General features: G+C 52.6%; 2 protein-coding genes and 1 pseudogene across 2 annotated transcripts; 2 read left to right on the top strand and 1 right to left on the bottom strand.

Annotated features, from left to right (window-relative positions):
• Positions 1 to 13009: 13009 nt before the first annotated feature.
• Positions 13010 to 18212, bottom strand: LOC139826102 (uncharacterized). The gene is made up of 3 exons (XM_071801047.1): positions 18202 to 18212; positions 16726 to 17351; positions 13010 to 13457 (listed from the first exon to the last, which is right to left on the bottom strand). The coding sequence occupies exons 1-3, from the start codon at positions 18210 to 18212 to the stop codon at positions 13150 to 13152; spliced, it is 945 nt and encodes a 314-aa protein (XP_071657148.1). The 3' UTR covers positions 13010 to 13149.
• A 3008-nt stretch (positions 18213 to 21220) lies between these two features.
• On the top strand, positions 21221 to 25530 carry LOC139826101 (olfactory receptor 14I1-like). Its single transcript, XM_071801046.1, has 3 exons — positions 21221 to 21516; positions 23920 to 24391; positions 25524 to 25530. The coding sequence occupies exons 1-3, from the start codon at positions 21495 to 21497 to the stop codon at positions 25528 to 25530; spliced, it is 501 nt and encodes a 166-aa protein (XP_071657147.1). The 5' UTR covers positions 21221 to 21494.
• A 4614-nt stretch (positions 25531 to 30144) lies between these two features.
• Positions 30145 to 127183, top strand: LOC139826100 (dynein axonemal heavy chain 9-like; annotated as a pseudogene).
• Positions 127184 to 142069: the final 14886 nt, after the last annotated feature.

The following is a 142069-nucleotide window of genomic DNA, read 5'->3' as shown; positions in this document are numbered from 1 at the left end:
TGGGGACAAGGGGGGGTTCCCATGGAGTCACAATGGCTCCTGGGGACAACGAGGCGTCCTGGGACGTCACAATGGGACTTGGGGACAAAGGGGGTCTTCCACAGTCTCACAATGGGCCCTAGAGACAAGGGGAGATCCCCAGGATGACACAATAGGCCCTGGGGACAAAGAGGAGTCCCCCTGAATGTCACAATGGGCCCTGGGGACAAGGGGGGTCCCCATGGTATCACAATAAGCCCTGGGGACAAAGTGGGGTCCTGGGATGTCACAACTGGCCCCAGTGACAAAGGGTGTCCCCATGGTGCCACAATGGGCCCTGGGGACAAAGAGGGTCCCCAGGATGTCACAATGGGCTTTGGGGACAAGGCGGGGTCCCCAGGATGTCACAATGGGGTCTTGGGACAAAGGGGGTCCCCAGGATGTCACAATGGTCCCTGGGGACAATGGGGGGTCCTGGGACGTCACAATGGGCCCTGGGGACAAAGGCGGTCTCAGGGTGTCACAATAAGCCATGGGGACAAGGGGGGTCCCCAGGATGTCACAATGGGCACTGGGGACAAAGGGGGGTCCCCACGGTGCCATGATGGGCCCTGGCGACAAGGGGGTCCCCAGGATGTCACAATGGGCCCATGGGACAAAGGGGGTACCCATGGTGTCACAATGGGCCCTGGGGACAACTTGGGGTCCTGGGATGTCACAATGGGCCCCGGTGACAAAGGGGGTCCCCGTGGTGCCACAATGTGCCCCTGGGACAAAGGGGGTCCCCAGAATGTCATAATGGGCACTGGGGACAAGGGGGGTCCCCAGGATGTCACAAGTGGCCCTGGGGATAAAGGGGGTCCCCATGGTGCCACAATGTGCCCCTGGGACAAAGGGGTCCCCAGGATGTCACAATAAGCCCTGGGGACAAGGGGGGTCCCCAGGATGTCAGAATGGGCCCTGGGGACAACGCGGGGTCCTGGGATGTCACAATGGGCCACAGGGACAAAGGCGATCCCCATGGTGTCACAATGGGCCCTGGGGACAAGGGGGTCCCCAGGATGTCACAATGGGCTCATGGGATAAAGGGGGTACTCACGGTGTCACTATAGGCCCTGGGGACAACGGGGGGTCCCCACGGTGCCACGATGGGTCGTGTGGACAAGGGGGTCCCCAGGATGTTCACAACGGGCCCTGAGGACAAAGGGGGTCCCCACGGTGTCACAATGGTCCCTGGGGACAACTTGGGGTCCTGGGATGTCACAATGGGCCCTGGGGACAAAGGCGGTCCCCAGGATGTCACAATAAGCCCTGGGGACAAGGGGGGTCCCCAGGATGTCACAATGGGCACTGGGGACAAAGGGGGTACCCACGGTGTCACTATAGGCCCTGGGGACAACGGGGGGTCCCCACGGTGCCACGATGGGCCCTGGGGACAAGGGGGTCCGCAGGATGTTCACAATGGGCCCTGGAGACAATGGGGTGTCCCCAGGATGTCACAATGGGCCCTGGGGACAAAGAGGGTCCCCAGGATGTCACAATCGGCCCTGGGCACAAAGGGGGGTGCACATGGTGTCAAAATGGGCCCTGGGGACAAAGGGCGTCCCCAGGATGTCACAGTGGGCCCTGGGGACAAAGTGGTCCCCATGGTATCAGAATGGGCCCTGGGGACAAAGAGGGGTGCCCTGAATGTCACAATGGGCCCTGAGGACAAAGGGGGGTCCCCAGGATGTCGCAATGCGCCTTGGGGACAATGGGGGGTCCTAGGAGTCACAATGGGCCCGAGTGACAAATGGGGTCTCCATGGTGTCACAATGGGCCCTGAAGACAAAGGGGGTCCCCTGAATGTCACAATGGGCCCTGAGGACAATGGGGGTTCCTGGAACGTCACAATGGGCCCTGGGGAGAAAGGGAGGTCCCCAGGATGTCACAATGGGCCCTGGAGACAATTGGGGGTTTTGGGATGTCACGATGGGCTCTGACGACAAGGGGAGGTGCCCATGGTGTCACAATGGGTCCTCAGTGACAAGGGGGGTCCCTATAGTGTCACAATGGGCTCTGCAGACAATGGGGGGTCCTGGGATGTCACAATGGGCACCAGTGACAAAGGGGGTCCTCATGGTGCCACAATGGGCCCTGGGGAGTAAGTGGGGTCCTGGGATGTCACAATGGGTCCTGGGGACAAAGGGTGATCCTTTGATGTCACAAGGGGCCCTGGAGGCAAGGGGGTCCCCAGGATGTTACAATGGGCCCTGGGCACAAAGGGGGGTCCCCATAGTGTCACAATGGGTCCCCAGTGACAAGGGGGTCCCCACGGTGCCACGATGGGCCCTGGGGACAAGAGGGGGTCCCCATGGTGTCACAATGGACCCTGGGGTCAAAGGGGGTTCCCAGGACATCACAATGGGCTCTGGGGACAATGGGGATCCTGGGACATCACAATGAGCCCTGGGGACAAGGGGGGGTCCTGGGACGTCACAATGGGTCCTGGGGACAAAGCGGTTCCCCAGGATGTCACAATGGGCCCCGGGGACAAAGCAGGGTCCTGGGACGTCACAATGGGCCCTGGAGACAAAGGGATTCCCCAGGATGTCACAATGGGCCCTGGGGACAAAGGGGGTCCCCACAGTGTCACAATGGTCCCTGGGGACAAAGGAGATCCCCACAGTGTCACAATGGGCCCAGGGGACAAAAGGGGGACCCCAGGATGTCACAATGGGCCCAGGGGACAATGGGGGGTCCTGGGACGTTATAATGGGCCCTCGGGAAAAAGGGGGTCCACATGGTGCCACAATGGGCCCTGGGGACAACGGGGGTCCACATGGATGCCACAATGGACACTGGGGACAAGGGGGTCCCCAGGATGTCACAATGGGCCCTGGGGACAACGGTGGCTCCTGATGTCACAATGGGCCCTGGGGACACAGGTGGTCCCCAGGATGTCACAATGGGCCCTGGGGACAAAGTGGGGTCCTAAGATGTCACAATGGGCACTGGGGACAAAGGGGGTCCCCATGGTGCCACAATGGGCCTTGGGGACAATGGGGTCTCCCCAGGATGTCACAATGGGCCTTGGGGACAAAGGGGTGTCCCCTGAATGTGCATAATGGGCCCTGGGGACAAAGGGTGGTCGCCGGGATGTCTCAGTGGGCCCTGGGGACAATGGGGTGTCCTGGGATGTCACAATGGGCCCCAGTGACAAATGGGGTCTCCACGGTGTCACAATGGGCCCTGGGGATAAAGGGGGGTCTCCAGGATGTCACAATGGGCCCAAGTGATGAGTCCCCACAGTGCCACTATGGGCCCTGGAGACAAGGGGGGTCCCCAGGATGTCACGATGGGGCCTGGGGACAACGAGGGGTCCTGGGACGTCACAATGAGCCCTGGGGAAAAAGGGTGGTCCCCATGATGTCACAATGGGCACTGGAGACAGTGGGGGGTCCTGGGATGTCACAATGGGCCCTGGGGACAAAGTAAGGTCCTCGGCTGTCACAATGAGCCCTGAGGACAAGGGGGGTCCCCAGAATTTCACAATGAGCACTGGGGACAAAGTGGGGTCCTGGGATGTCAAAATGGGCCCTGGGGACAAAGGGGGTCCCCACGGTGTCACAATGGGCCCTGGGGACAAAGTGGGGTCCTGGAATGTCACAATGGGCCCTGGGGACAAGGGGGGTCCCCACGGTGTCACAATGGGCCCTGGGGACAAAGTGGGGTCCTGGAATGTCACAATGGGCCCAGAGGACAAAGGGGGTCCCCATGGTGCCACAGTGGGCCCTGGGGACAAAGGGGGTCCTGAGACGTCACAATGGGCCCTGGGGAAAAGGCGGGGTCCCCACGGTGTCACAATGGGCCCTGGGGACAATGGGGGGTCCTGGGATGTCACAATGGGCCCCAGTGACAAAGGGGGTCCCCATGGTGCGACAACGAGCTCTGGGGATAAAGGGGGTCTCCAGGATGTCACAATGGGCCCTGGGGACAAAGGAAGTCCCCAGAATGCCACAATGGGTCCTGGAAAGAAGTGGGGTCCCCACGGTGTCACAATGGGCCTTGGGGACAAAGGGGGGTCCCCAGGATGTCACAATGGGCCCCGGGGACAAAGGGGTCCCCAGGATGTCACAATGGGTACTGGGGACAACGAGGGGTCCTGGGACGTCACAATGAGCCCTGGGGAGAAAGGGGGGTCCCCACCCTGTCAGAAGGGACCCTGGGGACAAGGTGGGGTCCTGGGATGTCACAATGGGCCCTGGGGACAAAGGGGGTGTCCATGGTGCCACAATGGGCCCTGGGGACTAGGGGGGGGGGGTCCCCTCGGTGCCACGATGGGCCCTGGGGACAAAGGGGGTCCCCAGAATGTCACAATGGGCCCTGGGGACATTTGGGGTCCCCAGAATGTCACAATGGGCCCTGGGGACAATGGGGGATCCTGAGACGTCACAATGGGCCCTGGGGACAAAGTGGGTCCCCATGGTGTCACAACACCCTGGGGACAATGCAGGGTCCCCAGGATGTCACAATGGCCCCTGGGGACATTAGGGGTCCCCACGGTTTCACGATCTTAACCCTTGACACCCCCCAACTACTGGGTCCTTAGGGTTACTCCCGGGTCCCTCCTGAACTGAATCCCCGCCCGAACTCCTGGGTCTGATAGAGGGCACGAACATTTTAAGGGTTAACAAAACATAATTGGGTGCCCACTAGCGAGCCAACACTTTAGGGCTGAGCCACATGAGCCCTTAGTTCAGAGCTTTAGGTGAACTCATGGTAAGGAAACCAGAACCCAGCAGTGCCAGGATCAGGAGTTTTACGGCACCAGCTGTGAAGTCGAGGGGACGAGAGAACCGAGATTTACAGCAAAAAGGGGGTGCCAGGCTGGGTTCAACCGACCTGGAGCTTGGGTCCCAGTCCATTCAACACAAGGAGCCAAACCTGAGGAAGCTGAAGGAGCCTTCATCCAAAGACCCCTCCTCCAGAGCACCAGGTGGCGCCGCGCAGGCGAACAGGGGGCGTCCAGGCGGAGACTACGGCAGTGATGAGCGGGAAAGGTTATGGATGTGTGCGGGCGCTCCGGGGTCGCTGGGACACGAGCACCTCGCTGTATTTAAACGCAGCTCCTGCCGCTCGGAGCGGCGCACGAGGGGTGGAACCATCGCTCCCCTTGCGCCCGACGGCGAAACGAACGCAGCTGCTCTGGAGCCCTGCGGGGTGTGAAGGTTCATGGCTCCGGAGGCTGTAAAGTTGTTTCTGCGCCTCCGTTCCCCTCATGGCCCCCCCATTCCCTTCACACCGACCCTCAATCCACCCCCCACCCGACCCCCAGCTCCCCCCAAACCCCGACCCCCAGCTCCCCCCCACCGACCCCCAAATGCCCCCCCGACCCCCAATTCCTCCCCAGACTGACCCCCAATGCCCCCTCACACCGACCCCCAAGGCCACCCCCGCACACCAACCCCCCAGTTCCCCCCTCAAACACCGACCCCCAATCCCCCCCCGGACCCTAATTCCCCCTCGCACTGACCCCCAACGCCCCCCACACCAACCCCTAATGCCCCTCACATCGACCCCCAAATCCTCCCCAGACTGACCCCTCAAATCCTCCCCAGACCAACCCCCAACTTCCCCCCCACACCGACCCCCAATTCCCCCTCACACCGACCCCCAATGTCCCCCCCCCCACACCAGACCCCAATTCCCCCCCACACCGACCCCCAATTCCCCCCACACTGATCCCCAATGCCCCCCCCCACACCGACCCCCAATTCCTCCCCAGACTGACCCCCAATGCCCCCTCACACCGACCCCCAAGGCCCCCCCTGCACTGACCCCCCCACACCGACCCCCCAATTCCCCCCTCAAACACCGACCCCCAGTGCCCCCCCACTGGACCCTAATTCCCCCTCGCACCGACCCCCAACGCCCCCCACACACCGACCCCCAGTTCCTGCCCCCCACACCAACCCCTAATGCCCCTCACATCGACCCCCAAATCCTCCCCACACTGACCCCTCAAATCCTCCCCACACCAACCCCCAACTTCCCCCACACCGACCCCCAATTCCCCCTCACACCGACCCCCCAAGCCCCCCCCACCGATCCCCAATTCCTCCCCACACCGACCCCCAATGTCCCGCTCACACCGCCCCCCAGTTCCTCCCCCACACCGCCCCCCAATTCCCCCCTCACACCGACCCCAAATCCCCACCCCCACACTGCGCCCCAAATCCCCCCCTCACACCGACCCCCAATGTCCCCCCCCGGCCCCCCAATGCCCCCCACACCGACCCCCAATGCCCCTCCCGCCGACCCCCAGCTCCCCTCACAACCTCCACCAAAACGGCGGCGCCCCCCTCTCCTCCCTCCCGCCTTTTCCCGCCACACACCCCCGGCACGTGACGCCGGCGAGGGGGCGTGGCCGGCGGCGAGGGGGCGTGGCCGCGGCGCCGGCGGGCGGGAAGCGCCGGGGCGGGAAACGCCGGGTTAGGAGGTCGCGTCCCCTCGGGTCCCTCGTGTCTCTTCATGTCCCATCGCGTCCCCTCGGGTCCCTCGTGTCCCTTCATGTCCCATCGTGTCCCCTCGCGTCCCTCGGGTCCCTTCATCGTCCCCTCGTGTCCCTCGGGTCCCCTCGTGTCCCCTCATCTCCTCAGCACCCCCGCTGGAGCCCGCCCGTCCCTCCCCTCCAGGAGAGACCCCGGGGCTGGGGCAGATCCGCCATCAATCCCCCCACAGACTTTTTCCCTCTTTCCTCCCCCTCTTCCCTCTTTTGCCCCCTTTTCCCCCTTTATCCCTCTTTCCCCCCTTTTTCCCTTTCCCCCCCTTTTTCCCTCTTTTTCCTCTTTCCCCCCCTTTCTCCTCTTTCCCCTCTTGCCCCCCTTTTCTCTCTTCCCCCTTTATCCCTCTTCCCCTCTTTTTCCCTCTTTCCCCTCTTTTCCCCCCTTTTTCCTCTTTCCCCTCTTTCCCTTTTTCCCTCTTTCCCCTCTTTTCCCCCCTTTATCCCTCTTTCCCCTCTTTTTCCCTTCCCCCCTTTCACCCCCTTTTCCGTCTTTTCCCCCTTTTCCCTCTTTCCCCCCTTTTTCCATATTTTTCCTCTTTCCCCCTTTATCCCTGTTTCCCCCTTTTTCCCTCTTTCCCCCTTTTTTCCTTCTTCCCCTCTTTCCCCCCTTTTCCCTCTTTTTCCTCTTTCCCCCCTTTTCCCCCCTCTTCCCCTCTTCCCCCCTTTTCCCTCTTTCCTCCCTTTTTCCCTCTTCCCCTCTTTCCCCCCTTTTCCCTCTTTTTCCTCTTCCCCCCCCCTTTCCCCCCCTTTTCCCTCTTTTTCCTCTTCCCCCCTTTCCCCCCCTTTTTCCCTCTTCCCCCTTTTCCCCCTTTTTTCCTTCTTTCCCTCCTTTTCCCTCTTCCCCTCTTTCCCCCCTTTCCCCCTCTTTTTCCTCTTTCCCCCTTTCCCCTCTCTTCCCCTTTTCCCCCCTTTTTCCCTCTTTCCCCCCTTTCCCCCTCTTCCCCTCTTTCCTCCCTTTTTCCCCTTTTTCCCTCTTTCCCCCCTTTTTCCCTCTTTTCCCTTTTTCCCCCTTTTCCCTCTTTCCCCCTTTTCCCCCCTTTTCCCTCTTCCCCCATTTCCCTCTCCCGTTTTCCCGTCCCTCCTCCCATTCCCATGCAGCCCAACCCCTTCCCCCCTTTTCCCCAGAGCAGTTTTCATACAGATCCCCCCTTTCCCCCCAGCCCCGAACCCCCAGGGGTTTCTCAGCATCAGCAGCCACTTCACTCCCCCCCCAATTTAACTCTTTGTGTCCCTTTTCCAGGCTCTTTGGGAGCCCGGGTGTCCTGGGGCCGCTCTGGTTTTTGCTCCGGGGTGTTTGGAGCCCGGTGACCATGGACCTGTTTCCCTTGGGCGACGAGCTGCGTGGCTTTGCCCAGAGCCCCGGGCTGCTCTGCGGGGAAGCGCTGGACCTGAGCCTGGAGCCCGACCTGAGCCTGGAGCCCAGTCTGAGCCTGGAGCCCGACCTGAGCCTGCAGCCCAACCTGAGCCTGGAGCCCAGTCTGAGCCTGGAGCCCAACCTGAGCCTGGAGCCCAGTCTGAGCCTGGAGCCCAACCTGAGCCTGGAGCCCGACCTGGAGCCCAACCTGAGCCTGGAGCCCGACCTGGAGCCCAATGTGAGCCTGGAGCCTGACCTGGAGCCCAACCTGAGCCTTGAACCTGAGCCTGGAGCCCAACCTGAGCCTGGAGCCCAACCTGAGCCTGGAGCCCGACCTGAGCCTGGAGCCCGACCTGGAGCCCAACGTGAGCCTGGAGCCTGACCTGGAGCCCAGCCTGAGCCTTGAACCTGACCTGGAGCCCAACCGAGCCTGGAGCCCAACCTGAGCCTGGAGCCCGACCTGGAGCCCAACCTGAGCCTGGAACCTGACCTGGAGCCCAACCTGAGCCTGGAGCCTGACCTGGAGCCCAACCTGAGCATTGAGCTCAGTATTTACTAATGATGGTCAGTATTTATTAATGATGATCAGTATTTATTAATGGTGATCAGTAATTATTAATAACGGCTAGTATTTATTAATGACGATCAGTATTTATTAATGATGGTCAGTATTTATTAATGATGATCAGTATTTATTAGTGGTGATCAGTAATTATTAATAACGGTCAGTATTTATTAATGACGATCAGTATTTATTAATGATGGTCAGTATTTATTAATGATGATCAGTATTTATTAGTGGTGATCAGTAATTATTAATAACGGTCAGTATTTATTAATGACGATCAGTATTTATTAATGATGGTCAGTATTTATTAATGATGATCAGTATTTATTAGTGGTGATCAGTAATTATTAATAACGGTCAGTATTTATTAATGACGATCACTATTTACTAATGATGGTCAGTATTTACTAATGATGATCAGTATTTATTAGTGGTGATCAGTAATTATTAATAACGGTCAGTATTTATTAATGACGATCAGTATTTATTAATGACGATCAGTATTTATTAATGACGATCAGTATTTATTAATGATGGTCAGTATTTATTAAGGACAATCAGCATTTATTAATGATGGTCAGTATTTATTAATGATGATCAGCATTATTAATAAGGATCAATATTTATTAATGGTGATCAGTATTTGTTAATAACGATCAGTATTTATTAGTGATAGTCAGTATTTATTAATGGTGATCAGTATTTATTAATGGTGGTCAGTATTTATTAGTAACGATCGGTATTTATTAATGACAATCAGTATTTATTAATGACGGTCAGTATTTATTAATAACGATTGGTATTTATTAATGATGATCAGTATTTATTAATGATGGCCAGTATTTACTAATGATGATCAGCATTATGAATAAGGATCAATATTTATTAATGGTGATCAGCATTTATTAATAAGGATCAGTATTTATTAATGATGGTCAGTATTTATTAATGGCGATCAGTATTTATTAATGATGGCCAGTATTTATTAATGGCTGGAAGGACCATTCAGCCAGCCAGCCACAGTCCAGGAGGTTCCTCCAGCGCATTGATGATCACTTCCTCATGCAGATGGTGGAGGAGCCGACCAGGAGAGGTGCACTGCTGGATCTCATCCTCACTAACAAAGAGGGTCTGGTCGAAGCAGTAAAGGTCGAGGGCTGCCTGGGTTGCAGTGACCACGAGAGGGTGGAGTTCAGCATCTCCTGTGGCAGGAACAGAATAGCAAGTAGAATTGCAACCCTGGACTTTGGCAGGGCTAATTTCGGCCTTTCCAAGCAATTGCTGGGGGAAATCCCATGGGCAAGACTGCTTGAAGGAAAAGGGGCCCAAGAGAGCTGGATTGCATTCAGAGATTGCTTCTTCCATGCTCAGGATCAGAGCATCCCCACACGTAGGAAGTCGAGGAAGGGAGCCAGGAGGCCTGCGTGGTTGAATAGGGGTCTGTTGGGTATGCTCAAGCAGAAGAGGCGAGTTTACAGGTCATGGAAGCAGGGGCTGGCCACTTGGGAGGAATATAAGGCTGCTGATAGAGGATGCAGGAGGGCAGCTAGGGTAGCCAAGGCCTCCTTAGAATTACAGCTGGCGAGAGGGGTCAAGGACAGCAAGAAGAACTTTTTCAAATACACAGCAGATAAAACTAATACCAGAGGCAATGTAGGCCCACTGATGAATGAGGTGGGTGCCCTGGTGGCAGAAGACACAGAGAAGGCAGAATTGCTGAATGCCACCTTTGTCTCTGTCTACTCCGCTGGAGGCTGTCCTGGGGAACCCTGTACCCCTGAGACCCCGGATGAAGCCAGGTCAATGGAGGAGTTTGCTTTAGTCGATGAGGACTGGGTTAGGGAACAATTAAATAGTCTGGACATCCATAAATCCATGGGTCCAGATGGGATGCATCCGCGGGTGCTGAGGGAGCTGGCTGAAGTCATTGCTGGACCGCTATCCATCATTTTTGCCAAGTCTTGGGAAACGGGAGAGGTGCCCGAGGATTGGAGGAAAGCAAATGTCACTGCAGGCTTCAAAAAGGGCAAGAAGGAGGACCCGGGTAATTATAGAGCGGTCAGCCTCACCTCTGTCCCTGGGAAAGTAATGGAACAGCTTATCCTTGGTGCCATCTCAAGGCACATCAGGGATAAGAGGGTCATTAGGGGCAGTCAGCATGGCTTTACCAAGGGGAAGTCATGCTTGACCAACCTCATAGCCTTTTATGAGAATGTACCAAGGTGGATGGATGATGGCAGAGCGGTGGATGTGGTCTACCTTGACTTCAGTAAAGCCTTTGACACAGTCTGCACAGCATCCTCACAGCTAAATTGAGGAGGTGTGGTCTGGACAATAGAGTAGTGAGGTGGGTTGCAAACTGGCTTAAAGAGAGAAGCCAGAGAGTGGCGGTCAATGGTGCGGAGTCCAGTTGGAGGCCAGTATCTAGTGGAGTGCCTCAGGGGTCAGTACTGGGGCCAATATTATTCAATATATTCATTAATGATTTAGACGAGGGAATTGAGTGTACCATCAGCAAGTTTGCTGATGACACCAAGCTGGGAGGAGTGGCTGACACTGGAAGCTGTGCCGCCATCCAGAGACCTGGACAGACTGGAGAGTTGGGCGGGGGATAACCTGATGGAATTTAACAAGGGAAAGTGTAGAGTCCTGCATCTGGGCAGGAACAACCCCAGGTTCCAGTATAGGTTGGGGAATGACCTATTAGAGAGCAGTGTAGGGGAAAGGGACCTGGGTGTCCTGGTGGACAACAGGATGACCATGAGCCAGCACTGGGCCCTTGTGGCCAGGAAGGCCAATGGTACCTGGGGTGTATTAGAGGAGGGGTGGTCAGTAGGTCAGAGAGGTCCTCCATCCTCTCTACTCCACCCTGGTTAGACCACACCTGGAATATTGTGTCCAGTTGTGGCCCCTCAGTTCCAGAAGGACAGGGAACTGCTGGAGAGGGTCCAGCATAGGGCAACAAAGATGCTGAAGGGAGTGGAGCATCTCCCTTATGAAGAAAGGCTGAGGGAGCTGGGGCTCTTTAGTTTGGAGAAGAGGAGACTGAGGGGTGACCTTATTAATGTTTATAAATATATAAAGGGTGAGTGCCACGAGGATGGAGCCGGGCTCTTCTCAGTGGCAAACAATGATAGGACAAGGGGCAATGGGATCAAGCTGGAACACAAGAGGTTCCACTTAAATTTGAGAAAGAACTTCTTCTCAGTGAGGGTAACAGAGCACTGGAACAGGCTGCCCAGGGAGGTTGTGGAGTCTCCTTCCCTGCAGACATTCAAACCCGCCTGGACATGTTCCTGTGCGACCTCTCCTAGGCGTTCCTGCTCCAGCAGGGGGATTGGACTGGATGATCTTTTGAGGTCCCTTCCAATCCCAAACACACTGTGATACTGTGATACTGTGAATTCCGTGGCAGGTTCACTCTATCGTTCACTGAATGGGGGAAATACGCCAAGCCCAGTGCTGCTGACCTTCTCTGCAGGTGCCTGTACCCGTTCACGGAGCACACGGTCAGGATTCTTCTCTCCCTGATAACCGTTCGCCCTGCAGTCCCTGTTTAAAGCTCCAGTGGCAAACTTCTCTGATTCCACGTGGGCTTTGCTGTGTTGAGCTGTAGACGTTGTTTATTGTCCAGAGCCTTGCAGGTGCTGTTTTGCCTGGACGCAAATTCCTTTCTTCTCGGTGAAGTGCAATACGGGCCTTGTCTTGTAAGTGATCAGTGTAGTTTGTAGTTGCTTTTTGTAGATATGAGCAGAACTTCGCAGCCTAAAATTTTAGCAAATCCAGCTTACCAAGTAACAAAAGCAAAGAGTATATTAAAAATCATACCACCTTATGTCCCAAAAGAATTGATTATATTTAGTGTGCATCTACTTAAGGTAAATGATTAATATTAAACTTATCTCTGAGTAGCAAAACCATTGCCACACAGCTCACTTATTTAGCAGGGAGAGCTCACAGTGGGCTCATCCAGGCTGTCGTATTTATGGAGTGAAGTGATAGGCTCGCAGTCACGTTGCGCACAGTAAGAAAAGTGTGTCTGAGACTCATGCGCTCACAAATCACCAGTGCTCATCTGCTCTTCTGCTTCCCCGTGGGTCTCCTGGCAGGAGTTCTTGGCCTGGTTACGGCTCAGCCCCTTCCCTCCTCTGGAGCCTGGACCAAACTGCTCTGGTTTGGCTGGGGGTGACTGGGGGATCGAGTGCATCTGCCACCCCTGGCAGCCCAGAGAGAACTGAGCCAGCCAACGGGATCCTTTCCGCAACATCCTCATAGGCACCTGGAGCAAGGAGCGTGGCATTGAGTGTGTCTGTGACACCCCCATCATGCACCAGCCGCTGGGAACATGGAGCGGTGCAGCAGACTGTTCAAGACTCTGCTCAGAGCAATGGGTGCTGGAGCTTTTAGAAACTGGGATGGAAACTCAGCAGCCAGGTGCCCAGGGCTGAGCTGGGCTGTGCCTCCCAAGGGACATCCTGACCCTCCCTGCCCAGGCACAGGGTCACAGTGGGGCCCTTTGTGACGTCACTTGGTGACACCCACTGCCCCACATGTGCTCAGCGCCGCTGCGGGCCCAGCCCACACTGTCCGACAGGACGGTGACGGGACAGGGTGCGAGCACGGAGCTGGCGAGAGCCCCGAGCGTAGCCCACGTCTGTCAGAGAATCAGAGAATCTTCTTGGTTGGAAGCGACCCTTAAGATCATCGAGCCCAACCACAACCCAGCTCTAGCTGCCCCGGCAGACTCTGCTGCCCCCGGCAGACTTGGAGCAAGAGAAAGATGAAAGAGAAAGAGAAAGATCTCTTCCTCACACGCAGCTCTCCTGCTCGCCTGAGCTGTTTCCCCTCGCTCAGCACTGCGGTGCCGTTAGTGCGGGAAGCGGCTGTGCTGCCAGCAGAGGGGGTCTGGAGAGGCCTTGAGACTTGGGCCTTGTGGGAAGTGCGGTTGTGATCCGTGCTGAGATGTTCAGAGTGCACAGATACAACCAAATGAGGCACGGACTCTGAACCTGGAAAAAGGAAAAAGGTGGTTAAGTTCTGTGTAAAATATTATGAAGCTCGTTTAGGAAGTTATATTGATAGAGGGAACTAACGTTTTAAGGGTTAAGCAACTACATAGTAAGGGCCTACTAACAAGCTAACATTCTAAGCCACATAATGAATATCTAGTTTAGAGCTGTATGTAACCGATTGTGCTAAAAAGAGCAGGACTTCATCAAATGCCGAGATCGCCACAGCACCAGCTGCAACCTTGAGGAGACGAGATGGCCAGGATTTACAGCAAAAAGTGGGTGACAGTCTGGTCTCAGTCGGTTTGGCCGCTTGGGTTCCAGCCAGTTCCTCATAATGAGCCAAAGGTACAAATCCACTGTGAGGAAGCTGAAGGAGCCTTCATCCAAAGACCCCAAGGACCCCTCCTCAAATTCACCCAGTGCCACTGCGCAGGCGAACAGGGGAGGGCCAGGGAGGGGCTATGGAAATGGTGACCTGAGACTCACTTTATGAACATGTACGGGCGTTCCTGGGGTCATTATGGACATGGAACACCTGGTGGTTCATAGAGCCCCATAAGTGCCGCAACCAGGAGTCCGGGGGGACCCATAGAGCGGACCCAGGCGTCCGGGGGGACCCAGGAGTGCCGCAGGGACCCAGGAGTTCGGGAGGGACCCTGTCTCTATGGTCACTTGTGGGGCACTAGGTCACTTATGAGCCACTTATGAGTCACTTATGGGTCTCTACGGGGCACTAATGGGGAACTTGTGGGTCGCTATGGGGCACTTGGGGGTCACTAACAGGCACTTATGGGGCACTTATGGGTCGCTAAGAGTCACTTATGGGGCTCCATGGAGCACTTGTGGGGCACTATGAGTCATGTAGGGGGCACTGTAGGTTATGGGAGGGGACCCAGGCATCCGGGGGGACACAAATAGGGGACCCAGGCGTCCGGGACGGACCCAGGAGTACCCCAAGGGACTCAGGAGTTCAGGGAGGCACTCCTGGGTCCCTTGGGGCACTCCTGGGTCCCTTCCGGACCCCCGGATCCCTGTACGGGTCCCGGATTTGATTCCCCCCTGGACGCCTGGGTCCCCTATTTGGGTCCCTCCCGGACGCCTGGGTCCTTTCTTTGGGTCCCTTCCCTGATCTCCCAGGACTCAGGGAGGGACCCAGGAGTGCCCCAAGGGACCCAGGAGTTCGGGATGGACCCAGTCTCTATGCATCACTTATGGGGCACTAGAGGTCACTTATGTGGCTCTATGGGGCACTTATGGGGCTCCATGAGTCACTTGTGGGGCACTATGGGGCACTGGGGAGACGCTATGGGGCACTTGTGGATCTATATGAGTTGCTTATGGGGCTCCATGAGTCACTTGTGGGTCAGTATAGGCCTCTTTTGGGGTTATATGGGTCACTTATGGGGCTCTGTGAGTTATTTATGGGGCACTATGGGTCACTTATGGGGCTCTATGGGGCAGTTATGGGGCTCCATGAGTCACTCGTGGGGCGCTATGGGGCACTGGGGAGACGCTATGGGGCACTTATGGGTCTCTGTGAGTCACTTATGGGGCTCTATGGGGCACGTATGGGGAACTTGTGGGTCGCTATGGGGCACGTGGGGGGTCACTAAAAGGCACTTATGGGGCACTATAGGTTACTTATGAGGCTCCATGGGGCACTTGGGGGTCACTAACAGGCACTTAGGGGGCACTTGTGGGTCGCTAAGAGTCACTTATGGGGCTCATGAGTCATTTGTGGGGCACTTACGGGGCTCTATGGGGCAGTAATGGGGCTCCATGGGTCACTTGTGGGGCCCTATGGGGCAGTGCGGAGACGCTATGGGGCACTTATGGGTCTCTGTGAGGCACTGATGGGGCCCTATGGGTCACCTATGGGGCACTATGGGTCACCTATGGGGCTCTATGGGGCACTGATGGGGCTCTCTGGGGTACTTATGGGGCTCTATGGGGCACTGATGGGGCTCTATGGGTCACTTATGGGGCACTATGGGTCACTTATGGGGGTCTATGGGGCACTCTATGTCTCCCCCAACCCACTGGAGAACCCCAACACCCTTCTGTTCATCCACACGCACGACTCCTCGGTCCCTCCCGAACTCCTGGGTCCCTTGGGGCACTCCTGGGTCCCTTGGGGAACTCCTGGGTCCCTGCCCGGACTCCTGGGTCCCTTGGGGAACTCTTGGGTCCCTCCCAAACTCCTGGGTCCCTTGCGGCACTCCTGGGTCCCTCCCGAACTCCTGGGTCCCTCGGGGCACTCCTGAGTCCCTCCTGAACTCCTGAGTCCCATGGGGCACCCCTGGGTCCATTCCGAAATCCTGGGTCTCTTGGGGCACTCCTGGGTCCCTTCCAAACTCCTGGGTCCCTCCCCAAACTCCTGGGTCCCTCCCCGAACTCCTGGGTCTCTTGGGGCACTCCTGAGTCCCTCCCTGAGTCCTGGGTCCCTTGGGGAACTCCTGGGTCCCTCCCGAACTCCTGGGTCCCTTGCGGAACTCCTGGGTCCCTCCCTGAGTCCTGGGTCCCTTGGGGAACTCCTGGGTCCCTTGGGGAACTCCTGGGTCCCTCCCGAACTCCTGGGTCCCTTGCGGAACTCCTGGGTCCCTCCCGAACTCCTGGGTCCCTCCCGAACCTCTGGATCTTTTGGGGTTCTCCTGGGTCGTTCCCTCAGTCCTGGGTCCCTTGGGGCACTCCTGGGTCCCTCCTGAACTCCTGGGTCCCTTGGGGAACTCCTGGGTCCCTCCCGAACTCCTGGCTCCCTTGGGGCACTCCTGGGTCCCTCCCGAACTCCGGGACAACCCCCCAAACAATCAATTATTGGGGTCACTGTCGCTTTAAGAGCCGGGAGGGGGCGGGGCCTCGCGGAGGGGGCGGAGTCACGCTCTTTATCGTTCAGCCAATCAGCGGCCGGTGGGCGGGGCGCCCTCAGGCCACGCCCCGGACGCCTGGGTGCTCTCTGGGGGGTCGATGGGTTAATTACCCCCACCCCACCAATTAGCGGCTCCCGCTCTTTAGGAATTGAGTTTATTGGTTACTACGTTAATTAAGCGTTGGCCCTTAACGAGCCACGGGGTTCATTAATGAGCAGATTCCCCCACTCATTAATTCAGCCCTTAACGAGCGGCTTTTCTCTAGGTGTTCATTAATTGGGTTCCTTAACGAGCTGCTTCTCCAGATGTTCATTAATTGCTTTCCGACCTCATTAACCTCAATCCAGCTCCTCAATCAGCCCCATCCCCTCATTAGCGCTAATTAGCTCCTTAACGACCTCCAGCTCCGTGACGGCCAAGATGGCGCCGTTGTCCCAGCCTCCTCTTCCGCGCCGTTCGGAAGCGCTCGGGTGTCCTCGCACGCTCTTCGGCGCCGTTCGGAAGCGCTCGGGTGTCCCCGCCTCTTCTTCGGCGCCGTTCGGAAGCGCTCGGGTGTCCCCGCCTCCTCTTCGGTGCCGTTCGGAACCGCTCGGGTGTCCTTGCACGCTCCTCGGCGCCGTTCGGAAGCGCTCGGCTCTCCCCGCCTCCTCTTCGGCTCGCCCCGGCAACGCTCGGGTGGTGCCGCCCCTGCTCGTTGCCCTTCGGCTCTTTCCGCCGCCTTCGGCTCTTTCCGTACGCGCTTCGTCTCTCTTCGCCCTGCGCCTTCGGCTCTTTCCGTCCTTGCTTCGGCTCTTTCCGTCCTTGCTTCGGCTCTTTCCGTCCCCGCTTCGTCTCTCTCCGCCCTGCACCTTCGGTTCTTTCCGTCTCCTCTTCGTCTCTCTCCGCCTTGCTCCTTCGGCTCTTTCCGTCCCCTCTTCGGCTCTTTCCGCCTCCTCTTCGTCTCTCTCCGCCCTGCACCTTCGGCTCTTTCCGTAACCGCTTCGGCTCTTTCCGGCCTCGCCGCCTTCGTCTCTTTCCGTCCCCGCTTCATCTCTCTCCGCCCTGCGCCTTCGGCTTCGGCTCTTTCCGTCCTTACTTCGGCTCTTTCCGTCCCCGCTTCGTCTCTCTCCGCCCTGCGCCTTTGGCTTCGGCTCTTTCCGTCCTTACTTCGGCTCTTTCCGTCCCCGCTTCGCTGTCCCCAAGCCCATGGCCAGTTCCCTGGGGGCATCTCTAGGGTGTCTATGGGGCAGCCTGGGGGTTTTGGGGTGCTAACGTGCTGCAGCCGCGCTCTTGGTGTTTCCTGCAGGGGTGGGGATGGGTTTTGTCCGAGCGCCGGATCCCAAAAGCCGGGGTGCGGGAACCCCAGTGATAGTAATCGACCTTACAAAATGATTTTTTTTCCATGGAACAGGACAGGATGGGTCTTCCCTGAATATCGCTGGATCTGTTACAGTTGGATTAATATTAGGATGGCAACCAACCCTGTAGCCATAGAACTCTTGTAATCAGTAACCAAACTCTGTTTTTAAAGCTGACATAGATTTATGGTATATTCTTATACGGCAGGTAACTGTAGCCGAGCCTTATTCTTCAGGTGGACATAGATTTACGATATATTCTTTTAAAATTGGTACCGTAGAAAATAACTGATAATTATAGCATCTTTTAGATAGAAAGTTTGTGTTATTATAGGTGTGGCTTTGCTAATGGTTGTCAGGGGTGTAATGAATATGTATGTGACCAACTTGTATAATAAGGTATGGTCTGAATCAGCTGTTTGAAACCAGCTTTGGGTGCGAACCCCTGGTTTCCCAGCGCTGAAATAAAGCACCGCATAGAACTACGTCCGTGGTTATGTGTCCTGATTGCTGACATTTTGGCGACCCAGATGGGACCTCGTGAGCATTGCTGAGATGGATCGCGTCTCGATCCTGCTCTGGCTAGCACCGAGGTATTCTTGGGGAGTGCATCGGACGCGACCGGCTCTCCGCTGCTCACGACGGACCTCTGATTGGTAAGAAGGTGCTTTATCTGTTGTTTTACCTGGATTATTGGGTACCCATCTGGTCTGGTTCTGTTCTGGTCCTGTAGCCTGCTGGTCAGGCATTTGGTAGCCTGCCGGTCAGACGTGGCGAAAGCCACGCTCGGTTGGGCAGGGAGCTCCCGGGGTATTGCCCAGGCCGCCGTCCGTTAGACCGAGGGAAACCTCTGCAGGTTCGGCATCTGGTTCTGGTTCTGGTTATTTACGCCGCAGGCTCGGCACCTGGTTTGGTCTGGTTATTTGCGCTCACCTGATCTGGTTATCTGTGCTGTTCAGGACCTGGTCTACAGTTTTAGCAATTTGATCTGTATTTGCTGTTGAAACTGGTGGTTTGATCCGTCTTTACTGCTGTTCTGGTAAAGTTATCTGTGTGTTACCTTTCTGTGTTAATCGTCTGTGTGTTACCCTTTTGTGTTGATATGAGCGATACAAAGATGTCACCATTGGACTGTTTGTTGAAACATTGGAAGGAGGCTGGATTTGGACAATCAATGAGTAAAAAGAAATTAATTGAATATTGTACTCACTGCTGGCCTGAGTATGACTTGCCTAATGAAGTGCGGTGGCCACCGGAGGGTACTTTAGAACCTGGAACTATTAGTGAATTAATGAGGTTTTGTCAAAGGGAAGGTAAATGGGATGAGGTACAGTATGTGGATCTCTTTTTCTATCTTGTACAAAAACAGGACTGGAGGAAGGAATGTGGGTTAATGTTAGTGCGGAGGAGCGGTACTAATGATAAATGTATGGGCTGTACGGCAGAACAGAAATGCATGACGTGTTTGGCTGTAGAGAACAGTAGCGGTAACGCTTTAAAATTAGATCTGCCGGGTCTCGATGTTGCGCCTTCAGAAACTGAACCTTCTGCACCTAAACCCCTTAAACCCTCGGCACCTGTGCGTCTTACTGAAAGTGATATTGATCCCAGTGGGGATGTGGGGGCAGCAACTGGTGTAAAAGGAGTAACAACCACACCAATATCCCACAGAACTAGGAACAGAGGAAAGGAAGCCCAAAAGGGGGGTGGACCATCAAATGTAATAGCACCCCTGCGACAAGCAGTAGGAGTGGGGGGAGAGCCGGTTTATGTAAAAGTCCCGTTTTCGCCAGGAGATTTAGTGATCTGGAAACAATCAGCTGGTCCTTACCAGGAAAACCCAGACAAGGTTGCAAGGGTAATTAAAATGATAATTAAAACGCAGAATCCTGATTGGGATGATTTGCAAGTGATTCTTGACACTTCGATGTATTCTACAGAAAAGGATATGGTTATACGGGTAGCAAGAGATAGAGTAAGGGAGGATATTCGGAATGGAACAGTGGGCGGTAATGTTGATGAAAATTTCCCAAAAGAGGATCCCCGATGGGATTATAATACTGGGGGTGGTCAGCTTCTCCTCCGGAGATATCAGGACTGGTTATTGATCGGTGTTCAGACTGCTATGCCGAAACAAATGAATTGGTCAAAATTGTATAATGTGAGGCAGGAAAAGAATGAATCCCCTTCAACCTTTTTAGAAAGGTTAAAAGAAACTGCAAAGAAGTATACGGATTTAGATATTGAAACGGAACAAGCAAGGGTTCAGTTGGCTTTAGTCTTTTTGGGACAGTCTCAGGATGACATTCGGAAGAAATTACAGAAACTGGAGGGGGCACAACTACGAGATCTGGATGTTATGTTAGAAACAGCCTGGAAAGTTTATAATAATAGAGAAAAGGAACAGTCGAGGCGTTCTCAGCAAGACTTGTTGGCCCTGCTCCAAGGGCAAGGTAGGGGAATAGGAATGGAAGCCCGCAGCAGGGGAACCAGAGGCGGCCGAGGGCGCGGTTTTCGGAATGTTCAGGGAACTCCTTTAAGACCTGTTGTAAAGCTTGGTATAAATCAATGTGCTTATTGTAAGGAGGAAGGACACTGGAAAAATGAATGCCCGAACCGTCCGGGCTCCACGAGTCAGGTACCAAGTGCAGCAGGGAATGCAATACAAACTATGGTGTTGGGGGAGTATAATAATAATAACAGCTGCTCTGCCCACATCCAAACCCTGTCCTTTCCTCACAGAAAACAAAGAGGATGGACAGGCACAACCTGCCCTGGGTAAACCCCGTCACCTTCTCTTCCAGACACCCAGAAATGGGGTCCCAGTGGACATGTTCTGGGGCACAGCCCTTAGTTCCCCTGCTCACCCATTGGCCATTTTGAAAAGTGCACACACTGTGTGAGAGCTGCCAGTGCTCAGGGAGTCCCCCCAGTCTCCATGAGCTTTCCAAGATGGTGGAGAGTGGCCTCCCTGTGACACCGTCCTGCTGTCTCAGCTCCTGGGATGCTGCCCCTGCTGTCCCATAGGCTGGAAAGTTAGATCCAGTGGCCCGTGACTTGATCCCATCCACTGCTGGTTGTTCTGCCTCCAGTCACAGAGGCCTGGTAGACCTTGCTGGTGAAGCGGAAGAACAAGAGGACACAGGGATTCTTCCCTCCTACTCTTCTTATATTCATCAGTGGCCACACAGTGTCTTTGTTTCTCCTTTAACTGTTCCTGCAGTAGTAACAGCTCATTATGGGCCCTTGAATTGCCTTAGAGGTCCAGACTGAGTTCTGATCTGGGCTGTCCTGTGCTTGGAGGCTGCTGTCCTTGCAGACCAGATGAACTCACTTCTGCCACCCTGCCTGGCAGTTCATTCCACCCGTGTCACAGCTCTGTCTGCAGCACTGACAGCTCCAGCTCCCCAGGCAGGTCCCTGGCTGAGGCCATTGCCTCACATCTGGGCTGAACCACCCCAGCTGTGGCACCAGCCCAGCCCTGACCTGCCACAGGAAACCTGGTACCAAGTGTCCAAGAGCCCATGTGTGCAAAGGCTTTGCTTCAGAGCTCAGACATGACATGGCCAAAGATTGATGAATGTCTCTCTAGACCTAGGAGTATAAAACCAGAATATAATGCTTAAACTCATTCAAATGAAGAAATTCCCATCCACAGTTTACAGAAATTTGATAATTTGCTGTAACATTCCTTGTGTCCTGCCTAATGATGGGACAAAAAAACATGATTCTCATACTGATTTATTTTTTAATACAGAGAACACAATGTTGGCAAGAAGTGTCTGTTCAGAGGAGAGAGAATCACTGATCACTTGAGGCTGTTTGAAAGGATGTGCCTCTTGAGCCCCAGGGGTACGTGGAGGGAGCCCAGAGGGGACAGAGAAAGGGACATCATGGGCTGCTCCTGTGCTGCTGAGCTGGGCTGGGCTCCTGGGACAGAGGGAGCTCCTGGCAAGCGGCAGCGCTGCAGAGAGACAGCTCTGCCCAGGAGCAGCTCCTCTGCACACGCAGCAGGGCTGAGGGCTCTGCCTGCAGCACCGAGGGCACAGGAGCCAGGCAGAGAGAGGGGAAAGGCAATGTAGGTGGTTCGTTGCTGAGGGCTCACTGAGAGACAAATCTTCACAGTCCTAACACGGTAAGTCTCTGTGCATCATGCATTTCCTGGAGGGATCTCCTAAAGCTGGTACATGACTCAGTTTGCAGGATCTGTCAGGTCTCTCTCACAGTATCTCTGTTGTAGAGAAGAACACACTCTAGAGCAGGGCTTCCCTGCGGCACTGTCAGTGGGGAAGGGCATCATGGCACCTTCTGCTGATGGATACTGCAGGGGGAGCTCCCAGGGGTGCCCAGGGCTGTGCTACAGAGCAGGGTCCCTGCACCCCAGGGCTGTGCCGGGGCAGGGACTCTGCCGCCTGCCAGGGTCAGCGCTCAGCCTGCCCAGGGTGATCCCAACAACACTGAGAGGAGAAGCTGTCGCATGAAGGAGCAAACCCTATAGGGCAGGAAATGTGTTTCTGCTGTGGAGAGGGTGCTGTGTGGGTTAGCACTGCTCACAGCTCCAGATCACCCCCAGCATTTTTCCAAGAGGATGCCTCAAGGACAAGATCAGTGCAAGGATTACCAGACAGATAAGGAGCTTTCCTGAGCCTGTCTTTTCAGTTTCCTCTCCCAAGGGGTGGGGGTGCAGGAAAAGATAAAATGAAAATGAGCTCTAATGCTTAAACAAGTCACTGAGACTCCTGAACTGCAGCTCTGAGTGATCAGCACATCTGCCAGAAGGCTCCTAACATCCCTTCACCACCCCTCTGCCTGTGCACAGCACCTGCATCACCTTGGCTGGACCCATCAGCCTAGTCTGACCTGTCCTGTTTTCCAGCCTGCAAACAGGAAGATGCCCCCAGGCAGTGCCCTGTGAACAGGCAGGATCTGTAGGGCCAGGGGGAGGGCACAGAGGGTGGGATGGGGTTTGTGAGCACTGGCAGGGAAGAGACATGGACAGGGAAACACCTCCCAGGGGGAGAATCTCCAGGCAGCAGGGAAATGATCAGAAATGAGAGGAAACTAAACCTGGCATTGTTATGGGAGGGAGAACAGAGAAAAGTCCCTGTGATCCCCTGCAGTGCAGATCCCTCTGTGAGCAGCCCCCTGGCCTCCTGTCCCACCCAGCAAAGCCTCTGCCCTCAGGGCCGGGGGCTCCAAGGCATGGAGCAGCTCCTGTGCAGCCAGAGCTCCAGTTCCTCTGCAGAGCACAGGGGCTGAGAGCAGCTGCCCGGCAATGTTGGTGTCTGGGAGGTGGCTGCACAGCTGGGGAAGGGTGACGCTGTCTGAGTGCCCGGCTGCCTCTGCCCTGGCCTCTCTCACACCCACCCTCACCGCATTGTCCTTCTTGCTCCCCTGCTCTGGGTCACTGCTGTTGGGATCTTGTTCTTGCTGTCAGGCTCTCTGGGGATGGCAGTTTCAGCTGCAGAGTCACAGCCTGATCTTGTGGGTCCTTTCCTGCAGGTGTGTCCATGGGAACACGTGTCCCAGCTTTGCTCTGACCTGTGGGGTGTGGGCAATGCAGTCTGTGGGTCTGGGGACTGATCCATGTGTGTCTTGGGCTAAACGTGGGGTGCTGAGACCTTGGGAAAGGTTGGACATGTTGTTCTCTGTGGTGGATGCCCCTGCTCTCAGCAGTGCCTGGTGGCTTTTCAGGGTAACATGGGAGTGTGATCAGCCTCTGTCTCAGAAAAGTGCCAGCCCAGGGCAGCTGGAGCAGGACAGAGGGACAGAGCAGCTGCCCTCACTCTGCACTGACCCACAGGCATCCTCTGGTCTCACAGGACTCACTCTGTTCTCCCTGAGTGCAGGAGAAATGCTGAGGGCTTCTGACACCCAACAACACTCCCCAGGGTGGGAGGGCAGAAGCAGATGTAGAAACACCAGACCTCTCCAACTCAGTTTCTCAGGCCTGGGGGTACAGATGCTGACAGTCCCTTCTGCACCAGGAGCGGTTCCAGCTGACAAAGCCGAACCCCAGGACTGGCCCCTGCCCACCCAATCACACAGGGTCAGGCTGACTGCTCAAGAGCCCCTGGGCAGAGACCCTGCTCTTCATTGCACACTCACCAAGCACACACGAGGCCTCCAGCCAGGACGTTCTCCTGGAAAAAGAAAAAAATGGGTCTCTTTGTGGGAGGGTCTGTGAGAAATGGCTTTGGCTTTTTCCCAGAGAAGTCTCATCAAAACCGTCACTGTCTTTTCCTCCTTGCACAGGTCCTCATGCCTACAGGCAGCAAATGTCCAACAGCAGCTCTATCACCCAGTTCCTCCTCCTGGCGTTCACAGACACGCGGGAGCTGCAGCTCTTGCACTTCTGGCTCTTCCTGGGCATCTACCTGGCTGCCCTGCTGGGCAACGGCCTCATCATCACCACCATAGCCTGGGACCAGCACCTCCACACCCCCATGTATTTCTTCCTGCTCAACCTCGCCCTCCTCGACCTGGGCTGCATCACCACCATCGTCCCCAAGTCCATGGCCAATTCTCTGTGGGATACCAGGGTCATTTCCTATGCAGGATGTGCTGCACAGCTCTTTCTGTGTTTCTTTTTCATTTCAGCAGAATTTTTTCTTCTCACCATCATGTCCTACAACCGCTACGTTGCCATCTGCAAACCCCTGCACTACGGGACCCTCCTGGGCAGCAGAGCTTGTGTCCACATGGCAGCAGCTGCCTGGGCCACTGGGTTTCTCACTGCTCTGCTGCACACGGCCAATACATTTTCACTGCCCCTGTGCAAGGGCAATGCCCTGGGCCAGTTCTTCTGTGAAATCCCCCAGATCCTCAAGCTCTCCTGCTCGGGCACCTACCTCAGGGAACTTGGGCTTCTGGTGGTCAGTGTCTGGTTAGGATTTGTGTGTTTTGTGTTCATCGTGGCGTCCTATGTGCAGATCTTGAGGGCCGTGCTGAGGATCCCCTCTGAGCAGGGACGGCACAAAGCCTTTTCCACCTGCCTCCCTCACCTTGCCGTGGTCTCCCTGTTTCTCAGCACTGCCATGTTTGCCTACCTGAAGCCCCCCTCCATCTCCTCCCCCATCCTGGACCTGTTGGTCTCTGTTCTGTACTCGGTGGCACCTCCAACATTGAATCTCCTCATCTACAGCATGAGGAACCAGGAGCTCAAGGATGCCCTGTGGAAACTGATGGAGGGATGCATTTCAAAAATAATAAAGTGTTCAGCATCTTCTCTTTAATGGATAACAGTTTTAATGGAACTTATTAGAGGCCCAGACCTGTGTGTGTGTGTGGTGGTGGTGTTTATTTTTTAATAAATCATGATATTTTAGTCATCTCCTTTCTAACTCACTGTCTTCTTTTCCTTTTAAACCCACTGGCTGTATAAATATGGAGCCATGCTCTCTGTGTATTTAAACAAAATAAAAGGCTCTGCAGTGATGTTTTTCACTGATATTCTTCCTCCAAGGCTTTTCTGGAGGTTCAGGGAGAGTTATTGTGTGTGGGAGAAGGGCGAAAAATGTCCAGCATGGCAGCCCTGCCAGGGAGCACCAGTGCTTGTTCTTCCAGAGCTGTTCTGGTTCCACTCCCCCACTCTCCTTCTCATCCCTTGTGTTGGTGCAAGGCCTGAGTGCTCTGGCAGCTTGGTCCCCGTCCTGCTGTGTGTCAGCGCTGTGAGCGCAGGCAGGGACAGGCAATGGGCACTGCTGTGACAGAGCTGGCCTTTCTAAAAGTACTTCTATAAAGAACCGAAAATGCTCTTACAAGCCAAGGCTCTGTGCATCATTTTCCTAAAGGCTTCAAGTCTGGTGTGGATGATCAGGGAGATTTCAGGAACAGCCAAACAGAGAACATTTCCACAGGAAATAGCGGTAAAGCCCCATTTCTTCTATATCCTCCTCTGCTTGCCCTTCCCTCCCTTTCCAGAACAGGTGGTAGCAGCAGCCTCCGGTTCATATTGATGTGTAGCATCTCCTGATAAAGACTGAAAATGTCACAAAAGAAGGTGCCTAAATCACTTTATGAGGGAGGGGATAGGCCAGGACACCTCTGGAGGAATCACACTCCTCTGCACCAACAAGGTGGGTGTTCCTGGGAATCTCAGGTGCCACAGCACAGTGATACTTGTGTTCAGGGAGCTGGTCAAGTGACCCATCTCCTGTTCTGTAATGGTGTCTGAGTTTGCTCAGGTCACCCCTGACTTGAGCCCCATCCACTGCTGGGTGTTCTCCAGAATCCTGCTATCAGGAACAAAGTCCCAGGAGACCTTGGTGGTGAAGATGGAGGCAAAGAAGCCATGAAGTACCCCAGTCCTGTCTGATTCTACTCTTAGGAAGTTCAGCGGCAGTCCCACGATCACCCTGTCTATTCTCTTACTGTAAGGAAGCTGTATCAGCACATCTTACTGTGCTTCCCCTTCGGGTATCAAGTCCAGGGCAGCTTTGGCATCATCCCCACATCCATGGACAAGGTTTCTAAATTCCTCCTTTGCAGCTTCCCCTGCTCCCACCTCCTGTGTGCTGCCTTTGTGCCCTGGAGCTCCATCAGTTCAGACAAGCAGCCTCATGACATAAATGCTTCTTTTCATGGGTACTTGCAGAGATCATTCTTGAGCTTGGAGCAGGCTGTCCTGTAAGGCTTCTCATGTCTCCTGAGCTCCTTCACCCTGCAGACCGACTTCCATGTCACCACGTCGCCCACCAGCCCCCAGTACGTCAAAGTCTTCTCCTCTGGAGCCCACCAGCCTGTGCTCTGCTGCTGGCCTTCCTCCCTCCCCTCTGGTGCCTGGGACCCCACTGTGTCATGGTCACAACAACCAAGGTGGACACTGATGTTCACATCCCTCACCAGGGTTTCCTTGTTTCCCAGTTCCAGATCCAGGTGAAGATCACCCTCACTGGCCCACAAGGCAGCTCTGTCAAGCAGTTGGCCCAAGATCCTTTGGACTGTTGGCACCTGCCACTTCGCCAGGCCAGTGAATGTCAGGGCAAGTACAGGAGTTTGACCGATGTCAGACAGAGCCGATTTCAGCTGGCTCCAAGATGGACCCACTCCTTCCCAAATTTGAGCCACTCAGTGATGCTGGCAGCACCTCTGGGATATTGTAGTTGAGAAAGGGTAAAAAACGCTGCACAACAGCAGGTGGGAGAGAGGAGGGAGGAAATGAGAGAGAAAAGCACTGCAGACACCAAGGTCATATCCCATAGGACCCAAGCAGGTCCCTCAGCAGGCCAGAGCTTGCTCTCCTGAAATCCTGCTCTTGGCCTTGTGATCATCTCCCAGGAGCCTCAGCTCCACTTTCCCATCCCTGACTGTTCCATCCTGACCAACTCTTTGTGGTTTGTAAGTGTGAAGTCCCACAGGGCACCTCACCTCACTGACTCCTCAGTCACCCGTGTCAGGAAGATGATGTCAATGAGCTCCAACCCCTCATGGATGGCTGGTACCTTGCAGAGACTGGGATGTCTAAGGTCTGCCACAAGGACACGGCCCTGGAAACATGAGGCTTCTTTCATTTGTCTGAACGAGGCCTCATCTAATTCCTCTTCCTGATCAGGGATCCTGTAGTTGATGTCCAGTCACCACAACACTGCCCATGTTGTTCTGCCCTCTCATGCTGACTCCTCAGCCTTCAGCTGACATTGTCTGTCCCCAGGCACAACTTCACGCATCTGGTATTTACCATCAGATAACTCTGAATTTTGACAAGATGAAGAAATAATGGCCCAAAGTGCAGCTGGGGAGGTCCAGGCTGGAGATGAGCAGGAAGGAATGTGACTGGAAGGGCAGTGCTGTGGTGGAGCAGGTCAGCAGAGGGAGTCTGCATCAGCCCAAGGCTTTGTGCTTCAAGGAACAGCTGGGGAGGATGCAGAGATCTCAGCAAAGGGAGGAAGATGCTCAGACAAGAGCAAGGTGGGGCAGCAGGGGGGATGTCTGCAGCCTGCAGGGAGAGAGGTGCAGGGGATGCCACAGCACAGGACAGGCTGTGGTGGAGATGATCACGGGATGTAAAGAGGCTGAAAGCCCCAACAGACATGAGCTCCTTCTCCCCTTGGCTATGGCTGTTGTCTGCACCTCTGATGCCTGTGAGGAGACACCTTGTCCTTCCAGCACAGGGGCCTCATGGCCTCCTTGTCCCCAGCCAGGAACCTGGGAGCTGTGGGACCATAGTCCTGCCCTTGGCCTTGCACAGTCCCACATCACACTGTCCAGGAAGGGCCCTGGGCAATGTGGGAGGGACAGGATCTGCCTTCTCAGGGCTGGGAGTCAGGGTTTGGCCCTTTGGTTAATGAAACACATTCAGGTTTACTCAGCATCAGAGCCACCTTTCACATGCTTACCCTTTGTTCTGCTTCAAGTTTTCTGTCCCAGCTGCCCTGGGGATGGTTTCTCAGCTGTGTCCCTCAGTGGGATTCATTAACATTACAAGAAACTTTGAAGTTTAGATCTGAGTTTGACTTCTTCAACTTGCCCTCAGGGTCTGAGGTTCATGGACTCAGCACCAAACCCACCAGAGGGGTCATTAAAGCACCTTGGGCTGCTCCTGTGCTGCTGAGCTGGGCTGGGCTCCTGGGACAGAGGGAGCTCCTGGCAAGCGGCAGCGCTGCAGAGAGACAGCTCTGCCCAGGAGCAGCTCCTCTGCACACGCAGCAGGGCTGAGGGCTCTGCCTGCGGATCTCAGGGAGACGAGCAAGGCAGAGAGAGATTAAAGGTGGTCAGGATTGGGAGGATGACTGAGAGCTCACTGGAGGAGAAACCTTTGCAGCCCTTGCCATGGTAAGTCTCTGGGTGCAGGGCAATGCAGCTGTAGCTCCTGGAGGCATCTCCTAAAACTGGCACAGGCACAGCTTGTGGGATCTGTAAGGTGGGGGATCTTGCACCTCAATTTTGAACAGCTGTGAAGCCGGGTGAGCACCCAGGGGTGCCCAGGGCTGTCCTGCAGAGCAGGGTCTCTGCACCCCAGGGCTGTGCCGGGACAGGGACTCTGCCGCCTGCCAGGGTCAGCGCTCAGCCTGCCCGGGAGATCCCATGGCAGCAGCTGTGGGGGGAAGGAGCGACCCCCGGCAGGGCAGGCAGGGACCTTGTGGGGTTGGAGGGTGCTGTGTGGGTCAGGGCTGCTCAGAGCTCCAGATCAACTCCACAGACATGGCAGAGGGTCCTTCTGAACAAGGACATCAAGACAGGAACAGCTGCAAGGGAAGGAGTCTGTGCTTTCAGTTTTCCACTCTTGGTTGTCTGGGTGTGCAGTGGGAGATGGGGATTTATTTCTCTCTTTGGAGAAGACACTGAGACCCCAGTTCTCGTTAGGACTTGTCTGAGCTGCTCCTGAGCCCCTGCACACACAGAGCTGCCCCTGGGCAGTGCCAGGCGGTGTGAGCAGGACAGAGCTGAGCACACAGCGGGTGGGACGGGGTCTGTGACACGGACAGGGAGCAGACCCAGGGACAGAGACACAGCTGCAGGAGCACAGCCATGGGCAGGAAGAGTTAACTGCTACCAGAAATGCTAGGGACAGGATTTAGGAACCTCTCTCACATCCCCTGCAGTGCAGACACATTTCCCAGTGCAACCCCTGGTCTCCTCTCCTCTCCATCAGAGCCTCTGCCCCGAAGCCATGGGGTCCAGGTCCTGAGTCTCCACCTCAGCAGCTGGACCTCCAGGGGAAGGGTTCCTGGAACGTGGTACACAAAAAAGGTGCTAAAAGCACTTGCTCTACAGTGTCATTTCATGAGTGGCAGCAGCACAGCCGGGTAAGGAGAAGGTTCCACAGCATGCCCGTCTGCCTTTCTGTCCTTGCTTTATTTCTCAGAAGCACTGCAGTGTTCTTCCCTGTTTCTCCACCTGTTCCTGGAGCTCTTGCTCTCTGGGGTTGGGGTGGGACATGCAGCTGAAATATTCCCATGGTATGCATGGTCTTAGGAGCAAAGCACCGTGACTCAGCCTAAGTAGATCTGCCGCTTATTCTTTTGTAGTGCCAGCAGATTGTGGAAGTAGAGTATAAAACCCATCCTTATGGAGAGATCTGTGCATTTTAGGCTTAGTCTAAGTAAGTGGGACCGGCGGGCAAGGACTGAACCGGACCGGACCGCACCGGACCGGCGGGAAAGGCCTGAACTGAACCGAACCGAACCGAACCGGACCGGACCGCTGCGGGACAGTGTACGCGAGTCTACGAGTCGAGCTTTTCGACCCTCGCGATCCGTGCACACGCTCGGCGAGTCCGTGTCTGGAGTTTCGGGGCTCGCGCGTGGCGTGGGGATGCGGGTTTCGTGGCGGTGTTTTTTTTTTTTTTTGGTGGGGGTTTATTTCGGCAGGGGCGGCGGGGTCGTGGTGGTGTCGTCGTGCCCCCCACCCGCACCTGCCGCCGCCGCCGCCGCCGTATAATTTCACTTCGTCTTCCGGCTCAGACTGCACGGCGAGCACAAACACCCCCCCCCCGCCCGCACCCCAAAGCGCGGTCTCTCCCGCCCTCGCCTTGCCCCCCGCCCCCTCCGGCCCACCCGCGGGAAGGGCCGGAGGGGGTCGGCAACTGCGCGCGCCGCGCATGCGCGCTCTCCCCGCCGCCCGGCAACCGGCCCCCTGCCCCCCGCCAGGTGCCCAACGGTCAGTCGCTCGGAGTCAAGCCCGTCGGGCGGGCGGTCGCGGGGAGGCCAGCGCGGGAGCGTCTTGCCGATCGGCCGAGGAACCCCGCGCGCGGGTAGGCAGGGAGGCAGGCGGGCCGGGACGGGGAGACGGGGACGGGGACGCGGTGTCTCTATGCCTCCCCGGGGGGAGGCAAAGCCGCTGGCGGGGTCGGTTTCTTCTTCAGCCCGCGGCCGGGGCGGGCAGCGGGCCGAGGGACCGAGCGAGCGAGCCACCGAGGAAGAAGCGCGGGAGGCGGCAGCACGGGCAGGTGAGGGGGTTAGGCCTCCGACAGCGGGGCTGAGAAACCGCGGGACGCCCGCGTGCCCCCCCCCCCCGCGCCGTCCACCCCCCCCCGCCGTCCACCCCGGGCACGGAGCCGGCAGGGACGCCCCGGCTTCCCGGGGGGGAGGCGAACTCGCTGGCGAAAGGCCGGGGCGGGGGTGGGGAGGAACTCTGGGCGGGGATGGGCGGCCGGGCTCGCTGCGGCGGACTGGGGCGGGCAGGCGGTGGTTGGGGCCGGGGAAGGCCGCCGCCTGTGCTCTCATTGCCCCTCCTGGTACAGTGTTATTTGGAGCACAGAGTTTAGGGGATGGACAGTGAGCAATGAACGGTTATAGAGTTGCAAAGAAAAATGACCCTATCTAAAGGACAGTCTCTCCCAGGATGTGAGTCTCTGCAGTGCAACCCTTTGCTAATTGCAAGGCAGAGAGCAGATGATTCAGTAAGTGGGGTTTATGGATCACAAATAGACATTAGTAGAAAAGATGCCCAGGGAAGGTTCAAAATATATGGAGGTACAAATGCCTGGGTAGAATGGATCAAATATATGGTGCAAAGCCTAAACGAGCAATTGCTATGCCTGTGCAGCAGGAAGGCCTGTGGCCCAAGTGGTACCCTTCCCTCTGGGGTGGAGCGAAGATTGACAGGGGATGGAGTGCGTCTTAGCCTTATGCCAAGACTCTACGGCACGGAGAAATAAGTCGTGTCATACTCTCTCCCTACTGTTTCCAGCTTTGCAGGGGAAAATATCAAAATCCCCCTGGCATTTTCAGGAATAATTGGAAATCATACTGCCTGTCTCTCACGACGCGGCAGGAATGATACCAAGTTCCTAGGAACATGAGTAGGTGTGCAGAGACACGGGAAGTTGGTCCTCATATGTCCTCAGATGCTTCTTGAGTGGATCTTTGGTGGTACTGTGGGAAGATGACACTTCATTCCATTTTATCCCCCACTGGGAAGGTACCTGTGACGTCGTACAATTGGAAATTCCTTTTACCCTGGCATTTGAACACTGTGATCCATCAGGGCAACAGAAAAAGGAGTTGAGGGCTTTCCTCTGATGACAGGGTTTATTTCAATTAGATTGGGGTCCCCAGAGGAGTCCCCAAGGAACACAAAGCAAGAAGTCAAGTTAGCTGCGGGTTCTGAGTCCTTTTTGTTTTGGTAGGTAACTACAAACAAGAATGTAGACGGGATAAATAACATTTATTTATAAGTTATACTAGACAAGCAGTTAAATGAATCACCAAGCAATTAGATGCTACTAGTAGAATGGCATGGGAAAATAACATGGTCCCAGATAGGATGTTGGCAGAAAAAGGTGATATATGTCTAACCACAGCTTCAGCAGAAGAATTGGCTGAGAATTCAGGTGTAGATAGTCCACTCATGGGATTGTTAGAATCTTGGTTTGGAATATTGAGAGAAATTACTTCTTTAATCGAAGTAACAGAAGCACTGATTTCTATAGCGTGCTACATCATTGCGTGTCTGCGAGGACTTGTTCAACACCTTATTGGACAGCTCTATCAAAGCAAGTGCCTTTAGGGCCACTGCCATGCTCAGATAAAATGATCCTGCTAAAAGAACAAGAAGAAAGAAAGAACAGCAAATGCATAACTCCAGAAGAAAAACGTGAAATCGTGTTGTCTAGGCTTGAAGCCACCTATACAACTGTATCATAAGAAAATGCAAAACCTCCTCCATTTCAGTCCTGCAGCTCAGCACTAGTTTTTCCTCTTCCCTCCCTTTGTCCTGCTCCCTTTGCTTTCTCCCTTTGTTCCATATCCTTCTGCACAAAACCACCGTGACTCAGCCTAAGTAGATCTGCCGCTTATTCTTTTGTACTGCCAGCAGATTGTGGAAGTAGAGTATAAAACCCATCCTTATGGAGAGATCTTTGCATTTTAGGCTTAGTCTAAGTGTCTCAAGTAGCCGGGGTTTTTGTTTGGGCCTAATCCATCAGGTCTGATGGCTTCCCTGCTCGTCTCCAGATGTATGTGGTAGAAAATATAAAGCAAGGAAACGTCCTTTGGCCCAGCCTTGCCTTGCCTTATTTCCTTCTCATCCTGTTCTCTGTGCCAGCCTCTCTCACTAACCCCTCGTCTGGCTGCATGTCTCTTCTTTCCTCTCTCCTTTTCTCAAACTCTCCTGCTTCCTGGCTTTTGTCTTTCCATTCCTCCATTTCAGTCCTGCAGCCCGGCACTAGATTTTCCTCTTCCCTCCCTTTGGCTTGCTCCCTTCGCTTTCTCCCTTTGTTCCATATCCTTCTTTCCGACTTGTCTCTTGGAGACTTTTGGCCACGCTGGACCCAAGTCTGGGGATGTTTTGGAAACTTTTCCGAGGCCTCGCTGCTGACAGGGGGGACAGCAGGCAGTGACAGGCCCGGGGCTGACAGGCTCCCCCTCCCCTAGGGGGCGCTCGGCTGCCACACCCAGCTGACATAGAACCTTTGTCACAATGCCCGCTACCGTGGGGAGGATGCGGGCACTCTGCGGGTGACAGGGACACAGCCGGACTTGGTGTCAGCTCAGCAATTGCTCAGTTCCCCAAAGAAGCTGAATGAGGTGTGTTTAATACAGTAAGGTGTTACGTATTCATAATGACCCCAGGAACGCCTCTACATATTCATAACCTTTCCCGCTTCTTCTTAAAATGAGTCCCAGGTGATCATTTCCGTAGTCTCCTCCTTGACCCCTCCCTGTTGCACCTGCGCAGTGCCATCTGGTGGTCTTGAGGAGGGTCTTTGGATGAAGGCTCCTTCGGCCTCGTCACAGTGACCTCTTTACCTTTGGCTCATTATGTTGAGTGGACTGGAACCCAAGCTGCCAAGTCGATTGAAATCAGACTGGTTCCCCCCTTTTGCTGTAAATCTTCGTTATCTCGTCTTCTCAAGTTTACATCTAGGTGCTGTAAAACCTCTTACCTTGGCATTCGACGAGGTTCTGTTTTTTCTTAACAGAATGGGTTAGTTAGTTAGTTAGTTCCCTCTGTCAGTTCCCCCCTTTTCGGGAAGGTTAGTAAATTCTTGTACTAACGTGATGATTCCCTATTTAACCTTTTCTCGGACCACAAGTAAGAAGGCTGCTTCGACAGGAGAAGACTTATCTTTCTCCCTCAAAGAACAAACAAATTCTCATGTTGAACAAAACATTCGTGTTGCTCTTCTGGGGCAGCTGATGACCGGGTGGCTGGTGCCCCGGCAGCAATGGCGTCTGTTGGGCTGCAGCGGGAGCTCGCGCTCTTTGGCGTGGTGACCCCGCTCACTGCAGTTCCTAGCGCTTTCCTTTTGGGTTTCTTCTTCCCAGTGCGATGGCCAGGTCCAGTTTGGTGTTATCTTTCAAAATCATTAGTTTATACCCCGTTCCTTTTGCTGCCATTTCAGGATCTGTAGGCGTGCCTGAGATTTGCATGGCTTGGACTACTGAATGTATTAACCGAACAAAGCACGGGGTCATACGTGGCACAAACAGTAAACCCAGAAATGCACATACTATCATGAAGCCTATTTTCTTCCACCAGGCTCCCCCAAATAAGTTACCCCACCAATGGCTAGTAAGTATAGAATTCCACTTCTGTACTGGTACATGTGCAACGCGTTTTATCTCCTCTGCTATTTTCATTATGGCTTCCCCATCGTTATCTCTTTCCAAACAACACTCCGAAGTATTCAGTTTCCCACAGACGCCCCCCTCTCTTCAGCTAAAAGCCAATCTCACGCTCCCTGATTTTGGTACACTGCAGCTCTGGTCTGAGACAATTGTCTCGCTATGAGATTCGGTGCCTCAGCCGTCTGGTTGCTTATTATTTCAACCACTGCTTGCAACCGAATAATTTGGTTTAGCATATATATAGGGGTACGGGATCCCCAGTTTCCATCTTGGGCCCATGTGGCTGGATCATAGTATTCAAATATTCTTTGTGCAGGCCATTCACCATCTTTCCAAGTTTGCATTCCTCCTATGGGGCATTTATTAAACCCCTCTCTGTTTCAAGTTTTGTCTTGCACTCCCCCTCCATCTGAATAGCCCCTCCTACCAGCTTGTGTAAAACAGATCCTCTGTTCTCCCCTAGGGCAGGAGGCAGAGCCTACAGCGAGTCCACCTTTCTCTAGGTTAGTTGCTACCCATCATTCCTGCCCTTGGATTTCACACTTCTCCAATTTTGTTCTACCATAACATCCAGAATTAATACGAGTGTGATAATGTAGAACATACTGGGTTAGTCTTCCTATTCTCACACGCTCGTAGCACTTGGTACAGTGAGAGAGTGAGAGAAAATGGAATGCTCTTATTGTGGAAATGTGGGATATTTACCCTGAGGACGGCAACTGTTAGAAATGACTAAAGGAGGAAAACTCAATACACTTTGGAAAATCAGAGGGGCTGAAAATATTTGTGGTGTTTCTTTTTTGTGGGGCAACTTGTTTAAATGGCAAAGGGGCATGTAATTGGTAAAGTAGGAGGTAATGAGGTCTAGTTTGTAGTAAAAACAGAAGCTACCCTATCCCTTCTAAGTTCTACCCTAAAAAGATCTAAAACTGAAGAAAGAGTTGTAATAAATGGGTTAGCAGGGAGGAAGGAGAGACAATTATGAATAAATTCCTATCTGTGATAATAAGAATTAAAAGTGTGTGGGGAAGGAATATATTAGTGGAAGATTCCCCAGCTTATTTATTAGAGACAAACGTTTTACAGGCTCTGGGTGTGGAAGCACAGTTACTGCCTGGGGGGGTGATAAGGAGAAAATTTGAGAGCTATTCTATTACCTGGAAGTTTGTGTTGGTTTTGGCCAGGGTGGAGTTAATGTTCTTTGTGGTACCTGGTATGGGACTATGTTTTTTGATTCGTGCTAAAAGCAGTGTTGATAATAGAGAGATGTTTTTGGTACTGTTGAGCAATGCTTGCACAGGGTGGCCTGTTCTGCCTCCCACACTGCTCCACCAGCAAGTGGGCTGGGGGGAAGCGACAGCCAGTGGCACACTTATCTAAGCTCTTAGAGCCAGTGTCTTGAGTGTGTGCAAACTGCAGCAGTCACCGCTCTTCTGGTGAAAGAAAGCAGGAAATTAAACCCTGCTGCTTTCCTGAGGAGAGATGACAATGGGCTGCACCTCCTCATAGATGGGACTTCAGGGATAATTCAGGGGAAAAGACACAATGGGTGTGCCATCGTTGAAGGTGTGAGTGGTGAAATAAGAAACGGGCAGGTTACCTAATAACTGGTCAGCTCAAACATGCCAGCTATACGCTGTCAATCAGGCACTGCAAATGTTAGATGGAAAAGAAGGTACCATCTGTAACGGTTCTAGATATGCATTTGGAGTAGTGCACACCTTTGGGAAAATCTGGGAAGAATGGGGTCTAATGAATAGCAAAGGGAAAGAATTGGTTTGTGAAGAACCAGTTGGACAAGTGTTACATAATCTGATGTCACCAATAGAAGTGGCTGTAGTACATGATGTCCATTGGGACATCAGAGGGGAAACTCCTTTTGTGTCAGGGGAGATTGGTTATCAGATGAAATGGCCTGAGAAGCAGCCTTAAAACCTGAAGTGATAACTGTAAGTTATCTCACGCTTGAGGTCCTGGCCTCACAGGAAATTCCAGTTTTTGATGAAAAATAAGAAGAAGTCCTCCAAGAATTAGGGGCCAGGGAACAGAGTGGGAAATGGGTACTCCCAGATGGTAGAGAAATGTTAAATAAGCAAATCATGAGGGAGGTATCGGCGATTCTACATCAGGAGAGTTATTGGGGAACACAAGCAATGTGTGACGTAATACGGGAATTTATACTATAGCCAAGCAAATTTGTGAAAGATGGGTGGTTTGTAAAAGAATAAATAAAAAGGCACTTAAAAAGCAGCCTGCAGGAGGGCAGGGTCCAAGTTTACAACTCTCTCAAAATATTCAAGGTGATTTGCCTGTAGCTGGTGGAATTAAATACATACTAGTGTTGGTTGATCACCTTGCCAGCTGGGGAGAAGCTTTCCTCCTGAGCACTGCCGCAGCAGCAGTGGTAGCAAAAGTTTAATAACAGGTGGACCTCCACAGTTTGAAACTAAGGATTTATTTCTCAAAAACTGTATACTCGGGTTGTCTTGCCTATCTTCTCTCAGGCACAAGGCCTTCTGGCACAAACTCTGCCTTTAGAGTTTTCAGCTCACAAGTTTCAGCCTGAAAACTGGGTCCTGGTCAAATCCTGGAAAGAAACGGAAGCTTCAGCCAGATTGGGAAGGAGCATTTCAAGTTCTGCTGCTCACCGAGACAGTGGTACGACCAGCTGAGAAAGGGTGGACTCATTAGACACGGATTAAAGAGCCAATGGAACCTCCAAAGGACAATGACGAGTGGCAAGTATTGACAACTGATGACCCCCTTCGACTAAAGATACAGAGATGAAAATGAAATGAAACCTTTGGGGATTGTTAATCCTGCGTATGTAGAATTTACAAATGGGTTACTTAACAAACGTCACTGAAACTGAAGGTTCCCTAATAATTTGAGTAGATGATTGCCACATCCTTAACTGTGGGGATGTACAGAGCTAAAGAGAATGGAGTTATGAAAAGAAACGTGTCCAAGGGGCCTGAGTCTAAGGATGATTTAAAGAAGTGCACAGTTTTTGTTACTGTCTCTCATTGCCCCTCCTGGTACAGTGTTATTTGGAGCACAGAGTTTAGGGGATGGACAGTGAGCAATGAACGGTTATAGAGTTGAAAAGAAAAATGACCCTATCTAAAGGACAGTCTCTCCCAGGATGTGAGTCTCTGCAGTGCAACCCTTTGCTAATTGCAAGACAGAGAGCAGATGATTCAGTAAGTGGGGTTTATGGATCACAAATAGACATTAGTAGAAAAGATGCCCTGGGAAGGTTCAACATATATGGAGGTACAAATGCCTGGGTAGAATGGATCAAATATATGGTGCAAAGCCTAAACGAGCAATTGCTATGCCTGTGCGGCAGGAAGGCCTGTGGCCCAAGTGGTACCCTTCCCTCTGGGGTGGAGCGAAGATTGACAGGGGATGGAGTGCGTCTTAGCCTTATGCCAAGACTCTACGGCATGGAGAAATAAGTCGTGTCATACTCTCTCCCTACTGTTTCCAGCTTTGCAGGGAAAAATATCAAAATCCCCCTGGCATTTTCAGGAATAATTGAAAATCATACTGCCTGTCTCTCACGACGCGGCAGGAATGATACCAAGTTCCTAGGAACATGAGTAGGTGTGCAGAGACACGGGAAGTTGGTCCTCATATGTCCTCAAATGCTTCTTGAGTGGATCTTTGGTGGTACTGTGGGAAGATGACACTTCATTCCATTTTATCCCCCGCTGGGAAGGTACCTGTGACGTCGTACAATTGGAAATTCCTTTTACCCTGGCATTTGAACCCTGTGATCCATCAGGGCAACAGAAAAAGGAGTTGAGGGCTTTCCTCTGATGACAGGGTTTATTTCAATTAGATTGGGGTCCCCAGAGGAGTCCCCAAGGAACACAAAGCAAGAAGTCAAGTTAGCTGCGGGTTCTGAGTCCTTTTTGTTTTGGTAGGTAACTACAAACAAGAATGTAGACGGGATAAATAACATTTATTTATAAGTTATACTAGACAAGCAGTTAAATGAATCACCAAGCAATTAGATGCTACTAGTAGAATGGCATGGGAAAATAACATGGTCCCAGATAGGATGTTGGCAGAAAAAGGTGATATATGTCTAACCACAGCTTCAGCAGAAGAATTGGCTGAGAATTCAGGTGTAGATAGTCCACTCATGGGATTGTTAGAATCTTGGTTTGGAATATTGAGAGAAATTACTTCTTTAATCGAAGTAACAGAAGCACTGATTTCTATAGCGTGCTACATCATTGCGTGTCTGCGAGGACTTGTTCAACACCTTATTGGACAGCTCTATCAAAGCAAGTGCCTTTAGGGCCACTGCCATGCTCAGATAAAATGATCCTGCTAGAAGAACAAGAAGAAAGAAAGAACAGCAAATGCATAACTCCAGAAGAAAAACGTGAAATCGTGTTGTCTAGGCTTGAAGCCACCTATACAACTGTATCATAAGAAAATGCAAAACCTCCTCCATTTCAGTCCTGCAGCTCAGCACTAGTTTTTCCTCTTCCCTCCCTTTGTCCTGCTCCCTTTGCTTTCTCCCTTTGTTCCACATCCTTCTGCACAAAACCACCGTGACTCAGCCTAAGTAGATCTGCCGCTTATTCTTTTGTACTGCCAGCAGATTGTGGAAGTAGAGTATAAAACCCATCCTTATGGAGAGATCTTTGCATTTTAGGCTTAGTCTAAGTGTCTCAAGTAGCTGGGGTTTTTGTTTGGGCCTAATCCATCAGGTCTGATGGCTTCCCTGCTCGTCTCCAGATGTATGTGGTAGAAAATATAAAGTGAGGAAACGTCCTTTGCCGTATTTTGCCTTGCCTTATTTCCTTCTCATCCTGTTCTCTGTGCCAGCCTCTCTCACTAAGCCCTCGTCTGGCTGCATGTCTCTTCTTTCCTCTCTCCTTTTCTCAAACTCTCCTGCTTCCTGGCTTTTGTCTTTCCATTCCTCCATTTCAGTCCTGCAGCCTGGCACTAGATTTTCCTCTTCCCTCCCTTTGGCTTGCTCCCTTCGCTTTCTCCCTTTGTTCCATATCCTTCTTTCCGACTTGTCTCTTGGAGACTTTTGGCCACGCTGGACCCAAGTCTGGGGATGTTTTGGAAACTTTTCCGAGGCCTCGCTGCTGACAGGGGGGACAGCAGGCAGTGACAGGCCCGGGGCTGACAGGCTCCCCCTCCCCTAGGGGGCGCTCGGCTGCCACACCCAGCTGACATAGAACCTTTGTCACAATGCCCGCTACCGTGGGGAGGATGCGGGCACTCTGCGGGTGACAGGGACACAGCAGGACTTGGTGTCAGCTCAGCAAGTTCTCAGTTCCCCAAAGAAGCTGAATGAGGTGTGTTTAATACAGTAAGGTGCTACGTATTCATAATGACCCCAGGAACGCCTCTACATATTCATAACCTTTCCCGCTTCTTCTTAAAATGAGTCCCAGGTGATCATTTCCGTAGTCTCCTCCTTGACCCCTCCCTGTTGCACCTGCGCAGTGCCATCTGGTGGTCTTGAGGAGGGTCTTTGGATGAAGGCTCCTTCGGCCTCGTCACAGTGACCTCTTTACCTTTGGCTCATTATGTTGAGTGGACTGGAACCCAAGCTGCCAAGTCGATTGAAATCAGACTGGTTCCCCCCTTTTGCTGTAAATCTTCGTTATCTCGTCTTCTCAAGTTTACATCTAGGTGCTGTAAAACCTCTTACCTTGGCATTCGACGAGGTTCTGTTTCTTCTTAACATCATGGGTTAGTTAGTTAGTTAGTTCCCTCTGTCAGTTCCCCCCTTTTCGGGAAGGTTAGTAAATTCTTGTACTAATGTGATGATTCCCTATTTAACCTTTTCTCGGACCACAAGTAAGAAGGCTGCTTCGACAGGAGAAGACTTATCTTTCTCCCTCAAAGAACAAACAAATTCTCATGTTGAACAAAACATTCGTGTTGCTCTTCTGGGGCAGCTGATGACCGGGTGGCTGGTGCCCCGGCAGCAATGGCATCTGTTGGGCTGCAGCGGGAGCTCGCGCTCTTTGGCGTGGTGACCCCGCTCACTGCAGTTCCTAGCGCTTTCCTTTTGGGTTTCTTCTTCCCAGTGCGATGGCCAGGTCCAGTTTGGTGTTATCTTTTAAAATCATTAGTTTATACCCCGTTCCTTTTGCTGCCATTTCAGGATCTATAGGCGTGCCTGAGGTTTGCATGGCTTGGACTACTGAATGTATTAACCGAACAAAGCGCGGGGTCATACGTGGCACAAACAGTAAACCCAGAAATGCACATACTATCATGAAGCCTATTTTCTTCCACCAGGCTCCCCCAAATAAGTTACCCCACCAATGGCTAGTAAGTATAGAATTCCACTTCTGTACTGGTACATGTGCAACGCGTTTTATCTCCTCTGCTATTTTCATTATGGCTTCCCCATCGTTATCTCTTTCCAAACAACACTCCGAAGTATTCAGTTTCCCACAGACGCCCCCCTCTCTTCAGCTGAAAGCCAATCTCACGCTCCCTGATTTTGGTACACTGCAGCTCTGGTCTGAGACAATTGTCTCGCTATGAGATTCGGTGCCTCAGCCGTCTGGTTGCTTATTATTTCAACCACTGCTTGCAACCGAATAATTTGGTTTAGCATATATATAGGGGTACGGGATCCCCAGTTTCCATCTTGGGCCCATGTGGCTGGATCATAGTATTCAGATATTCTTTGTGCAGGCCATTCACCATCTTTCCAAGTTTGCATTCCTCCTATGGGGCATTTATTAAACTCCTCTCTGTTTCAAGTTTTGTCTTGCACTCCCCCTCCATCTGAATAGCCCCTCCTACCAGCTTGTGTAAAACAGATGCTCTGTTCTCCCCTAGGGCAGGAGGCAGAGCCTACAGCGAGTCCACCTTTCTCTAGGTTAGTTGCTACCCATCATTCCTGCCCTTGGATTTCACACTTCTCCAATTTTGTTCTATCATAACATCCAGAATTAATACGAGTGTGATAATGTAGAACATACTGGGTTAGTCTTCCTATTCTCACACGCTCGTAGCACTTGGTACAGGGATTGGCCAGGCTAAGTTGGGAAGAATAAGTCACCGCTCCTGGCAAGAGGATCAGGTCCAGGTTTCCACGCTCTCTGGCCGAGCAGGTTGCAGCCGCAGCCGAGTTCGTCGTCTTCTCGGCAGCGAGGGCCGTGTCCCCGCCTTTCCTGTTTTTGTCGTTAGCGTGGCGATTATCGTTTCCCAACTCTTGGCCTTCACTTCCTAGGAACAACAGGAGCAACACGGAATTTGATTTCTCTGTCTGCACTCTATTCTTTTCATCACTGGTGGGCTCTAAATTCCCATTCACCCCTTCAGTAAATACCTCCCACCATTCTCCGCTATTCTTTTTCTATTCTTCCAGTGGCAACTGGAATCCTCAACCGAGCTCTGGTTTCCTGATCTTCTATTCTTAGACATTTCTTACACAATCCTGTTGGTAAGTTCCCTTTGTGGATATGCTTATACCACAGTCCATTTACAACCCCGAGTCAACTTCAATTTCAGTTTGCCCGGTTCTTGAGATACTTTCAAGGTTCTTTCTTCCGTCAGGGGTCCTTTAGCTTGAGAGACGTGTGTCCATCTTTTCTCTGCCCTCCCAACAGCTGGTTCTGTAGTTAACAAAACAAGAAAAGGTCCCTCCCATCATGGGGTTGAAGTTTCTTCTATCCAGGTTTTCATTAGTGTTGCCCCCATATCTACCAGAAATTCTACTTGTTTGTTCTTTTGGGTTTCTTCTTCCCAATGCGGGAAGCACCACCCAGGCTGGTCCCCCAGAAGGACCAAAAGGTGACTGTGAAAAACAGAGTTTTCCAGGTTGCGCCCGGGTTACCCTCCGTGGTGTTTCGCAGGCTTTCTTCACTCTAGAATGGCGAATCCAGGCATTCTGTTCTCTGATATTGGTAGCAGTCAGGGGGTCTTGAAATGGACCTTCCTATTATGGTTTCAAAGTTTTCTGCAAAAGACTTCACATACTCGTCAGTAAAATGTGGCCCTCAATCAGAGGATCTAACAGCTGGGCCTCCAAGCCTTGGTATTATTTTATCAGTGTTGTAGTCACCTCCTAAGCTTTTGCTGTCCTGGTAGGGAACGCTTCTGGCCAACCTGAAAAAACATCAGTTAATACCAACAAATATCGGTACCCCCCTTTTCCTGGGAGTTCTGAACAATCAGTTTGCCATTGTGGTCCAGGCCCATTCCCTTTCCCCATTTGACCCATTTCTAGCTTGGGCATATTTTTGGGATTAGTCTGGAGGCAAAGATCACACCGCTGTCACCTCTTCCACAGTGACAGACAAATCTCTAGCTCCTGTCTCCCTAATCAAATGTTTGCGTAGTGGTTCTAGTCCCCAAGGCCCCTTCTTCTGCTCTTCCCTTCCTAAAGGCCAAACCAGGTGGGAGAAAGCCCCGCTGTGTTTGCTTTTTCAGGAGAAAAATAAGTGCTAAAAAGGCACTTTGGGGGTGCCCAGGTGGATCCAGTGGTATCCAGACCCCCCCCAGAGGGAGCATCCCCCAGCACCCCCAAGTCCTTCGCAGGGCTGCTCTCAGGCCCTCCATCCCCAGCTTGTGTTGATACCCGTGGTTGCCCGGGGCAGCTGCGTCTCCCAGGCGAGCTGGGTCCCGCCCCGGCCCGCCCCCGGCTCCTCGCAGTGTCCCTTCCCCCGGGCAACGCGGCTCTTCCCCGCCAACACCCGCCGGTGCCGGCCGGATGGAGCAGGCGGTGGAGCCGGTGCCCGGCGCCGAGCGGCTGTGCCGGTGCGCGGCGCGGGGGCTGGGGGTGCCGGCGGAGCGCTGGGAGCGCTGGGCAGGCGGGGAGGCGGCGGGGCCGCTGCTGCGGAGCTTCCTGGCGGGGCCGGCGGGGCCGGCGCTGCTGCTCTGGCGGGGCCCGGCCGGGGAGCTGGAGCTGGGGCCGCCCCCGCCGCCCCCCGCCGCCCGCCGCAAGGGGCTGTTCTTCCTGCGGGCCCCCGGCGCCGGCCCCGGGGAGCTGCTCTGCGGGGACCTGCCCGCCGATGCCCTGCGGCACTTTGCCGCCCTCGTGGAGGAGGTGAGGATGAGGGGCCACGGGGGCAGGCTCAACATGAGGAGAAATTTGTTTGCTGGGAGGTGCCAGAGCCTGGCCCAGGCTGCCCAGGGCGGGTGTGGAGTCTCCTTCTCTGAGACATTGAAACCCGCCTGGACCCACCTGTGTGATCTGCTCTGGGACCCTGCGTGAGCAGGGCTTGGACTGGGGGATCTGCAGAGGTCCCTTCAACCTAACCAGGCTGGGATCCTGTGAGGCCTGGGCAGCCCCGGAGGTGCAGAGGGAGCCCTGGCACCCATGAGTACCGGGTGCCCCTCGCACATGGCAGCGGGGAAGGTGTCCCCTCCTACAGACAGGCTCCTTGGCCTCCCTCCCTTCTCTGCTGATGCACTTGTACCCTTAACTCTGCCCTTTGCAGTACCATGGACGGCTTTAGAACTCATATAAACCACCTGAATGCTGATCCACATCAGCTCTGTCTATCAGTGGGGTCCTTGTGGGACTGATGTACCCACAGGTGCTGGAGGGGACATCTGCAGGTCACCTACTCCAAACCCCTGCTCAAGCAGGGCCATCCAGAGCCAGTTGCCCAGGGCCATGTCCAGGTAGCTCTTCATTATCTCTAAGGATGGAGACTTCACAACCTCTTTGAGCAACCTGGGCCAGTGCTCGATTACTCTCCTAGTGAAAAAGTGTTTTGTGATGTTCAGGAGCCTCCTGTAGCTCAGTGTCGGGTTATCTCAGGTGGGCTGATGTTTTCTTAAAGAGATCGTCAAGAGGTTCGAGTGCTTTTGCTTTGCTGTGTTATTAGCCTGAACTAGACAATGTTGTTTCGGTTTATTCCTGATGGCTCCTCACCTGGAGAAGTCTCAGGAATGAGGCTGTAATGGGAAAGCAGAGGAGCTGCTGGATTTGAGAAGCTCTGATCATGATGTTTGGTATATTAAGATGGTGACTGATAGATTGGATTCCCAAGAGCAGGCTGCCAGACTGGTTATCCTGGTTTTGTGAGAAAACACATGATTTATACGGGGAGCTTTTGTTTTGATGAGCCCCGTGGTCTTGCGAAGTCTGCACAAACAGTGGTTTTGCATCACGGCTGGCCAATAGCATTGCAAGCACCGTCTGCTATGGGTAGATGGTGGGGTAGGAACACTTTGGCAGATCCTGTTAAATCCCGTTTTCTGAATGCCTTTGGGAGCCGGGATTGTGCGTCCCAGCTGCGTGTTTGCAGGCTTTGCTCTCCCCTGTGCAGACATGCAGTATTTCTGCAGGGAGCAGATTGTGCCTGGTTTTCATCCTATTTTCCTCTCAAGCTTCACTTGAAGGCAAAAGCAGCGGTGGTGCTGGGTCAGGCAGATGGGGTGGGTCTGCGTGAGGGTGAAAAAGGTCTTGAATTTCCTGGGGTTGGGGTCGTGTGTTCCTCTGCCCACACTTTGTCTTTATTCAGTGAGGGGTCACAGCTGGTGACCTTGTCCACTTGTTGCTTCACTCCTGCGGTGCCGAAGGGAACACACCTGCTCTGTGGGCTGGGGCTTCATCCTGAGTCCAGTTATCATTTTAACAGTCAGAAAGAAAATGAACGGCTATCATTTGCCTGGTTACAACATCACTGGCATTAGCAGTCCACATGCTTTAAGTAATAGAGACACATCTTGCTAATAATGCAGCTAAAACTGCTGAAGGTGAACTCGTCAGCACCTGCCCGTGTGTTCCCTGGGGTTGTGCTCCCCCTTCCCACGGCTCCCTGGGCACGAAGGTGGCTGGTCGGGTCTTCTTCGGGTCTACAGAGCCAGCCACAGTTCCAAAGAGTCTTCAGCATCCTGGGACAGCACCATGGAGGTGCTGAGCTGCTTTATTCCGTTTCAATTTTATGTCCATTTGCAGCTATTTTTATGCCTTTAGTCACCTCCCCCCCCTCCCCTACCCCCACCCTGAGTCCAGTAACACAAAGGGCTGTTGTTTGTCACTAGGGACAACCTGGCTTTGTTAGGCTGTTGCCACAGGCTGGTCCCAGTGCAGAGCCAGCCAGGATAGGTGACAGACACGGTGTTGCTGTCACAGCTCAAACAAGCCAAAAGCAGCTCAAATCTGGGCAAACCCCGACCAGCCCCACAACCCCATGCTGCCGGGTCAGTAAAAGTGCTGATAAAGGCAAAGCTCCTGTTTGGTGGGCTGCAGCTGGGACCTGGGGGCCCCTCACCACCAGTGTATCCCAGGGGGTACCAGCAGACCTTCCCTTGCAGCACACTGAGCTCAGCCCAGCCCTGGCAGGCTCAAAGGGCAGCCTGACGGCTGTGCCCATGGGCAGGGACATGGGGACCAAGCACCGGGGACAGTTGTGAGGGCAAGGGACAGCAGCCCATGGGGCCATCTCCAGTTGCGGGCTTGAAAGGCTGGGAGAGCCTGGGGATGGGGCTGCTCACTTTGCCTACTGGCTTCCACCCTCCTTGGCTGCTTGGATTTGGGGAAAAGGGTGTTCTGCTGTATAAAGTGGGCCTGTAGAGATGCCCATTCATCATCAGCTGCCTCTATTTCACATGGGAACTGCTTGAGACAGCAATGAATATGGGTCTCCAGGCTTGGCCAAGCACAGACCTCAGAGCCTGGTGGCCTGTCCGTCTCCTGCTGCACTTTTTTCTCCATTGGTCTTCCGTGACTCCCGCTGTAGGTGATCGTGCCCATCCTAACGAACAAGAAGAACCATCAGGGCTGGCCACAAGTGGTGTCACAAGACATCGTGCGTCATGTCCACAACCTCAAAAGTACCATTTTCACAGTTGTTGGCCAAGTAGACGGCAAGACCTTGCTGCCTCTCCCAGCTGGCTCAGAGGGAATTGAGGACATTGATCTGGAAAATGAGAAATCGTGAGTACCACCCCAAAATAACAGGTTCTGGAAGGTCCAGAGAAGCAGATGCGTTTGTACATCAAGTTGTCATCGTGTCTGGGCTGCGTGCGTGCCCCTGTGGAACCCCAGGAGATGTGTGGGTGCAGTGGAATGAATCACTCCTCAGACAGGACGTGGTGCGGGTGGGATTTTGTGAGAAGTTACTGCTTCCAAGGCAGTGGGGTGACCTGTCCTCAGCTTCCCAGCCCACTTGGTGGCGTTTCTTGCTGAATTAAGTGAGTTAATGACTGCAGGGATGTAGAATATTTTGAGGGAGAATGGTATGGGGAGAGAGAATCTTGCTGGATGTGTGAGTCTCCAGGTCAGATCCTGAACCTGAATGGATCTGATGTGACAATGACTGGCTGTGCAGAGAGGTGGCGACTGGCTCTTCATTTCCACCATTCACTTTATGAACAGTGTTGTTGCCCACCCTGCTGCAGACATTCAGCCGTTTTCTCCAGAGTGTAATTCCTATATTAAACCAGTGACAAAATCTTATGGGGTTTGATTGTTTTGTGGTTTTGAAATGTGAAACCCTGTAAAATCCAGCTGCCCACACGGCCATTGGAAGTAGATCCAACTGAGCAATGCACATCAACAAAGTTAATCACGTACTCTGTTTACTACAGCATGGAACGGATAGATAAATCTCTGGTGTATGCCATGGAGTCGGCCATCATAGACTGGAGCCACCAGATCCAGGAGGCACTGAAGAAAGAGTCTTCAGAGCCTCTCCTGCAAGGCAGCAATCCGAACCCGAAGGTGGAGCTGGAGTTCTGGAAGAACAGGTACCCAGAGCAGCCTGGCCAGTGCATGGTGCCCTGTGGTGCTGGTTTTGTGTAGAGGGAGAGTGCTGGTGGTGGAGCTGCTAATTCCATGAGTTGAGAAGAACAGGCCACTTGGGGTTCATGTAGGCTTCAACTAAGGAAAATTGCTCCCGCACAGAAAATCATCATGATCTGCAAAGTGCCTGGGAGGTCACTGGGCAGCTGGCTGTGTTTTAACTTAGCCCCACCACAGGGGCTACACCTCAAGGGACTTTTTTCAGAAATGCCCTTTACAGGATCCCAGGCTGGTTGGGCTGAAGGGACCTCTGCAGATCCCCCAGTCCAAGCCCTGCTCACGCAGGGTCACAGAGCAGATCACACAGGTGGGTCCACGCGGGTTCGAATGTCTCAGAGAAGGAGACTCCACACCCGCTCTGGGCACTCTTTCGTCACTGTTCACTAGGAGCCATCCACAGGAGGAATTGCTGATGGACGCCTGCTGGGGGCTGTCTGGAAATGGTGCATCTCAGCTGGCTGCTGTTCATCTGTCAGGGCCAGAGGGGCTTTAGATGCTCAGGAGCCTGGGAGTGGTATTTCCTCCTGCCCTTTGAAAACCTTTGTGCTGCACTGGTTCAGGCTGACTCGGGGCAAAGCCCTGCTGGCTGGAGAGCTGTTGCTAATGCCTGCAGAAACACGATGGCTTTTTTTCAGCGATGTTCTGTCAGTAGCAGAGCTGCTGTCATGCTGAACTCAGCACTTTCTGTCCTGTAGGGTTTGTCTGTGCCTCATGCAGCTTTCTCCCATTTCCACAGTCCATGTGTAGCTGGAGGAAGCCCTGAATCAGGCCCAGGGGAAACAGATGATGTTGGGGGACAGCTGATGGCCCAGTGTAGGTGGGTAACATGGCCACCAGCATCCTGGTGTGCATCAAGAACAGTGTGGCCAGCAGGCCCAGGGCAATGACTGTCCCACTGTACTCAGCGCTGGGGAAGCCAAACCTCAAATCAGTTTTGGGCCCCTCAGGCCAAGAAAGACCTTGAGGTAGTGGAGTGAGTTGAGAGAAGGGAATAGAGCTGGTGAGGGGCTGGAGCACAAGTGTGATGGGAGTGGCTGAGGGACCTGGGGGGTTCAGCTGGAGAACAGGAGCTGAGGGGAGACCTTCTGATCTCTGAACTGCCTGAAAGGAGCTTGGAGCCAGGGGGGTCGGGCTCTGCTCCCCAGGAACAAGCGCCAGGATGAGAGGAAACGGCCTCAAGTTGCGCCAGGGGAGGCTGAGGTTGGATATTAGGAAACATTTCTTCCCAGAAGGGGTTGTGAAGCATTGGAACAGGCTGCCCAGGGCAGTGCTGGAGTCACCATTCCTGGAGGGGTTGAACAGTCACAGAGATGACATTCTCAGGGACACGGGGCAGTGCCAGGGGTTAGGTTATGGTTGGACTCGATGATCTTGAGGGTCTCTTCCAACCAACTGATTCTGTGATTCTGTGTCTCGGTTGCTGTAGGTGTGATGACCTGGAATGCATTTACAACCAGCTGACAACGAGGAAGGTCAGGAACATGATGGAGCTGCTGGAGAGAGTTGAGAGCAGCTACATCCCAGCCTTCAAAACCATGCTAATGGATGTTGAGGCAGGTGAGATGCTGGGGCAACTTTACCACAGTGCTGGCTTCTGGCCTTTCTTCATGGCCTGGTGTGACTGATTTCAAGCCAAATCTTTCTAGTTTGTGAATTGAGACTGGGCTGCTTGTGCTTGAGTCTAGGCTTTTGTTTCCAGGCTGGGACAAGCTCCATCGCTGGTCTGTTGAGCCAGACTCTTGCCAAAGTTCAGGGTGAATGGGTTTGGGAATTTATTCTGCTGTAATAAAGTGTTTGCATTACTCTAACAGGACTCACCTCAACTTCCACCAGCTCCTCTGGTGTTATTATGCAGGAACGGGAGTTCAGACTAAGAGGACAGATCTTGTACCTAAGACTGCTTTGTTAGAGCGCTGCTTCTCAGGCTTTGGCCACTGCAGCCCGAATTTCCTTGCTTTGCTTTGCTTAGGGGAGTTGAGCGCAGCCCAAGGAAATGTTGCAAATCCCTGTCTGTAGTGAAAAACAGTGTAGTCCTGCTGGTCTGTCCCTGCAGACCAACACAGCTGGACATCCATGTCCAACCCAGCTGCTCTCTGGCACAATGAAACCATCTAGACTGTGTTAGCTGTGCACGTGCTGGCAGAAAACACTGTTCTTCACCACTTCACGTGCAAACATTGAATCTCTTAAGGATCTGTGTCACACTCTGCATTGTGCAGTTTAAATGGGCTGGAGAAACACCCCTTATATAAGGAGCCAAGGGTTCATTGTTAAACTAATTAATACTTTAAGGGTTTAATCAAAATACAACAAATATTTGGTTTTAATCCGGCTACAGCGATACTAACCCTAATTGGATAATTTGGACTATAATTGTTAATTTCCATTACAGCGCAGTTCAGATTTGTGTGCACCTGCTTTTAAGTCTCTGCCCCTTTCCCTGGCATTGTACTGGTGTGGCTGCTGTTGGTGGATTTGCTGGGAGGGTGATGCTGATAGTGGGAGTCTCTTCTTCCTTGGTCTTGGGCCTTAGGGGTTATTTTTGCATGCATTCAAGCACTTCTGTCACTTCTTGTTGGTCCACAGGTTTAATTGCACAACGATCTGGTTTTATTAATGCTTGCGCTCTGGGGTAATTCTTCAGGGTAAAACCACAGAGCTGTACAGAGCTAAGCTAAAGCTTTCGACGAGTCAGACATCAGTTGCTTTACTGTTGACAGGTTTTCTATTACAGTCAGGACTAGTGGGGCCGTCGTCATCTGCCCACTGGACAAGGAGTTGCTTGAGCCAAAACTGAGCTAAAAAGGGCTCAGGCCAAGGCTGTACAGCCTGTCGTGCTGTACAGCAAGGCCATGGCTCACAGCCATGGCAGCACTGTATTTTTGGTGCTGTTGGGCAAATTCCGTGTGACTTTTTAGCAGTTGTGGACTCAGGCTCTCCACGAAGCCCTGTCCCAGCTCCCTGTCCCCTGCCATCACATCAGCTTATTTCTGTTCTGGTTACTGCCGCAGGTGAGTGATGTTCACGAGTGAGTGACCTGCAGCACACAGGTGGCTGAGGGTGCTCAGTGCTTGTCAGGACAGTTTCTTTTCCCAGGCACTTTTCCATGTGGTGAGGCCAGCACCTAGCTGGGAACCCAGCACACCGCAGCTGGGTGGTTCTTACCGCTTCTCACGTCTCTCAACACAGCTTTGACTGAAGCTCAGGACGTTCACCTGCACCTGACACCCCTCAAGCGCCGCTTGGAAGACGTAGAGAGGGTTGAGTTCAGCGAGGTGAAGCCTTTCCTGCTCCCCCTGCTCCACGTGGTGTGTTTGATCTGGGTCACCTCCAAGCACTACAACATGCCCGTGCGGATAGTGGTGCTGCTCCAGGAGATCTGCAACCTTCTCATTGAGCAGGTCTGTGGCTGTGATGCCTGTGTTTGCAGTCCCCTGTGTCCCCTCTCCCCTTCTTCCTATTGTCCTTCCCTGGAAAAGTGATTCTTTAGGCAACATTTAACTTAATAAACAGGTTCAAATGTGTTCAACACAAGAAGTCCTTGTTTTCCATGATGGCAGAAGTGACCTCTCAGGTGTGATTTTGCTCTTCCAGGCCCTGGTGTACCTGTCTCCAGAAGACCTTCTGAAAGGGGACATGGAGGAGAGCCTGGGCAAGGTGCGAATGGTGCTCGGTATCCTGAACATGTTCAAAGAGGCATTTGAGGAGAGAAGGGAAAAACTGCACATGTATTATGAACCAGGCCAAGAAGTGAGGGAGTGGGACTTCAGCTCCACGATGGTGTTTGCGAGGCTGGACACCTTCCTGAAGAGACTGGAGATGGTGGAGGTGAGACTCTGGTCTTGAAAAACATTGCAGACCGTCAGGAGAACTCTGTAGCCAGGAGATCACTTGCTGGCATCTTTCCTTTCTATAGCTTCACCTGATACCAGGGAATGGGGCCACTCTTTTGCTGTTAGGTCTCCTGTTACAGCGAGTCTAAGACTGTGTTTTACTATGTCCTGCTCAGTGCATATGTAAGCTGGTCAGGTTGATAGGTGTGTTTTTTGCTCTCAGGAGTCCCGTTGGACTCCTTGCTCCTGTTGGGGCAAGAAAAGGAGGATTACTGGAGGTGTGGTTTGCACAGCTGTAAATAAAGCAATGTAATCTCCCAGGTCTCCTGGTGCCATCAGAGACAGATTTAGGTTATGGTTGGACTCAATGATCTTAAGGGTCTCTTCCAACTGAAATGGTTCTATGATTCTATGACACCCTAGAGCTGGGTCCTGCCTGTCTTGGAGAGGCCAGATGGCAGGATCCCCTTGGCTGTGCCACGTGGGCCTGGGGAGGAGCAGGGACACGTTCCTCACCAGGTTGTCCCTTCGCATCCTCATAGTCCATCAAACTGGGGTGCTGTGGCTCAGGGGTGTCCCTGTTTGCCAGATCTGTCACCTGAGGCAGGGACATTGGGGTGTCATCCCTGAGCTCCCAGTGTGGCCAAGGGCTCCTTGAGCCACAGGAGATGTTCTGCAGAGAGCAGGTCTGAGTGTGAATGTGGGAGCTCCCTATGCTCTCCTTACCACATGGCTGTGTCTGGAGACCACAGACATACAGACACCATATGTACCTGTTATACAGACACTGTATATACCTCTTATACAGATACTGTATGTACCTCTTGTACAGACCTTGCATGTACCTGTTATCTCTCACGTGGCTAACCACACACATTCATCTGCTCTCCACACACATCCCAAATGAATTTCTTTGTTGATTGTTGCTGCGTTCTCAGTGTGTAGGGTTGGATGGCCAGTGTACAGGTTGCTGGTGTTTGCAGTTTTACTGCTTTAAATGTGCCATATACTTTTATGTGTTCCTTAATTAACTATGTTGAAAACTGTCATGACTGGTGCCTATTTTAAAAGTATTCATAATGATGGTTTCCAGTAGGGTTTGATGTGAAATAAACCAAATTATGCTGGTCAGTGTAGAGAGGAATATAAATAGACACAGGAATAACTGCAGGTTATCATGAGGACAGTGTTGGTGACAGGTTTACTGGGACCCTGTAAAGGCTCTGGGGCACTGACTGCTGGGATTCCATGGATGCCATGGGCACACTGTGGATATGGGCTGCAGACAAAAGCCAGTGGGGAGGTTTTGAGCTGGGGCACTGTGCGTTTTGACCAGTGTCTGTTTCCTCCTTCCGTGGCTGTCCCACACTCCAGGGACAGTAGAAGCTGCAGTATCTGGAGTCAGAGGGAGAGCCTGCGGAGTGAGCTGTAAAACAATAATTAAAAGCATAGTGCACACCAGCCTGTTAATGAGGAAAACTGCTGCATCTCTCTCCGTCTCAATTTCCCCTCATCACTTCATTTCAAGCAACCTTGCAAGACAAAGCAAGGGACAACTGGTATTTCCACATTATTTTTTTGCCTTACTAGGTATTTGTTCAAGCGGATGTGCTGGTGTGTCGAAGTGAATATGAATGCATATGTGCATTTGTTTTCGAATTTTCATAAAAGCTGCAGTTACACTGGTGCATGGGTAGCCCATGAGCACGTGAAGAGGGAAGGATCCCTTTCCTTCGGTTCGTTGCACTGTTTCATATTACGTGTCTGTGGTAAAACCTGCTGCCCTGCTCGGGTGGCCCCAGGACAAGTGCAAGCAGAGAGTGGCCACCAGTACATTCCTGTGCACATTTCTCCTGGTCCTCTGAGACAATGGATGTTCAACCAGCCCTTACTTGGCCCTACCTAGGGAGACAGATGAGGTGGGATGGCAGCAGAGCTGCCCAGTGCTGCCACCACCACTGGGGGAGCGGGACATTTTCCCAAGAGGTGACACTGCCAGGCTGCAGAGGATGGGAAGGGAAGGGAAGGACCCGTGTGCCACCTCAGCAGAGAGGGCCAGCGGGGCAGGTGCTGCAACACCCACTTGGACACGTGGAGGTTTGACTGCGCAGGAGCTTTGGACAGTTTGGGTACCTGTAAATATTAGAAATCTGTCCTTGGTTAATACCTATAAAATTGGGATTCTTAGCTATGCTGGATGACATATAAGAGTCTCATATCCTGCTTTGGATCTGTCCTTTAAATACCCTTAAAAGCGATTTTACAGTTGTCATGGTATTTCTAGTGGCTGCAGCAGGTCTCACTGGGCAGGGACGTGTTATGAGCAGCCACTGACGCTCAGGACAGGCAGATCAGGCTCCCCCCTTCCCATCCCTGCCACCCAGCCTGAGCACCAGCGCTGTGCTTGGGAAGGTCCCTCAGCAAGTGCAACTCTGTCGTGACAACTGTTGTCATCTTCTTTTGTCAACATCATGACCTGTGTCTCCCTCCGTTGACTTTGAAGGATCTCCTGGCAACTTCCTTGGACTTGATGAAGCTGGAGAAAATTGAATTCAGTGGGATTAAAGGGAAGACCCTGGGCCAGCAGGTCCTGGACATGTATGAGGAATTCCAGGAGGCATACAAGGTGTTTTCAGAGCGAACCTATGACTGTCTTGACCTGACCAACACGGTAGGTGGGACCAGTTTGCGGGAACATCAGGAACATGTGCATGTTTCCAAAGCAGCAGTTTCCTGCTATCTTCTTCCCAGCTCTTTCCTCCTTTCGTTATGATCTGATCTGGTACTGGAGGGAACAGGGAGCCGCTGGCCTTTCCTGCAGAGATTTGGGACTTCTTGCACGTCTATATCTAACATATCTTGCTAGATCAGCACCTTAGATCAGTGCAGCTGGGAAACTGGGATTTCCATGAGTTATGCACAAGCTTTTGCTGTACATGGTGCTTGCTGAGGTATAAGAGCTATACCAACACCCACATCTCTTTGCTTTCCTGCTCTTGGTATTTACCATGTTTCCCCAAAAATAAGACCTACCCCAAAAACAAGCTATAGCATGATTTTTCAGGATGCTTGAAATATGAACCCTATTCAAAAAATTAGCCCTAGTTACAGTTCATAAAAAAGTCAATTTAAATAGGGTCCAGGCAGCTATACATGTAAAAAAGTAAGCATCTTTTGCAGCAAAAATTAATATAAGACGCTGTCTTAGTTTTGGAAAAACAAGGTAGTTTGCCTGATGAGGGCCAACTCAGATCATCTCTGGGATGTGTTCGCTCCTGCCTAGATGAACACATGGCATCTGGGGCTCTCAGAATTCAAGGATGCTCTATTTTATTATCAGTAGTGCTTTAATTAAAGGAATATTCCCAGCCCTCTGGGACCTGCCTGGTGTGGGGATGGGTGGCTCGTGCTTTGCTTCCTGCAGCTCCCAGTACATCTCTGCAGGGGGTGGCACGTCCCCAGTGTTTCTTGCTGGAAAGCTGCTTGCTCCATAGCACCCCTCCTTCAGCAGGGCAGGCACAGAGGAGAGGTGACAGTGGCTCTGCAGGAGGTGGCTTGGGTTTGGTGACCCCATGGCCATTTGTGTGACTCTGAGTCATGTTTGTTCTTTCAGTGCTCTAGTTTTGCACCCTCTGCCACTGCTGGAGCCGTTTTTTTTAGCTAAAACATGGCATCTGGATCTGCTGGAGCTCAGCAGTAGCAATAGTAAAAGCTATTTCCTTGCACTTTGTCCTTTGGAAAAGAGACACATGACCTCATTTTTAGTGGTTTTGTCCAAGCTAGAACAGAAGGACTGTCACGGACTGTCAAGTTCAGTCTTTGATTTGGACTCTTTTACGTGTAGGAAAACAAATATAGATGTTACTCTTGAAGTTCAAAGGATTTATTACAATTGAAGCAAGAAAAGCAGTGCAAGAAGATGATGGAAATTACAGAAACCCAGTACTGTTGAGTTTGAAAAGGACCTCTGGAGATCACCCAGTCCACCTTCCCTGCTCAAAGCAGGCTCAGCTAGAGCAGGACTGTGACTGGTCAGGTGAAATATCTCCAAGATTACCTATGTCCAAGTGTGGAGACTCCACAGCCTCTCTGGGCAACCTGTGCGAGTGTTTTGAAACTGCCTCCCTCACAACCAGCTCACCATGGAACCACAGGCTTGTTTTGACTTGAAAGTAGGTTGGATTTGGGACTCAGCAGGTGCATCCGTGGGTTTTCTGGATGATGGTGTGGTCTTCAGGCCAAGTGGTGGGGGAGAGGGTGTGGAAATAGTCCATCTTGCCTGTAGGCTGAAGATAGTGCCATGTGGGCTGTGGAAAGCCCTCAGGACCAAAGGGTCCCTCCCAGAGAAAGGGCCAACATCTCAGCCATGGGACAGCACAGAAATGTTCTCAAGCTTCGTGAGGACTTTGCCACGTTGCGATGGCTGAAGATTGGCCAGAGGCGTGGCTTAGTTCACGGTGAATAAGAGAGGGCATCTCTGGATCGAGGAGTTACAGGTACCTTCCTAGTGCCATCTTGCAGCCTCACAGCTTGTGTTTTGCCTTTGTGCAGGACTTTGAGCAGGATGCCTTTGGTTTCCAGCAGAAAGTAGAAGACATGGACCGTCGGCTGGGCACCATTTTCATCCAGGCTTTTGATGACGCCTCCAACTTGGACCACGCCTTCAAGGTTTGTTTATCGCTCCCTTGCTCTTCCCTAAAAGGGAAATCAGGGCACCCGGCTCGGTGAGAATCACGCTGAGGAGACCAGGCAGTGCTGGAGCCACAGGCACATGGGGCTGGTGTTTGCTGGTGGGACAGTGGGACTTGTAGCTTTTGGGCTGCTCTTGGTTTGGGATGCTCAGGCTGGTGGGTCCCTCACAAAGCTTTTGGATGCCAGGAGATATATTTGTGTCTCTCTCTGCAAGTTGGGGGAAATCATGCTTTTTCTAGGATTTCCTGGTGAGAATTGATATTGTTAGTATCAATTTGTTAATATTATTAATACATGGATCTGTTTCAGTTTTGGAAACAGGTTTTCTAGAAACAAAGCTGGTTTATTTATCAATTAATCTATCTTGCAGAAATAATAAATGGTATTTTTTTTTAAAAATCAATATAAGCATTTGTAGAAAAGCCTTTAGCAAGTGACAGTGTTTATCTTTGTAAGTTTTTTGAAAAAAATAGAAAATCTTGAAGCATTTGAAGAACAACAGTTGGAATGTGGTCCAACCCCAGAGAAAGTCGGAGAGGCCCCGTAACAAAGGGAGCAAATTTCCTTTTTCCAAAGTGCCCATCGGTGCGGACAGTATTGAAGCCTCTGGGCTGGGGAGGAAGGTCCCAGCTGATCTCTCTGCAGGAGTCGGGGTTGTAAATTTTTCCCCTCTTCTTTTCCTGCGTGTTCACCCCAACAGCTGCTGGACATGTTCGGGAGCCTTTTGGAGCGACCGGTAGTCGCTGCAGGTGCTGCTGGCAAATACTCCGTCCTCATCAGCATGTTCAGCAGGGCCCTGGACCACGCCAGGCTGATCTACTCCCGGCACATCCAGGCAGAGCTGAAGCTCGGTAGGTAGAACGTGCTGAGTAACATGGGTTTTACAGGGAGTTTGATTGAGATTAATTTGGGGGGGAAATGATTTATTTTTCTAAGGAACCCAAAACTTTACAAATTGCAGATGTTTTCAGCCTCTGTAGCTCCTAGTGGCAATGGAAATGCCTGGGAAAGCTCTGTTCTTAGTATTAAAGCAAATAATTGGTTAGGAGTAAAAATACCCTTTTTCAAATGTGTATGCATGATATGTGACTGGGAATGGAGACACATGCTGAGCTTTTCTCCCAGCGAGGCTGTGACAGGAGGTTTCTCTCCACATTTGTGTGCTGCCTCCAACACCCCATGGGACCTGCAAACCCACTCATGTGCTCCTCAGAATGAATTTATTTTGTTTCCCTTACAATGCTTAAAATGCAAAGCATGCGAGTGGGACTTTGTAACCAAGGGTTTAATCAGCCTTTTCCAAGTTTATTATTCCCCGTGACTGTTGGCACAGGGGGGAATGGGTGGATTTCTATCAGATTATGAGGATTCAAGTGTGTCATTTTGAACAATAACCTATTTACTTGCCTCAGAAAGATCATACTGGAACGAGACAAGTCCTGGACTGGAGAGAATCATGGAGAGAATCATTTGCTGTGAATTTGTGGTTATTGTTCTGTGGCTGTTAGATAAGACGGACAGAAGTAACTCCTGGTCAGAAATCCCTATGTCAGTGTTTGTGAGGGGCGGGGAATGTGTCCCAGGCAAGGGACACCTCACATCAGCTCAGGTTTGGACATAGTCTGGGCTTCTCGTTCGATCTCAGCTCCTTATTCAAGATCCAGAGGCACTCGCCTTGGTCACAGACCTACATCAGTGTGGCAGATGTTGGATTTAAGGAGGGAAGCTGGGAAATCAGAGCAGTTTTCTGCAAATGAGGTTCTGTTGTTGCATCTTTGGGGTTACAAGTGCAGTGTTCAGTCAAATGCTGTTCCAATGTGCCCTCCCCAGGATCCCCCCTGTGCACAAGAACATGCCGCCGGTGGCTGGAGCGCTGCGCTGGGCGCAGGAGCTGCGAGCGCGAATCCAGGTGCCGTTTGATCACTTCAGGCACATCCCACATCTGTGCGTGTCTGTTCCAGCTGAGTTGCTTTATGACCACCTTGCTATCTTCTCTGTAATCAATCTGATTTTCTTTCTGTGGTGAACATTATCCCATGGTTATAGCTGAAATAATTCTTAGTCAAAGAGGTGTGAAGTGGTTGCACTGGTGCTTTTCAGCTTCCTTGTGATCATTATTTTTTTTAAGAAACTCATTCACTGGATTTGTTTTGAAGCGATTAAGAGGCACAGTGGGCTATTCAGCTTTCAGACATAGTTCCCGGGTTGCAATTGAAAGAGGTATCAGAACCTTTCCTGCTGCAATCCCACTCAGCATGTTCTCCAGGACCTCCTCAGCTGCAAGTCCTGGTTCTGGCATCATCCAAACTGTGAATAGCAGAGAAGTGCTGGGCTGGACTCAGCTGAGATGGGTCGATGGAGCTGGGTTTGCATGTTGGGGAGCAGACGAGCATTTTGTTGGGCAGAAGAAAACTTCCTCAGTGTTAAACAAAGGAGCCATCTCCCAAGATCAAGGAAAGAAACCAATGCTGGTATATTTATCACCCAAATGCTTGTTATAACGGATGGTGTCAGGGAAGTATGGCCTCATACTCACAGCTGGCACCACATGAGACAACATTTAAGAGCTCTGTAAGCAAGGCGGTGTTGGACTTATGACAACTGCGGATGTTCTAGGGACTGCACCTGGTAGCTCACAGGAATGGCTTCACGTGTGCTGGTCAGGATTCTGTGTAAATGGATCCACTTTTTTAATGTACTTGACCAAAATAACTTGACCGTCACTGTACCATGTTTGTAACCTTCTCTCGCTGTATCTTGCCATTAAGTGTCTTTAAGTGCACAGTTATTCTGCAGCAGCAAAGACATTGGTGCAATGAAACAAACTCTTGGGCTGTTCCCAGCACAGAGCCCAAGTTATCATGTCTGATTTGAACCTAAATGGCAAATTTTTGTCCACCATGAAGGACCCAGATCTGCATTTCACACTGATTTTCTGTCCTCTGTTTAGAGTAGTTAATAACATGCTCTGCAACGGTGGTGACATGATGCTGTTGAAAGGGAAAAAGGATTAAAAAGGAGAAACAAAAGTGGTTTTGCTGGGATTTACTTGGATTTGCTCAGAGGACTTGTTTACTTGCAGCAGGTTTCTCAGCACTTGCCCAGCGGTGACTGCTCAGGCGCTCCTTTTTTCCAGCTTTTGGTTAAGTTAATTCAAGTTTTGTCAATATGTCCTCCAAAATCAACAACCATCTTGAGGAAAACTTGGATATTGTAGATGAAACAGTGGGGAAAAGACAGCATGCTAAGAATTCCTCTGGCCTGCTGTTCCCTGGGCTGTACAGCCCTGGCAGCGTGGCCAGGGCTCTGCCTCCCGCACTCTGGGACACCTTTGCTCTTCGGTTTGAGGGGCATGAATTGGGCACCGCCAAGAGCTTCGTCTGCCGGGAGCCACACTCTGCTTCTTTCTGTGCCTCTTTGACCTCAGAAAGTGGTGGCTGGTGAGCAGAGGTTGCCCTGCTCTGTGCAAACACCGGAGCATTGAGTATGTTACGGAGACCAGTGTTCCTCCAGCAGCTCTGGGCCCTTGTTCTTCCCCCAGGACGTGGTTCTCATTTGCCAGTTGCCATGCAAACACCCGCAAAAGGGCGCACTGGGGCTTGGAGAGCTTTTGTGCAGTGAAATGGTTTTGGGCGATATGGTGGGGTTGGAATGTAAGATCCCCAGCCGGGCTCTGCCTGCAAGGTGGTGGGTGGTTTTGGGAAGGGGTAAATAGAGACTGCAGCCTCACAGGGCTAAATGTAACGCTGAGCTTGTCTGTTGTGCCACCAGCTGCTTGGACTCTGCTGAAGGAAGAAGGGTGATAGAGAAGTATGAAGAAATGATCCAGCTGCTCGACAGGTAAGTGGTGGCTCAGGCATGACTGTAACTATATGGAAAAAAGCCAAACCTTATAGAATCATAGAATTGTTTTGGTTGGAAGAGACCCTCATGTCCATCCATTAACACAACCCTGGCACTGCCCCGTGTCCCTGAGAACCTCGTCTCCACGTCTGTCCACCCCTCCAGGGATGATGACTCCACCACTGCCCTCGCAGCCTGTTCCAATGCCCGACAGCCCTTTGGGGAAGAAATGTTTCCTAATATCCAGTCTGAACCTCCCCTGGTGCAACTTGAGGCCATTTCCTTCTCCTTCTCTAAACCACCTTTCAGCACATTTGCAAGCCCAGGGCCTGAGAATGTCTCTTTCTAAGCCAGAAGGAATTTTGTGATGAGAGAGGAGGAGGAATCCTTTGCTACACACCACAGTCTTTCTGTGATATCTTGAAATGAGAAGTTTGCATGGGAGGGACAGGGGCTGTGCAGCCCAGCAGAAATGTTGGAACGAGATTCTTTTGGATGTGGGAGATGCTGTGGTAGAAAACCTGAGCTGACCAGAAGTCTCAATCCACTTGTGCCCATTCACAGTGTACTTACCGTGGCTGTAATGTGTGTATTCCACAAGTGGGAGTGGGATTCGTTGCACCTCACTTAATATCTTAATGTTTGATGCTAAAACTGAACTGATTGCTCTGAGCTTTTGAATGTTTGTCCCCAAATTTGAATCCTCTGCTAAGAATGGTACTTGGGGGATCTTTGTTTTCCTGACTTGATGCTGTCACTGGTTTTCAGGTGTTTGTCTTTGAAGCCAAGATCTTTATGGAGGTGGTGTGGGTGGGTTTTAAATATTCCTTGATGTTCTTCAGCCCTCAGAAGTGGACTTGGCTTTTATTTGGTTCTATGTCTTGGTGTGCGGGCTTGGCAGCTACGTGGTGGATGTTTTAATTGGTTTGTTTGTTTTTCGGCAGGTATCAGGAGAAGCTCTATGCAGACTGGTCCCAGACAGTCTCTGGAAAATCACAGTACAACCTTACTCAACCGCTTATCCGGCGAGATCCAGAAACCAAACTGATCACAGTTACTTTTGATCCCCAGGTAAGAACTAGCTTTCCTGTCTGCTGGAGGGCACGTCTCCAAGCTGTGCCCCACCGTGCATGGCAAGTCTGGTGGGATCGCTACTAGATCTGTTCTGCTGAGGTCCCTGGAGCATCTGTTATGGGTGACATGAATTAACCATCCCCTTTGTGGGCTCTGTCTCCTGGTAAAATATCAGGATTACAGTTTAAGCAGCGCAGATTGTAATTAAAGCCAGAAAGTCTGTGAGTAGCCAGATGTTAACTGGTGTCAACATCTCCAGAGCAGGTTGGTTTGACGCTGGTGTGGGGAGCGTAGGAGCATCATCCCACAGACGTGGGTTCGTGTTATGTTTACCTGAAATCTGAGCTTCCTGAAAGGGTATAAAAATCCCAGGAAAGGTTTGTTTTGTTACTTCAGTGTTGTGGCTGTTGGATTTCCTTAATTGTGGTGCAGGAGGCTTCCAGTAGGTCTCTGTTCCCTAGGGCTGCCCTCTCCAGCACAGGGAGGCCTGACCATCCCCCTGCCCAAAGCAGAGGCAGGGTCCAAGCCAGCAGAGTGCAGAGGTGGATTCAAAGGTGCTGGGGCCTGATGAGAGCTGGGGCCTCTCAAATGTGAAATGCCATTTGCTGCGGAGGTGCTGAATCTCAGGGGCCTGGGAAAACATCAAACACTTCCCCCTTTCCCTGGGACTTGCTGCTGTTAGAGAAAAGTGTTGAGGTTCCAGAGCTCATTCCAGCTTGGCTCTCAGACAAAGGATTTGTCCAGCTCCTTGGAATCTCCTTGCTAAGGTGGGAAGCAAATGGCCCCAGGGGATGTTTTCCACCCTTCACCCTGGTGCCAGGGTTTGGAGCCTGTGACGTGCTGAGCATGTTCTCAGCTCCAGTCTCTGAGTGCTTCTGCGCTGCTCTCAGCTTTCCGTACTGAGGACTGCCTCATGTCCTCAGGTGCCTGCTTAGCAGCCCCTTCATGCCCTTCAGAGCAGATAGGAGCACCTCATTTTGCCTAAAGGGAGGATGTATTTGCAACCCTTCAACATTAAAGAATCTTCCAGAGCTCACCTTCCATGGAGGAGAGGGAAAGAGGGTAAGACATCCTTGACACCATGGTGGGGATGTCTCAGACATTCCAGTGCATAAAAGGGAGGGGAGTTTGGTTCTATCTCACTTGGCCTCCTGCTCCCTCAATCCCCTGCTTTTCCCTTCCTCCCATCCCATCCTCTTCCATCCACCTCCTCAAACTGCTCCCTTCACCCTTCTGCGCTCCGTCTTTCTTTCCTCTTCTTGTCATTGTGGACATAGTCACTTTAGTATTGTAGATACTCCTCACCCCTGCCATTGCCCATACAATATACTGAATTTCTGTCACCCAGCCAAAATGTGCCGTTTCAGGAGCATTTTCCCTCTCACAAGCCACTAAACTGAGCAAAGATTTTTTTTTTTTGTCTTAGAAGTGATATATTGCGTTGGAAGACCTTGCTGCTCCGTTTGTTGCAGGGACTCACTTCTACTTGGGTTTATAGTTTAATAACCCACTCAATCCCGTTCCATCACAACTCAGAGATGCTTTTGGTTGTGCCTCCTCCTGCAGGCACAGTATTGCTGAAAGACTGTATTGATGAGGATAGCTGAGAAGACCAGAGATCATCATGGCTTTTAGAGGCTGCACAGGGTTTGCTGGCTGGGTAGTTAACAGAGCTATATGTCTTTGATTGGGAAGCAAATCAGAGGCAAAGATCAATGGGAGGGAGATGGTCTGGACTAGGAGGTGTCCAGGCCCTTCTCAGAGCGTACTGCTTTGTGAATAAAACAGCAGGAACCCCCTAAGATCCCCAGAATTGATGGGAGGGTGTCTACCAGGTGAATGGGGAGGATTGTCTCACATTCAGCTCTCTGCCTTGTTTCTGCAGCTGGTGTCGGTGCTGAGGGAGCTGAGCTACCTGTCTGGCAGCCGGCTGGGAGCCATCCCACCCACGGCAGCAGAAATCTATTCCTCCAAGGAGTCATACCGGCAGCTGGCGGCCAACTTGGAGCTGATGGTGAACAGATACAACAAGGTCCTGAAGACAGTCCTGGAGGTCGAATACCCTCTCATACAGGAGCAGCTGTGGGATATTAACTTGAAGCTGAAGAAGGCAGAAGAAACACTCAACTGGAAGATGGAGGGTGAGCTAGCTCTGTGTTAGGGCAAAAGAGGCCGTACAGGATTTCACAGAATCCCAGACTGGTGAGGGCTGAAGAGACCTCTGCAGATCCCCCAGTCCAAGCCCCCTGCTCACGCAGGGTCACAGAGCAGATCACACAGGTGGGTCCAGGCGGGTTTCAATGTCTCAGAGAAGGAGACTCCACACCCGCTCTGGGCAGCCTGGGCCAGGCTCTGGCACCTCCCAGCAAACAAGTTTCTGCTCATGTTCAGATGGAGCCTCCTGTGTTTCAGTCTGTACCCGTTGTCCCTCACCCTGGTGCTGGGCACCACTGAACAGAGTCTGGTCCATCCTCTGACAGCCACCCTGAGATATTGATCCCATTGATCAGATCCCTCTCAGCTTCTCTTCTCCAGCTCAACAGCCCCAGCTCTCTCAGCCTTTCCTCAGAAGAAAAATGCTCTAGACCCCTCAGCATCTTGGTAGCCACCGCTGGGCTCTCCCCAGTAATTCCTTGTCCTTCTTAAACTGGGGTGCCCAGAACTGGACACACCACTCAGATGGGGCCTCACGAGTGCAGAGCAGAGGGGGAGGATTCACCTCCCTCGACCTGCTGGCCACACTCCTACTCACGCAGCCCAGGTACCATCAACCTTCTTGGCCACAGGGCACATTGCTCATGGTTAACCTGCTCACTTGGGTCTCATCAGATTCCTCCCATGTCCCCAGCCTCCATCACCTGGTTCCCAGTGACAGTTCACAGCAGGGCAGGGGACTCTCCAGCAGAGCCAGCACTGGGGAGACAAAGGGCAGCCCCCAGCCTGCCTGCTCCTTCCCATCTTACCTTGATCTGCTTGGGCTGGGGACAGGATCCTGATCCCTTCAGCTTCCCTCTGGGCTTTTGGGGAAGAGAGGCTGCCCTGTAAGCAGTGATGCTGAGGAAACGGCAAGATTGGGGTTTGTGAGAGCTGGCAAGGCTGGGGTTGAAGAGTCTGCTCCCTGCCCGTGCCAGCCCAAGTGACCCACTGTGTGGTCATGTCCCTGTGTCCCCACGGCACTGCTTTCTCCCTGAGTTGTGCAGGGCCTGGGACCCCTTGGCCCAGCCATCTGGCTTGGGACAGACTTCTCCCGGTGGGGGCCAGGGCCACCTCGTTATCCTTTCCAGCCAGATGAAATACTGTGGTTAGTGGTGAGGTTTGTGCACCGTGACTTTGGGATGATTTAACCAGTGTTCTTGCTTGATCAGTTTTAACTGCAAAGCAGAATGGAGGAAGACAATGTGTTTCCTCTTGGTGAAAGCAAACTGCTCGCTGTTGGAATATATATTTCTGTCATCAGGCTTGTGGTATGAACAGGAACAAGTGTCCTCCCTTGGGAACTTGCAAAGCAGAATTCCTCATGCTGAAAAACTCTTTCTCCATTGCACACCAAAGATGAAGGGACTTTCCTGCAGATGAAGTTCCCTGAATCTAAATGCAGCCCTCGCTGGTACCTTGGGCTGTCACAGCCTGTGTTTGTGGGGCTGTGGGTCCCTGCTCTAGTGACAGTGGCAGGAACACTCAGCCTGTTGTCCTTGTTCTCTCTCTGGTAGCAGATTAAATCTGGGCACGGGAAAGGGGGAAGTGTCAGACGTCCCCACGGTGCTGGTGCTCCTGGCAGAAAACAGAGGCTGCAGCTGTACCATGGATTGTTGGGGTAGGAGGGAGCTAGAAGTGACTCTTTTGGTTGAGGTGGTAAGTCTCTTGTGTTAATGATGGGTGAGAAATACATGAAACCGTGGGGGAAAAGTCTTATGGAGAGTGCACAAGAGCTTGGCCATGCAGCTCTGAAAAAAAGTAGTCAATCATCTCATTTTTTACCAGGTGTCTGGGATCACATCTCCATGGTGATGGATGATGTCCATGACCTCGAGCAGAGGATACAGAAAGCCAAAAACAATGTTGAGGAGATCCAGACCATGGTGGGATCGTGGGCGTCGCCCATATTTGTGAGAAGAGATTGTAAAAGAGAATCGCTGCTGAGCCTGGAGGACTGTCAGGGCCGCCTGGAACGGCGTTACAGCCTTGTCCGAGAGTCAGGGCAGAGGATTCATCTGCTGGTGAAGGTGAGGGGGGACCTTCTCCAGGGGTTTGTTGGCTCTTCATAGGCTCTGGGTGTCTCTCCGCTCTGGTGAAAATGTCCAGAGCTGCTTCACCTTAAAATTAACTCCCTTAACTCATTTGAAAAACTTACCTGTTGTTGATTAAGGAATACTTTGATGGGTGAGCTGGTACAGCTGAGTGTGCGGGGCTGCTGACCAGGCACCGAGTTTGGAGCAGGAGTGGGAGCCGATGCAGCCCAGTCTGGCTCCCAGTCCTGGTTCTTGTGAAGCCACTAGAGGGGAGTCGTGCATCAGGCTTTGGGATCCTGCTCAGAGGAAAAACTCCTCCGAAATATTCACCTTAAAATGGAGAGGCAGCTGGCTGTGGCTGACCTTTCTGCTTTAGGCTTGTTGTTCCTCTGTGGGAGCAGGAGGTGACGCTGTCAGTCCAGGGAGAAGCTGAGTAACAAGAAAAAAGCTGCTGTCTGAACCCTGGGTTTTTTCCAGTGGCTTTGCCAGAGCTGAGAGTCCTCTTTGCAGAGCAGGAGAAAGCCCAAATCTCTGCGCCTCACCTGCCCAGAGGTTTTAGCGTGTCAGGGACAGCACCTTGGCTGGAAGGCAGATGGATTTTAGGTCCAGCCCACTCCTGAGGGTCACCATCTGGCCTTGGACTCTGGAGAGACTGGGCTGACCCTCTCTGGGACACTGAGCCCTTGTTGCTCACCTTACTTCACTGTCTGCACTCAGCCTTGGGCTTCTGACCCACTTCTGTACCCTCTGAACCCACGGCGAGGATTTTACTATGCCCACGTTGTCCTGCTGCTACAGCTGTGACAGGCTCAACCACCTCCAGCTACACCCAAAAGATGGGAACACTTCCTAAATTGACCGGAGAGAACATGGGGCTGTGGCCAAGGCAGAAGGGCTGGCACCGCTGCTCTGGTGGCTCACAGGGCAGGACCAACTGCAAAGCAGCATGAAGGTCCTGGGGAGGGAAAGGCACCGTGGCCCAAAATAGGATGTCCCCATGCCTCTGTCCTGCTGTGCTGGTCAAACCTGGAGGAACAGCAGCAAAGGGGCCAAGAGCTGGTCTGCTGTGTTTCCCTTGGGTGTTCAGGTCTTCTTTTGAGCAGGTGAGTCTTGAGGCTGCTGAGAGAAGAGCACAGAGAGTTTGGGTACGTGCACCCACAAGCACAGGCAGGACAGTGAGATGCTGGCTTGCATTGCCCTTTTGCACCAGGATGAGGCCTCTGGAGTAAAGGTTCAGTAGAACACCAGTGACAAGGGGGCATTGTCAAATACAAGGGCATGGGACGGTGAAGAGGGGGTGGTGCTTTCAAATGGGCATTCCCATAGTGTTCAGTCCTGTGAAGTTCCCCTTTCTCTTGTGTCAGCAAAATGTGGAGGTGAGTCTGCAAGGCACCAGAGCCCTGGCTTGCTCTGTTAACAGTTTAATCACTCAGCGTTGATGTGTAAAGTTGGGGAGCAGCAACTCTGGGTTGACTCAAGCCCAATTGGCAATGCCACTCTATCTTGAGGAGGCTGAGGCCAGACCTTCTTGCTCTCTGCAACTGTCTGAAAGGAGGTTGGAGCATGGAGGGGGTTGGTCTCTTCTCCCAAGTAGTAAGAGATAGGATGAGAGGAAGTGGCCTCAAGTTGCACCAAGGAAAGTTCAGATTGGATATTAGGAAAAAATAATTCACAGAGAGGATTGTGAAGCTTTGGAATAGGCTGCCCAGAGCAGTGGTGGAGTCACATCCCTGGAGGTGTTAACAAATGGACAGATGGGGTTCTTAGGGACATGGGTTAGTGGTGGAGTTAGGTTATGGTTGGATTCGATGATCTTGAGGGTCTCTTCCAACCAGAATGATTCTGTGATCTCATGTGTGCCAAGCTGCCATGCCACTGGGAATGGCACCCTCTCCTGTGTCCCCAGAGATGAAATACAGCCAGCTTTGAACCCCTGGCAGCAGACTGCAAGCTGGACCTTACGTTTTTTTTGAGCCCGTGCCTGTGTTGAGAGCCCCTGGCAGGCTTAGGAGAAAGAGCCCTCAGAGGGCATAGCAAGGCCGGAACAGGATCACGGCAGAGCCTGGGAGGTGCAGAGGATGGATACCCAGGCTGGTCTTGTGGGTGTGGAAGAGGAGACGCAAGAAGGATGGGGCCATTCTGTGGCCTAGAAAACCGTGAATTTCCTGACTGTGAACTTGCCTGGAGGTAAGGAACGCAATAAGCTGAGAAGGGAGGCTGTAAGCCAACCCTTTGTCTTCTGATCCCAATCTTTAACTATTTTCACTTGGTTTATTTAAAAACCCTTTTCTGAATTTTAAAGTTCTCTTGTTTTGAGATGACCATTTGTAGGGCAGAGGTGTAAGCAGTCCACTTGGAAGGACTCATCCACCCAAGGTAACATTATACAGGCCACAAGGACTGAGGCTTCGTGCATTGGGATGAGCCTTTGGCCCAGGTCTGCAAAGCACCCTTGAGCCCTTTGGCCTCAGAGAAGAGGGAGGAGAAGGTTGCAGGGCTGCTAAGTCTCTCACGCACTCCATTTTTACCTTGTGATTATTTTGAGTTGCTTCAGATGACAAAGCAGCCCTTGACAGAAGGAGAAAATTGTGGCCATGCTACCAGCAGCAACATCCGTCTGTCTGGTTTCTCACCCCCCGCAGGGCTGGTACCTGTGTGCTCATTGCCATGAGTCCTCAGCTGTGGGCAGCTCTTGTAGGACCGACTCAGCCCCGCTGTATTTCAAAGTGTCGTCTTTTTCTTCCAGGAAAACCAGAGCCTCTTACTTGCAGACCCAGCATCTGACATCTGGAAGGCCTATGTGGATGACGTGGATGAGATAGTTCTGGATGGATTCTTCACTGCCATTGAGTGCTCACTCAAGTACCTCCTCGAAAACACAGGTAACTGCTGGTTCCTCAGCTCTGGCCGTGATACCATCTTCAGTCTCACCAAAAGGAAGTTTCTGTTTTGTGCTTTGACTTGTGGTGGTCTTTCTACTCTGCCTCTTGCATTGTCTACAGCAAGTGCTGGAGGAGCCTCCAGACTCAGAGGGTAACTCTGTCCCCTGGTCACTGGAGCAAAGCCTTGCTCAAGGGAAGGGACAGAGATGACTGTGCACCATTTGCTGGGATTTGTGAACAGACAAAATTGAGGCATCATTCCAAGTCTGTTCTTGGGCATCAGCCATCTCCTGACCTCCCATGCACAAAGCATCAAGGTGACACAACCTTTCGTTTGTGGAGAGTCTCAAGAGTTGGTTCTGTGGATGAAAGACGTGAAAGAAAAACCTCCATCACTGAGGAGTGAGGAGAGGGGTCACCAAAGCAGAGCTCCTGCCTAAGGCTGCCACGGAGGGTCACTCTGCTGAGAGCAGCTGTGTCCAGCTAAAGCACATCTTCAGAACGCTTCCCTCCTGGATGTGGAGGCACACTGAGCTGGAGAATTGCATCCAGTTCCTCACCATCTTGTTAAAAACAAGCACAGAATTTCACATTTGTGAAACCAGTTGGTGTTTTATTTTTTCATGCCTTTCTCCACTAAATTAAAGAGCCTCTTGGTTCCTGTTGTTTTTCTCCTCTTTAAGTACTTATGCGCTGTAATTGTTCAGCTCTCAGACTCCCTTTTGATTAGCTGAAGAGCCTGGTCTCTTTAAGGCTTCCCTCCACAGCATTTTTCCGGTCCTTAAATCACTTGTGTCTCATCTGTTCTCCAGTATCTCCTGTGGGTACCAGAACACCAGCTGGTTTGGCAGCCTCCCCTCTGCGTTGTATGCAGACACAATGTCACTGGACCCAGCGAGTGGGTGTCCCACCTGCCTGGTGTCCCTGTGGGGCATGTGTGTGTCTTGTGGTGGGATGTTAGTGGTGGCTCTAGATCACTTTTCTCCCCTTCAAAAATAACCTGGCACCTCTGTTCTTCCCTACCAGATCCCAAGGCAGGGCTTCCTCCCCTGTTTGAGGTGCAGCTGGATTTGGTGATCCCAGATTTGATATTTCAACCCTCCTTGGACCCTGGCACAAACGATGGCTTCTACGACGTGGTGGAAGGTCTTCTCAACGACATCTACCGGATCTCATCGCTGGTGCCCAGGCTGGCTGAGCACAGCGGCTTCCTCCACTACCAGGTCCGTGGCTGTGGAGCTCCCTCACGCTGTGTGGCAGTGAGGAGGTGCCACGCTGCCCCCGCATCACTGCGAGCTCCTCTCCTCTTCTCTCCAGGCTGACATGGAGGACATGGCTGACCTGGCCGACGTGCGCCATGAGCTGATGGGGCGTGTGCAGGCCGTGATGGCGGCCTGCTGTGATTACCGCAGTGCCTTCGACCACTACTCCTACCTGTACGGGGAGGACAGAAAGGAGTTCTTCCGCCAGTTCCTCCTCTACGGGCACATTCTCACTGCGGCAGAAATCGAGGCCCATGCAGAGAACGGGGTCCCTGAGTCACCTCCCACGCTGCAGCAGTTCCGAGAGCAGATTGACTCCTACGAGAAGATCTATGAGGAGGTGAATCGCATCGAGCCCATCAGCATTTTCCAGAGTTGGATGAAAGTTGGTGCTCGGCCTTTCAAAGCGTCTCTGCTGAATGTGATTAAACGGTGGAGCTTGGTGTTCAAGCAGCATCTCATGGACCACGTCATGCACAGGTAGGAACCGTTCTACCTCTTCTTCCCAGAACCAAAGTGGGTTTCTCTTGTGTTGGCTGGGCTTTATCATTTCACACTGATAAGCAAAAGGCTAATACAGGAGCAAGAGGAGGGGGCACACACCCCCTGCCAGCTCCATCGCATCTCTGCTAACTTTCATCCCCTCGTCTCTGCTGGGAGCAGCTGGTCCAGCTGAGTGTGTAAAGTGCAAACAGTTCCACGAACTCGGTACCATCGACATCCTGCGAGCTGATGCTCCTACGACCTACTGTGTGGTGTTGGACAGGATGTCTGTTTGTCTGTTCATCCTGGTCCAACTAATCTAATCTCTTCTAGGGCTCTATGCTTATTTTGTTGAATTTGCCATCAGTAAAGCTGCATTAATGCCATGAGATACTTGCTCCGTTTCTAAATGCAGTGCTCTTTTGAGTGCACTCTTTGTAAAAAAAGTAATTTGGGTTGCCTGGCATGAGCAGTCATGGGGAGGCAGTTTCAAGGTTACAAAAAGGAGGAGCTTTGGATGTAAGTTTTGCATTAACATGTGTTCCCTGCTCTGAATAGCTGCTCAGCCGCCTGGTCTCTGCAGGATGATGTGTTAGGTGATTTATTTGAGTAGTAGCAGCTGAAGGATGCCACAGGGCTTGGATGCTTACGAAGAAATATTTACAGACATATGTACTAGTGAAGGCTGCTGCGTGTGGTGGCTGCTGTGATCTCTTGTGTTCTTTTCAGCACGATAATTCCTGTGCAAAGAGGTTTTTGCATAGGTTAGAACAGGCATTTAGGAGTTCTTATTAAGAGCTCCTGACTCAGCAGTTTAGTCTTTAATAGGTGAAGTGTTTAGGGCTCTGTTTTGGTCCAGCAGCATCCACAGAATTTAAGCGGGCACTTCAAAAGTAAGCGTTTTGAGAAGGGAAGAATGGAAAGGACCAAAGATCCAGGAGCCCATCAAGCTCTGCTAACAGTGTCCAGCAGCTGGTGAGATCAAGAAGCAGGTAGGGAAACTTCCCCCAAATAGTCTCCTTGTCTCTAACCATTCATACCTGAGGACTTTGAGAGTCATGGGTTGTACCTTTGTATCTAAAGACCTGGATGGATTTTTTTTTGTCCCACAAATGTTCGGTTGCTTTTCTGAACCGCTGTGAATTTTTAACATCTGCATCCTTCTGCAGCAGAGACTTACCCTCTGAAATAAGGCAGCGTGCGAAGAAGAATCCCTGTTTGTTGTAGCTTTACAACCTACCAGGTTCATTTGTTGAATTCTTGTATTGGAAGAGATGACATGAAAACTGTCCTTTCAAATTCACTCTCTTCAGACCACAGACCCGAGCTCACAGGTCTCCCTTATAGAATCATAGGATAGAGTCATAGAATCTGTTTGGTTGGAAGAGACCATCAAGATCACAGAGTCCAACCATAACCTAACTCTGGCGCTACCCCATGTCCCTGAGAACCTCATCTATATGTCTATCCAACCCCTCCAGGGATGGTGACTCCACCACTGCCCAGGGCAGCCTGTTCCAAGGCCCGACAGCCATTTCTGTGAATAATTTTTTTCCTAATACCCAATCTGAACCTCCCCTGGAGAAATTTGAGGCCATTTTATCTTATCACTTGCTACCTGAGAGAAGAGACCAACCCCCTCCATGCTCCAACCTCCTTTCAGACAGTTGCAGAGATCAGGTCTCCCCTCATCTCCTGTTCTCCAGGCTGAACAGCCCCAGCTCCCTCAGCTGCTCCTCGTAAGACTTGTGCTCCTCAAATGCCTTTTCTCCAAGCTGTGAAGTCCCAACCCATTTATCCGTTCCTCACAGGAAGCTGTACCACATCTATGGATCCCTGTGAGCATGAACTGTGGTTCTGATGCCCTCAGCATGTTGCCATGTGATGGGCAGAGTTAGCCAGGCCTTTCCCTCTCCGTGCCAGTCCAGCTGCCTGGATGATTCCGGTAGGAACTGCTCTCATTTGGTGCTTTCCTGTTTTGTGTTCTACAGCTTGTCTGACCTGGACGAGTTCATAAAAACTGCTGACAAAGGTTTGAGCAAAAAGGTTGAAAAAGGCGATTATGATGGTTTGGTGGAGATCATGGGGCATCTCCTGGCCGTTAAGGAAAGGCACAGTGTCACCGATGCCATGTTCGAGCCCCTGAAGCAAACCGTCGAACTGCTGAAGACGTATGAGCAAGAGCTGCCGGAGGAAGTCTATAAGCAACTGGAGGTGGGTGAAAAGCTGCGGTGGGCACGGCGGTTTGCCAAGTAGCCAGCGTCAAAGAGTATGAGCTTAAGAGCATTGCAGGAATATTTAAAGCCCCACTCCCTGTCATTAGAGGGCCTCAGTGGATAGTATTTTACTATTGTGGGATGTGCCTTAATAGCTCTAAATTTTGGAGTTATATTGAGGTTTTTCTTTTAAAGCAGAGATTAAGCCTTTTGTTATGTATGAAAAACATAGAATTGCCTGCTCCAACTCTCAGCGATTACTCTTGAAAAAAATTAATGCGTTTTCAAATACATCTGTTAATTAGTTTGAATTATAATTATTTTTAAATAAGCCAGTTCTTGGCAACTGTGGAGATGGGAAGGATAATGTTGGCAGAGGAGTCGCCTTCTCATAGGACTTCAGTCCTCCACTAGGTCTATAACACCCAATCTGCTTGACCCAAAGGACATCACTGGGAGCACGTTATGAAAGTATTTCAGCACCTTTCCACATCTGGCCCTGATGAATCAATTTTTCTTTGGGGAATTCTTCTCATTTCTGGACAGGGGACCATGAGGTGAAGGCTGGAAAAGCCTGTGGGATGCCCAGCCAGCCTTGGGGAACTGGCAGCAGTCACCATGTTACGGTGGAGGAGCGTGTGGCTGCGTACTGATGGATACCCCTTAGTCACGGGGCGTTGTGTGCAGAGGGCTCTGTGTAGGACACCAGGTTTAAGGCAGAGCTTTTTGGGGAGAAGTTCCTCCCTCTGCTGCAGGCTTGGATGGGACCTGAGCGGGGTTTAGCAATCCCCCAGTTTTCTGCTGGTGCAGCCGTGATCCACGGATGGTTGTATCACCAAATCTGACACGGGTAAGGGTCCTAAAGATAACTGGATTCCTACAGACACCCTGAAAAACAGAAGAGCTGCATTAAATGAATGTTTTGGCTGCTACAGCAGCTTCAGTTCAGCATAAAAAATGGTGCTATGGGGAACCCAGCTCTGCTGATTCCTCTGCCCAAGAGCCGCTTGCTTGGTGCCTGTTTGTGCGTGTAGATTTGAACAACTGATTTATTTTTCTGACAGAAGAAATGAGGTATGCAGGGCAGCCATTCAGATGGAGGAGATAACAAAACAGTTTCGTTCTTTCTGGCAAGTGACAGCAACACATAGTTGAATAATTCATTCACTGCTGTACACAGTAGGAAAACCAAAGTAAGTTCCTCCAGGTACCGCTCCCTCCATGGCCATGAAGATGGATGGGCTGGAGCTGATAGTTTGTATGAGAAGGACAAGGAAGCAGCTCCATGTGTGCCCTGCTATGGTCATGGATAGTGATTTCTACAGAGACTGGAACATGAAGTGCCAGAAAGAGACCCCTCAGGAGGGACTGGCCCTGCTCTGGCCGCCTCTGCTGCCTCCAGGTTATTTCGCTTCTTTGCATAGTGTTGGTGCATCTCCATTAGTCTTCTCAACTATGTGCACTGGGATGAAAAGAAGCCCAAAGTCTTTCCTGTAGGCTGGCACAGTACCTGGGGAAGTGGGAGAGCAAAGCTGTGGGACTTGAGGACAGCAGAGCCCTGGCTGGTGTCACTGTCTGGGGTGAGGATTTGGCTCGAGAAGTCTAGTGAGAAGAGAAGAAATCAAATCTCTTTCTAAATAAAATCCCAGGTGCAAAGGGTGGATTGTTAGCAGTGCTGTGCACCAGCAGCTTGGATGCAGTCCTGAGAAAGAAACTGTCTTATTTAGTACTAATATTATACAGGCAGGCTGGAGGGATTTGCCCCAGAAAGCTCTGTAGAAGTCCTTCTGGCATAATATCTTCTGCTCTAAGAGCTGGCTGGAAATTTCCCAGGCTCTGTTTCTGAATTAGCTCTGGGAAGCCGGACGATCTGATGAACTTGCATCCTCAGCCCACCCTCCTGCCTCCAGCCAGCTCTGGGTCCCGCTGGGCTCGGTGTCAGGAGAACTGTGCTCTCTCAACCACCGAGCCATCCTGGGAGCCCAGGATCTGGTCTGGGACCCTTCTTCTGAAGTTATTTAACATGTTTTTGCAATCAGAGCAGTCAGTTTTAAAGTCTCAGTCTTCATTCGTCTTCAAAATTGTGGATAACTGATAAGTTTTATCCCAAATTGTGTTTAGCTTTTGCATCACAACAAAACTTCCTTGCAGTTTTAGGCATGGAATCTGTTGCTTTTCCTGTTCTGTGATTGTCCATAAACAGATCAGTCACATCTTATATCAAATAGCAAATACTGCCTACCGTCATTTAAATTTTGCTTGCAGGAGCTGCCAGAAAAATGGAACAATATAAAGAAGCTGGCGATAGCTGTGAAGCAGCGTGTGGCTCCTCTGCAGGCGAACGAAATGACAGTTGTGCGCAAGAGCTGTGCGGCGTTTGATGTTGAGCAACACAGATTCAGAGAGCGATTTCGGAAAGAAGCACCATTCAGGTACAGTGAAATTATAACATCAGAGAAGCCCTGAGGAAGAAAAGCTTCATGGGATCATCTCGGAGTGTCCTGAGGATGTGTTCTTGAACCCTTGCATACATTTCCTACCTGCTCACGGTGTTGTATCTGTTATGCCCTGGGTGTTTTGTCCCTGCAAACACTGTAAGGTGTTAGCAAGAGATTCAATCTGGATGCTGAGTGCACAATATTGCTTAAAGGGGTTGTCAGCAGTGCCATGTGGCTGCACCATCAATGGGTACTATAGATGTATCATGTCTGCTTTGTGTCTCAGAGGCACCATTTGTTTTATGTTTTCTTTAGAAGTTGTTACAATATCACTTATGAAGAATAAACATTTCTTTCTAGGTTTGACCCCAAAAAGCCTTATCAACTGCTGGATACAAAGCACATTGAGATTAAACAAATGGAGTCAGCCATGACCTCGATTTATGAATCAGCTGGTCTGTTTGCAGTCATAGTGCCAGACTATAAACAACTGAAGCAGTGCCGAAAGGAGCTGTGTCTTCTCAAAGAGCTCTGGGATATGATCTCCCTTGTGGGCACTTGCCTTGATGACTGGCAGACCACCAAATGGGCGGATATTAACGTGGAAAACATGGATCTGGAGTGTAAAAAGTTTGCAAGAGAGATTCGGAATTTGGATAAGGAGGTGGGGGCGTGGGATGCTTTCACTGGGCTGGACAGCAAGGTGAAGAACATGCTGACGGCCCTGAAAGCTGTGGCAGAACTTCAAAATCCCGCCATTAGGGAAAGGCACTGGAATCAGCTGATGCAGGTGACGGGTGTGAGGTTTGTGATGGACTCGGACACCGCGCTGGCTGACCTCCTGAAGCTCAACCTCCATAACTTTGAGGATGAGGTTCGTGGCATTGTGGACAAAGCGGTACGAGAAATGAGTATGGAGAAAGTCCTGAAGGAGCTAAAAATGACTTGGAGCACCATGGAGTTTCAGTATGAGCCTCACCCCCGGACGAACATCCCGTTGCTGAAGTCAGACGAGGAACTCATAGAAACTTTAGAAGACAACCAGGTGCAGCTGCAGAATTTAATGACATCCAAATGTATTGCTTTCTTCTTGGAGGAAGTGTCCATATGGCAGAGGAAGCTGTCCACAACAGATTCCGTCATTTCTCTCTGGTTCGAAGTGCAGCGTACGCGGTCTCACTTGGAGAGCATATTCATAGGCTCAGAAGATATACGGGCACAGCTTCCTAAGGTATGAAATCCCAAATCCTATTTTTCCTGTGTGGAAAGCGTTGAAGAAGAGCCTCCATTACACAGAAGAAGGTTGTCTATATTGCCGTGTTCCCCCAAGCAGGACTGTTCTCTTGCTGCATTGCTTTCTTGGAGGCTCCCTTAATGCTACAGCAGTTTCCCCAGTGTTGCCCCAGGATGTTTTTGTACTGTTGGTTGTGCCTGAACCCTGCTGAGAAACTGTTTTTCCTCCCCTCCACCATTGCACAGCAGATGCAGAGTTCCTGGAGGCTGAGCAGGAGGCTGCTGGCTTCCTTCAGTGATACAGGCATGTTCCCTCTTTCCTTGGAGGGGAGAAGACGGAGATAATTACTCAGATGGTGCAAATTGTCAAATCAGAGCTGGACCAGGCAGCTTTGCAGTATCCGCTTCCCTGCCTCCAGTGCTGGTGCAGCGGGAGAGCAGCTCTTCTCCCACTTCAGCTTCAGAAAATTGAGCAGAGTTGTCACTGATGCCCTCCTCAGGGTTGTGACCTCCTCAGGGCTGTCTTTGAGTCCAGCTTCCAGTCTTATTCCCTATTCTCTTGATTATTTAGAAAATCTTCCAAGCTTGTTCCTGGCCCCGCTGGACCACTCGCAGCCCTGTGGAGGAACCTGCCTTTCACTCACGAGTGACCCACAGTTGGCTGTGTGACCCCCGTCCCTGTTCACGAGCAGCATCGCTGACAGCACCACTGTGGGACGAACACCCACGAGGGGATGTGCGCAGCCCATTGACCCCTGGACAACACACTGTTCTGTCTCCAACCCTGCACTCTGCTCTGCTTGGACTGTTCCTCCATCTGCTTCAGAGAGCACGCTGTGCTGAGTGTCCTGGGGGCAGTTTTTGGCCCCTCACACCAAGAAAGCCCTTGTGGTGCTGGAGCAAGTTGAGAGAAGGGAATGGAGCTGGTGAGGGGCTGGAGCACAAGTGTGATGGGAGCGGCTGAGGGACCTGGGGGGTTCAGCTGGAGAACAGGAGCTGAGGGGAGACCTTCTGATCTCTGAACTGCCTGAAGGGAGCTTGGAGCCGGGGGGGTCGGGCTCTGCTCCCAAGGAACAAGCGCCAGGAGCAGAGGAAACGGCCTCAAGTTGCACCAGGGGAGGCTGAGGTTGGATCTGGGGAACAATTTCTTCCCCAAAGGGCTGTGGGGCATTGGAACAGGCTGCCCAGGGCAGTGCTGGAGTCACCATCCCTGGAAGATGTATAGATGAGGAACATGGTTTAGTACTAGATTTAGGTTATGGTTGGACTCAGTGATCTCAATGGTCTCCTCCAGCTAAATGATTCTATGATTCTGGGCACACCTCGCTCACTGGGCAATATATACAGGTGCTGATAACCAGTGCCCTGAGGCTGTACCATGTGCCAGCAAGCTCTTAATATCCAGGAGCTATCTAATGTCATGTATGAAATTGCATCATGATTTACATTTGCATCCTGCTGGGCAGCTGTCTGCATCTCAGTAGCTGTCTGGCAGTGGTATGAACCATAGAACCATAGGATGTCCTGACTTGGAAGGACCCATCAGGATTGTCAAGTCCAACTCCTGTCCCTGCACAGGACACCCCACAATTCACCCCATGTGTCTGAGGACGTTGTCCAGTCTCTCCTTGAACACTGTCAGGTTGGGCCGTGACCCCTCCCTGGGAGCCTGTTCAGTGTCCAGCACCTCTGGGTGAAGAACCTTTTCCTCATGTCCCACTGCCCTCCCTGGCACATCTTCTGCCGTTCCCTGGGTTCTGTCACTGTCACAGAGAAGAGCTCAGCCCTGCCCCTCCTGCTCCTGCTGAGGAACCTGCAGCCCCATGAGCTCTGCCCTCAGTCTGCTCTGCTCCAGCTGAGCAAACCCAGGGACTTCAGCCGCTCCTCATACGGTTTCCCCTCCGAACCCTTCACCAAGTTCATGTCCCTCCTCTGGACACCCTCCAGTAGCTTTATCTCCTTTTCTCCTGTGTCCCCAGCCCTGCACACAGTGAATGCTCCAGGTGAGGCCGCCCCAGCACAGAGCAGAGCGGGACAATCCCCTCCCTGCCCGGCTGGCCGTGCTGTGCTGGATGCACCAGGACACGGGGCCCTCTTGGCTCCAGGGACACAGGTGGCTCAGTCAGCAGCTTCTCTTCCGTAAAAGAAAGACTGAAGCTCAAAGTCTCTGTAGCTGAGCACCCTCAGGATGCATCCAGGGCTGGGGGGATGTGCTGACAGGCTGTGGGATGCTCACCTGGAGCTGGATCTGTGGCGTGAGCGTAGGGAGGGCTCAACCTTCCAGATGGAGCCTTGCTCCTGGGGCTGAACACAGGGTAGCGTGGAAGTGTTACCTGGGCTGCTTGGAACACTTGTTCAGTGTCCCGCCTCACTTAGGAGGCCTGACCTGGGAAGAAGGGAGGAGCAGAGATGTTTTGAACATAGCTTGCTTTATTCTTCAGTGTTTAGCTCCAGAAATTCAGAGTCCCTGTTAGATATGGAGCATAATTGTTGATGTGGGCCTCCGGTGCTGACGTGGGGTTTCCGTACCCTCATTGAAGGCAAGGAAGGGCTCTCCTCTACAAGAGTCATCATACCCGTTTTGTGGATGGGTGTTGGGATTCCTGTGCTGTAGCAGGAGGGGAGGAGTGCACTCACATGAGGCTGGTGGCCTTTCCACGGTGTGGGAGCATCTCCTGCTGCTGCAGCCAGGGAAACTTGGTACTTCACCTGGACATGGGAGAGAGAGATTTATGAGGTTTTCCAAGGGGAATTAAATCCCATGAAAATGGTTGGTCCTAGACATTGCCTCCTGCATGGAGCACTTTATCCACAACCCCTTTGGGATACAGTGACAAGAAGGCAAGTGCCTGTTTGCAGACTAGTTTCAGGCAAGTCAGTGGAAGAGCCATTCTGGAATGGTGGAGGGGTCCCTGTCTGCACTGGACAGAAGGTTTTCCCCTCAACCCAAAGACAGCACCCAGAGGATGGAGACCTTTAGCACAAAATCCATGTTTTACCATGAACATGTTTGTGTTGCTTTTTAGGACTCCAAACGCTTTGAAGGGATTGATGCGGACTTTAAAGAACTGGCCTATGAAACTCAGAAAACCCCAAATGTGGTTGAGGCCACCAATAAACCAGGTCTGTCCCAACAACTGGAGGACATTCAGAGTAGGTAGGTACAACTTCAGTCCCAGGATTTTGTCAGAGACTGGGATCAGCTCTAATAAGTTGGTTTAACCTGTGCTCCAAGGCTTTCCTTCTGGACTGTGCGTTCTTTGCATTCACACATTGAGTCTTTTTATTCATGATCCATCACCCTGAAGCCCCCAAGGTGGATTCTGGCTTTGCGTATGTGCAAACTCTTATCTTGAATATTGATTTGCACACATACAAAGCTAGGCACTCAGTTGGTTTTAATAACATGTGGCCTCACTGCCACCCCAAATTTGGTGTCTTAAATATCTATTTAGCAGTCCAAGCAGGGATATCTGCAGCAGAGCTGATCCCATGTGCTTTAATTAACAAAATTATCTTGGTGTGTGTACCCTTCACAGATGGTATAACTAAACTCCCTGAGAAAGACCTTAATGTCCAGAGATGGATACAGTTCTCACCTAACATATGAGCTACTCTACCTGGAACACACCTAACAAGTTAACGTGAGAGCTGTTGTGTCAGTAATAACTATCCATTTAAAATAGAGATCTAATTTTACTTCCTAAACAGATAAGGCCCGTGTTCCCCACAGAGGACTAACTGCGTGTTATTTATGAACTTTGAAAGCTCAGCAGCAGTTTAACATGTAAACACTGAGAGATTCATTTTAGAACGGAGCAAACAAGTTTCTTTTCAGGCTTCACAAGCACAAAAAGCTGAGTAGGTTTGAATCAGACTTTAAAATGTGCTCATTAGAATAAAAGCAGTTTTGGAAACTTTCATCCTAGTGTGAAATCACCTGTGGCAGTTGAGAGCTTGTCTAAAACAGTAAGTCAGACTGCAAAGCCTTTCTAGCCTCTTCTTCCACCTGTGTTTCTGCTTTTTGGTGAGGATTCTCTGACTCTTTGTCTGTTTGACCCTTGGGAGTGGAGAGAGATCTATGAGTTACTATGTGCTTTGTTATCTATTTGGAAAATGCTGTAAAGGACCAGCCTGCAGGCTCAGCTCATGTCTGGCATTTCCCCATGGGAGGGGAGAATCTGCTCGATAACCCAAACTGTAGCACGACACATTAAAGGATATTCACCCGCCTGTCCTGGGCTCTATTTTTCTGCTCTTCTCCCCAGGTTGTCCCTGTGTGAGAAGGCTTTGGCTGAATATTTGGACATGAAAAGATTGGCCTTTCCCAGATTTTACTTTGTTTCTTCAGCAGATTGATTGGATATTCTTTCCAATGGCACCAACCCACAGCTGGTAAGCCTTGCACTATGTCACCTTCACATTTTCCAGCTGTCAGTAATGTCAGGGTGGAAGATGCTGTCTAGGGACTCAGCTGTAGCTTATCCTTTCTTGAGTGCCTTTTCTCCCACCCTCACTTGGATTAACAGTAACTCTTTCACTGCTGGCCTTCATCTGTCGTCTCTGAAAGGCAATGCGCACACTGTATGTTGTCCCATCTGTCCCTGGTGATGCTTGCAGATGGTTCTGAAAGCACTGCACAGAGCAGAGCTATGTTCTTGATACCATAAAAACAGTGGGTTTGTTTCTGCTGGGATACAGTGAGGTTGGGGGAAACCATTTCTTGAGGATCTCAGCCAAAACTTGTTGCTGAGCTTGGTTCCCCAAGCTGGGATGCCAGCAAACAGCGTCTGTTGTTGAAAGAGCCACAGACCGATCATTCAAATGTGACAGTGTTGACAACCGAGGGCTTGGAGACGTCTCTGTTTTTAGGCAGAGGAGACATCTGCTAGTCAGCCACTTCTTCCTTCCCCCATGCAAAGGTCTTTGGGATGGCCTGTTCACAGGGGAAGAGCAGAACACAGCCTGGAAGAGGTAAGACAGCTGGTGGTCAGACAGTGGCTGTGGCCAAGGCAGGACTTCCTTGGGTTGCCACCCACCCCTGCACAGCTCTGCTTGGCCTTGTTTGGGACGCATCTTTTATTCAGAGGTTGGTGCATAAAACCAGTCAAAACGTTCACAGCAAAAGGCGAGTGTTGGATGATGAACAAAGTCCTAATTCTGTCTTTTGGTAGCGAGTATTTTCACTTTCTTCAGGCTTTCCACCATTTTCAGTATTGATGTGAGCACAGGAATGGAGCAGGTTTGCATGTGTATTTGGAAATGCTGTTGTTTACCTCTAACCTTTAACGCTGCTTCTATCTGTGTCTGCTGCTGGGTGATTTCAGCCCACAGAGTATCATAAATACATAGTTGATTGATATTTAAAATGAAGAGGAAAAAAAAAACACAGGAAGCAAAGATACTGTGTTGAAATGCTCTGTTGAGTAAGAAGAAATTCCTGGTGTTTTCTGTTATTCAAAAGTATTTGCAGTAAAATCAAAGTAAATGTCAAGCAGTATCATACATAGATACACTCTCAGCCTTCCCAATGTAGTTTCAAAGTCTGATGATTCCTAAAGGAGGATTAAATACACAATGACATTATCCTCGTGAACTGGGTGCTGAACTTGTGCAGACTCAGGTGCGTTCGGGCTCTGGCAGCAGGATCGCAGCAAGTGCTGGGGTTGTGTCCGAGCCCTCCAGACTGGACAGGGTCTGGGAAGGGGCAGCTGGGGATTTGTGACCAGAAGCTTCTACATGTAAGAAAAAGTTTCTACGGTTTACTTACGGTTTGAAAAGAGATAAGCTTATGGCCTCAAGATACGCTTAATGGCCTCAAGTTGTGCCAGGGGAGGTTCAGATTGGATATTGTAAAAAAATTCTTCCCAGAAAGGGCTGTGGGGCATGGGAACAGGCTGCCCAGGGCAGTGCTGGAGTCACCGTCCCTGGAGGGGTTTAAAAGACATTTAGACGAGGTTCTTAGGGACATGGATTAGTGCCAGAGCTAGGGTATGGCTGGACTTGATCCTGAGGGTTTCTTCCACCCAAAATGATTCTGTGATCTGGGGGGATGCTGAGTGCCCTGTGCTTCTCAGAGTCACTTAGCACCTCCCAGGGTTTGGCCCTGCTTGTATGTGTGTGAGAAGCTGCGTCCACTTGCAGCACAGCTCATGAGAGGGAGGGTTGTAGTTCTTTGTGAGTCAGTGAGTCAGAATTAGATGGACAAATCCACCTCCACCCTTCCTTCTCTGAAAGCATCAGAGCATTGGGCATCTCACGCAGAATCCCAGAATGTCAGGGTTGGAAGGGACCTGGAAAGCTCATCCAGTGCAATCCCCCCATGGAGCAGGAACACCCAGCTGAGGTTCCACAGGAAGGGGTCCAGGGGGTTTGAATGTCTGCAGAGAAGGAGACTCCACAACCTCCCTGGGCAGCCTGGGCCAGGCTCTGACACCCTCACTGAGAAGAAGTTTCTTCTCAAATTTAAGTGAAACCTCCTGTGTTCCAGTTTGAACCCATTGCCCCTTGTCCTATCACTGGTTGTCACCGAGGAGAGCCTGGCTCCATTCTCCTGACACTCCCCCTTTATATATCTGTAAACATGAATGAGTCCCCCCTCAGTCTCCTCTTCTCCAGCTCCAGAGCCCCAGCTCCCTCAGCCTTTCCTCACACGGGAGATGCTCCACTCCCTCCAGCATCTTGGTGGCTGCGCTGGACTCTCTCCAGCAGTTCCCTGTCCTTCTGGAACTGAGGGGCCACAACTGGTCACAATATTCCAGATGTGGTCTCCCCAGGGCAGAGCAGAGGGGCAGGAGAACCTCTCTGACCTACTGACCACCCCCTTCTAACCCACCCCAGGTACCATTGGCCTTCCTGGCCACAAGGGCCCAGTGCTGGCTCATGGTCACCCTGCTGTCCCCAGGACCCCCAGGTCCCTTTCCCTCATTTCTCATCTCCCCTATGGGAGTTTTTCTACCTCTCTGCTGTAATTGAGAGAGGCAGCTCCTGTCTGGGACTGCTTTGGGAGCTTCCCCTTTCTGTGGGGACGTCAATCCTAGGAGAATCTCACCTTCGTTGGCGTGGGGCGCGCAGTGATGCAGTTGTGTGTTACGCAGTGGTCTGGAAGAAGTGCTGGTGACCTGCTCAGCTCCCAGCAGGCAGATGCTGATGTTGAGAGCCCACAGCATCTCCCTGTTGGCTTTGCAGACTCAGATGGAGGTGAACAGGAAAGAACTGAATTATTCTTTTCCTTCTGGAAGAGTGCTTTTGGTGAACATGGTTGTTCTATAGGAGGTCTGGGCTGTTTATCATAGGTCTTAGGCAGAAATAAAGATCTTTCTTCTCCATGAAAGAGAATTTAGGATATTTCACTAGCACAAAATCAGTTTCTAGTAGTGGAAAAACAGGAAAGTTCATAGTGAAGAAAACTCCACGTTGTGCTGAGAATAGGATGAGGTGGAGAAATGGCTACAGACTTCTCATCACTACATGTAGGGAAATTTGGGGTAGGAGTCATGAGGTGTTTCAATGTTTTCTATGCTTTTGCTCTGTATGGAAGATTTCCCAATGGAGAAACATGATTTATTAAGGCATGTCTGTTTTCTAAATTACGTAGAAATAGGTGGAAGTATTACAAGAGACAGCAAGAGGCTTTTGTTGGCAGTATGTTGGCCACATTTGAGAAGATGTGGTGCTACCTAAATATCCAAGATATTTTGTTAACATGATTTTGCTTGTGACATGTATAGTGATCTTCATTCCGCTCGTCCTATCTCGGTTGCTTTATTTATACAACCCGTTTTGCAGGTGCAACGTCATCTTTCCAAACTCTTTGACAGCTTGGCCAGGATGAAATTCCAGCTGGACTCTGAGCAAAAGCCAACCAAGGTTGGCCTGGGAATGTACAGTAGAGAGGAGGAGTACGTCAGCTTCAGCGAGCCCTGTGACTGCAGTGGGCAGGTGAGAGGGAAGTCCTTGTCTATCAAAACTGTCCGGTGGAGTCTGCTCCCCTGCCCCTCGTGTGAGATCCCTTGCCAAGACGTCATAGAGCTTCACTGCTCTCCCCTGGTGCATGAGAAAAGCTGGAAGAGGTGGTGATTTAGTACCTCCTTACACCACAACCTTTCGTGTCACTCTGGATAGGTCCTCACTAAGGGGGGACGTGGATGTCGCAGTCCACTGTGAGAGAAAGAGCTGTGCCGTTTTTCTGACTAGGTTTTTAATTTGATTTTTTCTAAGACCTTTTGAAGGTTAGTCTTAAAGCTTGCTACAAATATCCTCGGTGAGGGAGGGGATGCAGACTGAAAAGAGACTAAGCTATTCCATAGTACCTCTGCACGGGTGTGTTTGGCAGGAGAAGGCCTTTTACCTGTTTCTCAAGTCTTCATTATTTCATACCACGAGTGAAAGTATGAAATGTAAGAATCAAGCTACTGCTCAGCTTATCTATCCTGGTAGTTTCACCTTTCTGCACGGTCTATTACAGGAAGCTAAAGTACGTAATACCGGCTACTGAGCTCCCCAGCAATGGAGCTTGCTGCGTTCAGTCTGTCTTCTTGTTGAGGGCTTTGCCTGTGAAATATGAAATTCAGCAGGAATTGTGTTCCCAAGTTTGGCAGCATCTTTCTTCTGCTGCTGGCAGACTGCCCACATCCCACCAGGGATTCTGTCATGGCCTGGAGGTGGAACACACCTGACCAAATTATTCATTGACGGAGTTCATTTTGGTTCCTCCTGTAGCTAGAGTTCAAGAAAAAAATCTGTCTTCTGTTCTTGGTGTCTGGAAGTAGATGCTAATCCTACAGTACCAGAATTAGCCAAATCTACCCAGTCTGAAGGAGGCTGTGAGGTTTGGTTAACTCATAGAATGTCCTGAGCTGGAAGGGACCCACCAGGATCATGGAGTCCAAGTCCTGTCCCTGCAGTGACAACCCCACAGGTCACCCCGTGTGTCTGAGGACGTTGTCCAGTCTCTCCTTGAACACTGTCAGGTTGGGGCTGTGACACCTCCCTGGGAGCCTGTTCAGTGTCCAGCACCTCTGGGTGAAGAACCTTTCCCTCATGTCCAGTCTAAAGAGAACTGAGATGCTTGCCTCATTTCCTATCTTCACTAATTACCAAAGGCACTTAAGAAGAGCAAATGTGTTACTGGGATTTAATCTCTTTTCCAGGTTGAAGTCTGGCTCAGTCATGTACTAGACAGCATGAGGGCTGCTGTGAGAGATGAGATGACAGAAGCCGTCATGGCTTATGAGGAAAAACCAAGGGAACAATGGCTCTTTGACTATCCTGCCCAGGTATCTGCCACTGCTTCTTATCACCACTCAGGCTGGCTCGTGGAAAGGTAGCTCTTGGGTTCCCCATCAGTCCTGCCCTTCCCTTCTTTCAGCAGCTGTGGACAGGCATGTTTCTGGCCTCCACCTTGCTATCCAGGAGAGAGGGAGGATGAGTTGTCCTTTATCCTGGCGGTCTCCTGATGGAGTTTTCAGGCTGAGCTCCATGCTCTGGTTGGGGCTCTTGGTTGGGTGACAGAGCCCAGGGGCTTGGGCAGTGCAGTCTGTACAGCCAGAGCAGTGAGAGGTGCAGCAGGAAGGCAAAGTGGTGAGGCCTGATAAGAGTGAAGAGCCCCTCAGATGCACCTCTGACAACCTCGTGGTCTCCAACTCTTCCTCCTCTGCTGTGTCAGGCATGTGAAAGGTGCTGATTTACTTATAACTAGCTGCTAAATGTGTCTATCACTGATATGGTGTTTTAAATGAATGTCATGGAGCAGATCCTTGTTGTACTGTCTGCTGTGACTACTGTATGAAAAAATACTTAATTTCATGTCACGGATGTTTCATCCTTGATCTCCCTGTGGATCCGACACTCTTGAACATAAGGAAGCTTTGGTATTTTCCCTGATACTGAACCAGCCTATTTCCCTAGGTGGCGCTTTGCTGCACCCAGATCTGGTGGACAACCGAGGTTGGGATTGCCTTTGCCAGGGTGGAGGAAGGCTACGAGAATGCGATGAAGGAATAGCACAAGAAGCAAGTGACCCAGCTGAACACCCTCGTTACCATGCTGATCGGGCAGCTCTCCAAGGGCGACAGACAGAAAATCATGACCATTTGCACCATCGACGTGCATGCTCGGGATGTGGTGGCAAAGATGATAGCACAGAAGGTTGGTGTTGGCAGTTCAGCACAGTTCTGTGGGTGCTGGAGAGGGGGCTTCAGGGGGCCCAACCACTGGCCATTCAGATCACTGCCGGTCTCAGTGGGAGACGTATGACTAAATTTATTTCTACAATGTTTGTAGTAAGTGTGCAGAAAGCCCCTGTAAGCCTGCAGAGCTGTGCTGTGTCATGGCCCTGCAACACCAACTTGTAGTTGCTGCAGATTCACACCAGGAGCGAGAGCGCGGCACGGCGTCCTGGTGCCAAGACATGTGCTGGTGGATGATGGTGCTGTGTTGGGAGGCTGCTGGACTCAGTCTCAGTTTTGACTTTAGAAAGTAAGAAAAAGCATTCAAGCTTTGTTCTTTGTAGCGTCCTTTGTCTGGTGTGGGGCCACAGGGACTTATGTGGGACTCCCTTCTCCTGCAACACCTCTCCCACACTACTCCCCTGTCCCTGACACCATGCCAAGTGTTTAGCCTTGCAGGTGGGTGGGAAGATGCCCTGAATGTATTGGGTTGTGGCTCTTCCCTCATCTGTGTCATCTCAGAGGCAGCCAGGCTGCTCACAGGGTTTCTGTCTTCAAGGCTCAGCTGGGCTCAGTGGTGCCTCGGTCCAGCCTGGGGTGAAGTGATGCATCTGGACCTGCCTGCTGGTTGTGCAGAGAGCGCTGGCCATGCCTGTCTTTGTCCACCTGTCCCCAGTCTGTTTCCTTGGTGCTGTCTGCAACCTCTTCCTTGTCTAGATGGCCTCTGCTCCTTCTCTCACTCTGGTTGCGTTATGAGACCTTCTTCATGACTTGCTGCTTCTTAAATCTATTCAGGAGTCTTTTTGTAAGGCTCTTTCTCTTGGCCATTAATTTTTTCCTCTCCCACCAATGTGGTCACTAATTTGGTTCCTCCCCTTTACTGATGGGAGATGGGGAGGTGACATTTCTCACCGCATTGCAAGGAGGCGGCCTTCCTCACCACACCTGCCTTGCAGTGAGGACCAGTCATCCCCCATGAAAATTTTATAGCAGTCGCTATTTTGGCCCCCGAGCTGCATGTGTCTGGCATCCCCGGCCTTCCTGTAATGGTGTTTGTGGGTGTGTTGCAGGTGGACAATGCCCAGGCCTTCATTTGGCTGTCACAGCTCCGGCACAGACGGTCAGATGAGGAACGGCACTGCTTTGCCAACATCTGTGACGCCCAGTTCCTGTACTCCTATGAATACCTTGGCAATACCCCTCGGCTTGTGATCACTCCGCTGACCGACAGGTAAGTCCCTGGGACACAATGTCATAGCTGGGCTTTGCCACACAGGTAGAGAGAGAGATGCCAACCAAAGATGGATTTAGTTCAGACACCTGTATCCCTCTTGTTCTGTCTCCATGTCCCAGCACTCCAGTGGTCGAGCTCTAACTCTTATCTGGTTTTTGGTGGTACCCTCTGGGGAATTTGTACATCAGATCCCTGGGTGGGATTCAGCTCACACATTAAAACACTTGTGGGTGTCTTCCTGTGCACAAGATGTCCACAGTCCATAAAGCTGGTGAGTCTAGAGAGCTTTCATCCCATCTTGAAGCAGACATCTACCTGGTTGCCTCAGTGGGGACACCTAGGGTTACTTGAGATACTCTGTGTTGTCCCACCTGGCTTCCAGCTGCCAATCCAGAAGTGTAAAAGTCTCCTATGGACCCCTTGTCATATCTCTCCACCCTATGTGACATTTCAGCAACCAAGAGCATCTCAGGTGGCTCTAGTCACCTGTGTTAGTCAGCTGCGTCAAGCCCCCAGGTATCATCAGGTTTTGTTGGCTATATTGACTACACCTCTGTGGCTTATACAGGTAGTATAGATACTCACATGTGGACACCACCCCAGTGTCCATCATCAACATGATGGAGAAACTTTGGGACTTGCTGCAGCTTTGAGTTGGGTTCACTCATAGGCCACCTGAGCAGGTTTCTGTCAGTGACAGGTCTTCCAGAAAAGCTGTCCTTTTCTCATACTGCCTGAGATGTGCCCAATATCCATGAGTTGTATGAGGATCCAGAGAGAACACAAGCTGGACATGAAGAGGTTTGGGCAGACCTTGGTGGAAGATGAGTATCTCTTGGAGAAAACAGAGCTGAGCAGAGGTGGTAATTAATGCCAAGAAGGCTTTCAGCTCAGACATGACCCCTGCTCACGTACAGCTTTTCAGAGGAGAGGCTCTGCTGAGTGCAATGCTCTAGTGCTATTGCCCTGCAGCCCACAGTTGACCTATTGGACATATTTCCTTTTTTCATTCATCATTCACTGTGAAAGATGTTACATCACCCTGACCCAGTCACTGCACCTGACCATGAGCGGAGCACCTGCAGGCCCTGCGGGCACTGGCAAGACGGAGACTACGAAAGATTTGGGGCGAGCCCTGGGCATCATGGTGTACGTGTTTAACTGCTCCGAGCAGATGGACTACAAGGTATGGCTCCCACCTCGGCTGCAGTGCGGTCACATGGGGCTGGGGATGCTCAGGGCCCGAGCAAACCTGACGGATGAGAGTAATCCAATGGTACCTGGGGTGCATTAGGAGAGGTATGACCAGCAGGTCAAGGGAGGTTGTTCCTTCCGCTCTGCTCTGCCCTGGTGATGCCACATCTGGAGTTGTGTCCAGTTCTGGGCTCCCCAGTTTAAGAAGGAATAACTGCACAGAGTCCAGCAGTGGGCTACAGAGATGCTGAGGGGTCTGGAGCTTCTTTCTTGTGAGGAGAGACTGAGAGAGCTGGAGCTGTTGAGCTGGAGAAGAGAAGCTGAGAGGGATCTGATCAATGGGATCAATATCTCAGGGTGGCTGTCAGAGGATGGACCAGACTCTGTTCAGTGGTGCCCAACGCCAGGGTGAGGGGCAACGGGCACAGACTGAAACACAGGAGGCTCCATCTGAACAGGAGCAGAAACTTGTTTGCTGGGAGGTGCCAGAGCCTGGCCCAGGCTGCCCAGAGCGGGTGTGGAGTCTCCTTCTCTGAGACATTGAAACCCGCCTGGACCCACCTGTGTGATCTGCTCTGTGACCCTGCGTGAGCAGGGCTTGGACTGGGGGATCTGCAGAGGTCCCTTCAGCCCCACCAGGCTGGGATTCTGTGATCACCTCTCTCCAAATCCCTGCTACACTCCTTTAAGCTGAATGCCTTTTCCTTCTCCTCCCGTTCCTTCTCTAAGATTTGCACAAGGTTCTTCAGGAGGCAGAGACCCGAACTATCTTCTCTGCCTCATTATGCATTTCCCTTCCTTTCTGGAGTTAGATTTCATGTGTAATTCTTCAAAAATGTTGGTCTGTTCAGTTGAGACCAAGGCTGTGCTGATAGTTGGACCCTGGTCGTTTCTTCTCGGCGTGCTCGCGACCTGGCAGCCCCTGGCACGGGGAGGGACCTGTCCTGGTTTTCTCAGGATCCTCTCCCAGAATAAACCCAAAACATAGTGAACCTTCAGCCGCTACAGAGCACTGAATCATGAGGCTGAGTCTTGCTCTCTGCCAGTCTGGCACGGTACAGTGATTTTGGTAGCCTCGGATCATATTTCATTTAGCTTATGGGCTCTCCCAGGAAACGGGACCATCAGTAATTCAGCACAAGTGACCTTTAAATGAAACTGGTGCACAGATATCTCGAGAAAGTGCAATTAGCAGATAAAGTGGCAAGCTGCGCAGAGCTATAAATATTATAATTGAGTTGTGCCTGCTGTTTCCATGCACTTTTCTAAATACCCACAATAGACTGTAAATTGCTATAAATAAACAGGCTGGGAAATAAAATCAGTTTTTTGCTGGAGTTGATTCCATTTATGATTTCACTCTTGTGATCTTTGTTTTTGTTTTGTTTTTCCAGTCTTGTGGGAATATTTACAAAGGCCTTTCCCAGACGGGAGCCTGGGGCTGTTTTGATGAATTTAACAGGATCTCAGTTGAGGTCCTTTCTGTGGTTGCTGTACAGGTGAGTGGAGAAACACTCATAAATAAATACAAACAGAGCAGAGCCATTCTGCAGTCTTTGGAGCAAGGGTAAAAACGGCAATTGCATATTGCCGGTTTCAGTTCTGTGTATAGGCAGGTGTGGGATTAGATCTCAAGATTAATCACGTGAATATCACAGCACTGCCAAGATGTCGCAGTTACGTGCTGCAAAGATATTTGTCACTTTTCTTGCCCCAGTTACAGCATTTGTGCCAAGACAATTCTTTGTAGCATCTTTTCCCAGACCACTACGCACCATGGCTCTGTACCTGTTCCTCCTCAGGAAAGCACTCGTGTCGTTAATCTGCTGTGAGATAATTGCAGCGCATCGTTTCAAGACAGAGAAGCTGCCTTGACTTGCGGCTGCTCAGTCTGCAATGTAGGGAATAATTTTCACAGAGGGGAAGAGGGGTGTTTGGGGCAGATCCGCTGGACTTCTGGGGGTTCCTTATCACCCCTGGTCAGGCACAGGCTGTGTGTCATACTCAGGAAATGGGAATACATTCAGGATTAATTTTCTTAACCTGTCTCCAAAACTATATGGCTGTGGATTTAGTTCTGGTGTCTGTAACGACAGCTCTGCCAAGTGGCTTTGGAAGGTATTCCTGGCCAACTGGCACCATTCCTTGGAGGAATGTGTGCAGCCCCGTGGTGCTCCCAAAAGCCGGTGTCAGCTGGTGACACTCGGGAGCTGGAATCTGGGGCAGATCTGCGGCCCTTGCTGACGCGCTTGCCCAGGGTACCCTGACACCGTGGGATTAAACCTGGGACAGAGCTATTGGAGCGGTGCCCAGCTGGGCATGGGTGTTTCCCCTGGCGAATGGTTTCTCATCTCCTCTGTAGTTTAGCTGCTCAGTGCATTGTGTTGGTGAGTCTCGTGTGAAGCGCAGCAGCATCCCTGGAGAAGGGCTGGAAGGGAGACTGGCCTCCCCATCGTGCCAGAAAGTCCTGTGCTCTCGTGCTTATATATATAATCTGTCACTTCGCGTCCTCCTTCCCCTCCTCTTACCAGCCCATGAGGAAACCTGGCATTATTTTATACAGGGGAAGCCTTGGGGGGCTTCAGTGCAGAAAACTGAGGTGCCAAAGTGCCCAAGTTCTTCAGGATCCAACTGTCAGCTGAGTGCGTGTTTTAGGATCCTAATATCTGATTGAGGTGCTGAATTGTTCCTGGACTCCCTTTTGGGCTCAGTGTTATAGAAAGATATAAAGCTCAGAAGTTTCTACACTTCTGTAAATGTTTCGGTCAAAGACATTGTTCTTAACCCCTCCATGAACTCCTCATTCTTCTCATCTGTTTCACTCATAATTGGTACCTTATGTGGCATCCCAGAGAAGCCCCAGGCAGGTACAAGAGTTTATGTATCATTCCCTCTCAATTTCTCTTCCGTCAGGTCCTAGTTTAAAGTTGTCATTGAAAAAAAGTCTTTGAGGATCTTGAAATAAAAAGGGAAGCTGAACAAAAGAAGCCCAGGAATGACTCAACTGCTGATGGTTCCCTCGCTCCTGGCTGGAGCGTGGCAGCTGAAGAAAGCGGCACGGCCGTCATTCCATCATGGTGTCTCCTGGCTGCTATTAGGAGTGTTACCATGGCGATGTTTAATTGGCTGTCTTACTCATGCAGCTGATGTCGATATGGTTCCTTACAGGGAAAAATTCGATTAATTGCTTTACTTTGAGATGGCAAACAGTAGTGAGGTTAGAGCGGTGAATAGAGAGAGATTTGCCCCTCGCTGAGGTGCTGTTTGCAGAGAGGTGAACTCTTCGGAAGGAGAGGAATGAGCAGAACAAAGCTGCAATCAGGCAAATATAAAAAACAATATAATATTAGTGAGTGAAGGTGTTAGGAGAGGTTTTACAGCTTCTGCCTTCTGGTTTTGGTTTTAAATCAAACGTCTGATGTCCCAAAATCTTTAAAAGTGATATCAAGTGGTCAGTTTACAACTGAGCTGAGGCCAAGCTTATTGGGAGGTGCTACCCCTTCTCTGGGCCTGGTCAGGGAACGGAGCAGGCACAGGAGGGTTTTGGGATGTCCTGAAGAGCAACGCTGTGTGGGGAGAGGTGAGATGGGTAAAGGGAATAATGGGCCCATATTGTGATAGACTTTGGGGAGTGCGTTTGGGTGTTGGCTGTGTTGTGGATACCTGTACTGCCCTGTGTCTCTCTCACACATCAGACCTCTGCTGGGCTGGCTGGTTCAGAGATGGTGGAGCCTCTGGTGGTGTTTTTGCTGTGAGATGTGCTGAGCAGTGTCCCACAGGTGATGTCAAAAGCCAAGGTGAATGCAGGCAGTGCTGGGGACATTTCCCGCTCCTGAGTTGCTCTTCCTGACCCACGTTCATCATTGTCTCATGGAGCAAAGGTGTGAAGTCTTGCAACTCCTTTGCATTTTGACTTTCCACTCTCTTCAGCTCTTTTTTCTGCTTTGCCAGAGTTTGACTGAGATGGGAAATTGATATTGCCATGCTGATGTACTCCAAACAGTGTATAAAGCTTTATGCTGCCGGTAAAAAATAAAACAGTGATTAGCCCCATTTGTCACGAGGCCAAGAGTAACGAAGGAAGCACCGTTGTCTGATGTGTTTTTCATAAGTGAACGCTGATACTATAGTACTGTCTTGATTTCTAGGTGAAGAGCGTGCAGGATGCAATACGGGAGAAGAAGAAATCCTTCCATTTTCTTGGAGAAGACATCAACTTAGTACCATCAGTAGGCATTTTCATCACCATGAACCCTGGTTACGCAGGGCGAACAGAGCTACCTGAGAATTTAAAAGCTCTCTTCAGGTGAGTCCAGGTCAGGGTTTGTGACCTGGCAGAAACTGTCTTTTGGAACATCCAGGCTCGACCTCACGTCCTTGGGGAATTCACTTGCATAGGGCATTCGCAGGTAGTTTAAGCCTTGCACAACAGGCCTGGGTCTGGGCACGCACAGGCAGGGCAAAGGAGCTCTGTCCCTTGTCGTGGGGAAGGCAGAGGGTGACCTGGCTCGTAAAAGAAGGCCTAGAAGATGAAGCTGCAAATGCGCTGCCTGTAAGACCTGTAGTCAAGAAATACTTGTTCTGCAATGCCTCCTCACCTGTCATTTTAGGCCGTGTGCGATGGTTGTGCCAGACTTTGAGCTGATCTGTGAAATTATGTTGGTGGCTGAGGGATTCATCGAGGCCCGGGTGTTAGCCAGGAAGTTCATTACTCTCTACCAACTCTGCAAAGAGCTCCTGTCCAAGCAGGTGAGCCTGATTCTGTGGCTGAGTGGTATGATGAATCTCCAAAATCAGCAGAAACATGGCACTGTGCTGCTCAGCTCCATGGCTAACGTTTCACAGCTTTTATTTAATGGCTGCATTTGCACTGGCTGCTGGGGGAGGAGAGGGTTGGTGATCATCGGAGCAATAAAATTTTCAGACTGCTTTACTGGAGCATCTGCAGGGACAAAAGCATTTGACCAGCTGCATTAGTGGGAGACCTTTCAGTGAGTTTAAATGACACCATGTTTGGGGTAGTATTCAGTGACCTTTTGCTTTCCAGTCTCTTCCTATTGATTCTCCTGCCTGCAAAGGGTTTATGGTGTCCCTCTCTGAGTTCAGCCTTAGGCTGGTTCCAGGTCTTGTTAGAGTTACTGTCAGTGCAAAGCAAATCAGATTTTTCCTTGTCATTATTTGTGTAGATCGAAGCTGGGTCCAGAGGAGACCTGAATCAGGATTCCTGATGATACAAACCTGATCTTGGCTGTGCCAGCATGAGGCTGGGTGGGATATGCTCTGTCGCAGAAACTTGGTGCTGTGCCTTGAGGGGCCTGGTGGAAGCCATGGCCTCCCACACAGAGCAGTCAGCTGTCGAGCTGTGCTCTGGAGGGTGTTAACAGGACAGAAATATGAACAGTTGTTTGTTGGCTTGAGAGTTCTTCTCATGCCGTTTTGTGGTACTTTTTCAGCAATGTCTTTACTGACCCCTTATTCCTGCACCTCCTCTGAGACCAAACAGGCTTGTCATCTTGTGATGGGCAGGGTGGAGAAACTTGGGTCTTTGGGGCCTCATAATGGACTAACAAGCCTTTCACCTTGGTGGCTCCTGCAGATGCAGGGGGCTGGCTGGCCTTGCTATAGGTGCTTTATGATTTAGGTGAAACAAATTGCTTTGGTCTCTGGAGTGCAAATCCTGCTGCTGTCTTACTGCCAACTGTGAGCCCATGTGATGGTCTGAACAGCTGAATTATTTGACTCTTTAATACTGTCCCTGACGGGAATCTCACCTACTGAGATGGAAACCAGGTCACTCAGGCTGGAGAAGGTCTCTGGCCACAATGCAAATAACAGATTTAGATGTATTTTCATTGCTTACTAGTCTGGCAGTTTGGGAATGGTGGTTCTTCACCCTACATGGTGCTGTCTAAGCATAAACTCATGCCTCTTTTTTTTTCTTCCTCTGGTGTAGGATCACTACGACTGGGGCTTGCGTGCCATTAAGTCAGTGCTAGTTGTTGCTGGCTCCCTCAAGCGAGATGACCCAGAGCGACCCGAAGACCAGGTTCTGATGCGCTCTCTTCGTGACTTCAACATCCCCAAGATTGTGACGGATGATGTGCCGGTGTTTATGGGGCTGATTGGGGATCTATTCCCCGCACTGGATGTGCCTCGGAAGCGTGACCTGAATTTTGAGTCGTTTGTGAGGCAGGCTGTGCTGGACCTCCGGCTGCAGGCTGAGGACAACTTTGTGCTCAAAGTAAGACCAAGAGATCTTCTGCTACACCCACATCGCCATCAAATCATTTGGGTTTTCTCAAACAGCTTTGCTTCTACAAAGAGAGCTGTGCACAGCATTGTCCTTGCAGGCAGATCTCGCTGGAGGGCAGTCAGCTGTGCTGCGTCTGAGGCAGTTGCACCTGCTCCTGAAGTCAGCACTGGATCAGTCTCTGGGCTTCCAAAGGGGCCAACTTTTGTAGGCTCATGAAAGTGTAGCCCCTGGAGAGCAGGGCCTCATCAGGTGGTGGTTGTCAAGTATAAACAGCGCTGAAAGTTTATCTGCAGGCTGAGGATTTCACCCATTGTGATTAGAGTGGCTGGACCAAACTCAATTGTCAAATCTGCTTGTGTCTCAGGGTCACGTCTTTCTAAAGAGGTGGCCCAGTGGGACCTATTTGATAGACCTGAACTTCAGTTTGGCATCTTTGTCTAAAATTTGGGAGTGTTTTTCTCAGGTGGTGCAGCTGGAGGAGTTGCTGACGGTCCGGCACTCTGTCTGCGTGGTGGGTAACGCGGGCACGGGCAAGTCTCAGGTGATGAGATCCCTGAACAGGACTTACCAGATAATGAAGCGACGTCCTGTCTGGACAGACCTCAACCCCAAGGCAGTCACCAATGATGAGCTCTTTGGCATCATTAACCCAGCAACAAGAGAATGGAAAGACGGTAAATGTCATTTCATGTCTGAAATATGTAGATAAAGACGGGTGTTTTTAATGAATTTCCCGAGCAGCAGCAGGGTGACTGGTTCTTCATGTGCAGGTCTGAGAGCCCAGGTGCTTGTCTGCTGCCTACAGCCACATGACAGTTTGTTGTTGAAAGGATACACAGGATGTTTTAGCTCTTTGATCTTCAAATGGGAAATATAGCATAAGCCTACTTGATCCTATTGCCCTAAGAATAATTTTAATGCCCATTAATACCAACACTTACCAGTTCCTAAGTGGGGCAGGCAGTTTTTGGGAGTTGGCTGGACCAGTGATGGAAGAGATGTCCCTCCTGCACTGTGGTGTGCACTGGGACCCCAAAAAATGTCCCATCCCCAGGTTTTCATTGCTGATAGCACGCACAGCAGCCTTAACGTCAGTTTTTCCACTCAGTATGGCTGCCCGATCTCTGTAGCACACCAGCGTTTGCCAAGCTGTTGATCCTGCTTACTCCTGAGGAACATTTCAAACTTGCTGGAAGATTACAGAAAATCTGGAGTGGAAATGTTGGGTTGTGACTGATACATAAAGGCAGCTTCGATTTACGTGTGCGGCGGGTTGGGGAGGTGTGGGGGAGGTGAGGGAAGACATTACCATGAATCATCCACAGCAGCAGATGAGCTGCCACCCACCTCCCCTGGCCCCGCCATGGACCCTTCCCGACCCCCTGCTTTGCTCCAATGCCAGGTTAATTTCTTTCTAATTGTAATTAGGGAGCCTAAATCAAAGTGGCAGAGGGACGTGCAGGGTACAGCCTGAACTGTGCAGACTGGCTGCAGCAGCGGCTGCAGATCGAGGGCAGCGGTGACACCGAACAGCAGGAGGGACATTTTACAGGCGACTGTCCGGTGGTTTCTGGCCTGCGATGGTTTAAATGAAATAGTGGCACTCCTCCCTGAGCTTTCAAGGCAGATATTTTCTGCAGTAACCATTCCTGAAAATGTTGTTTCATGTTGTCAAAGACCAGCAAGGCAATCTTCACCACAGCCTAGCAAGAGGTGACCTGTTCCCTTACAGATCAGCCCCTGCTTTTCCGCTCCCCAGTTTTATCCTGTCACATTATCAGAAGTTGAGAAGGTCCTACATGTTAGGTGGTAAAAGGTCCCATATGGGAATCCCAAAAGTGTTCTTTGCAGAACAAAACTCTTCTTTTAAACCCCAAGAGAGCCGTGTGCTGTGGATGCACAGGGTCAGGACAGAGGCGCTTTCCTCTCCCCGCTGCCGCGGTGTATCCGAGGGAAGCCCTGATGCCCTGAGACAGCAACTGTTTCTGATGCTGATAATGTCGGAGTGGTTCCCAAGGCGTGTGTCCAACACGTAAGGAACTGGCTGGAGGCAGAGGCGCTGAAGCGTTATTTTTGTTGACCCAGTCTCGGGATCACACACCTGTTCCAGGTGAGCCGTTCTGCATTTGCTGAGCACAAGCTTTGTCTTCAGTCAGATGGTGCCACCAGCTGTTCCTGATCTGGATCACAAAGAAATAGCTTGTCCTGGAGAAAAAAAGAAAAAAAAAAGAGTTCTTGTCACAATTCACTGGAAGAGAGGCTTTTTTTAAATGTTTGCCTGATGTTTTTTCATGAAGACCAGCATCTCCCGAGGTATTTTCACATGTAGAGGAGAGCAATAGTTTTGTGGAGTTTTCATTTGCTCTGCAGTGCTGCTGCTCTATTCCCAGCCTTCGTGGTCTTCTTAACATTCATTATTTACTCCCCTTGAGACTCTGTATCCTCTCTCTCCTTGATTTTACCAACATTTTGTTCTGTCATTCAATGTCATTCTGTGCTTGTTCTCCCCTCAGTCTCACTAAAGCCATGACCCAGCGTTTAATGCATCTTGATTGCCCTGATATACTTTGAGCCACAAAAAAATATTTATAAGGATTTCCTAGGCGTATTCAGGTGGTTTTCTCTGCATTGTATAACTCATGCCGCCTTTTGCCTTTGAGTAGCTACTCTACATTTTTCTTATCCCTTATGATTCTCGGTGGGAATGAAGCTCGTGCGTAGGTCTGCAATCATTTTCAGTAGTGATAACTGATAACCCTTTTTTCACTTTAAAGCAAACTAGAACCGTATTGTGATATAGTAATATTTACGTATAGGCACATAGAGTTTTGCATGTTTGAGAGGAAAGCATTAATTAGAGTAATTTTTACTGTGTTGCTGGAGAAAACCGTTAGAGCAGGTGTCAAGTTCAGTGTTCATCACCATCTTCCTGTCACCCTCCCAGGCCTGTTTTCATCAATCATGCGAGAGCTGGCCAACATCACGCATGACGGTCCCAAGTGGATGGTACTAGATGGAGATATTGATCCAATGTGGATTGAGTCTCTTAATACTGTGATGGATGATAATAAGGTAATGAATATAAGTTAAAGAAGGAGATATTCTTTGACTGCATGGCATGGTTCAGCCTAAAAATGCAGATGCTGAAATAACACCTCCTAGAATAATGCGGTTGTGTTTCTTCAGATACACCAAACAATATCACATATAGAAAATGGTGCATGAGGGGAAATAGCTCAAATCATGGTTTCATTGTAATTTCCCTTCCTGGAACTGGGCTCATGGATAATCACAGATGTCCTGATTGTAACTCCAGGCCCTTCAAAAATAGGGTGGGGTCATAATTCCACACCTTTTTCCGCCGCTCGAAGGGAGTGCTGTTCCTTTGAGTCATGGAAGACAGTTCTACTGCCTGCTGGAAATCAGCTGCATTCCCTCAAGGAACTGTGCTGGCAGCAACCAAGCTTTTTAGTGCAAAGTGCTGAATGCTTTTCATTCCTGTTCCTGGGGAAGATGTCATTCTGTCTGTCTGTCTGCCCAATGCAGGTGCTGACCCTGGCGAGCAATGAGAGAATCCCTCTGAACCCAACGATGCGGTTGGTGTTTGAGATCAGCCACCTGCGCACAGCCACCCCAGCAACCGTGTCCCGAGCGGGTGAGTCCTGGCCTGAGCTCCGCACTGGGATTTGCCGTGAACCCAGGAGGATCTAGTGCCATTAACCAGTCTGCTGTTGGCCAACTTGACTCCTGTTGCAAGTACCCAACCTGAGATCACAGCGGCCGTGGGTGGACAGGGCAGGTTTCTGACAGACAAACTGAGGATCCTGACCCCAAATGCACATGTGGAGCTGTCATCATCCTGGACATTTACCCAGAGCACTCTGACTGTTGGTGGGTGATCATGGCTTCAGCGTTGCTGAGTGCTCCTGTTGTGCAAAGCCCTTTGGATGGACTTTATGAGGAGAAGGACAGTATCTGTCTCAAAGAGTTCTTGATCTTCTGAAGAAGTGCATGAAGTATGGGAGAAGGGAATGGAGGTGTCCCCTAGTTTTACACATGGGGAAATGGGGCCCAGAGCAATGAAACTGCTCAGACAAGACAATGTTCTGAATTTAGGGCAAGGTCATGAAAAGCGCCGTGGTTTCAAGGGTGAAGTTTCTTCACTGTTCATGTTTCTACTCTGCAGTGGGGCAGGAAAAGGGGGCAGGTAATGGGACGTCCCGTCATATTTGATAGGGTTTTAGTTGTGTGAAAGTACCTGGTAAACTCTGCTGGAAGAAAGGAACAGTTTCTGCTATGTCTTTACTATATGTCCTCTCTTACCCTGGGCCTAAAGGGATCCTGTACATCAACCCGTCGGATCGGGGCTGGAATCCTCCAGTGAGCAGCTGGATCGACAGGCGAGAGATCCAGTCCGAAAGAGCCAACCTGACCATTTTGTTTGATAAGTACCTGCCCATTTGCCTGGACACCCTCAGAACAAGGTACCATCTGATGAGTGATTGTGTCACCCGTGGTGAGGGCATGGGGACACCTGCCACTGTCCAGCCCAGCTGTGCTGCGCTGGGTTGTGCTGCACATGATCCTCCTTGCCCCTGGAAGCCCTGAGCATCATTGGCTTAAGCTCAGAGAACCAGCAGGGCGAGGTGGGCAAAGTGACGCTCCTGCCTGTATCGTGTTGGTCAGATCTGGTTTTCATCTGATTTTGATTTGATTTTTATTGTATTTCCTGTATCAACTCTCTATCTCTTGGAAAATAATTCCGGCAGATCCCAAAGAGAAAGCTTTTCAGCCTCCTGATGTGTCAGGCTAGACCTGAGCCCACTCCACAAGTTATTTTTCATTAAGAACTTGGGTATTTGGAAGGGTCCTAGTGCTTCTTGGCTTGATTTGGCTTTAAAGCAGTGTCCACAGGGAAGTCATGTGGTTCTTGCTTATCATCATGTGAAACCATTCTCTTTCTCATACTGTGGTGAGGACTGGCCAAAGTAGAGTCCCAGAAAACTTAAGGGAGCATCTCCCATCCTCTACTTGCTTCCTATAGTTGCACTTTCCTTTAAAAACAAAAGAAAAATCAGTGAGCATGGGAGATGTCAGCCAAAAGGGGGATGTGTCAGAAGGGTCTGGAATCAGGACTTAAACATTGTGCTAGGGAACTTCTCTCTGTGGGACCAAGTTGGTTTTGACTGTTGGTAGCAAAGTCAATCGGACGTTTCCCATTCTGTTTGCTGAACATTGTCTCAGAGCGTGAAATCCACGGGATTAGCTGCAGGCAACCCTGAGCTGAGTGTTTTGGTAGCTTGCTTAATTCAGAAATCGTAGAACCAACCTTTCAAATAGCTATAATTACTTTATGGAGGACTTCAGTGCAGCTACAATATTAGTTTGGAATTCTGTAAGTGTAGCTTAAATGAATGTAAAATGGCAAGATGAAAGGGTTTATTTTATTACTCCTCTATTTGACCGCTTTTGAACTCATCGTGCTCGCAGGAAATCATTGCCTTTAGCAAGTCTTCCATTCTGCTTCTTTCAAGAAGATCAAAGTTTTAAAATGCTTGAAACTTCTGATTATTGTTATTACTTGTATATGTGCCGGTGCCAGCGGGTCTGAGTGTGAGAATGGGTGTTCTCTTTATTGTACCTGGGAATAGGACACGTACCGCTGACAAGCAGAATGCCAGTGTTCTGAAAGAGCATTTCTAGTCTTCCTGGGTTGTGATGGACGTATTGCTTTCTAATTTCCATCCCTTAGATTTAAGAAGATTATTCCCATTCCTGAACAGAGTATGGTTCAGATGTTGTGCTACCTCCTTGAATGTCTCCTGGCAGAGGAGAACACACCTCCTGACTGTCCCAAGGAGCTTTATGAACTTTACTTTGTCTTTGCTGCCGCCTGGGCCTTTGGTGGATCAATGTTTCGAGATCAGGTAAGACGGAAGATGCCTCTTCAGCATCTTTCACACAGTTTGTTTGTGTGGTTTTGTGTTGTTTTGATTTCTTCATACTTTCTGAAACATAGTGCTATGCCAGTAATGCTGTTTTCCTGGGGCTCTCATATAGGTGATAATAAACTAGAAACACAACAATTCCTTTTACGAAAGGCCTCGTTATCCAGGGTGCAACACCACCGGAGAACAGCTGAGGGGTCAGTGGTAAAGGTGGAGGGATGTTTGCTTATGCAGATGCATTTCACTGGGGAGAAACATAAGGTTAACTTATAGAAGCCTGTGGATGTGCATAATGTGATCAAATTAAGACTGATTTATCAGATGGATGTATCAGTGGAGCAGTCTTTCAGCCTTCTGACTGCACAGGTAGACGTGCTACATAACACAAACCAGCCGGTGTTTTGTCACCAGGGCAGAGCAGAGCCGGAGGAACAACCTCCCTTGACCTGCTGGTCATACTTTTCCTAAGGCACCCCAGGTGCCATTGACTTTCGTGGCCACAGGGGCACACCTACTCTTGGGTGGTTGCATCCCCTAGTCAGAGGACGCCTTATCCTCAGATCTAAAGTGTGTAGTCCTGACGTCTGGGTCTGCCCACACTGCACTGCTGTCAAGGGCTTGGAGATCCACGTCTGATCTCCGCTGGGCTTGTGTCAAACTCTGTGTTGTCTGGACTATGCGGGAGGTCTCTCCACGAATGTAACACCAGACACCCCTCCCCAGCTCGGGTGGAGGCACTGCCGTTCTTGATGGCTGCTCAAGCGCTCCCAGGGGTCTCTTTGTGTGTTTTCATGTACCTTAACGCCAGACCTAGAGTGTCTGCTGGTCTCTTCAGATTTGCTCCATGCCAAGGATCAGATGCTTCAGGAAGTGCTGAACAACACAGCTCAAGCTCAGCTGGGTGCTCACTTGGTGCCATCACACCTTGTGACCATTGAATGAGCTGTGCGAGACCAGCTTCCTTGGTCCTTGTGGAGCCTCCATTTCCCATGTGCCAGCTGGGAAATACTCAGCCTTAGTGTTGCCAGTCTAGGATGACTTAAAGAAACAAAACAAAACACAATAAAGCCTGGGAAGCACTACTTGTCTTTGCTTCAGCAGTACAAGCGCAAGTATGCTGGTGTGCGGTGCTGTGGCAGCTGGCCGCTGTGTTCCCCGTGCCGCACAGTCAGTCTCGGGTGCATCAGGCCGGGCTCCTGCCTGCGGTAGTGGCTCTGGGTGGGCTGCAGGAGCAGCTGCAGGCACAGCGACCCTCCGGGAGGCTCCGCCGGGAGCCTGGCTGTGCGTTACTGCCCGCGATGCTCTGTAAATGTCAGAGCTGAGAGTGCGAGGACACAGCAGTCCGAGCAATGGGGAGCCTGATGAAAAATGATCCAATATAAAATCTGTTTATTGCTTTCCACCGAAGGTGCCCTTCGCGCTGACCTTTCGCGGCCGAAATGTCAGGAGAAACAGTCTGGGAGGCTTCCCACTACTCGGTGCTTGTTGGTGGGTAGCGGGGCCCCTGTATAAAAACAGATGATAGATTTGCCATTTCCTGGCTCTGAAATTAGCGGTAATCCATATGGGGTTTTTATTAAGGAAGTGGTTTGAGTTCCACACCGTTCTGGCAATAGAGCTGGGGCTGGAGTGGCTCCATTTAACCGCGGGGCCAGGGAGGGCGGGCAGCGCGGCACAGCGCGCTTGCAGGCGGTCTGGCTGTGCGGGGTAAGGGCACCCTTGTGGGAAAGCTTTTAGCAGCCACGCACGTCCCGCTCCACTGCGGGCGACTCTGCTGCCGCTGCTGAGGAGTTATAACAACAGGAGAACGGAGAATTACAGGGATTCTGCCTCTCTGAATAGCATGAGTCTGCAAAATCGTGGATACTGTTAATGTGTTTTTCAAATCTGCTGGTCTTTTGAGGGACTGTGGCTCAGGAGGCTTTATGGAGGACACTTGGTTCAGTTCAGCAACAAACCCAGGTTTCCTTATGGAGGCCGAGCAGCCTATGGACAATGTGTTGGTGACCCCACATTGTATGGCTATGGGGAGGAGAGACCCGCAGACACCCCAGGAACAAACTGTGCTGTTAAAACGGGCTAAATGATGCGTCCGGTATTTCACAAACATCTTTCTCACAGCAATTTTCCTCTCCTCCTCCCCTCCACCTCTCTCCAGTTCCCATTGTCCACATGGGAAGGTGTTTGGGCAGAATGGCTGGCCCAATGTCATACAGGAGACCTAGGGCAGAGGAGGGGACTAAGCACATTTTGTGAGTCCTGACCCAGCATCTAAAGCAAAACTGTCACCCCAGTTGAAAAAATTCAGATGCTCCAAAATCTCCATGTGTAGAAAGATACGATGGGGAAAAGCAAGGAAACGGGTGCTTTGAGGGGAATGTGGCAGCGCAGAATCACGGCGGGGTCAAAGGGGCAGCCCCTCGCTGCTGCTTTGGTACGCTGGTGTCTGCAGTCCTGCTTGTCTGAAACGTTGTGGCTTGAAAAGAAGCCAGAAGACAACAACTCACTCTGAATAGAGTGGTGTGATTGATGAGGAAAGGCTTTGGTACGCATGCTGTGACCGACCATGAGCACAGATGTAGACGGATGTTGTGTCCTTGTCTGTTGGAAGAAGTAGGCACCAAGAATCAATCAAGCGGTCTGTTTAGTCATAGGCACGTATTTCTCTTTTTCAAATTGATCCATCTATCTAGTCTCAGACATACCAAGAGTGATCAACACAGAGGATGAATTATTTAGATGAATAAATAGGACTGATGAGCAGAAATGAAGAAAATGAAAAATTAGGCTTAATAGCAGGAAAAATGATAAGAACTTTATGCTGTGGAATATATTTTAAGGACTAATCCCGCTCTGGTGGACTGGGATAGATAACATTCTCCATTACTAATTAATTGATCCAGATTAGTGTATTTTCTCCACTTTTTGTCTTATAGCTTGTGGACTACAGAGTGGAGTTCAGCAAGTGGTGGGTGGCAGAATTCAAGACTATCAAGTTTCCCTCTCAGGGCACAGTCTTTGACTTCTACATTGATCCAGAAACGAAGAAGTTTGAACCTTGGTCTAAACTTATTCCTCAGTTTGAATTTGATCCAGAAATGCCCTTACAGGTATGTGAACCTTGCACGTGTTTTGTCTGGGAAGAGCACATGCATTTTAGTGACTGTATGCAGGCATTTCAATTGAAGTCTCATTCGAGGTCAAGCACTTCATAATAAGAATGGCATTCCGTCCTGGTTTTGTTAAAAACAAGTTTCTCTTTTAGTGAATTTGCCTGTCAGGTAAAACCTTCATATCAGCTGCGTTTTCCTGGAGAACCAGATCCATGTTTTGGTAAACATAGCAATGGAATGTGAGGTTATTGATAAGGACAGATTCGCATCTCGCGAGAGGGGCAATGAGAAACAGGTGACCAAGAAACTGACAAACAGAGTATAACATCCCATTCACGTGAATGCTTCATATAAAAGTGGGAGATCACGAGGATCTCGTCCATTTTGCTTATGGCCGAGATGAGGAGAGGACCTTGCTGGTCGTCCCTGCGAACTGAGGCCTCATGACAGACTGAATCCAGCTCCGGTTGGCTGCACAGTCCAGTCCAGGACTTCAGGTGCCAGCTCTGCAGTTGCTGGGGCTTTCAAGATTGGTTTTGTATATTTTGTATTATTTTCTCTATTCTTATTAGTAGCATTAGTAAAACATCTTTAATTTTTCCAATTCTCTTCTATCTATCCTTCTTTCCCTCCCAATCACCTGTCCTGAGTGGGAATGGGGGAGAGAGAGGGGCTGAAGGTGGGGGAGAGGGGGCTAACAACACATCTGCCATGGTTGTATTGTCACCCCACAATCAAAACCCTTGACACATTCTTTATGAAGTACAACTCAATTACCCATCTTTCTTTACTGTACTTTGACTGTGAAGACTCATCCTCCATCCATCTTCCAGAGCTGAGTGATGTACATGAGGCGCAGGCTCAGAGACACCTATGAGCCAGGGCTGGTGTGCCCAGGGTGCGGGATGGAGGTGCGTTTGGCCTGCAGAGAGAAGCAGGATGTGGGACAACGTAGTGACAAAGTCCCTGAGACACCATCTCGTCATTCTGCGTGGCTGAAAATAGGGTTGTTTATATGATTTGGACGAAAAATGAGAGTTGCTGCAGGTAGTGAATTGCGTTTGCCAGCTATGCCTTTCTTTCCTTTTAGAGGTGCCACAGTGAGCAGATGACTTGTAAAAATTGTTACCATTTTAGCAAAATGTGTGTTTGCGGGGAGATCCAGATGTTGCTCTCAGCATCCCGCTGTCATTGTTTCGTCTGTACAGATAGTTTGACTTGAATGGTTGGTAGCAGTGTATTGTTCCCTTCCTAGCGCCATCTAGAAACTCAGGTCACCGCACTCATTCCTGGCTCTCCCAGTTTGATGTCTCCTCAGAACATGGCAGTGGGGTGGTGCCACAGATGGGTACGCTTACCTGCTCGTTTTGCCCCTCTCAGGCTTGCCTGGTGCCCACCACCGAGACGGTCCGTGTGCGGCACTTCATGGACAGGCTCCTGGAGCGCCGGCGCCCCGTGATGCTGGTGGGCAACGCCGGCACGGGGAAGTCTGTGCTGGTGGGGGACAAGCTCTGCTCACTGGATACAGACGCCTATGTGGTGAAGAAGGTCCCGTTTAACTACTACACCACCTCTGCCATGCTGCAAGGTAAGACAATGGCTGAGATGTGGGACTTCTGCCTGGCAGGTCACCAAATTCCTGGGGTGTCCGTCGGGGTTTGGAGCCGGGTGTGCACTGTGGGCACTGCACTGGCACCCACTGACTCTTAAATCCCACTGTGAAACTCACTGGTCCGCAGACTCCTGGTTTTATGGAAAATGGCATTTCCCAACATGAGGGATTGAATTCTGAACACCACGACTCTGGTTCAGGGCTGTGCAAAGCACACACTTAAATCTGCTGCTGTTCTCTACAGCACACAGCTCGTACTTGACTTGAGGTGTGTCTTTAATACGCTTGAATTTAAGCCCGTGCTGAATAGAATGGGTTGCTTGGCTGGGATCTAAGCTGTCCTCAGAGTGCAATGATGGGAATTGCATCCCAGTTGTCAGTGAGGACAGTGCTAATGGGGCTGTGCAGGTGCTGCTGGTTCCTGGGCTGTCCCCCGCATCCTGATGCAGCCCCGTGTGCTCCCACGGAGCGGGTGCCACATCCCACCGCCCCAGGGGACACGGCTGCTGACCCTGGGAGGCTCTGACCTGGGGAAGCCCATGAGAATATCTTTGATGAGGATTTTGGCACATCAGTGAAAGATGAAGTTTGAGACCAGGATAAGGTCAGTTCTGCTGTGTAGTCTTTTCACAGATGAAGAGAAAGAGGGAATTGTTGAAAAGTGACTCATTTTGGAATGGTATTTTCACTTTCAGTTGACCTAAAGAGAGAGGATAATTTTCTACATGTATTTATTAATCAGGAATGAAACAACCTTGCTTGTTTTGAGTTGAACAACAGCTGTGGGTCACTGTAAACCAAAATAACTTCCTTTATGGAGTTTGGTCTGACCCAAGTGTCCTGAAATCCCTTTACTCCCTCTACAGGACCAGCACCAGTGAGACCAAGGTTTTAACCTTCACCGTGTGGGTTTTTCCTGGCCAGGTGGCCCTGGGGCGAACACGCTCACGGCCACGAGCATCACAGCCCCTGTCTGTGCTCTGCTGGGCTCCCGACACTGCAGATGTTTTAAGGAAGGTGTCAGAGTTTAAAGTTGCCCTGTGGGACTGATCCACTCGCAGAGGTGACAGCACAGGCTCAGCCCACGCTGTGTCACCTGGGGCTGTGTCGTGGAGTCACGGCAGCTTTCTGGGGCAGGTCTGAAGGGTTTTGGGTCTTGCTAGTGTGTGATGGCTGCAGTCTCCCTCCTCCCTCCCAGGTGCCCCTTTGCTTTTTTCCCTGTGTTGGGGTCTCTGCAAAATGCCCTTGAGCTGCTAAATGGGCTGAGCTGTCTGGCTGTCTGTCTGTCTGTCTGTCTGTCTCTCTGTCCAGCTGCCTGGGTGGGGGACAAAGATGCTGAGGGACCTAGAGATTCTTTCTTATGGGGAGAGACTGAGAGAGCTGGGGCTGTTGAGCTGGAGAAGAGAAGCTGAGAGGGATCTGATCAATGGGATCAATATGTCAGGGTGGCTGTCAGAGGATGGAGCAGACTCTGTTCAGTGGTGCCCAACGCCAGGGTGAGGGGCAGCGGGCACAGACTGAAACACAGGAGGCTCCATCTGAACATGAGCAGAAACTTGTTTGCTGGGAGGTGCCAGAGCCTGGCCCAGGCTGCCCAGAGCGGGTGTGGAGTCTCCTTCTCTGAGACATTGAAACCCGCCTGGACCCACCTGTGTGATCTGCTCTGTGACCCTGCGTGAGCAGGGCTTGGACTGGGGGATCTGCAGAGGGCCCTTCAGCCCAACCAGCCTGGGATCCTGTGATTCTGTGAATGTGCAGCCGTTTGTCTCCAGCTGGATGGGCGAGTGTGTGCAGGTGTTATTTGTACAGGCAGACCTGGCACCGTGTCCCTGGTCATGAGCTGTGGGCTGAGTCAGTGATTTTCTTCCCCTGCACAGAGGAGCAAGTTGTCTTGTGTGTGGATGAAGATGTGGTGGTGAGATTTGCATTGAGAAGCATGATTTATACTGCTTGGCCTGGATCCCTGCTGCTCATTTTTTAGAGTTAATTTGTCCCTTTTTGTGTAGTTTGTCACTTGGCTGCTTTATTCTTTTCCCCAGCAGGCACATCTTTAAATTTGTAAAACATGGGCACAAAGTAATTTTGGATTTTTTCTTACTTAAAAAAGATCCTAACCTGAGTTCCAGTAGTTCCTTAGACAAGGTGCCTGTTGCTGCAGAGATGTATAAGATGCAGCCCTTAGGGGAAGCAGAGTTGTTGTTCAACCCATCCCTGCATCCTGTGGCTTCCAGAAGCGCCGTGTGCACAGGGGTTAAAAGGAGCCCAACACTCTCTGCCTGAACCTGGGGCCAGTTTGGGGATTTTCTGTAGTTTATTGTGACTAAATACCACATTCTGTGGCATTTGCCCTGGGCCTCGCTCTGCTTCGTGCCCTCTTGGGCCTCTGCCCCTCCATCAGATGTAGCCCTGACTTCTGTCATTCAGAGAAATTGCAATAAATCTTGTGGTTTTTTTGTCTGGGTTCTTTTTTTCCCTCTCCCTTGCTCACCAACCAGAAGGTACGAGGTGTCCAGGCTGTTTCTTTGAGGTGCTGGTTTGAGTATGTGTCAGGATCTCACACAGACACACCGCCCCTTATTATTATTGTGAGATACGGCTTTGAATTAAAATACCACTTCCACGAACATGTCACTTGATCCCCAGTAATTGCATTTCAGTGTGATGAATCTCTTGCATACTTGTTTAACCTCAAAAAGGGCTGATTTTATATGTTAATTAGGGACTAATTAAATTTAAATTAAATGCTTATTTGAAACACTTAATTTAACTTGCTACCAGAAATTTCAAATATTGTGGTTTTATTGAACGGGGAGAGAGGCTCCGCTGAGGAAAGATTCATCATTTTTCGTAGCACAATCCATTCCTTTGTGCAGCAACTGTCTGTGACAAGAAATCAGCTGCGTTTTGAGTGGTGAGCAAGGCGAGCTGTCTGCAGTGCACCCAAGCAGGAAAAACCCAGCGTTTTGAAAGGTCTGTGATCTGAAACAAACCAACGGAATAGAAATCTTCCTTAACAACTTTTGCACGTGATAATAAATGGCTTAAAAAAACTCCCAGTCCCGTTTACATTTGCCAGTCTTCCCTGATTACAAAGAATTGCTACTTACCGTGTGCTGCTTTATAGCACCTTATAGGTCTGTTGCCAACCCAAAACTGCTAATGAAACAAATTCTTCGAGTAAGCACAGGGCAGAAAACCCACCCGGGGTCTGGGCAGAGGAGCGTTGCTTCCGTTTGCTTTTCCACTTACTGAGACAGTAAAGGTTGCCTGGGCTGCAATCAGAGGAATCAATAACCTATAGAACATGATGTGCAGCGACGTGGGGTGATTTTTATTAAATATCAGCCCAGGATTATAAATATTCCCCACGTTTTATGAGCTAGAGCAACATATGACCCCAGCCTTCTGCTAAAACAAATTAAAGTCTTCCAAGGCTTTGAAATGCGAAACTGTTCTCTCCGTGCTTTCCTTTGCGTGTGCGTGACCCTACTTGAAACTAGGTGGTAATTTGACAGCTCGTGTTGGAATTAAGTCTTGTCACATTATCTGGAGGGTTGGGTAACGCTGGTGAGAAGATCAGGGAACTTATGATTATTTGATGCATTTAAATAAAAGTGTCATGTTGGTTGTTCTGAAGATGTCCAGGAATTTGGCCCTGAGATCGCCTATTTTTGTCTAACAGGGTAAAAGATGCATATATTCACAAAACCAGCAGCTTTGCTCGTGGGCTTCTGTGCCCACAGCATCCATCTCCCTTTCTCCATCGCAGCGCCCAGTGCCTGCTGCCCTGGCCACGCTGCAGTTGCCGCATCGCCGGGGCAGGCAGCAGGGGATGCTCACTGCTCTGGCACAGCCACCTCTGCAAGCAAGATTTCGTTTAAAAAATTATGCAGAAGAGATTCAAAAGGCTTTATCTTGCATGAAAAGCTCTTGTTTGCTCTGAGGTAGACATGTTTTGTAGCAGACGAAGTTTGTTGTATTTTTGTTTGGAAGGAAGAGTTGAGAGCTTTCTGATGTAAGTCAAACCAAAGTGCTGACCAAGGGTCCCTGCAGGGCTCCCAGCTGCACTGTAGAATCATAGAATCAGTTTGGTTGGAAGAGACCTTCAGGATCATCGAGTCCAACCGTAACCCAGCTCTAGCACTCTAGTCCCTGAGAACCTCATCTCCACGTCTGTCCAACCCTCCAGGGCTGGTGACTCCAGCACTGCCCTGGGCAGCCTGTTCCAATGCCCCACAGCCCTTTGGGGAAGAAATTGTTCCCCAGATCCAGCCTCAGCCTCCCCTGGTGCAACTTGAGACCATTTCCTCTGCTCCTGGCGCTTGTTCCTGGGGAGCAGAGCCCGACCCCCCTGGCTCCAAGCTCCTTTCAGGCAGTTCAGAGATCAGAAGGTCTCCCCTCAGCTCCTGTTCTCCAGCTGAACCCCCAGGCCCCTCAGCTGCTCCTCATACAGCTGCAGCTGGGGGACATCTCAGCTCCTTGAGGGGCCGCTGTAGCTACACACAGCACAGCATTGAGCTGGGCTGAGAAATCATTTTTATTTTGCAGCAGTTGCTCTCCCAGTAGATGAGCTTTGCACCTCTGCCTCCCTACAGGTATGCTTGAGAAACCTCTGGAGAAAAAGGCTGGTAGGAATTATGGCCCTCCAGGTACCAAGAAGCTCGTGTACTTCATTGATGATCTCAACATGCCCGAGGTGGACGCTTACGGGACAGTGCAGCCCCATACGCTGATCCGGCAGCACCTGGACTACGGCCACTGGTAGGAGCCTGCTTGGGCTTGGTTGTCGGAGACCTTTTTGTTCAGCTCCAGTGCTGGGGAGTGGGTTTGAGAGAATCTCAAAGCGTGGGTCCCTCTTCCCATTGCATACTGCTCGGCTAGAGCTGGTTGGGAGGCTCTGGGTGAACTGAGAGTTGAGCACCCTCAGGGCTTCCCCTGTCCCCAGCAAACAAATTCACTTAGAATCACAAAACGTCCTGAGCTGGAAGGGACCCGCAAGGATCATCGAGTCCAGCTCCTGTCCCTGCACAGGACAACCCCACAGTTCACACCGTGTGTCCGAGGACGTTGTCCATCGCTTCTTTAATACCGCTTGATTGCTTACTCATAGCTGGGTTGAGAGGAGCTTTGCTCTGCTCTTGCTGTGGCTTGTGACTGTGGTCCCAGTGCAAAGCCTGCGAGGGGAGCGCGATGCTCGGCCTTGCTGCCCCGCGACGCTGAGAGCAGAGGCGGCTGTGGATTTGGCCTCAGCTGGGGTGAACCCCCCTGCTGTGAGCACCTAACATTGTCTTCTGTCAGGCAGCAGCAAACAACCATTATCTAGGCAGAGGTGATTTGAAGGAAAAGCAGTGACTGTTTTGGAAGGAGATTGGTGTGTTTTACACTTTAGCCAGCAGCTCTGTGTGGGACATGAATATTTGCATCTCTCTCCACAGGGAATACAGGGCAGGGACGCATTGCAATTTCCACTCTCCTCAGCTGTGTGCATGCCTGAGCTCTGCCAAAAGCTTCCGAGGAACAGAGACAGTGGAGCGGAGGCAGAAATCTTGGGCTGTGGGTGTCAGGGAAGTCAGGCAGATAGAGGGTGAGGGAGCTGCGAGGGAGCGTTGGAGGCACAAGGGGCTGCAGCGAGGAGTAGGGGGATGCAGTGAGGCGCAGAGGGATGCAACGAGGTGTGGGGGATGGAGTGAGGCATAGGGGGATGCAGCGAGGTGCGGGCGGATGCAGCAACGTACAGGGGATGCAGCGAGGTGCGGTGGGATGCAGCAGCGTACAGGGGATGCAGCGAGGTGCGGGGGGATGCAGCAACGTACAGGGGATGCAGCGAGGTGCGGGGGGATGCAGCAACGTACAGGGGATGCAGCGAGGTGCGGGGGGATGCAGCAACGTACAGGGGATGCAGCGAGGTGCGGGCGGATGCAGCAACGTACAGGGGATGCAGCGAGGTGCGGTGGGATGCAGCAACGTACAGGGGATGCAGCGAGGTGCGGGCGGATGCAGCAACGTACAGGGGATGCAGCGAGGTGCGGGCGGATGCAGCAACGTACAGGGGATGCAGCGAGGTGCGGGGGGATGCAGCAACGTACAGGGGATGCAGCGAGGTGCGGGCGGATGCAGCAACGTACAGGGGATGCAGCGAGGTGCGGTGGGATGCAGCAGCGTACAGGGGATGCAGCGAGGTGCGGGGGGATGCAGCAACGTACAGGGGATGCAGCGAGGTGCGGGGGGATGCAGCAACGTACAGGGGATGCAGCGAGGTGCGGGGGGATGCAGCAACGTACAGGGGATGCAGCGAGGTGCGGGCGGATGCAGCAACGTACAGGGGATGCAGCGAGGTGCGGTGGGATGCAGCAACGTACAGGGGATGCAGCGAGGTGCGGGCGGATGCAGCAACGTACAGGGGATGCAGCGAGGTGCGGGCGGATGCAGCAACGTACAGGGGATGCAGCGAGGTGCGGGGGGATGCAGCAACGTACAGGGGATGCAGCGAGGTGCGGGGGGATGCAGCAACGTACAGGGGATGCAGCGAGGTGCGGGCGGATGCAGCAACGTACAGGGGATGCAGCGAGGTGCGGGCGGATGCAGCGAGGTGCGGGGGGATGCAGCAACGTACAGGGGATGCAGCGAGGTGCGGGCGGATGCAGCAACGTACAGGGGATGCAGCGAGGTGCGGGCGGATGCAGCAACGTACAGGGGATGCAGCGAGGTGCGGGGGGATGCAGCAACGTACAGGGGATGCAGCGAGGTGCGGGCGGATGCAGCAACGTACAGGGGATGCAGCGAGGTGCGGGGGGATGCAGCAACGTACAGGGGATGCAGCGAGGTGCGGGCGGATGCAGCAACGTACAGGGGATGCAGCGAGGTGCGGGCGGATGCAGCAACGTACAGGGGATGCAGCGAGGTGCGGGCGGATGCAGCATGCCATGGGTCCCCTCCCAGACACATCGAGGCCTTCTGCCCATGTGCTCAGCAGTGCCCACTGGGCACTGTATTGCATGCAGGAAGTTATCATCTCACCAATATAATAGGCTCAGGTAGGATCTCTCAGCAAAGCATATTTTATTAACGATTTTGCAAGGTCGGGTGTTCCACCTAAAGGTAGGCACACAAAACAGGGCAAAAAGCCACTGCTTATATCCACCCCTAATCCCAACTGCAAATTCCCTCCCCAGTTCCCCGTTGGTTGGGTACGGCAGGGTTTACAGACTACCTGACACTTCCTAGCTGCCAAGGCTCAGTTTACCTGTCTCACGACTCCATTCTAATAACCCTTCCCATTATTTCTTTATTTTCATTGAAGGTGTGTTTTCTTGACTGTCTGAATTTTAACCACTGGAATGGTTTTCAATTCCTCCACACCCGCTCTGGGCAGCCTGGGCCAGGCTCTGGCACCTCCCAGCAAACAAGTTTCTGCTCATGTTCAGATGGAGCCTCCTGTGTTTCAGTCTGTGCCCGTTGCCCCTCACCCTGGCGTTGGGCACCACTGAACAGAGTCTGCTCCATCCTCTGACACCCACCTGAGATATTGATCCCATTGATCAGATCCCTCTCAGCTTCTCTTCTCCAGCTCAACAGCCCCAGCTCTCTCAGTTTCTTGTCACAAGAAAGGTGCTCCAGATCCCTTAGCATCTTTGTAGCCACCGCTGGACTCTCTCCAGTAATTCCTTGTCCTTCTTAAACCAGGGAGCCCAGGACTCCCTGTCCTCCCCCGGCAGCAGCAGCCTGCTGACCCTTGTCGTGTCCCACCTGGCGCTATGGTTGGGGGAAGTGTGACTGAGATTTGTCAGTCCCCTGGGTTGGAAAAAAGTACATACAATCCTGAAGGTCCACAAACAAAAGACCTTTATTTTTTGTAGCTTGGTCCAATTGGCAAATGACTCAGTGGCAGAAGGATTTATGTTACTTAAGCTCAATCGATAAACAGTTTAGCAGCGAAAAGATTCACATGAAAGAGTTTTGTGGCACAAGTGGGGCTCTAAACCTTATGTTACTGTATTACTCACAAAAAGGAAGGCAAAGAAATAGGAATATAGGAAGGAAAGAGAGAGGAAGAAAAGAAGGGGAAAGGAAGGGGGAAGGAAATGGGAAGGGAAGGAAAAGGAAAGGGAAAGGAAAGGTCTCACCACCCTTAGGGCTCCGTGGTGTGTTTGAGGGGTTTGTAGTCTCAGGTCCAGTTCCTGTGCAGGAATGCTTGGGTCTGTAGTCAGGGTTCAGCACCCTGTGGTGTGTGGTTCGGTTCCCGTGGTCAGCCCGGTGGGTGGAAGGGTCCCCAGGGTGGCACCCTGCCCGTGCTGGCACAGGTTTTATAGGGTTTATAGCCCTCGGGATCACCTGGGCTTTTGTGCAGGCGTCACTGGGGGTGATTGTGGAAGATGGGGGAGGCCCGGAGGGTCTCTCAGCCTGGGCCTTGACACCGTGTCGGGCCTGTCAGCGCACAGGCTGCGTGTCCTTCAACACAGCACTGCCTGTGTCACCCAGCCTTTGTCTGTGGCTGTCACCTCGGCCTTGACATGTAAATCACCATTCACCTGCTCACGATGGCCCGTCTCCCATGACTGGGTGTTGCAGGGCTGGGTTTGCCACAGTGTTTGAGAGTCACCCTTGTAGTCTCTCACACCCTGTCCCGGGTTGGGATCAAACCAGAGACACTCCTGCTGTTTTCTGCCATTTCCATGCAAGTGAAGAGTATGGCCCAGGGGCTTTGCTCAGTGCTTATTACTGATAGAAATATTAGCTACAGGTTGTTGAAGCTGAAGGATTTCCACCAGGAGCAGGACTCGCGTGTGCCAGGCCGTGTACAGATAGGCCGGCAACCTGGGCCTGGGCCTCATCTTGGCAAGACGCAGAATTTGACCCCCTGAAGACAAGCGGCCTCTGGCAGCCCAGGGACACGTACTGAGAGAGGCAGTGGCCGTGGTCACTGTGCTGCTGCTTGTGTTTTGCCCGAAGGTACGACCGGACCAAGCTGTCGCTGAAGGAGATCACGAACGTGCAGTATGTGTCGTGCGTGAACCCGACGGCGGGGAGCTTCACCATCAACCCTCGGCTGCAGGTAAAGCCCTGCACAACGGCAGGTGCATCGCTGGGTTTATTTTGGGGTGGATCATTTAAACGTGAGGTTAGAGGACAACCACTGGCAGATCCTGCTGTTGTTTTATCAGTACAAATGGCACGAATCTGTCGAGTGACTGTGATTCCTAATAGTGAAGCACCGAACTGGGTCCCTTATTCCCTTGTTTGTTTTTCCTCGCATTCTGCAGCTCCGTCAGAGGAGGAAGTCAAAAGTTGCCAGCCAGCTTAACACCTACTTTCAGGACAACCTTCTGGTCCATACAGGCAGATTTTGCCTTCATTTAGCTCGTATTTAGCTCTGAAGCATGGTGCATTAACGCCGCCTGCTTTCCAGAATTGTCTGCTGCAGCTGTCAGTAAAAAGAGGTGTGGGGGAGAAACCCAAACGAAGAAAACAGACAAAACTAAAAAAAAACCCAAGCGACACCAAAACACAACAACAACAAAAACCCCAACAAACCCCAAACCAAGCAACCAAACAAAACCAACAAAACAAAGAACACCAAAACCAACCAACCAACCAAATCCCCCCAAAAACCTAACCGAACAAAAAAACCCCAAGCCAAACAAAAAGCAGTTCAAGCGCTGCTAATAACAGAAGATTTGGGAAGAGATCTTAAACATTAGACTTTGATTTTTGGGAGCTGCCAACCGATGGAGGGACTGGGTAGCAGTGAGCAAAATTCATTTCATCATGGAGAAACCTAATGACCAGAGTCAGCTTGGACCCTGGCTCCTCTTCAGCAAGGTGTGGAGTTAAAATGAAGTGTCCCATGGGCAACTTTGCAAGTTCCAAATTAGTAAAGAGGTCCTCTGGGAGATGGCACCTTCCAGGGGCTGCTCTTAATAGAGACAGTGACTGGGCTTTGTCAGAGGTCGGTGGGACCTTCAGAGCCCTTTGGCTCTTCAATGGACTGCACTTCCAGGGTAGCATTGGTGAGATGCAGTTGAAAATCCCTGGTTTAGTGAGCAGAGTGATGTCACTTCCCACCTGAGCTCTGCTGGCAAACTGGGAGAGGGAAATAACCTTGTTCAGGTGGACTGCAAATCAGAGAATCATAGAACAACCCAGGTTGGAAGGGACCTCAAAAGATCATCTGGTCCAGCATTTCATGGGAAAGGGAGCCTAGATGAGATTATCACAGCAAATCCCCAAGGGCATTTTGCTTGAAAGGTGTTTTTCTACCTCTCTGACCTTTCCATGCCTTCCTTTCTCTCCCTCAGCGTCACTTCTGTGTCTTCGCGCTGTCCATCCCTGGGCAGGATGCCTTGTCCAGGATCTATAGCACCATTTTAACGCAGCACCTGACAAGTGGAAATTTCTCAGGGGCTGTGCAAAAATCAGCTCAGCAGCTGATTGCCCTTGCCCTGGGACTGCACCAGAAAGTAGCCGCTACATTCCTTCCAACAGCCATCAAGTTCCACTACATTTTCAACTTGAGAGACTTCTCCAATATCTTCCAAGTAAGTGCAGTTGCTGTCCTGTGGGACTTGAAGCTTGTCCCGATGCTACAAGAGGCTGCGGAGCTGTGTTCCTCTAGCTCTGGTGGGCAGAATGCAGTCTCCTACCTAAAAATGACACAGCACATGTGTGCCCTGAGTAAAGTGGGTGACCTTAGGCCATTCCTTAATTCCTTGTTAGTTTTGGATGGATTCCAGAACCATTGCCCATGGCTTTGAGAAGCTTAGTTACTTTCCAGCCTCTTGTGGTCAGCGGGGAGGGATGAGTAGTTCCAGATGGATGTGCAGGTTTGGGGTGGGTTGAAATGCCCTCCGGCTGTAGAAGGGACCAGCTGAAGGGAGCTTTGGGCTTCCGACTTCAGCACTTAAATGACTGATGTCCTCAGGGCCCATTGTGACATTCTGGGGACCCCCTTTGTCGCCAGGGCCCATTGTGGCACCATGGGACCGCCTTTGTCACTGGGGACCATTGTGACATTCCAGGATTCCACTTTGTCCCCAGGGCCCGTTCTGACACCGTGGGGACCCCCATTGTCCCCAGGGCCCATTGTGACATCCTGGGGATCACCCTTTGTCCCCAGGGAACATTCTGACATTCATGTGACCCATCTTTGTCCCCAAGGCCCATTGTAACACCATGATGACCCCCTTGTCACTGGGGAGACGTTGCGACACCATGAGGACCCCCCATAGTCCCCAGGGCCCATTGTGACGTCCCAGGACCCCCCGTTATCCCCAGGGCCCATTGTGACATCTTGGGGACCCCCTTGTCCCCAGGGCCCATTGTGACATCCTGGGAACCCCATTTGTCTCCAGGGCCCATTGTGACGTCCCCGGACCCCCTTTGTCCCCAGGGCCCATTGTGGCACCATGGGGACCTCCTTTGTCCCCAGGGCTTATTGTGACACCATGGGGACCCCCCTTGTCCCCAGGGCCCTTTGTGACATTCAGGGGACCCCTCTTTGTCCCCAGGGCCTATTGTGTCATCCTAATGATCCCCCCTTGTCTATAGGGCCCATTGTGACGTCCCAGGACCCCTCATTGTCCCCAGGGACCATTGTGACACCATGGGTACCCCGCCTTGTCCCCACGGCCCATTGTGACATCCTGGGACCCCCGTTTGTCCCCAGTGCTCATTGTGAAATCCTGGGTACCCCCTTTGTCCCCAGGGCCCATTGTGACATCCTGGGGATCCCTTTGTCACTGGGGCCCATTGTGTCATCCCAGGACCCCACTTTGTCCCTAGGGCCCATTGTGACACCGTGGGGACCCCTTTGTCCCCAGGGCCCATTGTTACATTCAGGGGACCCCCCTTTTCCCCAGGGCCCATTGTGACATCCTGGGGACCCTTTTTGTCCCCAGGGCCCATTGTGACAGGGTGGGGCCCCCCTTGTCACTGTGGACCCATTGTGACACTATGGGCACCGCACATTGTTCCCAGGGCCCATTGTGACATCCGGGGAACCCCCTTGTCCCCAGGGCCTATAGTGGCACCGTGGGGACCCCTCTTGTCACTTGGGCCCATTGTGACACCGTGGGGACCCCCCCTTTGTCCCCAGAGCACATTGAGACATCCCAGGACCCCCCATTGTCCCCAGAGCCCATTGTGACATCCTGGGGACCCCTTTTCTCCCAAGGGCCCATTGTGGCACCATGAGGACCCCCTTTGTCCCCAGGGCCCATTGTGACACCCTGGGGACCCTATTGTCCCCATGGTCCGTCGTGGCACCGTGGGGACCCCCTTTGTCCCCAGGGCCCATTGTGACATCCCAGGACCCGCCATTGTCCCCAGGGTCCATTGTGACATCCTGGGGGCCATCCTTTGTTCCCAGGACCCACTGTGACATTCAAGGGACTCCCCATTGTCCCCAGGGCCCATTGTGACGTCCCAGGACCCCTCATTGTCCCCAGGGCCCATTGTGACATCCTGGGCACCCCCTTTGTCCCCAGGGCTCACTGTGGCACCATGGGGACCCCTTTTGTCACTGGGGCCCATTGTGACATCCCAGGACCCCCCATTGTCCCCAGGGCCCATTGTGACATCCCAGGACCCCACTTTGTCCCCAGGGACCATTGTAGACACCATGGGCACCACATTTGTCCCTGGGGCCCATTGTGACATCCCAGGACCCCCCATTGTTACCAGGGCCCATTGTGACATCATGGGGACCCCCCTTTGTCCCCAGGGCTCATTGTGACGTCCCAGGACCCCTCGTTTTCCCCAGGCCCCATTGTGACATTCTGGGGACCCCCCCTTGTCCCCAGGGCCCATTGTGACACCGTGGGCACCCCCATTGTCCCCAAGGCCCACTGAGACATCCTGGGGACACCCTTTGTCCCCAGGCCCCATTGTGGCACCTTGGGCACCCTCTTTGTCCCCAGGACCCTTTGTGACATCCGGGGGACCCCCTTGTCCCCAGGGCCCATAGTGGCACCGTGGGGACCCCTTTTGTCACTTGGGCCCATTGTGACACCGTGGAGACCCCCCCTTTGTCCCCAGAGGACATTGTGACATCCTAGGACCCTCCATTGTCCCCAGAGCCCATTGTGACATCCTGGGGACCCCTCTTCGTCCCCAGGGCCCATTGTGATGTCCCAGGACCCCGCTTTGTCCCCAGGGCCCATTGTGACACCATGGGGACCCGATTTGTCACTGGGGCCCATTTTGACATCCCAGGACCCCGCTTTGTCCCCAGGGCCCATTGTGACAGCGTCGGGAACCCCCTTGTGCCCAGGACCCATTGTGACATCCTGGGGACCCCACTTTGTCCCCAGGGCCCATTGTGGCACCGTGGAGACCCCACTTGTTCGCAGGACCCGTTGTGGCATTCTGTGGACTCCCTTTGTCCCCATGGCCCATGGTGACACCATGGGGACCCCATTTGTCACTGGGGCCCATTGTGACATCCCAGGACCCCCCATTGTCCCCAGGGCCCACTGAGATATCCTGGGGACCACCCTTTTTCCCCAAGGCCCATTGTGACACCGTCGGGATACCCCATGTCCCCAGGGCCCATTGTGACCTCCTGGGGACCCCCCTTGTCCTGAGGGCCCATTGTGACGTCCCAGGACCCCTCATTGTCCCCAGGGACCATTGTGACACCATGGGTACCCCGCCTTGTCCCCACGGCCCATTGTGACATCCTGGGACCCCCGTTTGTCCCCAGTGCTCATTGTGAAATCCTGGGTACCCCCTTTGTCCCCAGGGCCCATTGTGACATCCTGGGGATCCCTTTGTCACTGGGGCCCATTGTGTCATCCCAGGACCCCACTTTGTCCCTAGGGCCCATTGTGACACCGTGGGGACCCCTTTGTCCCCAGGGCCCATTGTTACATTCAGGGGACCCCCCTTTTCCCCAGGGCCCATTGTGACATCCTGGGGACCCTTTTTGTCCCCAGGGCCCATTGTGACAGGGTGGGGCCCCCCTTGTCACTGTGGACCCATTGTGACACTATGGGCACCCCACATTGTTCCCAGGGCCCATTGTGACATCCGGGGAACCCCCTTGTCCCCAGGGCCTATAGTGGCACCGTGGGGACCCCTCTTGTCACTTGGGCCCATTGTGACACCGTGGGGACGCCCCCTTTGTCCCCAGAGCACATTGAGACATCCCAGGACCCCCCATTGTCCCCAGAGCCCATTGTGACATCCTGGGGACCCCTTTTCTCCCAAGGGCCCATTGTGGCACCATGAGGACCCCCTTTGTCCCCAGGGCCCATTGTGACACCCTGGGGACCCTATTGTCCCCATGGTCCGTCGTGGCACCGTGGGGACCCCCTTTGTCCCCAGGGCCCATTGTGACATCCCAGGACCCGCCATTGTCCCCAGGGTCCATTGTGACATCCTGGGGGCCATCCTTTGTTCCCAGGACCCACTGTGACATTCAAGGGACTCCCCATTGTCCCCAGGGCCCATTGTGACGTCCCAGGACCCCTCATTGTCCCCAGGGCCCATTGTGACATCCTGGGCACCCCCTTTGTCCCCAGGGCTCACTGTGGCACCATGGGGACCCCTTTTGTCACTGGGGCCCATTGTGGCACCATGGGGACCCCCTTTGTCCCCAGTGCCCATTGTGACGTCCCAGGACCCCACTTTGTCCCCAGGGACCATTGTAGACACCATGGGCACCACATTTGTCCCTGGGGCCCATTGTGACATCCCAGGACCCCCCATTGTTACCAGGGCCCATTGTGACATCATGGGGACCCCCCTTTGTCCCCAGGGCTCATTGTGACGTCCCAGGACCCCTCGTTTTCCCCAGGCCCCATTGTGACATTCTGGGGACCCCCCCTTGTCCCCAGGGCCCATTGTGACACCGTGGGCACCCCCATTGTCCCCAAGGCCCACTGAGACATCCTGGGGACACCCTTTGTCCCCAGGCCCCATTGTGGCACCTTGGGCACCCTCTTTGTCCCCAGGACCCTTTGTGACATCCGGGGGACCCCCTTGTCCCCAGGGCCCATAGTGGCACCGTGGGGACCCCTTTTGTCACTTGGGCCCATTGTGACACCGTGGAGACCCCCCCTTTGTCCCCAGAGGACATTGTGACATCCTAGGACCCTCCATTGTCCCCAGAGCCCATTGTGACATCCTGGGGACCCCTCTTCGTCCCCAGGGCCCATTGTGATGTCCCAGGACCCCGCTTTGTCCCCAGGGCCCATTGTGACACCATGGGGACCCGATTTGTCACTGGGGCCCATTTTGACATCCCAGGACCCCGCTTTGTCCCCAGGGCCCATTGTGACAGCGTCGGGAACCCCCTTGTGCCCAGGACCCATTGTGACATCCTGGGGACCCCACTTTGTCCCCAGGGCCCATTGTGGCACCGTGGAGACCCCACTTGTTCGCAGGACCCGTTGTGGCATTCTGTGGACTCCCTTTGTCCCCATGGCCCATGGTGACACCATGGGGACCCCATTTGTCACTGGGGCCCATTGTGACATCCCAGGACCCCCCATTGTCCCCAGGGCCCACTGAGATATCCTGGGGACCACCCTTTTTCCCCAAGGCCCATTGTGACACCGTCGGGATACCCCATGTCCCCAGGGCCCATTGTGACCTCCTGGGGACCCCCCTTGTCCTGAGGGCCCATTGTGACATCCTGGGGAGACCCCATTGTCCCCAAGGCCCATTGTGGCACCATGGGGACCCCCTTTGTCCCCAGGGCCCATTGTGACATCCTGGGGACCCCCTGTGTTCCCAGGGCCCATTGTGACACCATGGGGACCTCCTTTATCCCCACGGCCCATCGTGACATCCCAGGAGCCCCCGTTGTTCCCAGGGCCCATTGTGACATCCCAGGATCCCGTTTGTCCCCAGGGCCCATTGTAACGTCCCAGGACCCCCCATTTACCCCAGGGCCCATTGTGACATCCTGGAGTCCCCCTTTTGTCCCCTGGGCCCATTGTGACACTGTGGGGACCTCCTTTGTCCCCAGGGCCCATTGTGACACTGTGAGGACCCCCTTTGTCCCCAGGGCTCATTGTGACATCCTGGGGAATCCCTTTGTCCCCATGGGCAATTGCGACATCCCAGGACCCCTCTCCTTGTCCCCAGGGCCCATCGTGACACCGTAGGGACCCCCCTTGTCACTGGAGACCCATTTTGACATCCCAGGACCCCCTGTTGTCCGCAGGCCTCATTGTGACACCATGGGGACCCCATTTGTCACTGGAGCCCATTGTGACATCCCAGGACCCCTCATTGTCCCCAGGGCCCATTGTGACATCCTGGGGAGCCCCTCGTCCCCAGTGACCTTTGTGACATCCTAGGGACCCCCGTTGTCCCCAGTGCCCATTGTGACATTCTGGGGACCCCCTTTGTCACCTGGGCCTATTGTGGCACCATGGGCACCCCCCATTGTCACCAGGGCCCATTGTGACATCCCAGGACCCCAATTTGTCCCCAGGGCCCATTGTGACACCGTGGGGACCACCTTTGTCCCCAGGGCCCATTGTGAACATCCTGGGGACCCCCTTGTCCCCAGGGCCCATTGTGAACGTCCCAGGACCCCCCGTTGTCCCCAGGGCCCATTCTGACATCCTGAGGACCTCCCTTGTCCCCAGGGCCCATTGTGACATCCTGGGGACCCTGTTTGTCCCCAGGGCCCATTGTGGCAATATGGGGACCCCCTTTGTCATTGAGACCCATTGTGACATCCCAGGACCCCCTCTGGTCCCCAGGACCCATTCTGACATCCTGGGGACCTTCTTTGTCCCAAGACCCCATTGTGACATCCTGGGGACCCCCTATTGTGCCAAGGGCCCATTATGACACCATGGGGATCCCCTTTGTCCCCAGGGCCCATTGTGAACATCCTGGGGACCCCCTTGTCCCCAGGGCCCATTGTGAACGTCCCAGGACCCCCCGTTGTCCCCTGGGCCCATTCTGACATCCTGAGGACCTCCCTTGTCCCCAGGGCCCATTGTGACATCCTGGGGACCCTGTTTGTCCCCAGGGCCCATTGTGGCAATATGGGGACCCCCTTTGTCATTGAGACCCATTGTGACATCCCAGGACCCCCTCTGGTCCCCAGGACCCATTCTGACATCCTGGGGACCTTCTTTGTCCCAAGACCCCATTGTGACATCCTGGGGACCCCCCATTGTGCCAAGGGCCCATTATGACACCATGGGGATCCCCTTTGTCCCCAGGGCCCATTGTGATATTCGGGGGACCCCCTTGTCCCCAAGGCCCATAGTGGCACCATGGGGACCCCCCTTTTCCCCAGTGCCCATTGTGACATCCTGGGGACCCCCCTTGTCCCCAGGCCCCATTGTGACATCCCAGGACCCCCTTTGTCCCCAGGTCCCATTGTGACATCATGGGGAACCCCCTTGTCCTCAGGGCCCATTGTGACAGCCCAGGACCTTACTTTGTCCCCAGGGCCCATTGTGATATTCGGGGGACCCCCTTGTCCCCAAGGCCCATAGTGGCACCATGGGGACCCCCCTTTTCCCCAGTGCCCATTGTGACATCCTGGGGACCCCGCTTGTCCCCAGGGCCCATTGTGACATCCTGGGGACCCACTATGTGCCCAGGTCCCATTGTGACATCCTAGGACCCCCATTGTCCCCAGAGCCCATTGTGACATCCTGGGGACCCCCCTGTCCCCTGGGCCCATTGTAATGTCCCAGGACCCCACTTTGTCCTCAGGGCCCATTGTGACATTCTGGGGACCCCCTTTCTCGCTAGGGCCCATTGTGGCACCATGGGACCGCCTTTGTCACTGGGGACCATTGTGACATTCCAGGATTCCACTTTGTCCCCAGGGCCCGTTCTGACACCGTGGGGACCCCCATTGTCCCCAGGGCCCATTGTGACATCCTGGGGACCGCCCTTTGTCCCCAGGGAACATTGTGACATTCATGTGACCCATCTTTGTCCCCAAGGCCCATTGTAACATCCTGGGGATCCCCAATTGTCCCAGGGCCCATTGTGACATTCCACGACCCTCTTTGTTCCCAGGCCCCATTGTGACATCCTGGGAACCCCACTTTGTCTCCAGGGCCCATTGTGACGTCCCAGGACCCCCTTTGTCCCCAGGGCCCACTGTGGCACCATGGGGACCTCCTTTGTCCCCAGGGCTTATTGTGACACCATGGGGACCCAACTTGTCCCCAGGGCCCTTTGTGACATTCAGGGGACCCCTCTTTGTCCCCAGGGCCTATTGTGTCATCCTAATGATCCCCGCTTGTCTATAGGGCCCATTGTGACGTCCCAGGACCCCTCATTGTCCCGAGGGACCATTGTGACACCATGGGTACCCCGCCTTGTCCCCACGGCCCATTGTGACATCCTGGGACCCCCGTTTGTCCCCAGTGCTCATTGTGAAATCCTGGGTACCCCCTTTGTCCCCAGGGCCCATTGTGACATCCTGGGGAACCCCTTTGTCCCCAGGGCCCATTGTGACCTTCAAGGGAACCCACATTGTCCCCAGGGCCCATTGTGACGTCCTAGGACCCCCCGTAGTCCCCAGGACCCATTGTGACATCCTGGGGACCCCCCTCTGTTCTTAGGGCTCATTGTGACATTGAGGAGACCCCCCCTTGTCCCCAGGGCCGATTGTGACGTCCTAGGGACCCCCTTTGTCCCCAGGGCCCATTGTGACTGCATAGGGACCCCCTTTGTCCCCAGGGCCCATTGTGACATCCCAGGAACCCCTGTTGTCCCCAGGGCCCATTGTAATGTCCCAGGACCCCTCTTTGTCCCCAGGGCCCATTCTGACACTGTGGGGACCCCCTTTGTTTCCAGGGACCATTGTGACATCCTGGGGACCCCCTTTGTCACTGGGGCCCACTGTGACATCCCAGGACGCCCTCTGGTCCCCATGGCCCATTGTGACTCCATGGGGACACCATTTGTCACTGGGGCCCATTGTGACATCCCAGGACCCCCATTGTCCCCAGGGCCCTTTGTGAAATTCAGGGGACCCCTCCTTGTCCCCAGGGCCTATTGTGTCATCCTAAGAATCCCCCCTTGTCTCTAGGACCCATTGTGACGTCCCAGGACCCCTCATTGTCCCCAGGGACCATTGTGACATCCTGGGGACCCCCTTTTGTCCTCAGGGCCAATTGTGACACTGTGGGGAACCCCCTTTGTCCCCAGGGCCTATTGTGACACCGTCGGGACCCCCCTTGTCCCCAAGGCCCATTGTGACATCCTGGGGACCTCCTTTGTCCCCAGGGCCCATTGTGGCACCATGGGGACCCCCTTTGTCACTGGGACCCATTGTGACATCTCAGGACCCCACTTTGCCCCCAGGGCTCATTGTGAAATCCTGGGGACTCCCATTGTCCCCAGGGCCCATTGTGACATCCTGGGGAACCCCTTTGTCACGGGGCCCATTGTGTCATCCCAGGACCACCCATTGTCCCTAGGGCTCACTGTGACATCCTGCGGACCCCCTTTGTCTCCAGGGCCCACTGTGACACCGTGGGGACCCCTTTGTCACCAGAGCCCATTGTGATATCCTGGGGACCCCCCTTTGTCCCCAGGGCCCATTGTGACATCGCAGGACCTCCCATTGTCCCCAGGGCCCATTGTGACACTGTGGGGATCCCGCTTGTCCTCAGGGCCCATTATGACATTTAGGGGACCCCTCTTTGTCCCCAGGGCCCATTGTGATATCCTTGGGACCTCATTTGTCCCCAGGGCCCATTGTTGTACCATGGGGACCCCCTTTGTCCCCAGGGCCCATTGTGACATCCCAGGACCCCAGTTTGTCCCTAGGGCCCATTGTGGCACTGTGGGGACCCCGCTCGTCCTCAAGGACCATTGTGACATTCAGGGGACCCCTCTTTGTCTCCAGGGCGTATTGTGAAATTCTGCGCACCCCCCCTTTGTCCCCAGGGCCCATTGTGACATTCAGGGGACCCCTCTTTGTCCTCAGGGCACATTGTGACATCCCAGGACCACCCCTTGTCCCCAGGGCCCATTGTGACATTCAGGGGACCCCTCTTTGTCCCCAGGGTCCATTGTGACGTCCCAGGACCCTCCATTGTCCCCAGGGGCCATTGTGACTTTGCAGGACCCCCCATTGTCCCCAGGGCCCATTGTGACATCCCAGGACCCCTCATTGTCCCCAGGACCCATGTGATATCCTGGGGACACCCTTGTCCTCAGAGCCCATCGTGGCCCCGTGGGGAACCCCTCTTTGTCCCCAGAGCCCATTGTTACATCCTGGGGAGCCCCCTTTGTCCCCAGGGCCCATTGTGACATCCTGGGGAGCCCCCTTTGTCCCCAAGGCCCATTGTGACTTCCCAGGACTCCCCATTGTCCCCAGGGCCCATTGTGACTTTCAGGGGATCCTCCTTTGTCCCCACGCCCATTGTGACACCATGGTGACCCCCCGTTTTGTCTCCAGGGCCCATCGTGACATCCCAGGACCCCCCATTGTCCCCAAGGCCCATTGTGACATCCTGGGGAGCCCCCTTTGTCCCCAGGGCCCATTGTGACATCCCAGGACCCCCCATTGTCCCCAAGGCCCATTGTGACATCCTGGGGAGCCCCCTTTGTCCCCAGGGCCCATTGTGACATCCCAGGACCCCCCATTGTCCCCAAGGCCCATTGTGACATCCTGGGGACCGCCCTTTGTCCCCAGGGCCCATTGTGACATCGCAGGACCCCCCATTGTCCCCAGGGCACATTGTGACACCATGGGGACCCCCATTGTCACCAGGGCCCATTGTGACACTATGGGGACCCCCCCTTTGTCCCCAGGGCCCAGTGTGACAATTAGGGAACCCCCCCTTGTCCCCTGGGCCCATTGTGATGTCACAAGACCCCCCCTTTTTCCCAGGGCCCATTGTGACATCCTGGGGACCCCCTTTGTCTCCAGGGCCCATTGTGACATCCCAGGACCCCCCATGGTCCCCAGAGGCCATTGTGACATCCTGGGGACCCGCTTTGTCCCCAGGGCCCATTGTGACTTTCAGGGGATCCCCCTTTGTCCCCAGGGCCCATTGTGACACCATGGGGACCCCACCTTGTCCTCAGGGCCCGTTCTGACATCCTGGGCACCCCCCATTGTCCCCAGGGGCCATTGTGACATCCTGGGGACCCCCTTTGTCTCCAGCGCCCATTGTGACACCGTCCAGACCCCCCATTGTCCCCAGGGCCCATTGTGACACTATGGGGACTCCGTTTGTCCCCAGGGCCCATTGTGACACTATGGGGACCCCCCCTTGTCCTCAGGGCCCACTGTGACATCCTGGGGACCCCCCCCTGTCCCCGCCATCCGTGTCCCCGCGGTGCCACCTCCACTGTCCCCTCTGTCCTGCAGATCCCCAGTGGTACCCGGCCCAGCAGTCCCTGCGCCTGGACCCCAGTGAGTGGCCCCAGGTGTCCCCAAGGTGTCCCCGCATTGTCCCTGGGTGTCCCATGGTGTCCCTGGGAGTCCCTGTGTGTCCTGTGGTGTCCCCAGGTGACCCTGGTGTCCCCAGGTGTCCCTGTGGTGTCCCATGGTGTCCCTGTGGTGTTCCCCCAGTGTCTGCCGGTGTCCCCAAGTGGCCCCGTGGTGTCCCCCGCTGTCCTCTGGTGTCCCTGTGTTCTCTCCTGCGTATCCCTGTGGTGTCCCTTTGTTGTCACTGGGTGTCACTGCTGTCCCTGCTCTCCCTGCTGTCCCTGGGTGTCCCCACTGTCCCTGGGTGTCCCCACTGTACCCAGTGTCCCTGGGTATCTCTGGGTGTCCCCACTGTCCCCGCTGTCCCTGCTCTCCCCACTGTCCCTGGGTGTCCCCACTGTCCCTGGGTGTCCCTGCTCTCCCCAGTGTCCCCACTCTCCCTGCTGTCCCTGCTGTCCCCACTGTCCCCAGCATCCCTGGGTGTCCCTCCTGTCCCCACTGTCCCTGCTCTCCCCAGTGTCCCTGGGTGTCCCTGCTCTCCCTGTTGTCCCCACTGTCCCCAGTGTCCCTGGTGTCCCCAGTATCCCTGGTGGCCCTGGGTGTCCCCACTGTCCCTGGGTGTCCCTGCTGTCCCCGGTGTCCCCACTGTCCCTGGTGTCCCCACTATCCCCACTGTCCCTGGGTGTCCCATAGAGACCCTGGTGTCCCCATGTCCCTGTCCCTGGTGTCCCCATGTCCCTGTCCCCAGTGTCCCCATGTGCCTGTCCCCAGTGTCCCCATGTGCCTGTCCCCGGTGTCCCCATGTAACGGTCAGTCTGTCCATCCATCTGTCCGTCCCTCTGTCCCCGTGTCCGTCCCTCTGTCCCTTCCTCTGTCCGTCCATCCGTCCCTCTGTCCCTCTGTCCCCATGTCCGTCCCTGTCGAGGGTTAAGATTGCGGGGTGACAATCAAACCCTGGCAGATGTGTTGTCAACCTCCTCTGCCCCCCACTTTCCCCTTTTGCCCCTCCCTCTCCCCCCTTCCCACTCAGCACAGACGATCGGGAGGGGAAGAAGCACAGAGGGGAGAGAGCTGGAAAAGTTAAAGATGTTTTACTGATGCTACTGATGAGAACAGAGAAAATAATACAAATATACAAAACCCATCTTGTAAGTCTCAGCAACTGCAGAGCCAGCACCCAAAGTCCTGGATCAGACTCTGCAGCCAACCGGAGCTGGATTCAGTCTCTCACTGGCCTCCGTTCGCAGGGACGACCAGCAAGGTCCTCTCCTAATGTCGGCCATGAGCAGAAGGGAAGGAAAAAGGCAAAAGGGAAGGGAAAAAGGGACGAGATCCTCGTGATCTCCCACTTTTATATGAAGTATTCACGTGAACGGAATGTTATACACAGTTGGTCACCGGTTTCTCGTTGCCCCTCTCGCGAGATGTCCATCTGTGCTTGTCAATAAGTTTCCATTCCATTGCTGGGTTTGCCAAAACATGTGTCTGGTTCTCCAGGAAAATGCAGCTGACATGAAGGCTTTGGCTGACAGGCAAAATTCACTAAAAGAGAAACTTGTTTTTACCAAAACCAGGACAGGTGGGGCGCAGAGGCTGCTGAGACATGGAGATGGACTGGGACACGGGGGTGGGCTGGGACATAGAGATAGGCTGGGACATGGATGGCCTGGGTCACAGAGACTGCTGGGATGTGCAGACGGGCTGGGTCATGGGCACGAGTCAGAGCCAGCACACTAGCAGGGAGGCTGGGGCAGCTCCATCCTGCAGACGTGCTTGTCCTGGCCATGCCAGCCATGGGATACGTGCCCCAGCACAGACACACACCCGTGGGACACACAGCTGGCCACAGGGACCCCAGAGACACACGCACGCCCCGTGCCATCATTCCAGTTCGTTGGTGGAGCCGTGGGGGTCACTGGGGTGGCGGTGGCGGTGGCCAAGGGTGGCGAGGGTGGCACCAAGGTGCTCACAGTCCAAACTGATCACTGTGTTTAAAAAGATAATTGAGGGGGAAGGGCAACCAAAGAGCCAGGAATCCATATTTCAAATAAATCAATAAGGTGAGAGGGTTGTTAATTAGATGAATGAGACAGGTAAACTGAGGCCAGCCCTGGGGAGTCTGTAACCCCTGCAGTGCCAAGCGCTGGGGAGCAGGGCAGGGAATGTGCAGCTGGGGTTGGGGGATGTGTAAGCGGGGGCTTTTTGTCCCATTCCCTGTGCTGTCTTTGGGTAGAACACCTGGTCTTGCCAAATCGTTTATAAAATACGCTTTGCTGAGAGATCCTGCCCGGGGCTGTTCTCTTGGCAAGGGGATTGTTTCCCACAGCAGGGTTTGGCAGCAGAAGTTTGGCAGGACAAGAGGGCCCATGAGGTCAGAAAGCACAGCAGAGCTGGAACGTGGGGTCACGGGCACCAAACCCAGCTCGGGTGGGAGCCAAGAGGGTCCCCTCGTGTGCAGGGCCCAAAGCGCCATCTGTGGCATCTGCCCGTCCTTCTGAGCGCCCAGAGCCTCCCTCTTGGGGCCAAATCCTCATGTTTAGGGTCCCAACGCGTCTTTCATCACCCACGGCCCGCAGCTTCATTTTCAGGTGGAGCTCGCTGCCTGGCAACAACCGCCCGGAAGTCTGTGGACAGCCAGGGGATGAAATGCAGCCAATCACATTTGAGGAGGCGGGGCAAGTCATGTGATTGAAATGTAAGCAGCCAATCGAGCTTTGAGACCTGCAGGACAGTTGGCAACAGTTGGACAAACTGGGCAGCGCTCAGGGGCGGGCTGTGCTGGCTGCACCAATCACACCTGTTGGGAGTGCAGCAGAGGGATGATTGACAAATAACCTGACCAATTATTTGGTGGGGGGTGCCAGTGGGAAATCCCAGACAGCCAATCAGAGAAAAGAGCGGCTCAGGGAAGGCGGGCACTGTGGGGGGAGTAACCCCTCAGGCCGCCAATCAGAGAGAGTATCACCTCAGGGCAGGGCGAGCCCCAAAGCAGGACAGAATCACTGCCCAGGCAGCCAATCAGCTGCAGGATCAGCTCAGGGGAGGAGACTGACAGCCCTCCCGACCAATGGTGGCGCAGCCCAGGCTGAGCAGGCGGTTGCTCTGCAGGCGGCCAGCGTGAGCTTTGCCATGGCGCCCGTGGAGCTGCCCGAGGCCGAGCAGCGCCCGGCCCAGCCCTGGGGCCCTTTATCCTCCCTCTGGGGCCCTGGAGATGTCTTGCTGCCTCTGGCCCAGGTGTGTGTGGGCTGCTCTGGCCTTGTTCTCCTGGGCGGGGGAGGGGGCAGGGGGCACTTTCTGGAGAGGAGCAGCTGGGGCTGGGGCTGGAGCTGGAGAGAGCATGAGAAGGGGAAGCAGCTGGAGGGTGAAGTGCAGGGGATCCCCACAGCTGCTGCTGCAGCTGCACCAGAGACAGCTGCCCCTCTGGGTGAGGAAGAGTCCCTGTGAGCAGCCTCAGCAGAGCAGATCACAAACGTGCACCGCAGGGTCTGTGTAAGTGGGGAAAATCACTGTCCGGCCGTATAGTGTGTGTGTGTGGGGGGTGCGTCTGGGGAGCCTCGTGCTGTGAGAGCTGTCAGACACCCATGTGTTCTCTTAGGTGCGGGATGGACAAACGGCTGGAGCTACAGAATAGGAGGGGAGGGAAAGACAGGCAGACAGAAGGGCCTGAACTGCACAGCTTGCCTGGCAGTGCAGAGAGCAGGAACTGTGGTGAGTGCTGGGGCCTTGGGCTCATTTCGTCCTGTTTTGTGCTCCCCTCCCTCCCTCCCTCCCTGCTCCCTCCTCTTTCCTACCGTGTCCTTCTCCCTCTTCATCTCTTCTCTCTCTGCCCCTCTCTGCTTCTTCCTCACCGTTTCCTCCACCCGTCTCCACCTCTGTGCAGGGTTTCTCGTATCTCCCTCTCTGTCTCCGCTGCTCTGTGCTTCTCATCATCCCTGGTTTCTCTTTGTCACCATTCTGCTCTGTTGCTGTGTCCTGCTCCCTGCCCCATCATTTCTCACTGTATCCCTCTGTCCTGCTCCCTGCACCTATTCCTGCCCCTCTTCTTTTTTACTCCCTCTCCATCTTGCTGCCCGCCCCAGGATTTTTTCCCCAATCTCTGTCCTGCCCCCAACCCTTGTTGTTCTTTCTCTCTCCTGCTCCCCTTCTGTCTTTCTGCCTGTCTTCCCTTTCCCGGCTGCTTCTTTCTCCAGCTCTGTCCAGATTACTGCCCCTCTTCCTTTTGATGTCTTTCTGTCCTGGTTTTCTTTCTGTCTCCCATCCCTGTTCCCAGTGCCATCCCTTCTCACTATATCACCCCTGTCCAGCTGGCTCTGCCTTTTCTTTGTCTTCTCTTCCTCTTTCCTGCTGCTCAGCCCTCTTTTCCTCTTTCTCCAGCTCCTTGTTGCATGTTTCCCCTTTCCAGTCTCTTCATTTGGATCCCAACTTTGCTTTATTTCTCACTCCCTTTGTTCTGTTCCCTGTCTTTCTTTTTGTCTCTCCATCTGTGCATCCCCCTCCCTGTCTTTCTCCAGCCCCTTCCTGCTTCTCCTCCTCCCCCCTCCCCATCCCTCTGTCCTGCTCATCAGCCCTGCTGGTTCTTCCTCCCTGTCTCATCCCAGCTCATTGTGCCTTTTTGCCTTCATCTCTCCGTCCTTTTCCCTGTGTGTTTGTTTCTCTCTCAGCTCCTCTGTCTTCTCTCTTGTCTGATTTGTCTCTTGCTAGTCCTCTGTCCTTCTCCCCAGCAGCTTCAACTGAATGGCCAGGTGTCCCTGCACTCTGGTGGTTCCTCATCACTGCCCTGGGCTGTGTCTGTAGGGCTGGGGATCATTTAGGAGCTGCTCTCCTTCTGCAGACAGCAGAGCCTGGTGCAGCTACAGCAGAGGTTGTTCTCAGCTGCTGCTTATGCAGCTCGTTGGAAGAGCAGCTGTGGGCCTTCTTTGGAAGGGAGGTTTCTTGTTCTGTGCTTACTGCTCCTGGGGACCCTGCACAGGAGCGGTGTTGGGGTCTGCAGGGACGGGTGGGACCTGCTGTGATTCCTGGTGAACGTGAACTGAACTTGTCCTGATGTACTCGAATGAAAACAGACTGACTGGAGATGGTTTACTGCCCTGTTTCAGTTCCAAACTACATGCTTGGCACTGGAGAACATGAGACTTTGTGCTGCTTTCCAGATGTCAGCTGAGAACATCACTGCCTTTGGTACCAGGGCAGGTGGTCTGTGATCAGGGGTGCGGACTTGCATGGCAGTGCTTTAATGAACATTTTATGGTCTTGCCACTTCAAAGCCCTTCATTTTCCTAGAAATTTGAAGATGGCATTTCTCATTCGGAGGTTCAGACTTCGGTTGGACTTGATGTTGAATGGTCCATACAATGGGGTGCATAAAAGAAGAATCTCGCTTCCTTGTTGTTTTCTAACGCTGTCTGAATTTGGTAAGCAAGAGGAAGAGTGGCTTGCAGTGTCTGCTTTTGAGAGGAACGTATTCCTGACTGTCTCCATCTCTGTATGGTGAAGCTTTCTGCCTGCACTATGATTTTGCTGGGCTGTGAGGCTGTGTTGGAGCAGCAGAGGTCAGAAGTGGTGGCTTTAAAGGCATTGAAGCTGTGGTCAAACTAGCAGGAAAAGCTGGTTTCTTCCCAGAGAGCTGCCTGACAAATATAGCTACAAGTAAAGACCCTTGAAGTTGGCTTTTTTATTTTAAATTTACTATTAATATGTAGCTTTTGGGATTGATTGATTGATTGATTGATTGATTTCTGGGAAGCAAGAAGTGAGAGCCTGTGCACTCCCACAGGCAGAGCTGCTCCCAAAATAGGTGCCCCCTTCTCCACTTCTGTTCCTTCCATGCTGGTGTAGCACAAGGCCATGCAGCAGTGTGCAGATGTGGTGATTCCAATGTGACTGTGAGGTCAGAGCCCCTCGGTGACGTGCTGTTCTGTGTCTTGGCAGCAGCAGCATCATGGGGCGAGCGTGGGGGCCATGGTCCTCACCCTGTTCCTCCTCCTGGTGTCCCTGCCAGCCCGGGACGCCCAGGCTGCTCCAGCCGAGCGCAGGGAGCAGGTGGGCGAGCAGGGGCAGCACCCAGCCCCGAGCAGCTCAGCAGGGCAGCAGTGGGGCCAGGGCTGGGGCTGGGGCCGGGAGAGCAGCCGGGCTGGGCCGGGCAGGGCGAGCCAGGCAGCACCAGGGTGTGGGCAGGGGGCAGACACCCGCAGGGAGGGGAGAGGGGCTGCGGCTGCTTCAGGGGCAGGTTCTGGGCAAGCAGGGGCTGGGAGTGCTGGCACAGGGCAGAAACCAGCACTGAGTCCCTGTGGGGCCCTCCCTGCCCCCCAGCCTCGTGCCACACGGCCCCATCCCAGGGCGCGCTTTGAGCCTTTGGGCCCGTTGCAAATCAAAGCTGGGATTGCTTTGGCACTTTGGGCCACTTTAGAGCTAAACCTGGGCACATTTGTGCCCTTTGGGATCGTTTCTGCCTATATCTGGGAGTTCTTTGGTTTTCCAGTTTTGTTTATACCCAAATCTGGGGGTGTTTGGGCCATTTTTGGCCATTTTTTTCCCCAAATCTGGGCATACTTCGACTCTTTGGTCCAGTTTCACCCTGAATCTGGGGATGTTATACCCCTTTTTGGCCAGTTTTGCTCAAATCTAGTGGTGCTTTGGTTTTTTCTGCCTCTCTTGACCCGATATACTCAGGTGCTTTTGCCCATTTTTTCCCCTGATATGGGCACTGTGATCCCAAATATGGGATGTTTTCATGTTTGCCGACAGCTTTGCACCCAAGTGTGGATGTTTTTGCCTCTTTGGGCCACTTTTTGCCCAAATACTCAGATTGTTTTGCCTGTGTTGACCAATTTAGCCCCCAAATATTTGGAATATTTTGTCGTTTTGCCAGTTTTTTCCCCAAATACGGCTATTTTTCTGCAAGATATGGGCACTGTTGTCCTAAATATGTTGTGTTGTGTTTTGTTTTTTCTCTCTTGTCTATGTCCTCTTTTACCTGGAATGCAGGAGTGTTGCTCGGTGAGCCTGGAAACCTCTCTGATCTGTGCTTGACTCCAGGACATGGCCTTGGCAGAGTTGATCGAGCTTCTCAGCTGGGTCCTGGTTAGGAGCCTTGGGCTGTCCCAGAGGTGAGTTGTCACTGTCTGTCTGCTTGAGCGAATAAACACTCGTGTTTTAATAGGTTATTCGTGTGTGATTGTACCCAAGATCCTCTCAGAGGCTTTCCAAAAGCTTTTTGTGCCTTGGTGGTATTACACAGACAAGTCATGAATGTTCAATTTGCCTGAAAACCTGCTAGGTCTCAGCAAAAAGGTCACCCGTGCTCTGTTTCTAGCTGTGGGAACACACACCTCTGTATGTGTCTCGTGTCATTATCTCACCCTCTCCCATCACAGCAGGTGACTGAGGAAGCAGGAGATCACAACGTGCCATGGAAGCTCCCACCCGTGTTTGACTCCCTGTTTGGTTCCTGCAGTCCATGCTGATCAAGCCTCTTGGTGTAATCCTGTTCCTGAGCCTGAGGGGAATCGCAGGGGTAAGTGTTCAGTGTTCATTGGTTACTGGCCTTTTGCGTTTGTTAGTATTTGGTTTATTATTTGTGAACGTTTTCTTGCAATAGTTGAGCCTTGCAGTAGCCAGCAGGCTCTGATTTAGGAGAAACATGGATGATCATTTTTTGCCCTGGTGCTCCATGCTCCCACGTTAGTGTGGGTTTCCTTTTGTGTGTGTGAGAGGTCTCCTGCCTTGCTTTAGGATTACAGTAAGTGATTGGACTGATATTAGAAGTTTAGATGAAGGGATAGGTGTTAGGGGTAGGGTTAGGGTTATTATTAGGGTTTGATTAGGATTAGGTTTAGGGTTTATGGGTAGGGATGTGGTTAGTGATAAGGGTTAGTATTAGGGTTAATGTTAGGAGTAAGGATTAAGGTTAGGGGTTAGGGAATAGTGTTTGTGTAAGCAGTAAGACTTCAGGTTTAGGGGGAAAGGGTAGGAATATGGTTAAGGTTGGCATAGGGTTAGGAGTTTGGGTTAGGGTTAGGCTTAGGTTTTGGAGTTTGGGTTAGGGTTAGGCTTAGGAGTTTGGGTTAGGCTTAGTCTTAAGCTTAGGAGTTTGGTTTAGGCTTAGACTTAGGGTTAGGAGTTTGAGTTAGGATTTAGGGTTAGTCTTAAGGCTAGGAGTTTGGGTTAGGGTTGGGCTTAGGCGTCTGGGTTGGGCTTAGGCGTCTGGGTTGGGCTTAGGCTTAGAGTTAGGAGTTTGGGTTAGGTTTAAGGGATTGGGATAAGGGTTAAGAGATTGGGTTAGGGTTAAGGGATTGGGTTAGGATTGGGTTTAGGGTTAGGAATTAGGCTTAGGTTTAGGATTAGGATTAGCGTTATGGTCTGGGGTTAGGAATCTTAACCCTCGACAGGGACAAAGGGGGTCCCCACGGTGTCACAATGGGACCTGGGGACAATGGGAGTCCCCAGCATGTCACAATGGGCCCTGGGGACAGAGAGGGGTGCCCTGAATGTCAGAATGGGCCCCAGTGACAAAGGGATCCCCCATGGTGCCAAAATGGGCCCTGGGGACAAAGTAAGGTCCTGGAATGTCACAATGGGACCCAGTAACAAAGGGGGTCCCCATGGTGCGAAAATGGGCCCTGGGGACAAAGGGGGTCCCTAGGATGTCACAATGGGCTCTGGGGACAATGGGGGGTACTGGGATGTCACAATGGGCTCTGGGGACAATGGGGGGTACTGGGATGTCACAATGGGCCCTGGGGACAAGGGGGAGTCATGGGACGTCCAATGGGCCCTGGGGACAAAGGGGGTCCCCAGGATGTCACAGTGGGCTCTGGGGACAATGGGGGGTGTCCAGGATGTCACAATGGGCCCTGAGGACAAGGCGGGGTCCCCATGGTGTCACAAAACAACGTCCTCAGGGATATGGGTCAGTGCCAGGGGTAGGTTATGCTTGGCCTCCATGACCTCGAGGGTCTTTTCCAACCAAAATGAGTTCTTAGGGTTTATCCCAAATGATGGGAACCCCCGCTTCCATCTCTGCTCTTCACCAAACACCTTTTAGAGGATGAAGAGGAAGGAGACGCAACACCTCAGCATACGGAGGGTCTTCCCCAAAGGGGTGGTCTGGGGTATCCAAAACACAAGGGGTGGTGTGGGCATCCAAAGCACAAGGGGTGGTCTGGGGTATCCAAAACACAAGGGGTGGTGTGGGCATCCGAAGCACAAGGGGTGGTCTGGGCCATCCAAAGCTCTCCTGGAGCGACTGCTGCTTCTTCTTGCTTTCCATCAGCTTCTTGATGTCTTCCCGCGTGGGGATGCGCTCGTCATCTTCGTCATCTTCGTCATCTTCGTCATCTTCGTCATCTTCGTCATCTTCGTCATCTTCCTGCCCAGCATCCCAGGCCCATCCGCAGCTGCTGGAGCTTCCATGAAAGGCCTGGAGCCACGCGCCGCTCCAGCTTCATCCAAAAGAGGTGGTGAGCTCCAAAAAGGAAGGAAGGAGGGAAGGAAGGAAGGAAGGAAGGAGGGAAGGAAGGAAGGAGGGAAGGAGGGAAGGAGGGAAGGAGGGAGGGAGGGAAGGAAGGAGGGAGGGAAGGAGGGAGGGAAGGAAGGAGGGAAGGAAGGAAGGAGGGAAGGAAGGAAGGAGGGAAGGAAGGAGGGAGGGAAGGAAGGAGGGAAGGAAGGAAGGAGGGAAGGAGGGAGGGAAGGAAGGAGGGAAGGAAGGAAGGAGGGAAGGAGGGAGGGAAGGAAGGAAGGAGGGAAGGAAGGAGGGAAGGAAGGAAGGAGGGAAGGAAGGAGGGAAGGAAGGAAGGAGGGAAGGAAGGAAGGAGGGAAGGAGGGAAGGAGGGAAGGAGGGAAGGGGGGAAGGAAGGAAGGAGGGAAGGAAGGAAGGAAGGAGGGAAGGAAGGAAGGAGGGAAGGAAGGAAGGAGGGAAGGAAGGAAGGAGGGAAGGAGGGAAGGAAGGAAGGAGGGAAGGAAGGAAGGAGGGAAGGAGGGAAGGAGGGAAGGAAGGAAGGAGGGAAGGAAGGAAGGAGGGAAGGGAGGGAAGGAGGGAAGGAAGGAGGGAAGGAAGGAGGGAAGGAGGGAGGGAGGGAAGGAAGGAGGGAGGGAAGGAAGGAGGGAGGGAAGGAAGGAGGGAAGGAAGGAAGGAGGGAAGGAAGGAGGGAAGGAGGGAAGGAGGGAAGGAAGGAAGGAGGGAAGGAGGGAAGGAAGGAGGGAAGGAGGGAAGGAAGGAGGGAAGGAGGGAAGGAAGGAGGGAAGGAAGGAGGGAAGGAAGGAGGGAAGGAGGGAAGGAAGGAAGGAGGGAAGGAGGGAAGGAAGGAGGGAAGGAGGGAAGGAAGGAGGGAAGGAGGGAAGGAAGCAGGGAAGGAAGGAGGGAAGGAAGGAGGGAGGGAAGGAAGGAAGGAGGGAAGGAAGGAGGGAAGGAAGGAGGGAAGGAAGGAAGGAAGGAGGGAAGGAAGGAAGGAGGGAAGGAAGCAAGGAGGGAAGGAAGGAAGCAAGGAGGGAAGGAAGGAAGGAAGGAGGGAAGGAAGGAACCGGGGGTTCCCATCATTTGGGATAAACCCTAAAAACTCATTAATCACTTTGGTTGGAAAAAAGCACCCACCTCCATAGGACCCCATAGGGACCCATAGAGACCATAGAGGCCCATAGGGAGCCACAGAGCCCCATGGAACCCCATAGAGACCCATACGGACCGTAGAGCCTGTAGAGACCCATAGGGACCCATAGAGACCCATAGGGACCCATAGAGACCCAAAGGGACCCATAGAGAGGGAGGGTTTTAGGACCCTGGGGGTTCCATAGAGACCCATAGAGCATCAAGGAGCCCCATAGGAACCCATAAGGACCCATAGACACCCATAGGGACCCATAGAGCCCCATAGAGGCCCATAGGAAACCACAGAGCCCCATGGAACCCCATAGGGACCCATAGAGCTCCATAGGGACCCATAGAGACCCACAGGGACCCATAGAGAGGGAGGGTTTTAGGACCCCGGGGGTTCCATAGCGACCCACAGAGCCCCATTGGGACCCACAGAGACCCATAGGGACCCAAGGAACCCCATAGCGATCCTAGAGACCCATAGGGACCGTAGAGCCTGTAGAGACCCATAGGGACCCATAGAGACCCATAGAGACCCATAGAGCTCCATAGGACCCCATAGGGACCCATAGAGCCCCAAAGAGCCCCATAGGGACCCACAGACACCCAAGGAGCCCCATAGAGACCCATTAAGACCCATAAGGACCCATAGGGACCCATAGGGACCCATAGAGGCCCATAGAGGCCCATAGGAAACCACAGAGCCCCATGGAACCCCATAGGGACCTATAGAGACCCATAGGACCCCATAGAGATCCAAGGAGCCCCATAGAGCTCCATAGGGACCCATAGAGAGGGAGGGTTTTAGGACCCCGGGGGTTCCTGCTGGGCTCAACTATGGCAAGAAAACCTTAACGAATAATTAACCGAATATTAATGAATGCAAAAGGCCAGGAACCAATGAGGAGTGAGCACTGAGCCCTGGGACAACCTGGGACAGCGGGGACAGGGACAGCGGGAATGTGACCCTGGGACCCATTGACCCCATTGACCCCCATTGACTCCCATTGACCCCATTGACCCCCATTGACCCCCATTGATCCCCATTGACCCCATTGACCCCATTGACCCCATTGATCCCCATTGATCCCCATTGATCCCCATTGATCCCCATTGATCCCCATTGACCCATTGATCCCCATTGACCCCCATTGACCCCATTGGCCCCCATTGCCCCTATTGACCCATTGATCCCCATTGATCCCCATTGACCCCCATTGACCCCCATTGACCCCATTGACCCCCATTGATCCCATTGACCCCATTGACTCCCATTGCCCCCATTGACCCCATTGCCCCATTGACCCCCATTGCCCCATTGACCCCCATTGATCCCATTGACCCCATTGACTCCCATTGACCCCCATTGACCCATTGATCCCCATTGACCCCGTTGATCCCCATTGACCCCATTGACCCCCATTGACCCCATTGACTCCCATTGACCCATTGATCCCCATTGACCCATTGACCCCATTGACCCCATTGCCCCATTGATCCCATTGACCCCATTGATCCCCATTGACCCCATTGACCCCGCTGACTCCCATTGACCCATTGATCCCGATTGACCCCATTGACCCCCATTGATCCCATTGATCCCATTGACCCATTGACCCCATTGACCCCCATTGACCCCCATTGACTCCCATTGACCCCATTGACCCCCATTGATCCCATTGACCCATTGACTCCCATTGACTCCCATTGACCCCATTGACCCATTGACCCCCATTGACCCCATTGACCCCCATTGACCCCATTGACTCCCATTGACCCATTGATCCCCATTGACCCATTGACCCCATTGACTCCCATTGCCCCATTGACCCCATTGACCCCATTGCCCCATTGACCCCCATTGACCCATTGACCCATTGACCCCATTGACTCCCATTGCCCCATTGCCCCCATTGACCCCATTGCCCCATTGACCCCCATTGACCCATTGATCCCCATTGACCCCATTGACCCCCATTGATCCCATTGACCCATTGACCCCATTGACTCCCATTGACCCCATTGACCCATTGACCCCATTGACTCCCATTGACCCCATTGACTCCCATTGATCCCATTGACCCATTGACCCCCATTGACCCCCATTGACCCCCATTGACCCCATTGACCCCATTGACTCCCATTGACTCCCATTGACCCCATTGACCCATTGATCCCCATTGACCCCATTGACCCCATTGACTCCCATTGACCCATTGATCCCCATTGACCCCATTGACTCCCATTGCCCCATTGACCCCATTGCCCCATTGACCCCATTGCCCCATTGACCCCATTGCCCCATTGACCCCCATTGACCCATTGATCCCCATTGACCCCCATTGATCCCATTGACCCATTGACCCCATTGACTCCCATTGACTCCCATTGACCCCATTGACCCATTGACCCCCATTGACCCCCATTGACCCCCATTGACCCCCATTGACCCCATTGACTCCCATTGACCCATTGATCCACATTGACCCATTGACCCCATTGACCCCCATTGATCCCATTGACCCCATTGACCCCGCTGACTCCCATTGACCCCCATTGATCCCATTGACCCATTGACCCCATTGACTCCCATTGACTCCCATTGACCCCCATTGACCCATTGACCCATTGACCCCATTGACCCATTGACTCCCATTGACCCCCATTGACCCCGTTGACTCATTGATCCCCATTGCCCCCCATTGATCCCCATTGATCCCCATTGCCCCCCATTGATCCCCATTGCCCCCATTGACTCCCATTGCCCCCCATTGCCCCCATTGTCCCATTTCAGGTAAAAGAGGACATAAACAAGAGAGAAAAAACAAAACACAACACATTTGGGCACTCCTGGGTCCTTTGGGGCACTCCTGGGTCCTTTGGGGCACTCCTGGGTCCCTCCTGAACTCCTGGGTCCCTTGGGGTACTCCTGGGTCCCTCCTGAACTCCCCATAGACCCCCATAATTTCCCCCTTAGGGACCCAGGAGTGCCCCATAGTGACCCATAAGTGACTCATGGAGCCCCCTAAGTGCGTTCGGGTCCCCTCGGGTCCCTTCGGGTGAGTTCGGGCCCCACTCGGGTCCCTTCGGGTGTGTTCGGGTCCCCTCGGGTCCCTTCGGGTGCGTTCGGGTCCCACTCGGGTCCCTTCGGGTGCCTTCGGGTCCCCTCGGGTGCGTTCGGGCCCCACTCGGGTCCCTTCGGGTGCGTTCGGGTCCCTTCGGGTGCGTTCGGGTCCCCTCGGGTCCCTTCGGCTCCCTTCGTGTATCTTCGGCTCCTCTCGGAGCCGCCTCCGCGCACGCCACGCACAGTGGGCGTGGCCACGCACCCCCCCCCCTTCCCATTGGCCGCCTCCTGAGGAAGGGGGCGTGGCCTCGCTCGCAGCCGCCGCCGCGGCGGGAAACGATCGTGAGGCGGAAAAAGGGGGAGAAAGTGGGGGGGGGGGGAGGAAGAGGAGGGGCCGGGGGGGGAGCGGAACACGGGTTTTGGGGTAAAAAGGGGGGGATTTGGGAGTTTGGCGCCTTTTGGGGCACTTTCGGGTGGGTTCGGGTCCCTTCGGGGAGACTTCGGGCCCCTTCGGGTGGGTGCGGGTCCACTCGGGTGGGTTCGGGCTCCTTCGGGTGGGTTCGGGCCCCTTCGGGTGGGTTCGGGTCCACTCGGGTGGGTTCGGGTCCCTTCGGGTGCGTTCGGCTCCACTCGGACCCCTTCGGGAAGACTTCGGGTCCCTTCGGGTGCGTTCGGCCCCGGCCGGGACTCGGGCGCCGTTCGGCTCCGCTCGGGCGCCGTTCGGCTCCGCTCGGGCGCCGTTCGGCTCCGCTCGGGCGCCGCTCGGCTCCGCTCGGGCCCATTCGGCTCCGCTCGGCTCTTTCCGTCTCCGCTCGTTTTCCCGCGCTTTCCCTCAGAGCGCGAAGCGCGGGGACCCCCGGGGCCGCTTTTTTCGCGCTTTTCCCGAGGTGACAACAGCGGGGGCTTTGGGGACACAGCTCGGGGAGCCTCAGCGGGAGGGTTTTGGGTTGAAAAAGCGCTATTTTGGGTCAATTTTGAGGTGGTTTGTGGCCCTCCCGGCGGGGCAAGATGGCGGCTGCGGACATCGAGGGGCTGCTGGGTGAGTAATGAGGGGGAATTAGGGGTGATTAGCGCGAATTAGGGGGTAATTAGGGGGCAGCGGGGATATGGGGGGGTGGGGGGGGTGTTAATTAGCGCTGCTGAGGGTGTTAATTGTTAATGAATGCAGAGGAGGAGCCGTTCCCCAGGGCCATTGTCCCCAGGGCCCATTGTGACATCCTCTGCACCCCCTTGTCCCCAGGGCCCATTCTGACATTCAGGGGACCCCTCTTTGTCCCCAGGGCCCATTGTGACATCCTGGGGATCCCTCATTGTCCCCAGGGCCCATTGTGACGTCCCAGGACCCCCCATTGTCCCCAGGACCTATTGTGACATTCAGGGGGCCCCTTTGTCACTGGCGCCCATTGTGACACCATGGAGACCCCCGCTTGTCCTCAGGGTCCATTGTGACATCCTGGGCACCCCCCATTTTCCCCAGGACCCATTGTGACATCCTGGCCACCCCCTTGCTCCCAGGGCCCGTTGTGGCACCATGGGGACACCCCCTTTGTCCCCAGGGCCCATTGTGACATCCCAGGACCCCCCTTTGTCCCCAGGGCCATTGTAGCACCATGGGGACCCCCTTTGACCCCAGGGCCCATTGTGGCACCATGGCAACCCCTTTTGTCCCCAGGGCCCATTGTGACATTCTTGGACCCCACTTTGTCCCCAGGGCCTATTGTGACACCATGGGGACCCCTCCTTGTCACTGGGGACCCATTGTGACACCATGGGGACCTCCCCTTGTCCTCAGGACTCATTCTGACATCCTGGACACCCCCCATTGTCCCCAGGGCCCATTGTGACATCCACTGCACCCCCTTGTCCCCAGGGCCCATTGTGACATTCAGGGGACCCCTCTTTGTCCCCAGGGCCCATTGTGACATCCTGGGGACCCCCCCTTGTCCCCAGGGCCCATTGTGATGTCCCATGACCCCCCTTTGTCCCCAGTGCTATTGTGACATCCAGGGGACCCCCTTTGTCCCGAGGGCCCATTGTGGCACCATGAGGCCCCTCTTTGTCACTGGGCCCCATTGTGACATCCCAGGACCCCCCTTTGTCCCCAGGGCCCATTGTGACATCCTGGGGACCCTCCTTGTCCCCAGAGCACATTGCGACATCCCAGGACCCCACTTTGTCCCCAGGGCTTATTGTGACACCATGGGGATCTCCCTTGTCCCCAGGGCCCATTGTGACATCCCATGACCCCCCTTTGTCCCCAGTGCTATTGTGAAATCCTGGGGACCCCTTTTGTCCCCAGGGCCCATTGTGACACCATGGGGAACCCCTTTGTCACTGGGCGCCATTGTGACATTCCAGGATTCCACTTTGTCCCCAGGGCTCGTTCTGACACCTT

Source organism: Patagioenas fasciata, chromosome 35, assembly GCF_037038585.1.
Source record: "Patagioenas fasciata isolate bPatFas1 chromosome 35, bPatFas1.hap1, whole genome shotgun sequence".
NCBI lineage: Eukaryota > Metazoa > Chordata > Aves > Columbiformes > Columbidae > Patagioenas > Patagioenas fasciata.
This window is presented reverse-complemented; position numbering and strand designations above follow the sequence as displayed.

Coding starts and splice junctions, on each gene's coding strand:
- LOC139826102 (XM_071801047.1), bottom strand. Junction 13,458..16,725: donor TGGCCGTCACGGAGCTGGAG/GTCGTTAAGGAG, acceptor TCCTTTTTCCAG/GTTCAGAGTCCGTGCCTCAT.
- LOC139826101 (XM_071801046.1), top strand. CDS start 21,495: ATGTGCCTCTTGAGCCCCAGGG. Junction 21,517..23,919: donor GTGCCTCTTGAGCCCCAGGG/GTACGTGGAGGG, acceptor CTCCTTGCACAG/GTCCTCATGCCTACAGGCAG.